This window comes from Vidua chalybeata, chromosome 5, assembly GCF_026979565.1.
Source record: "Vidua chalybeata isolate OUT-0048 chromosome 5, bVidCha1 merged haplotype, whole genome shotgun sequence".
NCBI classification, from domain to species: Eukaryota; Metazoa; Chordata; class Aves; order Passeriformes; family Viduidae; genus Vidua; species Vidua chalybeata.
Genome location: NC_071534.1, coordinates 64,871,044 through 64,993,560, shown reverse-complemented (window position 1 = coordinate 64,993,560; position 122,517 = coordinate 64,871,044). Strand labels below are relative to the sequence as shown.

At 40.9% G+C, this 122,517-nt stretch overlaps 1 protein-coding gene across 3 annotated transcripts; it reads right to left on the bottom strand.

The window, feature by feature from the left end:
* Positions 1 to 843: 843 nt before the first annotated feature.
* Positions 844 to 103,253, bottom strand: GRM3 (glutamate metabotropic receptor 3). 3 transcript variants are annotated; one of them, XM_053943914.1, is made up of 7 exons: positions 102,588 to 103,253; positions 65,103 to 65,211; positions 45,287 to 45,890; positions 31,539 to 32,394; positions 10,459 to 11,525; positions 6,781 to 6,955; positions 844 to 1,390 (listed from the first exon to the last, which is right to left on the bottom strand). In XM_053943914.1, the coding sequence occupies exons 3-7, from the start codon at positions 45,782 to 45,784 to the stop codon at positions 1,317 to 1,319; spliced, it is 2,670 nt and encodes an 889-aa protein (XP_053799889.1). In that variant the 5' UTR covers positions 45,785 to 45,890; positions 65,103 to 65,211; positions 102,588 to 103,253; the 3' UTR covers positions 844 to 1,316. The 3 variants fall into 3 exon arrangements, with proteins under 3 accessions (XP_053799889.1, XP_053799890.1, XP_053799891.1); XM_053943915.1 differs by having other exon boundaries at positions 65,113 to 65,211; XM_053943916.1 differs by lacking the exon at positions 65,103 to 65,211.
* Positions 103,254 to 122,517: the final 19,264 nt, after the last annotated feature.

The window sequence follows — 122,517 nt, the reverse complement described above, 5'->3', positions numbered from 1 at the left end:
TTTGAAGTCAATGAGAATTTTGCTATTGACCTCAGCTGGAATGAGATCAATGGGAACAAGCCCTTAGGTAAATATGCTCAGGCACATTAATCAAAGGTGTGTTTGTTTCCTTAATGACTTTTTAGACCTGGCAGAAGAGAGGATTTCAGATTGTTTCAATAGAGTGAGGGCAGCTTTAAGAGTGCAGTTTCAAAAGCCAGACTTTTAAGGTATTTTGCAATTGTCTAAGTAGGTGGTATGTGTGTCTTGACGCAAAGGTCACCCCAGAGACATGTGTAAATGTCTCCTGCATTTCTCTTTTTTGACTTTCTGGTCTCTGTGGTGCTCCAATTACCTTTCACAGCACTGTTGATTTAGACAAGCTGAACCAGCTTTGTTTTGGCTGGAGCTATTAAACAGTCTTAGCTAATTTTCTGACAGGTTTCTTTCCAACCTAATCTAAATTCTCTTTGTTTTTATATGCTACCAATCTATTCTGTGCATGACAGCATTTAGTTGTGCCAAATGAGTGAACCAGGAGTCAACAATTTTTTGCTAGTATCTCATTAACATGAAATTAGACACTTTCACTTTTGAAAATTACCCTCTGTTTTAATAACAGAAAAAGAAATTGAGAAGCTTTAATAATGTGGGAGTTTTTTAAGAAGAGGGAATTTCTATGTGACTCTGAAAAAACATTAATCATAAGCACATATATTGTGATATGGATTTTATAACACAGGCACTGACCAACGCACAAATACCTGTGTACACACACTACAGACTTTTTATCCTTTTTACCTAACCTCCTCTTAGAAAAATGTAATGACCTTGAGAGAGTAAGAAACAAAAATGAAACCATGCTGAAAAACTTTTATCTTTTTATTATTGGTGCCTTTACATTAATACTGCTGTTTTGTGCTGAGAAAACCAATCTGTTACACGTAAGGTAACTGTAATATACAACATAGAAATGCAGTCTAAGTTAATTACAACAAGGAGCTACAAAAAAAATTCGTAGGAAAGAAGTCACCTAACATTGCAACTGTGCTTGCAACAATCACTCCCTTACTGCAGGACTATGCACATTGTGAACCATGGTTATTTACATGTCCCTTACGACCGTTAACAACAGAAGGGCTAAAATCAGTCTAAAAAGTTCCAGAACATCACTATATACTGTACAATCCTCAAAAATAATTTATTACACTGTTTCTAAAAAAAGGTACTAATTTTGCTTGGATGTCTTTTGTTTTCTGGTGTTCTCTGGAGTGCACAACGTGTGCAAAATTTTGCCTAACAGTCTAAAAACTCAAGAACTGAACCACGAGCCACAATCACAGAGACGAAGTGGTGGAGTCCAGAACTTCCCTCCCGTTGCACACGGTTGGCACGTACATACTGGCAGATGCTGGAAGAGAAAGAGAGGGCAAAATCAACCGACTTCAGCACAGCAAAAAGGGGATTAGAACACAGGATTAGAGTTTGTGCTGGTCTGGACCATCTCACCCCATTTATCCAAGGTGCCTAATGAAAAGTCACTGCCTGTGTCAGCAACAGAGCTGATGCAGGTGCTGCTTGCACCTCTACTTTGCAGCTCAGACCTCAGGCTGAAGCATCCTCTGAAGAAACCTGATTTCACTTTGCTGCCCACTGGGAGCATGGAGGGTGATTACACTTCTCCAAGAAGTGTCAGAATAAAATATATGATTTTTTTTTTAAATTATTCTGTGCCACTGGGTCTCACTTTGTAGCACTTTGAATGGTAGTGTGAATTAATACAGCTGTAATGGTATTAAAATACCTCAGTAGAAAAAGTGAAACTTTGGATTTTTTGTGTTTTACTGGCAAGAAATGCTAGGGTCTGATCCTTTGAGCTTTCACGTAATTGGAGCAGACATTAATGAAGAAAATAAATGTAGTTTTAAATCTGGGAGATAATCTACCATATTAGATTTCTGTGTCAATCACATTTTAATTAATAAAAATAAAAATTCTAAGAACATAATGGGTGAAGTGAAGAAATTTTTTAATAACTGAATTTACAAACAAGATTATTTCTCACCTAATCCCAGAATAATTTCTAACTATAATACATTTCACTTCTAGGAGCTCTGGATCAGGATTCAGTATACATCCAGAGATAAGGACCAGATTCTGATAAACTTGTTTACATGGTATAACATTTTATACATCAGTTTTTCATTGCTTTAGTGGGATTAGGTGACAATTGAAGCTGAGTATAACAAGCTGTTTCCAAATGTATTTGTATTTTGAGCAGAGAATATATTACCCTGTTCTGCTTAAGTCTTGTGGATTTTAATATAAAAGCGGACTCTTTTGCCCATCTTTGTTAAAATTATCCATTGAGCATCAAGAACATGTTTTCAGATACTCTGTGACATCTTTGCTCAGGGCACCATAAAGCTGCTTTTTGAAAGATACATTAGGTTAATGGTAACAGTGACCCAGAGAAATGTGATGCCTTCATCAAAGAAAACACATGGCAAGCAATGACTTAGTAAACTCAATCATCCAGTGTAAAAAGCAATTTATGCAGCTGACAAGGGCATGCTCAATCTTCCACATCTGCTGCTGGCTGCTCTCTCAGTTGCACACTGGTTCTGTAAAGATGCTCAGTATAATTTTTAGAAAAATTTATTCTTTCTTCAAATCAGTTGGTATTTTTCATTCTTTCATTGACTGAATAAATATTTCATGGAAAACAGAATTGCTTTAACACAAGAAATTTAGAGGTTAATCTACTGGACTAACCTACTACTCAGAGGGCAGGACATCTTCCTGAAACAGGAGACCCAAAAACAAGTCCCTCTTCTGGACTGGTCAATGGAATTTGATCTCTCACAACATGGACAAGTGTTGTGAATCGCAGGTGTGGAGGAATTGTGTATGTAAAAGACCACAGGGCATCATGTCTGTGATTTCTAAAAATTATTTTGTATTTTGTATTCTGGTTTTGTATTCTGTTTTTAACTGGGTATAATGTGGCAGCACAATGACCTAAACTTTTTTTTAATTGTTATTTTAATTTTCTACTTTTTGTTAGAAAATAGAAAAATCATTTCTGCTCAGGAAACCTGATTCAAATCCCTGTTCTACTGCAGTTTGGCTACAGGCAAAAGCATTTTGTTTCCGTGAACATCAGTCACTTAACCAGAATTTTTTTAGCTTCAGGCTTTTTTTTTTTTTTTTTTTGAAGTCCAACACACTGACAAGCATGAATAGCTCAAATACTATGGTAACTGGGTCAGGAGGATATCAAAATTGGACAGAAATATATGGTGGTAGGTGAGAAATGAGTGGCCTTGCCTTTTAAGTTTCCAGGTTTCTTGCACAGCATGTAGCTCTCTTGCAATGCTGGGATGCAGTTATTAACTCTGCTGGGTGGAGTAAAGTGTTCACACTGAGCATCCAGCTCTCCTGAGACAGAACAAAAGACCTTGCTTTTCATTACAGACCTCAGCAGTGTTAATCACTGGCCCTGCAGGGTTCTGAGCTACACTCTGTGTCTGATAGCAGCCACCAAGGGCTTTCCTGGAATACTGCTGGATATGCAAGAAACACTTCACCTTCATTTTGTGTTGAGACCAAGGACAAAAGTGTGACATCAGCAGAAGTTGTGATTTGGCTCAAGTTCATGCTTTTGATTTCCCTCTTCCTGGCTGTCCCTCATTTTGCTTAGGTAATCCAAGGAAAAGAACCAGAGGTACAATGCAAGAGTCCAGCACTGCCGTGGTGACCTTGCAGCTTTGCCTACACAGCCAAGAACAGGCAGATCTGAATTTGCTGTCTGTGTGCCACTTGGAGTCATAGAGCCAGAGAATATCCTGTCTTGGAAGGGACCCACAAGGGTCACTGAGTCCAATTCCCCTCTGTGCACTGGGCAACCGCAGGAATCACACCAAGCGCCTGAGAGCACTGTCTCCTCTATTCATGCTCACAGCTGGATAACTGTGAGTTAATCTCTGTTATGTCAGGGCTAATTTGGAGCCAGGCTTGGGAAAATAAATTCAGAGGGAAAAAACTGCCAGTCTGGCTATAAACAGTAGGTTCAATTCTCCTTGCGACCCCTGTGCAGGCCACCTGGAGGAGCTCAGCTCTGTGTGCAGCTCATGTGGACCTAACTTGGATGAATGACATCTAGGTGTAAAAGCTTAATCTGAATCATGAAAGTGCTTATAAATTGAGGAAGGGGAGTTCTCCATGAAGTTTTATGGGTGCTGAAGCCCATAAAAGAGGAAAAAGGGAACATCCCAATGGGGGAGACACTGCTGGGGCAGCAGAACTTATGCAGCATGCTGCCCAATGGGAATTTTCAGGACCAAAACAATGTGTACAAATATATACATTTCAAAACATGTCATATACCCAAGCACACTCTTAGCCTGCCTCTATTTGGCTTAAATCTATATTCTTTTTTTATATTCCAGACTTCAGCTATCAAAATGGCCAAAGCTTGACACTAACACTTAGACTACCCAAAAGCATCATCAATGTCACCTTTTCTCAGAGTGACCAGTTTACATGGTTCAGGAAGCTGTGTTAAAAACTGTCTGTGTGTCACTTGCTGTTCAAGAGACACTGTGCTCATGGCACTCATGATCAATAGACTGAAGAGGTGGTGGCAGCCCTGAGATGCAATAGAGGTGGGAATCTGTGGAGATAGGAAAAGCACTGACCTCTAGAGCTCTGATAATATTTAGGAGCTGGTTTTTCAAAGTTACTAGAATGCCCTAGAGCTAATTTTGATGAGTTTGATATGAAGAAATTTCAGAATTATGAAAAATGTCATTGAGACCAAAATAAAAACAAGATGACAGCCCCAGGAGTGATGAGAGGAATATTTTAGAGAAAGATTAGAACCTATTTGGATGACAACCTTTTTGGAGTTTTATAAAGGACTAAATAGTTAAGAAAAATAAAGGAAATTTATTTTAAATAATTTTAAGTTAATGCAAGGGAGTAAGGGAAGATTTTTCATCTTGAAAATATTGTCACTGTGATAGATAGTGTTATTTTCCCAAATAATTGTGCTAGATGGAAACTATAGGGCTGTTTCCTTTCTATCTGATGGACCTTCTAGCCCTACTTTCATGTCTTTCCACGGTCTAAAAAGCCCAACAAGGTAAGCAGCCCTGATTCAATTAGATGAAAGCAGTAAAAGTAAATAACTGCAGCAACCTTTCTACACAATGAAGTTGTAAGAGATTGTAAGTCTATTTTTATGCTTTTCTTAATGTCCTCAAGCTGTTCACAAGCCTGAAATGCAGGTTTTAATGTGAAGATGAGCACTGAGGATGTCTCTCAGTTGCATGCAAGCTTACACACACGTATTTTATTCAGCCATTAAAAGTATCAAATTCCAAAATGCAATCCAGAGTCCAGTAGAAAGTATTTATGAATCAAAATGATTTCTGACTAAGCTCATTCCATAGCATGAGAATGTTAAAAAAAACCTTGGAAATATCACTTACACAAAATTGATAAAGAATGAAAAGAATCTCATGGGACTTACCATTTCACCAAGGGACCACACTTCTAAGAGCTTTTGGGAAGTGATTGATCTTTTGGGAGTGTTTAGCACTTCAGGCACATAGTGCCATCTCATTAAATTTTCCAAAATAGCAAGGAGTGTTTGCTCTCTGGTGTCAGGACTGGATGCAGTCCTGGCTGATGACACTGGGGACCTATAGAGCCAGATGGCTGATCTCTTGTTAGGGGACCCTGGGCATTCCTGCACAGTGTGTTTTGGGATGGGAGAGCCAGGGATGGCTGGGATCTCTTCACTTCCTAATTCTGCTAATGTGATACATAATTGCTTCCATGCTTTGTGTGAAATCTGAAGTGCCAAAGCTTTTGAGACAGTTTTGAAATTTAAGTGACACTCAAAAACCTCAGGCTAGGCTATTGTCAGCTTGCTGGAAAACCCTTGCTCTGTGCCCCCCCCTTTCCTCTATTTCTTATTCCCTTCCTCTTTATAGTTGTAGTGTGCTTTTCAATTAGATTTCCAGGATGAACATGCTGTTCAGAGAGCTCTGTGAATGGGATGCTGTGTGCTCCCATCTTTGATGAGTTAAGTTAGTTAAGCTAGACAAAGAAAAAAATCCCAAACAAATATACAGGTGACCTTTTTCTTTCTTTTTTTTTTTTTTTGCTTTGTAATCCATAAAACTGTCTGAGTAACTCACCCATAAAAGGAGGGACAGCCTCAAAACAAAATCACAGCTGTGAACCTGCTTGTGATGAAGGGAGTGAAGATGAAGGAAAGGAGGGAATCAGAGCAAATGAGTTGTCCTTGCAACAGGACACTGATTGCTTCTCCAGGCTGTGGCACTGACAAAGGCTATTGATCATGCTCTGCATACAGATGCAGTTTATGGCATCTCTTGGATGCTTTTTCTGCAGACTTGGAGCCTTTCCTTATAATGCAGGTGATGAGCCATTGAGCGCACGCTGCGTTGTGGCCCAGATCCTGTCAGCGTGCTGCTCTGACAGGAATTCTCCGAGGCAATCTGCTCCTGTCACACTGCCAGAGCGACAGTGGGACACAGGGTCTGCTCAGTGTGTCCATCAGGCTGGAGTCAGGGCCCGCCAAAAGCTTTCTGCTGACTTCAGTGAGCTTCAGAGCAGGCTCTGAGCAAACTCCCATGCAAGGGGGATGAGTTTTCCTCTCCAGACACAAAGGAAGTGATGCTTTCACAGGGTTACACAGTTCAGCCCACCTTGTCTTTACCTGAACCCACCACACCCCCACAGGAAGGTGGCAGACTTGTTACTTACACTGGGAGTAAGTGGTCCCGGTCCCACTGACACTGAACCTGTTGAGGTGGAGTCTGTGAGTGACCACGTTCTTCTGGGGCTGGAAAAGGATGATGTGCACTTTGGGTGCAAACAAGCAGCCCAGCACAACAAATCCACTGAGACTCACAGAGATGCACATGGTGGTGGTTTGCACCTAGGAGAGAGTGGGCACAAAGCACTGTGTTTCAATATGGAAAGCTCTGAAATGCTAAATATTAGAAACATTACTACATAACAGCATGAACCACAGTCCTGAGGGTTTGCAATGGTGCAGGCTGGTGTGAGCCTCTGTTGCATTCTTATCATCCACAATCCCAGTATCATGGGAATGAGATGCTGGTGCTGGTCTGTGGCTCTGCATGTCAGGGAGAGATTGATTGTGTTCTCCCTCATTTTAGTACAGAAAGGATAGATCTGCTCTCTTTCTCTCCCACCCTTGATCTCTAATTTGATGGCAGAGCCTTCTATAATGATTGTCATGCAATATCTGAGCAATGTTGGCTGCAGTGGGAACCAGCTCACACAGAGTGTACATTATGTGGGTTTACATCAGTTGTCTCATGCAAAGCATGTATCTGAAAACCACTTTAGTTTCTACCTCCAGTCCTAATCAGAGAACTTGAGTAAGCCCTTGCAGAAATAAAGGTGTGATTTGGAGTAAAGATAATATCTGGTGACTGTGTTCAGACAGGGTCTGAAAGGTGTCCTGATTTTGAGACATCACTTTTTGGGCTCAGAAATGAATTGTTTGTAAGGATGCAGGATTTTAGAATATTTGCCTTGGGGCATTTGTTAGCACAGCTTTGCTGGCACTGTTTATCTTTTATCCTTTTTATTCAATAGTATAACTAGGTGCCAGTTTACTGCCTCATTTTCAGTTTATATTCTTTTCTTCCAAGCAGATTCCTTAATTAAAATGTTGAATTAAACTGCTTTAAACTCTATTGCTTAATTTGAATGATTATACATCTACAGCTCATTTTTCCTTAGTTATACTCCTGCAGTTCTTTGAGATTAGCCTTCTTCCATAGGAATGCTTCTCATATCTCCTTGTCAGAAATAATTGGTGCAAATTGGAAATAGAGTAGGGAGTGGACATAGTTGCTTTACATATACACTAGCACAACTGGTGTTTTGTCATCAATGAGGATAATTATTATGATCGTTTAATACTCGCTCTTTGCACATTGTGGATGTTGCAAGCACCATGGAATGTGCTCAGCTTTCACAGGGTGAGTAAACACAGAAGATCCAACAGAGCCTGCATGATAAAGGAATGCCTTAGCTTCACATTCTCCTTCACCTCTCTGCATTTTGTCCACAGACCTATGCTGTCAGGTCAGGTGGGTGTTGAACTGAGTGCTCTTTGGGTAAGACATGAAAGGAGTTTTCTTAAAAAACAAGAGTTAATGAAGCTACCTTTATTTTCCTTAGTTTCAAGTTATGGTTTTTTTCACTATCAAAGCTCTCTTCCCCCACCCTGCTTTTCCTAGGGTTTGTGCTGCCTGGAGCAGATCAGCTGTGCTGGCATAATTATACACTCAATCAATTAAATGATTTGGCTTAAAAATAGCTCCATCCCACAGGGTTCCTTTTAATCCAGGTCACTCCAGAGGTTCAGTGTGTAATGTGGCCTCACAGACTGGACTGGTGTGATGGCAGAGTGGAAGACCATGTGTTATACTAAGGCACATGGACAACAGGGAGGTGTTTTGGGACAGCCAGCACAGCTTCACCAGGGGCTACAGATGTCATTTATCTGGAATTCTGTAAAGCCTTTGACAGGTGCCCCCCAGCACCATTCTCTCAAAACTGGAGAGATATAGATTTGATGGGTGGGCTATTAGATGAATAAGATATTGGTTGAATGGTCACATTCAGAGGGAAATGGCTCGGAGTCCTGATGGGCATTAGTGACAAGTGTTGTCCTTCAGGTGCCCATATTTGGACCAGCGTTATGCAATATCATCATAAATGACATAGATGAAGGGATCAAGTGTATGCTCAGCAAATTTGCAGATAACTCCAGGCTGAGTGGGACTGTTTCTAAGGCTATTTATTGTTATGCTACCAGACCAAGGCTACGTTAGGATGGCACAAGTTGATTCAGAGTCAATACGTGACACTGCATGGAAATTAAATATGGGCTTTTCAAAGGAACCCCAGAAGTGTAGACTTGTCATGAAAGTATCAAAAAGATGTTAAAAGCATTTTCTGCACTTTTTCTAGTACTTGAGTTGGTTTATTTGGAACCTTGTATATAAATTCAATGCCTACAAGTGGTTTTGAAAACTCCACTCAGGAGATAAAGCTGTAAAATTCTGCTTGAACAATCATGTCATGCTCCTCTTGGCCATTACTGTCTGTACTGCCCACTCATGTGACTGTCTGCACTGATATTTCACTCCTCCTGTGTCTGTCTTCCTCTGATTGCTTTGGGTGTCCAGAGCTCTTCCCTAGTGCCTTTCTTAAACTTTTCCTTCATTAGCTTCAATCCATTACTTGCTATTCTAACTTCTCCTGAGACTGAATAATCCCTTCCTCTCGTTTTGTTGCCTTGAAATTATTTATGGTCTGTGATCACGTCTCCCTGGATTTACTCTTGTCTAGACTAAATATATTTAGCTCTTTTACTGTCACTCTGCATGTCTCACTGCGTCATTTGTTACTTATCCTTGTTTTCTAGAGGTTTTCAGTACATTTCCTAAGACGAGTAAAATAGTACTAAAAATATTGTCCGAGGGTGGCCCACACCAAAAATATGTTAAGTGACATTATTAACTCCACAGTCTTATATGCTGTTTCATGTACACACTATTGGCAATAACATCCCCCTAAGGTAATCTACCTTTCTTCTTGGCAGAAAGTTGAATAAATTCTCTGCAAACTGCTGCAAGGGCCAAGTCCCACAATCACTTCTCACATCGTAATAACTGTGAGATTTCCAGTGGAGCAGATCTGAATCTTTTTTCTGAGACAATTTCCTTCTGTTCAAAAATACAATTTTATTGGACTTGAAGCTTTGCAACACTATCTGGCAATTTAAACAGTTTAATGTTTCTAAAGTTTACTGGTAAAGACTGACCAATATTTGCTGCTCAGTGAGGTATGTGTTTTATAAAGTGCAGAAAGAATAAAAAGTTCTGTACTTAAATAGAATGTTTGTTGAACTTTTCTAAACAACCCTGTTTCATAGGAAATTTTGAAATTTGATCCTTATATTTTTTTATTTGAAGGAAATGCCATGTTTTAATAGCAGATTTTTTTGCAGAGACTAGTCAGTACAGATTTTATTTTAAGATCAATTTTTGCCAAATAACTCATTATGACTAATTTTAGGTCATTTACTGGGTTTTTCTGTTGGGACTGTGACTTCAGACTGGAGTGATGAACCCAAATGAATACTTAATCCATATGTTATGCCTCTATTGCAACCAGACTAACAGTATTAATCCCTTCCAGCTCTAACTGCACATGCTCTTTTTGAAATGAGACCATCTTTCTTAGAAGTAAGCCAAAGTCTGGTAACATTGAAAGAGAACTTGTTTGCAAGGGACCCAGGGGACAAAAGAAGTGATAAAAAGCCTTTAGTGAATGCTAACATAGTCCTCTAAAGTGCTGCATATGATTTATGGAAACAGATGTCCAAAGACTTACTCTGTAGTCACTGGATGTCACATAAAATATAGGGAGAAAGGCCAGCCAAATGATGCATGTTGTGTACATTGTGAAACCGATAAACTTGGCTTCGTTGAAGTTCTCTGGACATTTCCTGGTTTTGAAGGCATACACAGTGCATAAGACCACGAGGATGACATCATATGTTAAGGACATTAACATACTGGAATCTTTGACATTGCATTTCAGGATGACAGTCTCTCTCTTCTCGGGAAGCGTGTATCGCCTGGTGCCCGGCGCCTCCAGGATCAGCCACACGGACACCACCACCACCTGTACCAGAATGAGACTCAGGCAGATGAACACCTGAGAGCTGGGGCTGATGAACTTGGGCCTCTGAGCACCGTTCTTTACGCCATCAAATATTCTGGCGATGCAGTTCGTTTTTGTCAGGAGGGCAGAGTAGCAGACGGCAAAGGAACTTCCCAGCCCCAAACGGCGGAGGGTGCAGATGGCTGGAGAAGGCTTGGCTATGAAGAAGAAAGTCATGCTATAAGACAGGAAGACCCCAAAGAGCAAAATGTAGCACAGTTCACGGCCAGAGGCTTTGACCAGGGGTGTGTTGTTGTGCTTGATGAACACTCCAATGACCATGAAAGTACAAATAAAGCCCAGGCATGCGATGGTAACAGGACCTATTGCCCAAGCATCTTCCCACTTGATGTAGTCTTCTGGTAGGTCATAGCAGCCAGTCAGATCAGCTGTGGGCCATTTTCCAGGCCCGCAGTCTGCACAAGTGAATTCATCAGCCAGGTACTCGTAGGTTTCACAGGGAATACAAATCCAACAGCAGACATCTCCTGGTTGCATATTCTTCATCTCATTAGGAGCGCAGGGGTCGCTGCACTGGGAGACAGGGACAGAGCTCCTGGACCAGTGGATAGAGTCTACCTCCAGTGACAAAGTTTCTGCCCACTGACCAACCTTCACGTAGGAGTATCTGTCTCCAGTGAACTGGAAATTGAACACGTTGTATCGTCCTATCCCATCTCCATAGGCATCAAATTTGACCATACTGTCTGCGTCATTGGGAGGGTTGAATGGAGCTGAGGAAAAAAGAAAAAGAAATAGAGAAATGTTATTACCAAAGCTACATATTATATTTTTTTCATCCCTTTGGCAAGCACAGGCACCTGGCAGCTTATAGAATACAATTCAGTTGTCAACAGGTAAGTCAAGAGGTTTGTGTCTGTCTCAGTTTTGAACTTGGAAAAAGAGCTCAGATAATGGAACTCTATTTCACTTTATATTTATAAATCTAAGATGACCAATGTCCTTACTTTATTTTGTCTTGGATACAAATCAGTTCTCTAATTATTTCTCCCAGTAAGCATCGCTGCTATCTCTCACATTTTCTCCTGAAAGAAAGAGGTCTGCTTCTGAGTCTCAGCATTTTTTGGTGAAACTTAGCTGTAATAAATAAAAATTAATGGTCAGGTCATTAAATGACAGTTTTGATGCCAACAGTCTGGAATGCAGTTGAATAGAGGATTCATTTTAGGATGATGGAGAAATAACTGTGAAATCCTCAACAATTTCTTACTATGTCTTTTTCTCTTCTCCCTGTGTTGTAGGAAGTTTTGAATTCCATCTATTTTGCTTCAGCATTACCAGTTTCTGATATTTCTTGTATGGCCTGAGATCCCCAACACGTGCTGCTTTGGTCCTGTATCTTGTTTGGGGAACAGATGACAAAACCACAAGCTGGATATGGGACCTTCTGTGAAATCAATATTGTAACACTTCTGACCGGTAAGCTCCGCAGAGTTTTGTTTTTCCTCCATCAGGGAATGAAGAGATATTAAAAATCTGTGAGGAAATTGCATTTACCATGTGATTTATTGGTCATTTGCTGTAGCATCAAAGGTAAAAAGCTTTACAGATAGGAAGCAAAAGGATTTTTTTTACCATTGATGAACAATAAAGATGATTTTATTTCCCAGTATCTTTGGCCATAGAAGTGGTTCCACTGTCATTGCTGGAATAAATCTCTTTCCCTGCCTCTGTGCCCATACTGTGCTTGAGCTTAAGCAATATTGTATAAGGGTGTAATACCTTCCTCCACTTCAATCTCCAGATACTTTTGATTTCTTGTGGTAGATTTATTTAGCTTCCTTAAAACACTGAGGCCAGCTTCTTTCACCTTTATTCCTGCAGAGCATTACCTTATTTTGCAGTACTCTGGCTAAGATCAGTAAAAGGGACGCTGGGTTTTGGCACAGAAGCCCCAGCTGGAGGGTTGAAATTGTGATCTGCACATCCTCAGGTGCTGCTCTTGGAGTGGATTTCCCCCCAGCTTTCTGCTTACTGTAGGGCAAAACTGGAATCTAATTTACAGCCACCTATACTCTCTCCTGAGTCAAGACTCTGCTTATTCTAATCCCTGCCCTCTCCTGCTCCTTCCCACCTCAGCTGTGTCAGCTACAGGAGTGGACAGCTTTGGTTTGTAGGATTACAGAATCGTGGAATTGTGGAATAATTCAGGTAGGAAGGGACCACCAGCAGGCCCTCTGATCCATCCCTTCTGCTCAAGCAGGGCCATCCCAGAGCACATGGCACAGGATTCATCCAGACAATTCTGGAATATCTCCAGTGAGGGAGGCTCCACACTGTCTCAGGCAACCTGTGCCACTGCTCGGTCACTGCACATAAAAGAAGCTCCTTCTCATGTTCATGTGTTGCAGTTCCTGTCTTTGCCTCTGTGTCTCATTGCCATTGAGAAGAGCCTGGCTCCCTTCAGATACCCACATATCCACATGAGTTCCCCTGTCAGCTGTGTCTTCTAAAGGCTGAATAAGCCCAACTCCTTCAGCCTTTCCCCGTAAGACAGATGATGCAGTACCCCTCTGCTGGAGTTGCCCCAGGAGCTCCATCTCTTTCTTGTACTGTACAAATTAGGAGTGGGTAGTACAGAAATTTGTAATAAGTTTATTTTATCTTTTTTTTTGTCACTGTTGGTATCTAGTTGTAACACTCTGTGGTCCAATGAGTCCTCTGAGAGCACAAAAATTAAGAGCAGCATAATCCTCCCCCAAATGGCCAGTTCTGCTGGAAGTGGCATGCTCTAAATTAAACAGGTAGATAAATTCAAAATATAGGTCAACAAGAAGAATATGAAGCAGCTTTCCTCCTCTCCCTCCTCCTCCTCATTCACAGGCACGCAAGCTCCCTCATCCAGGAGCAGCATTAAAACAAAATCACAATGCAGCACTTAACAGCTCCTCAATAATGTGCTGTCACTGCCAGTGTCTTATTTCATTATTCATAACACTTATATAGATTGTAGAAGCTGTTAACACAGCAGCCCAGCTTTAAGAGCCAGTTTATTCACTTCACTGTTATCCAGGCCAGCTCCTGAGGTGGGCTGAGAGCCTGTGACTGCTGCTGGCGCCAGTGGAGCTGTAGGTCAGGAAGACAAACTGCAAACTGCTTGTTTGACATCTTCTGTCAAGTGCATAACTTGAAGACCACAAGAACCCCAGTGCAAGTTACCTGAGGGTCTGAAACACCAGCACTTTTCAGGAAAGAATTCCCTCTGTATAACATATTTAACAACTTCTTATAGAAGTTCTGATAGAATATTTGTCATTTAAATGGAGAAAAGTATTTTCTTTAGATTTTTGCAGTTAGGTTCAGAAGGCAAAGCAGGTAATCCCACACAGAGTTAGCTTGAAGCTCAAGTATAATTGCCTTCCATAGGGCTGTTCCCACGCCACAAGAAACAAAAGATTTTTGTAGGACAACATGTTCAATGTTAACCAAAGCTTGCAGCTTGAAACATTCATTTTTAGTGGCTGCTGACAGAGGAAAATAAATCACCATCTTTCAGATGGAAAGGATGAAATCATTTAACCAAACAATGATGTATTAAATTATAGTATGGTGAGCCAAAGCCTACAAATGAGCCCACTGGGTGGCAGCAATTAATATACCCACTGATTATGTATAAACTCACTAAGGCAATTTAACGTATCATTTATCAACATGTTCTAGATCCTGTAGGAACATTTCCAAAAAGTAATGTTTTCACAAAATATGACGTAATAATAATCACAAAATTAAGATGCTTATAGGCAAGAAAGATGCTTATCACAAGAAGGCAGGATCTTATGTTTTAGAGTAAAAATAACCATTTTTTGCAAATTGGTTTTCCCAGAGATGATGTCAGGCTGTCATAAGTCACTCTGCAAATTCTTTTATTTATCTCAGTTTTTAGAGGGAGCCTACAATCCTTATAGCAGGTATCTGTGGCAGGTCTGTTTCAGAGTTGTAGCTCAGCTCTTTTACATTTATCCCTTGGGAGAGGACAGACAGGAAACTCTGGATCTCATCAGCTGCTAGCTAAGAGGCTGAGTGACAATATGAACTTTGCCTCCTTTGAGCCCTTGAATCTTCTCCTTCCCTTGTATTTCATGAAATGAATTAGTCCTGTGTAAAGCAGTTATACAAGAGGAATTTTGTAAAAGAAGCTATCAAGGAAAATAAAGGATAATTTTAAAAGACCTAAAGCAGTGATGCTTTGTGTTCCAGCTTGCAGCATTTCAGCAATGAAGATGCAGCAGCAGTGACATTTATAAGAGAAGGAGGGCAGAAGGCAGAAATCTTTGGAACCCCAGTGCAGGCAGTTCAACTCTGTCAGCTCCCTGGAGAAATCCTACTGGAGGAGAGATTCCATTGTGCAAGTGGAGGACAAACTCCTTCAGCTTCAGATAAGAGAGGAATAACTGCAGATTTATGACTGTTTTAGTAGCAGATGCAGATAAGAACATAAAATAACATCATAGCTTTTATGTAGTGAATTATGTCATTTGTTTCCATCTTCCTAAGTGGGAGCAATTTTTCCAACAGTCACATAACTTGCAAAAATGTGCTTATCTGCTGTTGGAAGCAGATGAGTTGTTTTTATTTGGATATCCTTAATATTTTTGGTGTCAGTGATGTACAGCTCTTGATGACATGAAAAATTTCAGAAACAAAGTTCTGAAGGGATGATTTATTTTATCTTTGGGCAAAACCTTTATGCGAAGAGGCAGTATGAGAAATATGTTTAAATACTTCTAATTCTGCGCAATGCCTCGGTTGAGTGAAAAACACTCCAGGATTTTTTTAACAAGGAATGAATAGATGAGGAAAACAAAGAAGTTTTCATCCTAATTAGGCACTGGAAATCTTTTAAGAGGCTGAGCAGCCTAGGGAAAGATGTGTGTCATCTTAACTGGCTTGGAATCAGATTGGGTTTTGTTTGTCAGCAGCATCTTTGGGCCAGGAAGGATATTTTGCATAGAGTCTCTCACGTGTCTGGCACAGAGTATCTGGCACAGATTTGAGTGTGTAAATGTTGTCCTATAGAAAACATCCTCACTAACACTTCCTGGTAGGAATGATGACAGATATCCCTACATCTAAGAACATTCTTCATGTCTGCTAAAACATGCCTCTGTTCTTTGTTTGCAGAGTCTATTCTTTCTAAACAAGGCACAGATCACAGAGACACAGCTCACTGGCTAGGAGGCAATTCATTAATAGCAAGGCTTGATGAAAGCCCTGCAGTTTTTCAGCTTGGCAGTTGGGAGATTTCATGTGGTTTGGAAAGAGATGTAAAAAGCACTATTGGGTGCACTGAAGGTACCTTCTTCCACATATTGTTGGCCCCAAAGACTATGAGGAGATCATGATTAAATAGAAATGGAAAAGTAAAGAGGGAACAGGCTGGAGTTTCTGAAAAGTTGAGTAAAACTTCCTTAGTCTCACTAGATGGTGCTGCAAAAACTCCAAACTCCTGATTTAAGACTGAAAAATAAGAAATTTTTTATGTAACAGAAAAATATAGTTATTTTTTAATTCCCCCTACTCTTCCTGTTACATATCCAGGGCAATACCTTTTTAAAACACTTTAATGGAGAGCCTAGATAATAATATAACAGGATATGTGGTGCTTGTCCAACAGGCTCATCTGTGAGTATGATGCCTTATCTTGAAAAGTATCAGAAAAGACCCTGAGATTGCATATTTCTTTTCATTCTCTTTTATTTTTATCTTGATATGGCTTGTTGAGGTCAAAGTGACTTATTTCTGCTTGGCTGAACATTTAGACCAAGCAACAGAGACCTGACGCACCCACTCCTGTTTCAGCTTCAGCACGGAACAACTGGGTTAATATTTGATTGACAGAAGGGACGTTGAAATTTGTGAATTTAAAAATTAATATGGGGAAGGATCAGAGTGAAGTGTCACTAGATTGTACCTCTCCACAATTAACAATATACTACTTTCCACAGAGACCAGCAGTCACTTTTAACCTCTGCACCACTGTCTCTGGATGTGTTTGGGTCATAGGCAGCATTGCTTCTTCTCATTTAAGAAATGAATGAGACAAATATGACAGATTAGTCCCCTAAAAATGTCATTTTCCTATCTATGTCTACAGATTTTCCATTCAGGTCTATGGTTTCTCTCTTAGGCTAGATATTTGCTGTAGGGAGTTTTAAAACTAGTCATAGGCCCCCACAACTTTTGCACTGGTCAGAGACAGAAATGTTTTCCTCAGGCCTTGTTGCAAAGGTCTGTCAAGGGATATATGTGGATGAGTTAGTTTTCCCAAACTTGTGTCCTACAAAAGAGAATGAGTGTTGACTATTCCTAGGGTTCACTTTAAAATGGTACCTAGAACAGCCCAGCCAAACTGTTCTTTTTCTGCTGAGTGTGACTATCTGAAATACACCCACTATTTACATATCTGAAGTCAAGGGAGATGAGCAGCTCCAATGTCTGGGACAGAAAGGCTCAGAGCTGGAGCACCAAGTGGCTGCAGCATGTCCAAGCTCTCTGCAGAGTACCTGAGAGCAGGTCCCTCTCAAGAGCAGGTCCCTCTCAAGAGCAGGTCCCTCTCAAGCTGCCTGCACAGGCTGCTCTGGGGGCTATCAGAGAGAATGGTTCAGGAACATTTGCAAAATAAGATAAGAAGGGCCTGAAAAACTAGGGGAATTCCTTCAGCTTGTCATTACCTTCATTATCTGGCTGAGCACAGAACTCCCAGGCTACCTTTCCTGTGAATTGCTTGCCTCAAGCTCAATGTTTTACATTTCCAGGTATGTGCTGTCCTCTTGCTTGCACAGCTCTTGGGCATAGGTGTGGTCTTTAGGACATGGGGAGAATGAAATAGACACTAAGTTACAAACCTTCATCAAGGAAACTGTGAAATTGCCCTTACCCTTTTTAAAGAAATTTAAGGAATTAAAAATATAATTTCTTCTTTCTTAAAGCATTTGGATTTCAAGACATGGAAGGTAAAAACATGTCAAAATTCTGCACTTACTGTATTTCTTCACAAAAATGTAAATAATCTCCCCTGAAATTAAGAATATTTCTTGCAGTTTTTTGTTAAAGGTTGTATTAGTTTAACTTTAAAATAAAAAAATACATATGGAAAATCATCCAAGGTGTTATTCTTTTTTAAAAAATATCTGCTTAATTGAGAATTAATTTAAGTTGATACCATTCTTTTAATTTAAGTTTATCCACTTAAAGAACTGGTTGGCACAAGAGGCAAAATGCATGCAGTGTAATTGAAACCAGCAATCAACTTGCAATTACAAAGGAAATTAAACCATGACTTCAAACTGCCTAACTCCCCCCTTAGGCCAGCTCCCTGTTTTGTACACAGAAGCAAGGGGAGGCCACCCCCATTATGAAGAATTATGGCCACTGTTTAGGGTGACAGCACATCAGCTCAGGAGCTGGAACTGTGAGCTCTGGGCTGGCCTTTGGTAGCTTCTGAAATGTTTTGATCCATAGAAAATTTGAGTTGGCTGGTGAGTTCTCCATCAGTTGCTGAACATTAATGTTGCTCTCAGAGAACATGATTGATTTTTTGATTGTGGCTTTCTGCCAGTTCAGGGGTTCTGTGTCCCCTGTGTCTGATTTGAACACTGGGGTGAGGGACATTCCCATATAACTCAGAGCTGGGAACTGGTGCCATGTCTTTTGCCCCTCTCTTCCCAGCACATCCAAGGTGCAGCAGGAAGAGATTGAAGCTGTGTTTTAATTTTGCTAAAATTTACTTTTGGACTAAATCTGGGACATGGTTATATCACAGGAGCACAAATCTTTCTCTTTTTGGAGGCACTGCTCCATGATGGGCTAATTCCACCCCCAGACTGCATACATAGCAGTCTAAGGAAGTGTTAAATACCTAATAATATTTTTGCCCTTCTTTGTCAGCCTGAAGGAAATATGAATAGATTTAGTTATTAAGATATTAAAGGAAGTTGGTTAAAACATTCTCTCCTCTGTGGGGACTTAAGGATTAGAGACGTGTTTCCAGACACAGCTCTGAATAATTTAGTTAGATAGTTTGCCCTTAGAGATCCGAAGCAAATGAACCATGAAATAGACCCTCTGGCTGTTATTTCCTAATTGACTTGATATGAAGACACTCCCAAATCAGGTGGACTGACATAGATTTAATTACTTATACTGCAATTCTATTATTTAGGAATAGTAATATTGTAGCTGTGACAGTCTAAGATACAAGAAATTTCAAGTATCTAAGAAATGCAGTATTTCTTATTAGACTTATAGATGGAAGAAGTGCACAAGCTTTCAGGCCCAAGGTCACTCCATTAGGTCACCAGCACCATTGCTCCATAAATTTGACCTCCATTTATTTTGAAGGAACAACTCTGCTCGGAGTTTAGTATATCAGGTTTTTATTTCCTGCTGGAAACACAATTTCCCTTTGCAAACAGCCTCATTACTATCCATTTGCAGAGTAATTGCTGAAAGCTCTTTGTTCACATCTTTAAAAGTATAGAATTCAGAAACAGAAGGTCTGATCGAGATGCAAGACAAGATATGACAGAGATGTTATGCCAAAAGCTTCTTTTTTTTTTTTCCAGATATGTGGGCAGTCTAATAAAGGTATTGCCTCTTCTTACAAATCTTATGACTCTATGCTATCATTTTTGTTAAGGAGCTACTGAAAACTCTTGGCAATCACCCTACAAATTGCTAATAATGAGGTAATTTGCAAAATGAAATTGTATTTGCAGTAGGAAAATAAAACCCTACGTAGTGAATTCTAAGGAGTGCATGTATTTGAAATAATTGAAGCTCAAATTTACGGAATATTTTGTGAGAAAAAGGGAGCTGTAGAATGCCTCAGAGCTGGAGTAAAGACACAATACCACAGTGAAACATAGGAACCTTTAGGCTTAGACATATTATGCAGCTCAGTTATAGCATTTGGCACATCTGACATATGCTGGTGGAGGACAAAGAACTGGAGTACAGCTGGAAAGGTGAATGTTTCACACATCACGTGGTGTAAGATTCTGGAGTGGATCAGTTTTCTCTAGGAATATAATAAGTGAATGAAAAGAAAAGTGACCTATATTTCATGAGCAGAAGTTTAATTGGAGTGTGTGTTTTGGGAGTGCAGTTTTCTTACCGATCTCCTATGGAGAGTGGAAAGAAATTGGCACCTCCAAAGGGGGGCTCTGGCTAATGTGAGATGCCATCAGGGAGGTGGGTAACTTCCCACATCAATAGTTCTCCAGTTATACCATAAAAGTGTGTCAAAGAATACTTTATTTCTCCACTGATGGAGAAATAAAACTAATGTTTTCAGTAAGGCCCACCACACACATTAAATGTGCTCATCTTCCCTTGTAAAGCTATGAGTCTGGATTTTATTTTTACTCTTTTCCATATAATAAGGCAGTGGCTAGAAATGTACATTTACTAAAATTGCAAGTTAATTCAGTATTCAACAGAGTCCATCCCAGCTGACCAAATGCTGAGTCAGCCAGAGAGGGGAAAGTGGGCTTCTCACAACAATGAATTCCAGTTAAAAGAGAGTCAGATAAAGGATAACTCTTGGCTTTTAAGGTTATTCCTGAATTCCACACACCAGCTGCCAAGGTAACACGTCATCTCTCCCAACATCTTCAGTCTTCATTTGCATGTGTTATGCTACAACGCACAACCTGCATGTCCTATTAATACTTGCAAATTCTTCTGTTCTCAGGGATAAAAGATGAAGCTGAGAGCACAGAATCACTTTTGCTAATGCCTTTCTCCACTGAATCAGTTCAGCAACAGCAATCACTGGACCTCAGGGGAAAATGTAAAATGAAAATGTTGATTTATTTGCCTGTTTTATGGTGGAAGTAGAGACACATTGATAGGATTAGACTGATAAAATGTTTCAGAGATCTAGAAAAGACATTAACAGTACTGCCTCAAACCTTCCTCTGACTTGAGATAATTTCTTCTCCAAAGAGCCTTTAAATATGGGCTTTTTATTCTTTCAGTTACTGGAGCATTAACTAGCCATTAGCTATTTATTCAAATGGATGTGCAAATATAATAGAGGAAGTTTAATAAACTTTTTCAGCACATTTTCATCAGTTCCCAATACCAGTTTCATAGTTTTTTAAGCCACTGTCTGGTAGACACCTATCCTGGCACAGCAGGCCAATTTTTGACACAAAGCTGATCACTCGGAGCAGTGCTGCATTCATCAGGGAAATAGAGAAATGTCATGAAAAAATTTTACTTTTACAGAAACCACAGGTAAAAGGTATTATTTGGGGTACGTTATTTATGTCAAGGGAAGGAACCACAAGAGCACAACTTTTTGCTGTTACAGACAATGACACAGTTGCTGCTTAGGCTAGAAGAGTCAAGCAACACCCACCCCATAAATTTCTGCATATGATCAGGCATGTCTTGGTGTTTTGAAGCAAATTTAAGACTTCTTGTAAAAGCTAGAGCCACAGAGAAAGTGCTCCCACAGGAAGAGAACAGGACAGTTCTGTAGCAGAAGCACAGGAAGATGCTTGAGGCTCCAGAGCTGCACACAAACAGTTAGCTACTGATCACTACACAAATTAAACCTTGGGAAGAAGGGAAGATGGCTTTTAGGGCATAATTAATAGAAAGAAGAGCATGTTTGCAGCATGTGCAAAACATCCTGTGAATGGTGAATAAACAACTGCAGTAACAAGAAGGTACAGCCTCTCCAAGAAAAAGAACTGGGAATGTCCCCTGATTGTGGATGCTGGAACTCACCGGTTTTGCTACCTGAACACCAGGACGTTCTCCCTTCCCTTTGGTGTGTAAAGACCACTGATTTTGGATTTACTGCTCACTCTTTATAAATGCAATCTCAACAATCATACATCAAGTATTATTTCTTATTATAGAATTGGGTTAAGTAAAGTAAATTTTTAAAGGACAGTGGGTGAGTGCTCCTGTGAATGTGTGAGTTCATGCCTCTCTGTGTGTTTTCCAATCCATACAGCAAACGTGGTTAATACTGGATCATAGAATTATAGTGATATCAGATGTAGCCCTTAGCAATCACATTCCACCCTGAAAATCCATATTCTCTCAGCTACAGAGTTACATGGGATTTCTGTAGCATATACATTCGGCGTGAGGACTCTGTTCAAGCCTGGGCTTCTCTCAGCTTTCTCACACCCACCAGTAGTTTCCCTGTTTCCTCTGAGCACAGTGCATTCCCCTCCCTGAATAAAATTATGGTGTTTTCTTTGCTGAGCCTCATATTTCAGCCACAGAACGGGTAAATATTTCATATGTACAAAGGAATAGTTGCCTTAGCTTATTCCATCAAATTGTCTGGAATCTGTGTATAGCAGCAAGGAGAAAAATGGACTGCATGAAACCTCCATTGAATTGAGGAGCAATTGTAGATACACATTGAAAAAGTGAATATCTCTCAGCCTTCAGAAATGGTCTTGAATTTCTCTTGTAAGAAATATGCTAAATGTATATGTGTCATTAGTCTAGGAGAGATGGGATGATTCATATATTGCCAAGTAGAAAGATGGGCTTGTACAAGAAAAGCAAAACTCTAGAAGATGAAATTCAGATGCAAGATTGGGGTCAGGGGCCTTCAGTTTGGGAGGTACAATAACCTCTGCTTCCTGTCTACTGGGTGTTTGCAACCACCATTCCCAACTCCACAGCTTCTGGCTCTGAGCTGTTCTTCACATGCATTCAGGAAATAGTGTTTTTGTGCGGAGACCCTACATCCCAAATTAATGATCTAGGTGATTTATTTACAAAATACATGTCTTAAGATTAAGGATTTCTATTTGGAGACATGGTCCTTTCTGACTTAGTGCTGAACCCCTTTTCATCCCAACACTAAGCAGGTGGGCTGTCCATGAATGGAGCAAAAAGCAAAAAAGCAAATTAAAGGACTGTTCCTGTAGCCATGCTACAGCTGGGATTTCATGGACATTTCTGTTAGAAGTTTCTCTGCCTCTGATATTCCTGGGCATGAATATGCCTCTTGTTCCCCTTGCCTTGAAGAATTTTAATATTCTTTGTCTTCACTTGTTATATGCTCAGACAAATGCACTTTCAAGGCAGGAAGAAGGAAACGAAAGGAAATGACTCACCCAGATAACAGCAATGAAATGTATTTTTACGTTATATTCTATATCTGCTAACTAAATAACCATAAATATTGCAGTGATGCCAAGGCAGATAGTCTCTGAGATGCTTTTAGAGGTGTTTAGAAACTTGGCTCTGACAAATGAGGAAATGAAAGTCATGCACATTTGTCTGTCAGGTCCATCCAGTTTGCAGTTGATGGGAGTTGTGTAGAAGGTCAGTTTGTGAAAAGCATGCATATGTAAAAGGAGTTTCTGCTCCATAGAGATGTAAAGGTGGTTGTTTTTTGAAAATATTGGAAGAATTTTGGGAAAAATATGTTAGTGGAAAATGTAAACAATTGCTGTTTTGAGTTTGGGTTGAGTTTCTTTGTCCCTTTTTATAGAGAACCAGCCCCGTATCACTGAGTGGTGGGGATTTTTTGCACTGGGAATCAGAAATGGGAAAGACAAACTTGAAGGGAGTAGTTCAGACTCTGCAGAAAGCTGAAATAGATTCACATGCTCATCTGGGCTGCAGTTTGCAAGTACAAATACAGCAGTTATCTTGGGACAAATTTGTCTGCAAACTTGCTAAGTGGAATAGATGTAGGATTCAGGCCATGATCTGTGTCTAGATAGCAGCACCAGGCTGGGTGGGTTGAGTGTTAGTGTCTCACTAATGCAGCTCTACTGGTCTTGTCCCTGTTTCTGTTTAACCATCGTTAGCCTGGAAATATCTTTGTACTGTGCTCTACTGGGTGAAGAAAATATCTTCCTGGGATGTTGTGAAATTAAGGTTATTTAGAGGAGAAAAGATACTTTTCTATAGGTTATGCTTTCACTTCTGCCCTTGTAGTATAATTTTTAGCTGCCAACAAGGATATGGGTTTTTTAAAAAAACTTAACATTTAGTTATCTTTGGGATTAGATATCTGGATATGTGACTTTCTGTAGTTTTCTTCATCACCTTTTGAAAAGATGAGTTTTCTTGGAGTCCCACTGGAAGCCCAGCGCACACCTAGATTACTCAAAATAGAAAAATAGAATCAGCTTCTTATGTGTTGTCCTCATCCTCAACACTTCTGTGGTCGTGTTCTGAGCACAGCCTTTGCCTTTGTCAGCCCCTGTTGTAGTATCTCAGCATGCAAGTGAGACTAACTGATATTAGGTGTGGAAGTGACAAAGTGCTCTTCTGTAGCAGGTGGTAGAGAAGAATCTGGTCTTGCCATGGGCTTTTTGAAGCCAAATTAGATGCTAAAATGTAAGGCTAGGAATCCTGAACCAAAGTATTCTTTCTCACTTGACATCTTCTCCTTCAAGGTCACAGGAAAAAGCAGACCTGACATCTCTTTACTTATGTGTAAAGATTTCTCCCAGGTAAATCTGCATGAAAAATAAGAATATAATTCCATGGTATGTCCTGGGTTGCCCTCTTACTGTAAAACCCAGTAGGATTGGGAAAGGAAATGTACATAGTTGGGGTACATAGAAAAGGTTATATGGGATTTCCTACTCCTCTGAAGACTTGTACTGACCCTTGGTGTTTGGGATTCACATACCATTTGCCAGCAAAACAAAAGATAAAATAATAACTATTATAAAACAAGCAGGAGGCAAACACTGGAGCCTGTGATTTAGAGAAATTAGGTTACCAAGCCTTCTGTCTCTCAGCTATGTGATCTGAAAGAAAATCATTGCTGTTTGCCAGTCATGTGTTTCTCCACAAACACAGGGTGTCTAATCTCATCCTCATTTACACACTCCCATGGATGTTGTGAAATCTAGAGATTTATGGCTGCCTAAAGGCTACATTATTAATAGGAGATAAGCAGCTGACTATAAATTACATACAAGGCATAGACTATATAATTTTATGTTCAGTATTTCATAGCTCAGCTGAAGTGGTGGGTTGTTTAAATATTCAAGTAGAGGAAACTGAGATGGAGATCCAGTTGCAATTTTAGGGATGCCAAAGTACTTTCACCTAAATATGCCACTATAACAAGTTTGGGGCTGTTGCTGGCCTGTGGTTTCTGCAGGGTTTCCAGGAATGACACCCAGCTGGGTAAAGGCCAAAGGCAACATATTTCCAGAGACTTCCTGAGGACTATGAAGAAAAGTTGTTGCTGCTCTGCATCCTGCTAATGCTGCATTTCCCATCTTTCTGTCCATGGAAGCTCAGTGCCCATGTCAGGCAGAGAGCAGTGGCAGCCAGCAGTGGTGGCAGCAGGCAGTGGTGGCACCAGGCAAAAAGTACCTTGCCCCTGAGTTAGATGGGGAGCAATGGCCCAGCACACCTTGGCCTCAGCTTCTGGAGCTTCTCTCAAGGGGTGAAAATACAATTCAAGCTCTGCTCCTGCTCACTCAGGCTAATAACTGTGACTTAGTGACAAAGGAAAGCATGAAACAGCAGCTTTTTATGATAGTCTCTGGCTTGATAGCAGACACCATTAACAGGTAGGTCACTGACCTGCCATCACGGTGAGAGAAGTTTTAATGGAAATTTTATTTGGAACATGTGCCCTAGAGATGATGATACCTGTGCCCCTCTGCCAGCCCAGGTATCCAGTTCACAGAGTGCAGTGAGTGACACACAACACATCCAGTGTGCAGACCAGTTGCTTGCCATCATGATACCTTAAACCTGAACTAGGTGTTGAAGAGGTTCTATAGTATTTTATTTTCAACTAGTTTATATCTGTAAAGACCTGAGCAAGTTCGTCTGATTGCACAGCTGCCTTACCTTTCAGCAGGTAGTTAGCCTAGAGACCACCCAACCTGCTTCATTCTTTAATTTCATTATTTTATACTTCATTATTTTATATTATGAATCTATAGCATGCACAATTAAAATATATATAAATGCATATATATATAAGTATATAAATATATTAATATATACACATACTAAAATCTTCAGGAGGACTAAATAGAGATTGGCTTATTTACTCTTGGATGGTAAATTTACCCAAAGTAAAGGAACAGCAGATCCCATGAGGTCTCTAAAGAGAGGAGGAAGGAGAAAGTAGATGAGGCCATCAGGATTACCAGGCCATCAAAATCTTGCTGCAGCTCTCTGTGTATTTACACCAATGTAACTCCAATACAGAGAGAATATGGGAAAATACTGTGCAGGTTCAACTGTTCTTCTGCTCTAAAACAGCAAGTCTCAAGTGTGCTTTCAGAGGCTGTCCCTTAGCTGCTTGCAAGGTTTTAAACACTATGACACATTTGTGGTGCCAGGAAAAGGCAGTTATTTTTTCCTATAAATCCTAGACATCTTTTTCTTGTGTATCTTTAATTAGCATCTTGGGGAATTCACTAATTTTCCTTGCTTTTATTAGCTACTAATCCATCACATATTACACTTTTACAACTTTTATGATTAACAAGGCAGTGGATGCTTTCTGTCCATGTGAACTTTGCCTTCATCTGAAAGCGTGTTCTGGTTTATTCTACAAATAAGCATCACAAGGAAGGCCATGAGGACCTCACTGCTGACTGAGTGCTGAAGGCAAGGGGGATCTGACCCGACAAGAAGGACCTCCATGGGTGAAGTGTTGGAGTAGCAGGGCCACCTGCTGCAAAGCCTGGGCTTTGAGCTCTGGCTTTAGCCTTCACAGGTATTCCCTGCTGTGAACTCATAGCCAGCCTTTGACGTTTCTGCAGCTGTAATCTGCTTGTGATAGCAAATGCAGGATTCCTTTGGTCTGTGCTCCATGCAGCTTGGCTGAGCATTGACTTTTGAAGTGCACTTTTGACAGGAAATATTTATGGGTAAATCCCAGAACAGGGACTATGCAATGCTGCTGTGCTCAGAAGTAAGGTGACATCTGCTTGTTGCAGACCATGACTTAAGCTCTTTCTTTCTTGGATGGAACAGATAGGATGGAAATGGTCTGTGAAATTGTGTTCCCACAGCAGAAGTCACCAGTGTTCAAGAATAAATGAAAAGGTGAATTTGTGCTTCTGCTTCATATCATTTCAGTGTTGACTGGGGCAGAGTGAGAAGGAAGAGAAGGAATAAAATGAACCACATGGAAATGTGGTAAGACCAGCAGTTTTGTCATAAAGTCCAGTGGAGGAAAGAGGACAAATCAGACCTGACTTACAAGCCTTTTCTCATTTGGAGTAGTCATTCTGGTTAGCCAGGGGAGAGGACTTCCCCAGGATAAGCTATTTTTGGTGATACAGGCTTTGCTGTAGAAGAGATGGATTTCTGAACACAAGACAGAAAGGTCCATGACAGTGACTCTGTTAACTCAGGAGGGAGAAAGGGATAGGAAAAGACACTGAGTACTTTAAATATGCATTGCCTAAATTTTTTAATGATCTTTTTTCCAAGTCTACTACTTTAGCTAAACTACTCCAACCATTAGCTGTGCAGGTTCTGACAACTGCATAAGATATGTGGACATGAATACATCCCAAAATCCAACTCCCTTCTGCCCATATGCTCCCACACTAGACTGAGGACAGGGTTAGTCCTGTTACACCATCAGCCCTGCTAACTGGTGTGGGAAAAGCTAGAACCCAGCCCCACACTTCTGGTTGACAAGGCTGTTATTCTGCACAACAGATAAGCAGCCCTGGAGCCACTGCTGGTCTTTCATTATCATGGCTACCCTTCCTCACCCTTCCCTTCCAATCCAATGTCCTGGAGGAGCAGCTACACCAGGCAGCAACATGTAGGGCACAGCTGTGCGTGACCCTGCCATTCTTTTATCCCAAATGATGGACACCCCTCTCACACTGTCCTGGCACTTGTCAAATGTGAAGCTTGCAGTAGTGCTGTGGCCAATGACAACACTGCTTTCCTGTGTCGTGCTGGTGGCTTAAACGAGCTAAATAAGTCAGCAAAGCTGTCTGCTGCACTGTCCCCTCCACCCTTGTGAGGGAGGAAGGCTTCTGGATGTGTGGGTTCATACTTGGATTCATAGCCCTCCCAGGAGCCCCTCTGTATGCTGCTCTTCACCAGGCAATGGTGAAGGGTATGGTGAGAAGTTGAGTTTACTCTGTGCTCTCTGACATGGAGACCTTTACTTTTGTTCAGCACTTCTTTGTTGTTCTGGTAATAGAAGTTAACAGCCTCTTGAACTGGCATCTCTTTATCAGCAGAAAACCATCACGATTTAGAACATCAAGTGCTGCATTTGTGCCCTCAGGAGGGAATGTAGAGGATGGGAAAATCAAGAAGATGAACCAGCCTATATCTCTTTGAAAAGCGAAATAAACACTGAAATTGAGTGAGTGCATTTATCTAGAGGCTGGACTTTGCATTCTCACAGCCTGGTGCTGGAAGCTGGAATTAGGCACAGGTTTCTCTTTTTTTCCTTTATTATAAAGATTCAGAATACCATTACATTTGTCATATATGTCTTATTGACTTGCAAGAAAATTATGTGCTTGGTGTATCTCACAGACAGTAAGGAATGAAATTTCACACTGTCTTCATCCCACACCGCAGTTCTGTGGAGTTATTTCAATTTAATGAAAAAGAAATAAGTAGGAACCCAGAGATATTAGTGAAATTACCTGTCACACAGCATGTCAGCAACAGTGGCAGCACAAGGATGCACAAATCCTGCCTGTCCCCTACAACCACCCTGCTGTTAGCTGGTCCCTGAGTATTTCCTTGCATATCACATTATTGCTGTTCCTGAGAGTCTTACTTCAGGCTTTCAGCTAAATGGCAAGTGAAAATAAACCTTAATCACTCTATACTCCATCTGTAGTCAGTAGCAAGAGATATAGGGGCAAATCATATCTTGCATGGGCTGGAGCACACTCTGTAAGTGCTAATCCCCTCCATTAACTGTAATCAAAGTCTAATCAAAACTAATTTGAATGTGAAGGGTAAATGTCTAAAATTGCTTTGTCCCACACCAGTGATAGAAACGCACCTGATCGTTTACTCAGAGTGGTGTGTGTGAAATGCACCATGTTCCAGCAAACTGGGATGAGACATTCAGGGCCATTTGCTTGATTTCTTCCACCATTTCTTTACTTGACTTCTATGCTTGCAGGGCTTATCTATGTGGACTCCTGCCTTTTAGCAGAGGAAGCATTGCTTAAATAGCTTTTTGTGCATCTGCAAATATAGTTATCACTGTTCTGTTTCTTGTCTGTTTCCTTGTAGTGGGTCTGGATCGCTACCCAGGCTAAAGAAGAGAGAACATCCACAGCCTGACTTGGCTTCAGTGTAGCTGCTGGACTGGTAACTTCCATGCCACCCTTTCTCTGGGAAAGGGTGCTGGGAAAACATTCTCAGGTTTGGAGATGGAAATATGAGATTGTCTTTGATCAAATGCACCATATAACAAAGTCCTTGTATTGCATTAACAACACACACAAAGATTTTCTTCATCCGGGAAAGAGCAAATAATAATTTTTGGTCCTGTACAAATCAATGACAACACTTATATGTATTAAAATCTCACATATGTATTAAGTCTTCACACCCTTCTGAAAGGAGGAAGGGATGGAAGATTTGCTTAATAACTCGCTACATAAAAATCACTCACCTGCTCAAAAAATAACTTACATTAAAATAGGGATTCACATTATAATGGAAGAACTAATAATAAAGAAAAGAGATGAGCAAATAATGTTGTAAGCTGGTAAAAAAATGTATATGGAACAAAGCCATTGGAAAAGCACTTGACAGGTTTCTTAATGTTTTAAATTGGAAATGAAAATTAATGGAAAATAAAGCTCTTCAGAGTTTCAAAGATTCCCATGCTGATTTTTAATATAATTAATTTGGTTCAAAAAAGACCCTTCTGTTTTCAAAACTGAAAAATTATAGGCTTCCATTTTTTTTCCAGATTAAACAACTTCAACTCCCAATTCATAAAAAAAAAAGGACATTTCAGTCAAAATAAAAACTATTTTTTCTGGCTCTAGATAATAAAAAATTTCCTGAGATTTTGGTGAAAGAAAATTGGGGTTATTTTGGCTGTATACCTAGATGTTGACTGGGAAAATGCTTGGGTGCTTAAAAATATCTACATGTTAGAAAAATAATTAAGAATCCTATATTTGAATAAAGATTGCTTAGTCTTAAGGCTGGACTCTATTAAGAGTGTTTTCATTTAAACTCATAAAAATACCTGTAGTGTCAGAAAAATCTTCAAAATAATTGAAGTTTAAAATATTGAAGTGCCTATTCATTTAGGTAGGTCATTACAGTTGTGAAGTATTTCCCTGGCAGGGACAGAAGCACACCACTGCCTTCCCTCCTGATCAGCATGCCAGGAATCAGCTCCCGTCAAGTGCTGTCCTCATAAAACCAATTGATTTCAACAATTTAAAGACATTCAAGTATCTCTGAGGATAAGTGCAGGCAAGCGAGAAAAGAGTTTTTGTGTTGTAAGTGCTGTGAGGGGGGGAAGGAGAAAGGATTATTCTTAATTTCTAGAGGTCTAAACCCAAAAAGTTTGTTTCATTCTGACTTGAGTACTTGGCTACAACAGATGCACCCCACTGGGAGTTAGAGAAGCACCAGGGATGTGGTTGGTAGTATCTAGAAGTGATCTGAGCCAAAAGCTGAGAACACCTCTAAAGGAGGGGAAAGTTCAAGCTCCAATTTGACAGTTTTATGCAGTTTTCAGTGTTATTAGCATTGTACAGTTACTGAAGGTCTCTTGGGATTGAGCATGCTGAATCCTACACATGTTTATCCTCCTTCTTGGAGCTAGTTCTCACTCAAAGCACAGCATGATGGTTCCTTACTATCGACTCAGTCAGTTGAGAGTATCAGTTTCACACTACATAGAAATTCAAATTCAACATAGATGCTTCAGAAGAAACTCAAGACATGAAGAAACAAAAAGGCAGGATGTTCTACACTTTACTTCTTTCCTCTGTAGATCCATTTAGCTTTGCTGAGGTGTAATATTGTTATGTCATAGTATTAATAAAAAAAGCTAAACTCAGCCTTATGTGGTGGCAAAACCACAGAGATGCCACGTGCTGTGCAGCCAGTCCCCATGAAGTTTGCTCATATCATTCCCATATGGATCACCCTCCTCCACATCTCCTGCACATGTTTAATGCAGCTTTTTTATACTTTGCCATTAAGCCTGTAGTTTTGTAACACAGGTAATGGCACTACCCCATATATTTGAATAGTTTATGTACATCTGGTCCTATGACAGGAATTATTACTTTATTATTGCAAGGACATTGGCCACGGTCCAGCAGTTATGTAAATTTGTAGCAAAACGAGGGAGAGAAGGCCAAGTCTTGGCATGGGATTATCAGGCAGATGGCTGGTGTAGCAGATGGTGAAAGGACCATTGCCTTTCAGACATGTCCAAACTGGCTGTGAATTAAATGGGTGTTGGTGTGTGGAATTTTAGAGGATGGAGTGCAACATTGCCAAGACCAGCTGTTGCCACCTTCACCTCTTCCTTCTGCTGGAAGCAGGAGGAGCATCAACCTGTTTTTTTTAGAGCTCTCATCAAGCTCCGCATCCTTCTCCTTTCTGCCTTCTTGTGACAGGAGTGACCTTGTCTGTGTACCACCCTGGTCTAAACTGTGTAAATAGTTGCTACCAGAAATTTGGCTGGCTGTTACCATGACTGATGAACATTTCCTTAATTACAGTGCTTAATTATATTCTGTAGGTACCAAAAGAGGAGTTATTACCTGTAAAGTTTACTTTCAGGAGATAATCTTTGTACAGCTTCCTACCATCCAGATGCTTCATGGCATCACAGAGTTTGGTGGTGTTTGGGCAGAGAGTCCTCTGCATTTTATGCAGGGCGTGAGCCATTGCATACACAGCATTCACAACAAACATGATCTTGGATTCTTGCTCGTAGTTGGAACTGTTGATGGTGAAGTGCTTTTCACAAGCCTTTCTATGCGGTTTCCGGTTCTGCAGGTTACACTGGAATTTTTGCTCCCAGAAGTCCTTGAACCAGGGGTTGCGCCTGTTGTTGTAAGGGCTGAGACTTTGGAAGTACTTGTCAAACTCTTTAACCGGATGGGAAGCAAGCTCCAAGGTTATGGCCCCGGACGCTATGTGCTCGTTGCCCTTGACAATGCTCTCCTGCGCTCCCCACCCGTCGCTGGCAATCCAGGTGAAGGACACGTTGAAGCGGTTGGCAGCTGCAATGAGCTCCCGGGAGTCGTCGCCTCGCATGAAGAGCACCACCACCCTGGCGTTGGGCTTCTGGAGCAGCTCCCTGATCACGCCGTCGTAAGACTTCCGGATGTTGGACCGTCCCACTTTCTCGGAGGTGGCGATGCAGATGTTGCGCAGGCGAGCTTCCTGCTCAAAGGCCTCGATCCCCGTCTCCCCGTAGTCTCCTTCGGAGGCCACTGTTGACACGTAAGTCCAGTTGAAAAACCGCAAGATTTCAGCCATGGCTTTCGCTTGGTAGAAGTCCGGGGGCACCGTCCGTGCGAAATAGTCGTAGCGGGATTTGTCGCTCAGCTTGGCACTGGTGGAGGCGTAGCTTATCTGGGGGATCTGGAAGAGTCTGAGCAAATTTGCCACCTGGAGACAAAGCGGGGTGCACAGATTATTAAAGAGGTTTATTTATAAAATGGAACAGAAATATTTAGGGAAAGGCATTGACAGTGTTTTTTATTGAGAGATGTTCTGATGATCACAGATTGAGGGTGTTGATAGAGGATGTTGATAACAAACTCCAGGGAAAGCATTGCACTGGGCATATGCACAAAACCTGTTCTGATGCCCAGTTAATTCCCTGGGTCCTGCTGGGACTGTAATGGACCTTTATTTTCATGAAACTCAGCCTGTTTAAACAACAGATAATTAGATACAAATGGACAATATATTTCAGTTTCAGACTGTGTTCCTTACTAAGGCCTGGGGATTTGCATGCCTTTGCTGTTCTTAGTGGGATTCATCTTCTCCAAGATTGATTGTATTTGATGACCAAATGCACTAAGAAGACATAAATTTCTGTTTTGTGCAAATATCACAAACATACAGGCCTTTTGCAGAACTTTCTAATCTCACTCAGGCTAAGTCCCCAGTTCTCCTATTTTTTACTCATTTAAACTAACTTTTTTTCTGAGATTTCTGGCTGCAGACCAGCTGACATGGCACATCTGTTGCATGTTAGTACTCTTCAAGTGTTTCACAATGTCACAGAATCACAGAACCACAGAATCATAGAATGGTCTTAATTGGAAGACACCCTCAAGGATCATCAAATCCAGTTTTTAATTGAATGGCCCATATGGGGACCAAACCCATGACCTTGGAATTATAAGCACCATGCTCTACCCAACTGAGCTAATGTCATGTTGACCTACAGTTTTTAATAAAAATAAAAATTTTTAATAATCTCTATTTGTCCTTTCAGTTTGATTTATGTGGTCCAAAGTCCTGCTTTTTCTTCTTTTTTTTTTTTCGTATTTGGCTATGTCCAATACTTAAATATTTCCAAATCTACTCTGTTGCTCTCACAGAAGTGTAACTCTTGATCACATCTGGAAAGAAATGAAGAAAGGTTATGGCATTTTTTTTCTATGAGAGTTTCTTAAATGACAAAGAGAAGATTGGTGACTGGAAGTTCTGTCCAGTAAATAAAATTTGAAGCTAATCTGAGAGTACAGCTTGACAAAACCATTTGAAAAGCAACAGTGTGCTTGAGATTTCTGCAGTAGTGTACTTGAGATTCCCAAGGGAAGCTTATTAAAATTGCCCAATCCTTTAATTTTTTTAATCTTCCCCAGATGTTTCTTTGACCACAGATTGTCTGGAATAATTCAAAGGCAATGGACTGCTTTGAAAAAGATGTTATAGAAGAGGCAAATTTTGGAGGCTCAGACATCAGTAGCAAATTAGACAGTCTGGTAAAAAAAAAGCCCAAAATACAAACAGAAAATTTTTATTGCTTTTCAGCAACTTGTATGACTTAGGATTTTATAGATTTAGATTCTGTCTTTTCTGTAATGCAGACACTGAACTAGTGTCCTGCTGTAGCTCAGTCTGCCCTTGTAAACTGGTGTAATCTCATCTGGGACAGACTCAGCTGTGAGACACATATGTACAGGGACTTTCTACAACCTCTGGGCCACATGGAACGGAGGACTTCAGGAGGTTCTTATCCTCCTGTCCTTCTGGAGCACCAGGAAAGACCAGGTGTCCTGGCATCTCAGCTGTCGCTGTTGAAGTTTACCTTCACAAAAAAAATATTGGTACTGGTTTATTTTAGCTTAAGCCAAAATAAAACCTTTCCTACAGTGCTTGGAAGGAGTATGCTGAGCTTTAGCTGACAGTGCAGTTTTGCCAGTGGGTACAGGCACAAGGCTGGGAAGTGCTGCAGCTGAACGAGTTACTGTCCCTCAGAAAGCAGCCGCTGTGTTCTTAACCTCCCTGCTGGATGGTAACAGTCATTAAACCGCCTTATACTGGAAGTGTGGGATTTAATTTGCATCTGGTGATGGAAATGAACAGCTTTAAAGCAACAGGATGGGCAGAGAGGCTTGTTCTGTCACCAAGGTACAATGGATGCTTTGAGCATTGTTAAGTCCCTGTGGCTTTGTAACTTTGATTACATGCCCACATATCCACATGGTTTGGTTCACATGTCCTCTCTCAACAGCAATCCAATTTGGTAATAAGAATGTACTCCATGTAGATATTCTGGAACATTTCCTGCAGAATTGTGTGGGCTGGAATTGCTATTCTTGTCTCAGTTTATTCTAGCAGGAGTTATTTAATTTGTGCAAAACCATAATGAAGATATGCACACATACCTTTCTGCATTTCCCCCCTCAAATTGGCTAAAGAAGAAGTCCATTTTCAGCAGCTCAGGTAATGCTGGTCAGTGAGTGGACAAGCCTTCAGCTCACAGAAAGGTGATCCTAACAAATATAGCAGCTTTATAGTTAGTTTTTCTTTTTTTCTTGTTTTTTTATGTTTGTTTGTGCCTTTTTAATTTTTTTTTTTTTTTTTTTTTTTAGTCTAAGCAGCAAAAGCATCCATAGAACTACTCGCCCAGTTTACATGGGGGTCGTCAGCCTTGGAGGCCATGATACTTCCAGGGTCCCTGCAAACACCTGTAATTCTCATTCCTGTGCTCTGGGAGAAGAAAGTTTTCATGTGTTTACAGTTGTTTGCTGTAAAGCTCTTCATTATGAAGCTGTCCAGATGGTAGATTTTTCATGGACTAAAAATTAAAAATTTTACGTAAGTCTGATTAATCATAAAGGATAGTGATCCAATCCTCCCTGAGAATTATTACTGTTCTTGGAGTTCAGTGAAGTTGTATCTGTTATTAATTCAGATCAAGACACTCTTCTTGAAATTCTCAAGAGGGGATTTTCTAGAATATTTTAACGCTGTGATATTAGGGACTAATTTTTAAAAAAAGTTCAAGTCTCAGGCGCTTAGCTAATGCAATTGATTTCAGAACAGTCCCTTTTTCTAGCCATTTTCATGCTGATCTGAGCATTTGATCATGAAAATGTTATCCTGGTTAAGAAACTAACAGGATCAGGTAGCAGGTTCTGCAGAGGAGATAATGTCTAAGGCTATGTCTGCCCAGGGTACTAGAGGACAGTGGGATGTAAACCTGGGTTATGTGCACTGAGATTGAACCACCTGAGGCACACCTCCAGTGTAGCTCCATGCTGCCTTGGCACGTGTGGAACAGCTTCAAAATTGCAGTGCAGATCCAGCTTTAGCTCAGTGAAATAATTTATTCTGGCAAAGCTCCAGGGAACAATTTAATCAAGCTGTGGTGCATGCAATTAGTGCCTGAAATCCATATGTTGGCACTTAAGCAGCAGTAGTAGCCAGTTTTTTTTTTCTGTCAAAACTGGGGGGTTTTGCAGATACCTTTGAAGATAAGTCTGGATGTTCTGCATCTGCAAACCAAACCAGCCACTTTGCACAGCTTGCTGTGAATAAAGCATGTCGATGGAGTCTGCATTCAGAGAGATGGGAAACCTTTATTTGCTCTCATGCTGCTGGGCTTGTCAGTGCAGCCACTATCCTGTGGTCAAGTGCCCACTCCCCAGGCAAACCTGGCTCTCACTCAGCTGGGTGATTCGTTGCCCAACATGAGCATGGCAGTAAGTCCAGTGCCAGCCACATGCCTCCACAGGGACACACTGGCACCAGCAAATCCTGCAAATGGAGTGGTTGTGGCAGTGCCAGGGGGGACCAGTCTCCCTCTCCGCATCTGTCACTTCTGCTCCTCTGAGCTGCAGGGACAAGATAAATGCTTGTGGGATATTGCCAATCTTGTTTAAAATACTGAAAATGGTTTCCTAATAAACACCTGCAAGGAGCCATGAATTAGATACAGCTATCAAACACATGAAGCTGGTTTCTGGGTGTGTTTGTGGCCATTCAAGAATCCTGCTGGTAAACGAGGACAGATAGGTAACACCTCTATGTCTCAGTAGCCTTGATCTATATTATGATTTGTTGAATCTCACTGAACATTTTCTTAATCTTCATAAGATTTTTATTTTTGCTGGCAGTAGGATTTATTCTGATGTTTTTGTTAAAATTTTCCTTTTTTAATGGCCCTGAGATTATTACATGGATTTTTTGGAATGTGTATGGGACTGGAAAACACAGGAAATATTTTGGAGAAAAGAAGGAAAGATAAATCTCAGAAGTGTTAGAACAGGTAGGGTGTCTTTACCACAACTCACAAGTGTGTATTGCACATTTGCTGGACAGAGGAGGCCCCTTATAAGGTGACAGTGCTCTCTGCCCTTCTGAAATTTAACCATGCAAGAGTCTCATGGCACTTAACATGGCTTAATGAATCTAATTTCACAGAGCTCCTTTGAGACAGGGAAGAGCTACTCTGAACAGACAATAAATTAGGCTGTGGAGCAGAATAACATTAAGGTTAAGGAGTTTTTTCTCTACTGAGAAACTGGGCAAATTTCTGTCTCTCTGAGCTGAAATCTGTCCTAATGGAGATTATTTTGCTGCCTCTGGTCTCCTGAGAAAGTATTTTTATTTCTGGGAATAAGTTGCAAGTCCAGATTCCCACAGCAAGACCATGGCAAAGCCATGTCCCAAGGTTTTTCCTAATTTCATTGCTATAACACAGGGCCTGAGCTCTTGCTTTGAAAAAAACATGGACTGCATCTAGTGTATGTTTTATCCAGTTCCTAAATTATGGTAATCTACCTTGTTGGCTTTTTATTATTATTTGGGCAGCTGGAAGTCAAACTGCCTCTAAAGCATTCATACCAATATATAGTAAAGGTTTTTTTTCCCTATTTAAATTTTTCTTGTTTCTTAAATATAAAAATATACCAAAAGTTTGGTAGAAAGAGCTATTTTAGAAAGGCAGGAAAGACACACTGGTTCTGAATGGGCTGGGATGTGGGTGTGTGGTAGTGGCAGGCATAAACCTAAGGTAATGACTAAATGAGGTACCTCTCTAGCCAACAGTCTCCACTGGCCTGTGCAGTCTCCCCTGGTCCCAACTCCTGGAATGTACATTTTTTCTCAGGTTAAAATCTCCCCTTTCTCAATTTATAAGTATTTTCTTCTATCGTCTGGTCCTGTATTATGTTGATAAAGACATTTACTTTGTGTTCCTGAGAACAAACCTGTATATACTGAAAAGCTGATATTAGTTTCCCCCCAAACCTTTTCTTCTCCAGGCTAAACATGTGCAGTTGCCTCAGTTTCTTCTTGTAGGGTTTGTGCTTCAGACTCTCCTCCTCATGATTATATTTGTATTTATTGAATCTTCTTTTTACCAAGGGACCCAAAGTTAGAGGTAATATTCTAGATGTGGTCCAGTGAGAATAGAATAAACAGAAATATTTATTTCCATCTATGTACTGGCTATGTTCTGCAGACACAGCCCAGCAGGCTGTGAGCTGCCAGACTGTATCACTGGCAATAAATATGAGCAATACTGAAAAGCTGGGCTCCACCATAATTTTCCCTCTTCTCTTGGGATTTAGTAGTCTCCTACCTGGGGACAGTGTGACCCAGAGTGACTCAGTCTGGACACTTCTGGCATACTCACATAATTTGGGAGTATGTGGGAGGAGGAGAGTTCAGTGATGCAAATGCAACATCACCTTGGACCCAAGAAAAAATTCACTCCAAGCTAATTTGTTTTCAAAGGGAAATTAGGACCTTAAGGGCCTCACTGCTTTCAGAACTGAAAAACCTTTATCAGCCTGGAACATCATCTCTCCCTAGCCCATTTTTAAACGAAGAGTGCCATCTCTAGGATATTATAATAAGCACTAATGAAGGCAGTGACTGCACAAGGGCTGTGTCATGACCTGCAACAGAAAACACCAATTAGGCTTCAGCAGAACTCCAAGCACTGACCCCAGAAGGTCGCTGGGAATGCCAATATCCCAGTTCTTTAAATCATTAAAGGTCAGGTGGAACTCAACCAGATGCAGTGAGGTTATTTAGGAATCCCATCCTGGCTTGTTCTCCGGTGTAATCTTTTGGTGCATTGCAGGACTGAAGCAGTGGTTTCCATCAGCTTTCACACTCTTTGGTATTAAGAAGCCTGTTTTCTACTTTATAAGTAATGTTCCTTAATAAAATTGCTTCCAAAAGGTAACTCAGGAAAAGATAATTCACTACCAAACAAATAAAAATGTCTGACATTTTTTGTTAGCGGGAAGAAGGGTGAAGGAAACATTATTTTTAGCCTTGCTCTTCTCCTGGAAATTTAGGCAATGAAGCTAGGAAAAATATAGCTAAATGTTTGCAGTGGACTCAGTAGCTGCCACACAGAGAGAAGCAGTGTTTGAACTGTGAAGTAACTTCATCTGCAATATGAACATCAGAAATAAGGAACACTGTCGGAATAACAGCTAGGATTTCTGCACAGGACCTGGGAATTTCTTTTTATATTTGTGTCTGTCCTTGCAATAAAAAGTAAACCACATGAGAAATGTTGTGCTTTGAAGGAATTGTTTGAAAATCTTTTTTTCTTTTTTCCTGTAGGGGATGGCTCAGTAAGCTGTCACATATGCACTCTGCCTCCATACAGCATTACTGTTGCAGTGAAGTAAGCTGAACACCAAACTTGCACCCTGAAAAGAGACCTGTGCAGAAGATCTTGCTTTGCATGAGAGTGCAACTCTTTGAGACTTCGTAAACCTGCCCGTGACTCATGTCCCATTTACACAGGGTCAGAAAAGGTACTAAAACTGGGGCTGTTGGTTCTAAAGGAACATGGAATTGCTTCTGGAGTTAAAAGAGCTATCAGTGATAAATATGGTAATTTGACACTCATTAACTGATGACTAAATCCTAGTCAGAAGGGGTAGAATGAGTGTAGAGTAAGGCCTAGTCAGAAGGGGTAGAACAAGTATAGGTGATGTCTAGGTGACCATAGCTAGTTCTTATTTTTGGCCACTTTCTCTTCTAGTGACATCCTTTCCCACTTGGAACAGTTTATTGCTCTCTACAACTCCCTGAAAGGAGACTGCAGTCAGGTGGGGGTTGGTCTCTTCTCCCATGTAACAAGTGATAGGACAAAAGGAAAAGGTCTCAAATTGAGCAAGGGGAGGTTTAGATTTGATACTAAGAAAAATTTCTTCACTGAATTGGTGGTCAGACATTGGAACCGGCTGCCCAGGGATGTGATGGATTCACCAGCTTTGGAAGTATTCTCAAAACATGTAGATGTGGCACTTGGGAACACAGTTTAATGATGGACTTGGCAGTGCAGGGTAAAGGTCCCACTCAATGACCTTAGAGGTATTTTCTGACCTCAACAATTCTATGATTCTCTCATTGTATGGTAGAGCTCCTTCCTTCTTACCTATGATCTCAGTGGTTATCTATCCCTGTAAAGTCTTACAACATCCCCTTAGCAAAAGGACAAAATGCACACACTTAAGAAATAAAAATTATAGCTCAAAACCAAATCAAAAAGGACTGCAAAATAATTGGTTACTGTGGGGTTTTCAGAGAAGCCAGAGTGAGGTACACATATTCCTTTGAAATCTCTATGAAAGAAATGCTCAGGGCATTTGAAAATCTCAGCCTAGTGGCTGTTCAATTTCTGAATGTGGAATAGAAACAAAGAGAGGAACAAACAGCAAGGATCCGGCTGAGAGGTGGTGGAAAGAGGGGAAGAACTGAGACAAAAGAGGAGAGAGTATAAAGGAGACACATGGAAGCTGGCAAGTGCATGTGTAGCTTAAATGCTGGTGGTAGGTGGTCCATCTCACAGAATGGATTTTTTAATAATGATCTGGTTTACTTTCACAAGCACAAAATCACTGGAGGCTGTCAGTGCACAGCACAAATGGCGTGTGTGGCCTGGCAAACCTCTGCAACACCCTGCACATGTGTCCTGCCCACATCCCTGTTGGGTCCATGCACAGTGGGACAGAGCCCCATTGCTATGTTTCATTTATTTTTTGGTTCATTTAAGGATTTTCCACTATTTTCAGTGGTGATGGAAGTCAGAAGCTATTGTTAAGACTCTGGTTGAAAGATGGTTTATCCTTGGAGGAAGGAAATGGAGGTGATTAGCTTTCAGGCTCCATGAGCCCTTGGCAGACTTTTGTGGCTAAGGAGAAACGACAGCCAGGAAAAGATTGCCAGTAAATGAGTACATATTTTGAATTTCATGCCAGATGGTCACTCACTTAGGAGTGGCTTTAGCTTTTGTGATAGCAGTAATGCACTGTTAAACTTGCTGCAGTGGTTTTGTTACAGTTGAGACACAGCGAGGAACTGAAGAGAAGACAGCAGGGCACTGGTTTCTGTTTTGCCATTTTTTTTCTGGATGAGGCTCTAAATTGGAAATAACTTTCATGGTCGTGATCTGGAGGTCTTGTGGGTTGACAGCGAGGTGACAGCCAGTCGACAATCTTTACATCCATGTGAATATAGTATACATAGAAATTAAAAATCCAGCCCACCTAAAGGAATGTTTTAATTTTTCTAAGAGCTGACTGAAGGAAATGGACTCTAGTCTTAATTTTCAGAAGAAAATCCAGTTTTCAGAAACAGGGAAGAACAAATCCAGTACTTGAATAAAGGTATTCCTGCTTTCACATTCATATTCCTGAAAAGAGCTGACTTAAGTATCTTAAACATGGAATTGGGATTGGCTATGCAGGTGCTCTTCTGCAAAAGAATACTGTCTATTTTTCTTATCATTTTTACTGTGTCAGTCTCTCCAAGGAAAATATGTTTGAAATTTCTGTTGTAAACTAAGAAAGAGTGGATAACCTGGCTCAGATGAAAATCCATGAGCCCAAAAGAAAACTCTTCAAATTTTGAATTCTTCACTTCCTGATGCTAGATTCTACTCAAGACAGAATTTAATTTCATGAAAACAGCTTTTTATTTTATTTTTTTTTAACATGAGCTTTTCCATTGACTAAGAATCCTGGCTTGAGTTTTGAAGAATCAAGTGCTGTGCAGATTGGGCTCACTGCTAATTTAAACACAACATCTAAAAACTAATTATCCAGATCATCATTAACGATAATAGCCTAGTCTGACCAGAAAATAATTAAGCATTCTGCATTCTCTTGTTGTTTTTAGTCTCTGCAAAAAGTGCCTATCGCACATACTGACTCAGTGGGGAAGGTGTTCATTGCTGATTTACCAGCAAAAACTTTTATTCCTTAGTGGAAGGGTAATGAAAGAAGTACAAATCTGACAGCAGGAGCATCATGAAGTGATTTGGCAGACAGCTGTCCAGAAAAAAGCAGGAGAGGGAGGGCGAAGGGAGGGGAAGAAAAAATATTGAAATATAAAGACAAATTCACAGGAGGGAAAAAAAAAAAAAAGCCAGAAATAATTTTTGTCTGAAGAACTCAGCATGTTTTATTTTAAGGCTAAGAAACTGCACTATGGACTTTATGGTGTTTACAGCTCTCAGCAAAATAAAAATGCTTGCCAGGGCTACATCTGGAAGCAGCCAGCACCCTGGATGCTGCTTGAAAACACAGGGAAAGGGGGTGCTGAGCCTTGCACACACACCCCTGGTGAAATATTTTGACTTTCAGCAGTGGTGTGATTACAGTTGTTACTGGAGCTACTCTGTACAGGTGGCTGACACTGAAATTGGTATGGCACCAAAATGCTTGCCTTCAATGCTTGAAAGTCCTTACAATTTCAGGCTTGAGTCTACAATGTCTATTATTCTTGACAGGGATTTTCTTTTGAAAGAGAACTTGTGACTGACTATCTTAACAGGATGGGCAACAGGAGTGAATGGCTTAATTATATATTTTCTAGTGCTTAGTTACATCTTTTTTAGGTGGTGTGAAATCTAGAGGAAAGCCAGAAAAGAGGGACTGAAGGAAGGCCAACAATTAATGTAAAGAGAAAATAAACAACTGAATACCTTTTTCTATAAGAAAAAATGGAAGATGCTTGATGACAAGTTGAATGATTTGTGAAACTATTTGTTTCTCTGAAGAACTGTGTTAAGAAAGACCTTACGTTTGCAAAACTATTGACAAGTCTAGAGAAGACCATAGAGTAATATTAACTATAAGTTTTGTTCCATCATCCTCCTTAGGTTTTGAAAATTGGATGACCTACAGATTTTCATACAGCTATAATACTATTTTTTACATGTATTGATTTGGAAAATCTCTAATTAGGACTTCCAATTTCCATTGGACAGCTGCTCCAAACTTAAGATTTTGGAATATGAAATATCTAAATGCCCTCTATTATGTATATTTGATGTGTGCTGCTTCCAATCTACTGCCTCAGCTATGGATTTAGTCCGAGATCAGTGATAACCAGAGACTGGCTTCAAAGGGACACGCTGAAAGATGCTGTGCAAGAGGCCACAGACTACTTTAGAAATGTGATCTGATTCCCTCTGGGTTTCTGGGAAGGAATGAAACACCTGCACCATCTCTTCTGCTGTAACTACTCTTATAGATATGTCTTTTAGGTTACCTCAGATCTTCATGTCCTATGGACTCACTTGAACTTAGGGTGAACTGAGAAACACACTGACCACAAACCAAAGGTACAGCAAAAAAACTCAACTCCTCCACCAGTGGGATAGGGCAGTCATATGATGCTTCAAAATATTTTGCCAGACTTCAGACAGTTGTAGCTCTGGGAACTGCTGAACCAAAGAAGGTATAGTACAGAATTTCTTCTTTTTGTTTCTAGTCACTTCTGGAACTCATTCAGCTTTTAGCATTCACAACAACCTACCATTTACTAGTTTCATTTGATGTACTCTTTGTGTGATTGGAAGAGACAATGAAAAATTATTTCCTTAACAGTTTGTGCTGCCCAAGGTTCTGTAACTACCATTTTTCCCCTTCAGATGTCTCTTTTTCAGCCTGAAACTTACTTGTTCTTTGTGTTCCAAGTGATCAGACCCACATAACTGGTGAAGGATACATTCCTGCTCTGATAGCTGGTCCACAGTGGGACAAAACCACTTCTACTACAAGAGATGGCTGAGGTTTTGCTCTGCAGAAATTGTTCTCCCGCAGTATGGATAAGGATTTGCCCTTATATTCCCTATGAATACACAGATGAGTTACACATGGAATACAAAAGGAAATAAAATGTAATTTCTTTAAATTCTTCTGTGCTTTTGCGTGTCCTATGGGATCTGATCATGCTCCCAACTGATGGGATTTAATGCCTTCACAAGAGCAGCAACAGCTCCCTGGAGTAATTCTGATTGAAACGAACATTGGATGAACTCTTGCCCTATTTATGAAACAGGCAAATGAGGTTCTGTGGGCTTTCTGTCACTGCTGGGGTAGTCTGCAGTACACAAGAACTCTTACTGCTGTTGACACTGGTGCAGTGATTAAGGCTTGTGCTCAGTCTGGAAAAACGTCCCACACTGAGTCTGAAAAAACATCCTGCACTGTCAAGACTTGATGCCTTTGGAAACCTGCAGCTGACCATGAAGAAATACCAGATGCAGGGTCTTAGTCTACGTCAGTCTGGGCTTAAGACACCACCCACTTGTGATAACGAGTCATGTGAACTGGCTTGTTTTATTTGACCCAAAATAATGTGACCACAGAATCACAGAATCATTTAGGTTGGACAATATCGCCAAGATCACAGAGTCCAACCTTTGACTGATCACCACCACATCAGCCAGACCTTGGCACTGAGTGCCACATCCAGTAATTTCTTTAATATATCCAGGGATGGGGACTCCACCACCTCCCTCCCTGGGGAGTCCATTCCATTGCTTAACAACCCTTTCTGTGAAGAAATTCTTCCTGATGTCCAACATGAACCTCATGAAGTGCAGTTTGAAGACATTTTCTCTCAACCTGTCACAGGTTGCTGGGAGAAGAGGCCACCCCTCATCTGGCTACAACTTCCTTTCAGGTATTTGTAGCTATAAAGTCCCCTCTGAGCCTCCTCTTCTCCAGGCTAAACACCCTCAGCTCCTTCAGGAGGAGACTCTTCACCATCTTTCTCTGTAGACTCTTCACCGTCTCTGTTGCCTTTCTCTGTACATACTCCAGCACCTCAATGGTGCAATGAGAGGCCCAGAACTGGGCACAGGATGTGTGGTGTGGCCTCACCAGTCCCCAGTACAGAGGTCACTGTCCTGGTCCTGCTGGACACACCATTGTTGATACAAGCCAGGATTCCGCTGGTTTCTTGGCCTCCTGGACACACCTGGTTCATGTTCAGCCACTGTCAAGCAGCACCCCCAGGTCCTTTTCTGCTGGGACACTTTCCAGCCACTCTTCCCCCAGCCTGTTGTCCTGCAGGGGGTTGTCGTGACCCAAGTGCAGGACCTGTACTTGGCCTTATTGAACCTCGTACCACTGACCTCAGTCCATTGATTCAGTCTGCAGAGTCTTCCTACTCTCCAGCAGATCAGCACTCCTGCCCAGCTGAGTATCATCTGCAAACTGACTGAGGGTACACTAGATTGCCTCACCCAGGTCATTGGCAAAGATATTAAACAGCTCTGGCCCCAGTACTGAGCCCTGGGGAATCCCACTAGTGACTAGAAGTAAGACAAGGATTTATTTTTTAATTTTAAATATCTGTTGTTAAAATGATGAATGTTATGAACATGCAGCATGGCAGGAACACGTGTATTCAAACACATAGGTGGTAATAGTTTGTGATTGATGTGAACATGTATCTGCACTTAGAGCTGTAGAAGTGTAATGAAATGCAAAGTTCAAAATAAATACTAAGACTTTTGGAAACTTCAGATGCCTTCAGGATACAACATAACTAGGAGAAGTGGACAGCTGCCAGAGGTTAGAAGTACAGTAAGTATTTTAAAGAGTGAATCAAACTAATGTAAATTAAGTAAAAATCACATGCTAGATTGACACCTAAGGTAAAGTGATCAAGCTAAGACTTGATTTACTGGCAAACTTACATAAGCAGTGGTTCTCTCACTGGAATTGCAGATAAACAGTTCTCACCTGGTGGGGCTGCTGTGACTCACCTGTATGGAGACGCTGCTGTAGGAACCACCTATGACTCCTGCAATGAGCAGTGGCAAATTCTCTTGGATGGCATACGAGCCATCAGGGCACATGTACTCTGTTTCATCCACTTTAGTCAAAGATGCCCTGACGAACTCCAAAGACTGTTCTAAGGCATATGTATCCCTGGAACACGTGTCCAAGATGTGAACTCCAAGCTTAATTCCTGGCAGCAAGTAGTTGTCTTTGTTGATTTCATCAATAGCAAACAGCATGGCCTCCAAGCGCTGGATGCCTCGGTCTTCATTGATTCTCCCACATTCTTCTATCCCAGTGCCTTTTTCCTTGATTGGGAATAAGCCTCCTAAGACCAGGTCTCCTTCTATCTTAATTTCCTTTCTGACAAAGCTGTGGTCACTTAGGGAAAGGAAAACTCCTTTGGAAAATAAAGCTAGCGCAAGGACTTGGAGTCTGGTGAACATCTTCATTGGTCCTGTTTTAGCAGCTCTAAGAAACATAGGTGGGACCAAAAACACTCTTCAGTCCTTCTGATCCATTGCCAGATACGAAGCGTTGTCCCACAAGCCCGTGAAGAACAAGCCAACAAGTCTTTCCACTGGACCTCTAAAGAAGACATGGAAAGAATTAGAAAAGGCAAAAGGGATGTGAGAGGCCTTAATCACACAACCATCCCTCCTTGAGGCAAACAAAACTCTTCCAAGCAAATTAAGGTAAATACATAAATAAGTAAGAGAGACATGAAAGAGGAGAATAAGAGACATGACAAGAAGGAGTCTCGTGTTTGATACTTGCTCAGGGCATGAAAATGCTTGCGGCTGGACTTTTTCTCTTTAATGTTAATCACAGTTCAGTGTTCAGATCAAAGGGAGAGCACAGCAGTGATGTGTGTACTTATGATATGATTTTACTCTCACTAAGGTCAGGACAGTTTGCCAATGACCTGAAAAGGAGAAAAATCAAACCTCAGAGTGAAGATCACAATGTAACAATTTTGTAAATAAATATACATACACAAAGTCTGTTTATGCAACACAGATGCATGACTTGTCCATAGACTCCTTGTCAATATCTCTTCAAATTTATCAAAGTGGCTGCCTTGATCTCCCAATCCTGAGATGAATTGTGTGGCAATAGTTAAGCAGAACACTTTAATAATTTATTTCTGTACTTACCTTTTCCTTAACAGAGTATATACTATTAGAGTTGCAGGGTTATTTATAATTTAGAAACACTTAGCACAAAGAAATTTAAATCAGTAACAATTAAGATTTAACACTGAATAATGAATGAGCATGCTTATTGCAAGGCAGTTGTTTATCCTAGTACAATTTCAACATTGCTGTACCAAATTGAGTGAAAGGATAGTTTTTTGTTCATATTTATTCCAACATTGTTCTCTCATAAATCAGTAATGGGTCAGATGCACTGTTAAAGGTCTCCCTCTGCTCTCTGAATAGTCTGAGCTGCAGACTGTCTCAGCAGACTTTTCCATTCAGAAATGTCAATGGAAAAAAAGCTCCCTCATCCCTAAATGATCTTTAAGTAAACTAGTTGGTTTATCACCTGTGGATTATTAAACAGGTCCAGAAAATAGATTTTCTGGTAATTTTTAACAGAAGTAATGATGACTGTATTCAGCAGTACTCTCTGTATCAGACTTAGTACTCTAATTTACCAAACATTATTTAAGTGTATATAGGACATATAAAATGGTGGTGCTATCCCACTGGAAATCATTATCAGACAAAAAGGTGACTTTTGTTGTATAAATGACTGTGTGGTTAATAATTCAGTTGTGTTGACTTCCATTGTTTTCATCACTAATCCACTATTTGGATAAAAACAGGACTTGGGATTTTTTTTAATGCAACATCCATCTTATTTACCTCTGTGGCTTCTGTTGCTATTGTATCTCAGCAAACATTCATACATTTAGCTTTATAACAGTGGCAAAGTATTTGTTTTCCTTGTTTTACACTTGGGAGAAAAAGAGACACAGAGAGATGAATTAAGATTCTCAGAAGATTCTAAATTCAGATTTTGATTTGCTCAACACTCACAATCACTATCAAAATTTGTAAAGGTCAACTGTGCCCTGAACCCCCTGGTTCCCACTAAGGCACTGAACCTGAAAAACTTCCTAAACAAGTTCTTCCAAGCTTGTTCCTGAGTGATTTAACTAAGGTCATCAGCACAGCCAAGAATCAAACTTTGATCTTTCCCAGTGCTCCTCTGATACCTTAACAATAAATCTCCCTTGCTTCCTATTGCTCCTTCAGGCTTTTATGTGAGTCTTTTATAAGGTCATATTAAACCAATCTGCTTTCAGTAGCTCTTCAACACGACCCGTTTCCCCAAGAAAAGGCTTTAAAATGGGGCCCTCTATAAGGTTTTCTAAAACTACCCTGGGACATACCTAGAGCTACAGTGGATTTACCCTCACAGCAGGGAGGATGCTCTCATTCCCTTGACTCCTTCATAGGTGCTGGTTTCTGTAAATGGCATCGCCTTTCACCTTGCGTCTCCTCTGTGTCTCAGGAATGTGTGTGTCTCTGATACATCAGCAAGAAAGGATACAAAGGCACTGAACATTATTTCAACATTGCACATGGACAACTGATTTCCTCAGCAAAGAATGCAAAGGATTCCTGTCTTCTGTCACTTATGCTTGTTACAGTGGTACTGCTGAGGGAAACTGGAATCAGTGATGGCACAGCTAGGGATCAGTCCCTGCAGAACTCAAGGGGCAATCCAAGTAGGTGAGGATTGGGAATCATCATTTCTCTGATTCTTCTTTGCCACTTTGTATTGACAGCACCAGTCTGAAGGTGTCCAGGGATGTGAAAGGAGGAGGTGGTGGGAAGCCCATTTAGGTTGGAGCACACAGGTGACTCATCCCCACAATCCTGCTCTATCTGGGGACACAGTGCTTGGTAAGGGGTGTCCATGGGTAGGGGCCACCCACCTACACTGATTGTCTTGCCCTCCTGTGAATTCTGATCTTGTCATGGGGGCTTTGAGACTGCAGGGTGACACCATGGATGCAGAGCCCTGCTTCCCAGGAAAAGCATCCTATTTTATGTGTTCAAATCCTCTCTTTATAAATGGGAGACAGTAAACAAAAACAGAGCTTAGGGTATAAAATGTGCTTCTCTCCTTCATCAGACTTGGCAGCACTGCTGCCCATGTAGTGGCATTACAGTGTCCTGCTGAGCACCAAGGATGCTGGGGAGAGGTTCAGAGTGACCTTCATTCTGTTCATGCAAAGGCTGATTTGTCAGGGGAGGTTTCCCCTTTGGGTTTGAGGGATGGATGCCTCCGGGGCTTCTCATGGGTGGGACTCCTGAAGGAAGCTGTGAGGCAGATTTGGGTGGTCAGTGAGAAGCGTCACTATGGTGACACTGGACAGACATCTTGGTGGGATGGAGAATATTTTAAAGCAGATCACAGAGATGGGCTTGCAGCTCAGTTTCTCTCCTGTTCTCTCTGGTGTGCACCTCCCACATGCTTTCTCTGCAACTTGTGTAACTCAGGACTATATATACAAACATTTCCTACCTATTCCAGGCTGATACAGCCCATATTCCTCTTAAACATGGTGAAGATACCACTGATCATATCCTTCCTGAAGTGATTTCACTATACTGACCACTCCTATTGGCTTTTGCAGTACAGTCTTCTACTAAAAGCATGTTTCTGGGATATTTCAAAAAGAAGTGCTTGCTGATCATGTAGGAATTCTTTCAGTTTTTGTTTATATTTAAAGTTTTAATGTCAGCAACTGGCAGGGTTGTGTTGTTGTAGGTGTTCTGTTAGTACTGCATTCCTGCCCTATAGTCTTTGGATCTCTGGTGGAAATAGAAGTAGAGTCTGGGTGTAGAAGCAATGCAAATATCAACATGAAAAGTAAACAAGCTGAAGGAGAAAAGTATCTGCATCAGAGGGTTTCTGCCAGCATTACTCTATCTGAACTTTAGCCAGAAGCATCCAGCTTGTGAAACACCTTCATTTGGCACTCCAGAGACCCTTTTTCTTCCACCACAAGAAGCCCACAGGGGGAAGTCACATCTGCCCTTGGGGGACACTCAGCATATCCCTTACTGAAAGCAACTCACTTGTGTACAATAGCAGCTGTGCTGCTCTCATTGAAAATCCACTTGCCTCTAGGTCTGAATCATCGGCTTTGGTGGATTATTTCTCTGTGTGTGAAAAGTTGGGTGCACAGATTTACTATTTCTTGGTGTAAATGTGCTTATTTACTAAGGATGGGCACATTCTTGTTTCTGTGAAAGCAATTAAAATGAGAAAGAGGTTTGGGGTTTCTGTGTTCAGTATCCCACTGGTATAATCTCTAAAACTAAATCTGTCTTCCAGGGCTGTTTTCACATGTCAGCTCTGGTCCTCTGCAGGCCTTCTGTCTGTAGCTCACGGAGCAGGTCCACCTGTGGTGCTGGTTCAGAGATGAATTCTTATCAGACTAAGCATTTTCAGTCTATTTGTCTAGTAGGTGTCAAACTTCAAAGAGAATTGCAGTTGAATTTTTCATTTAGCCAGATGACTTACAAATCAAACATTATTTCTTATACATCAGTGGCAATTTTGTCCATGCCTCCCATCATAACAGTACCAATGCTTGGTATTGGCAATCCAGCATCCAGCAGCCATGTATTTTCCAGTCTTCCAGAATTAAGGATGGAATGGGAAGCCTTACAGAGCTGATGAACTTCAGATTGCTTAGCTATTTTTCAACACCATTAACTAATGAATAGGGCAATCTACATGACAGGGCTAAAACTCTGGAGAGGTTTCCTCTCCTCCTTACCATGTGCTATATCCTAGATTTCCCCACATTTGTTCCCCTTCACAGTGTTTTACAGGGCTTATCTGTTTATGCAGCTTCCTGACAAAGGATGCAACAAGAGCTGACGTGGGTGCTGGAGAAGATTATGTTTAGCTTTATTGTGGGTGGCTCCCCCTTGGCACTTGAGGATTTATACTGCATTATTCAGAACCATAATGTGTTATTGTGGTGCCTGGAGCCATATGTCAACTCAGTATCACCTGCTGTCCTTTGTAAACTTTCTTTGGAGGAGAACCATGCTCAGTGTAAGGTCACAGAGGAGGTTCCCACCACACCTGTGCTCTTGTGACATTTTACAAATATTGAAGCTAATAGTTTCATCAATAGATCTTTCTCCAAGGTCACCCATCAGAGACTTATCTTTCCCTGAGCCCTTGCTGTGCCCTACAAATTTTATCTTAGGGAAGCAAATTTCTAAAGCAATTCAAATTTCAGCTCAAAATTACAGTGTGTTTTTTAAGAGTGACACAAGAAGCTGAATTTCTTTCTCTCAGAGATCATGGATAACTTACACAGTAGCATAGATCGTCCAACACATTTATCACATTTATATGTGCCCTGGCAGAACTTGACTTTTAATACCTGATGAGAACTACACTGAAATATAATATCTTATTTAATCAGAAAAAAAGTGATATACAAGCTTGAGTCTCCTTGCCAATTAACATTAGAGATGTCATCACCTCTGGAAGAGAAATATTTGTAAAGTAACCCAAAGCTTACAGTGACAAACCTGTGCCAAGCACACAAATTGCTCACACCCTGATTCTGACTGGCTGAAATCTGGTAGCTTAAATTAGGACATAAAAGAAAACAAAGAAAAAAACAAACGAGGAAAAAGTTGTGGAACACGTGGTGAGGTGGCGAAACAAGTAAATTTCTTCTATGGAAATGGAGAATTTCCTTCATGAAATGTTAATCAGGTCCTGACATATAAATTTGCTGAAAATTAATCAAAGTGCTTTAAATTTCAGTTGTTGGCTGTTACATCTCAGATTTTTTTTTCTTGTCTTGTGAAAAAAGGACAAACATGGTTTTCCAATTAGGTATTTTTGTGAAATTCATCTTGAAAACCTGTACACAAAAAGCATTAATTATTGCAATTACCACCAGCGATATAATACATACAAGCAATACAAGTTCATGCCATTTTTAGTATATTGTAAAAGAGTTTGAAAAACTCTAAAAATTTAGGGGAAATTTCAGTATAAAGACATATAAAGCAAGAGATAATGCATCAGTGTAGAAGTAAACCATCAGTCTTAAAATAAAAACTTATATTCTGATGCTTTAGAACAAGCAGAAAAATTCAGAACACTGTGTAACTATTTGTACTGTGTTAGCATCAACATCTGATGCTTTATGTTTTCTACATTGTCAACATACAGCAGATGCCCAACCCTCTCCTCAGAGATCTATGATATCCTGTTTCAGGAAAAAAAAGTATTTAAAATATTAATCACGCGGGAAAACAGATGTCTTTGACGTGTTACTCTTTCAGTTTTCAGATATTAAATAACTCTATAGATTAGAACTAGAGGTATTAATTTAGCCTGGTGAGGAACAAGGAGCCCCTGAAGATAGCCAGACATTAATTTGGTGTGGAAATACGAGTCTTTGTTATTTGTTCAAATACATGAGAGCATTTGGCACTGAGTTCTTCCAGAGTGAGTTTGGTCTCAGGAGAGGGAGTTATATTGAGCAGACCACCAGAGGCAGAGCTCTGGGCCAGGCCATTGCAGGCTCCTAAATCATTAGAGTTCCTCCCTACTCTGACAATGAGTACATTCAAGTGCACTGAGAAGCCCAGCCGTGAGCCCGGGGCTTTGTGCCATCTGGACAGTTTGTGGTGTAATGATCTTGATGTAATGCAGGGTTAGACCTTTGAAAGTCCCACCATCTTCCCTTCTGTCTTCTTTGGAATCAGCTGAATCCTACTGCTTTTTGTCCATCTGCTTATTTCTTCCAGGCTTTGGTGACAGCTGAAAGCCCACCAGCAGTGACTGCAATGAACAGGCAAGTGCTGTGTGCTTATTGATTGTGTGTTAGTTGACTTTAGTCTCAGCCTTCACCTGTGATCCCAGAAAGGCATGGAAAAGGGAAAAAATGGGACTATAAAGCCTCTGGGGACAAAGGGGCAGCTGGCTTCTGTGACCTGTGGATGTCACTGCAATTATTCCTTCTGGGTGGTGTGAGAACACCAGCACCAGGCTAAGGTCAGCAATGTCAGATGTTGGGTGAGAGAGGTGATGGCATAAGTGTGGAGCAGTCTTGCCCAGAGTAAACCATGATGTTTTCAGTATCATGTCCTGGGGATGAAATATTTAGCTAAAACACTTGTGCTTAATGCAAGTGAGGCTTAACTAAGTGAAGTTAACACCATCCAAGGCATAGCCCCCTAAGGAGTATCTGTACATTTACTCTTTAGACACGTATTTAACCTTTCCCTCTTAATTGATTCTTAAGCATCTATTTTTTTCTGCCCACACAGAGATCATTGCTGCTTTGTGCTCCTAATCACTTCTCAGCTCTCTGCAGCGCCTGCAGGGTTTTCCTTGAGGCTGGATCTGCCCGTGAACCTGTGCTCCAGCTGAGGTGCTCTGCCTGGGCATTCTTGGCTCACTCCAAAGCGAGCTGCCAGATTTCACTCTTGCTATTGTGCCAAGGTGTTTTCCCCACATTTTGGCAATACAGAAAATATGGCTGGGCCTCTGCATATGTGGAGAGCAGAGTGTCCTTTGCTACTATTCTGTTGAGGCTTTGGCTGGCAACACAGGCAGACTCAGGGTCACACCAGACTCACAGAGCAGCAGAGTGTGCACCCTTTTTCCTCTCTGGCTGCATGTGTGGTGACTTCTGCTGCCACCCAGCCTGCTCTGACGCGACTCAGTCTTGGCTTGGACCCCCAGGTAGCAGCACTCAAACCCGGCTTGGATCTCTCCACATCACTGCTCAGGATGGGAGAAACTGGAATAGTGGAGGTGATGGCAAGCAGTGGACAAAGTCCCCTCTGTGGCTCCTTCTCCCTGCCCCAATTTAGGGATGAGTCAAATAAAAACCTTCCCAGGTTGATGCTCCTATCCCTGTCTGGTCTGAGCTGTATCTCCCAGTTTGCCACAGCAGTACCAAACACTCAGCTGGAAATTTTCTAGGTTAAGATGGTTCTTCTCATTTGATTGAGGCAATATTTCTCCCTCTGACATATTCACTGCAAGCATTTAGAGCAGGAGCTGCCTTGCCCTTGCCAGTGCAGGGCTGAACTTTTTTCTCATCACCACTGACCAACCATGAGATTCCATCTGCTTAACTTGATCACTATCATATGGCAACATTTTAGGCACTTCTGACCTCCTCCACGAGAATCTCCTGCCTATTCTGGTTAAGAAAGACACCAGGTGTCTCTGGGACCCCCAAAGGCATGAAAACATTTTTAATGAAAAAATACGCTCCTGCTTTGGGTTTGCCCAGCATCTACAATATGAGGTCAAGGTAGGTGCCTGATTACCCTGACAAGGTTTCACCTCCTGGCCACTTGTTTTGTCTTGTTCCTGGTAACAACACAAAGCAATAGAAAGGGATCAAAACATGGAAAGAATGTTCAGCTTTTAAAGACCTATTTAGTAGTGGATTGTACGTTTTGATGTTTAGTTGTTTCCTTTCCCTTTTCTTTAAACATAAAAGGATTAAAAATTTAACAACAGTAGCCTCTGTTGAAATGATCCTTCCCTCCTCCACCCCGCTACACCATCCAGACTGGTAACTCTTCCATCACATGAATGCTACCTCCAGGCAACAGCATTCAGCAGAGTGTGAAATCACAATTAACGGAGCAAGTGTTTTGTAAGTGAGCAGAGACGGCCACAAATTACATCCTGCTATTAGCTGACTTTAGATCAACATTGTTGAACAGCTTCATGATTACTGGGCTGTGGCATGTATTAAAAAAACATTAATAAAACATAATTGATTGTGAATTGTGCTTACTGCCTTTTTAGTTCTAATCACAAAAGTCTCAGAAGTTTGCTGGAAACAAAAGCTGCCCTCAGCTATTTGTGGCAACTGGATTGTACTAAAAAATTTACAGAATTTGTTTTGCAGCTGTTGTAAATCAGTAAACTACTGAAGCTTATGGGGTTTGCTGACTGATAGATCCTCTTTGCCTTTCTCTTTTCCAGTCGGCAAAGAGAGGCACAAGACTGCCTCTCCTCCACCAGAAAGTACCACTGGAAGTGGAAACAATAGCTCAGTTTCAGACCTACCATGCACAAAGTGTGTCCTTATGTCACCAACAGGGAGCAGGAGCTGGTGGCTGCTATTTACTGAGAAACAGGCAAATACAGAGCTATACTTCGAAAATACTCACATTTATGTCTCTCTTTTGGGCCCCAGATTCTTTTCAAAGCTTAAAGCAGGTATTCTTACAGGAATCTGGAATGTTCATTCTGATTCATGACCCTGTCTGGGCTCATAGAGGGACAAGATATGTCACACAAGTTTATGGCTACATTATCAAACTTGGATGCCCTCCTATGAATTTATGGACTTTAAAAAGGCTGTTCACAATCAGTCAAATACGGGACTTCAAAAGAATCTGAGGCCCAGCCACTGACAGAAATGGACTGCTCTTCTTCATCAATTAGTGCTTCAGGTACCTAAATCTCACTCTCAGGCTGAAAATTCCCAAAACACTTTAGACCCTGCCTGCACTTGCTGATCAAGGTGATGCTTAATTCCACTTCTAAGCCAAATTTAGTTGGAGGAAGATGGACCTCTGCCAAAGTCCTCAGGGAAATAGGCTTAGGGATATGAGAGGGATCTTGCCCTAGCTGTAACTATTTAAGAAGTTTCTTCACCCAACAGAGAGGTGGCATAAAGTGAGGAATAAACCTCACAAGTTCTGAATCTCTCCTGCTGTGGCCACTAAAAATGCTAGTGCTAAGAATGTTGAAAAAATCTTAGAAGTGTGTTGAAAAATCTTAGAAGTGGATCTAAAATTAGGTAATATAATGCCTGCATTATTTATTGACTTTTTTTCAGCCTATGCCCTGGCAAATAAACTTGTATAAACGGTGGGAGTAGATTGCTTAAAAGCATTTCCTGTTAGAGAGCTAGCAGCAAGAGTTATTTTTAATGGAAATAAACCAGAGAAAGCAAATTTTTCCTGTTTCTGCAAAGATTTATCTCACAAAGGCAGCAACAAACATGCCTTGTCCTGAGCAAAGGAGTGACTTCTACTGCTAGGAAATGAAATGTCAGTCCGTTCTCACTCAGGCTCATTTCACTTTAGTACTCAGCTCTTTGCAGGTGCATGCTGGAACAAACAGCTCCAACCTGCACCAAGCTTCTCCTCTTTCCATACCACCTGTCCCTCCCTCAGATCTGATGCAAACTGCTTGCTTGGCTCCTTTCATGCAGCTCCACAGCAGTGTATGTACATGCAGACATATTTTTATGAGAGGAGCCTGAGCCTCACACCCCCAACACATACACTGCATTCTCTCACTCTAAATGGCCATTGCTATGGCAACAGCAGCTTAACTCAAAATTTAGAGAGGCATTTAACACAAATTATGAAAGAAGAGATGAGACACTGAGTAAAGCCATGCATGGTTTGATGGCCCACTGTGGCTCCATTCACCGATTGATTCGGGACACCCTGGGGACCTTGTCACTTGTAGTCTGTCACCTTCTGCCCAGCACTGTGCAGGAAACAGCTTTCTCTAGCACTGGCTTTGTCTTTCTTCTTTTCTGTGCTGACAGTAAATGGACTTTCAGCCGTCTGATTGGCCACAGAACTGAATTTGCAGTCCACCCTGCTTGGTCCTCAATCCCTCTGCTGGAATAATTCATGGCCTGGTAGTGTGATGAGGAATTCCTTACTAATGAAGGGAAGGAAAGACACAGGCCCTATTTAGAGTGTCTGGAACAGTGCTAGTGCTCTGCATCAGCGTATCTGGTGGCAGATGAAGGCCCAGCTGAGTTGCTGGATGAAGCACAGTGCATGTCTGGGACACTTCTCCTTGCAAGGAGCTGCTCCGTGGTGCCAAATCTCCGACATAATGACAAAGTAGAGGAAAGACAAACATGAATAACCTCAACAATTCCTAGGGAATTCATGTTTTCCTAAAACCTGTGCAAACTTTGTCCTATGTTCTTATATGAGGTCACATCTTATATAAGCCAAAATGAAAGGTCTACAGGGAGAGGCACTTTTTAGAAGGGCATGGGTGGGAGTAAATTTGCATTAGATATAGAGAAGAAATTATTTCCTGTGAGAGTGAAGAGGCACTTGGACAGGTTGCCCACAGAACCTGTGGACTCCCCATTGCTAGAAGTGTGCAATTGGCTGGGGCTTGCTAGGGCAGGATGGAATTTAAATGGTCTTTAAGGTCCCTTCCAATGCAAATCATTCTATGGTTATTCTATGGTGATGATCCTTTGCTTTGGACAAAGCACGAAATTGGCAAAAAATATTCAGAAAAATGTTCATGTCTAATTTGAACCATCTAAAGTGAGGTTCCTTCTTTGGAACCTAAAGCTAAGCAGGATAAGCCCAGGTGTTAACTGTGCTCCTTTCATCCCTCACTAGAGGCGGACAAAGAGTTTTTGTCAAGGAAGAGTTAAAACTGTTTTGCATGGATGTTTGTATAGAGGCTTATAATTTCTTGGAAGGTACAGTCCACAGTAAGGATGTACTCCTGCCTCACTCCAGGAGGAGTTAGATCTGATTTATTTTGGGAGGATCAGGACTGGATATTCTTTCTGTGTGGCCTCTGTGCTTGTAATAACAAGCTCTCTTGTTATTACAATTCTCATTGCAATCTAAGATTAATACTTGTATCCCAAATTTCACCAAGGCCAGCATGAATGAATAATAATCCCATTAAAGAATTCAAGAACTGGCCAAGAGTCACTAGCTGTATTTGTTAACAAAACTGAACCAGAGGTGAGGATTTAATTGCTTTGCTTGCACTTTCTGGCTTTGACTGGGGAGAAACTTCATGATTGCCAACATTTCTACTACATTTCTACAGGAAGGCAGAGCCATCCTCATGGCAGCAGGCACACAATAAAAGCCATTCTGTGATAATTTCCTCAAATTCTCCTGTCAGGCAGTGATTGAAAAATGAGAGCTGAGAACCACAAGACCAGGTGCATGATAAAAAAAAAGTAGGTTAGGAACTGTACATGCCAGATTGTGAATCAGGCTGCACTCTCCTCAAGGGCATATTCTTCCAGTTCCACAGCTTGTTCCATGGAGAGGAAGATGATGGAGAAGAACCATCTCTGGAGATTGTCTGTTTTTCCCGGGGTTGTGGTGTTACTCCACATGCCAGTGTCATGCCTCTGGGAGGCAAAGGGCCCTACATCACACGTGACGAACTGCAGGGGGATCTTTGAGCAAGGAGAAAATCAGGAAGCAAACAGCAGCCCTGGATGTGGCTCTGCTGCAACAGTAGCTGAACAGCTCAGGGTGTGCTGAGAGTGAGAACAAGCTCTGGGGGTCTCACTAAAAGTGCCTGGGAAGTAGGGAATTACAGAAGAACAGCAAGCATGGAATTGTGAAGGAATTTGAGGGGAAATTTTGAAATTCATTTTCTAGGACAGATGTCTTTGACAAAATTCTAGACCTTTAAACTACATGACAGCTTGCAGGGAGAAAGAACTGCGGTTCCCTAAGTTTTAAATGGAATGACCTTATGTGCTTTTTAGGATTATACCACTCAGTTTGGCACTAAGCAGTGAAATACCCTCCGTTCATGGCTCAGGCCCAGGTACCTTTTTCTCAGGAAAGCAAAATCAGCAAGGCCAACATCTTCTGCCTTTTCCTATTCCACCCAGGAATGAAAAATATACATGGAAAACAGGGGAGGCCTGTGAAAACAGGTGACAAGATTTAAAATGGGAACTCCTATGGTGTCTCTCCAATATAAAATGAAGACAACACTTGAGTAACAGCCTACTCTTACCACAGGCTGCATGTTTTTGGTACATCCTAGTAGGTTGTAGAAGTGACATTTACATTTGCAGTAAGAAAGTGTCGAAGATGGCCAATATTCCAGACCAGAGGAATTCTCACTGGTTTGGATAAGCTACTGACTGCTTTGACTGTGCCCTACCTGTAACTTCCCTGTCTAAAACAAGTCTGCAAGGCGTGAAATCAGGGTTTACTGAATTCAGAGCCAAGCTTTCTCTGATGTCAGTCAAACACAGGCTATCCCCAGGTGACACTTGTGTTCTAGTTTGAGTCTATTCTTTCTGACATAGAATAAGACCAGGGCATTTTATTTTTTCCAAGACAAATACATTATCTGGCAGTTTCCAGCTGATGTAAGATAGGTTACAATAGTGATACAGCCTCTCTATGGAAAGCCACTTTGCCTGTGGTTTCCTGCAGGGGTGTTTTTTGGTGTCTGCTATGTGGCTGAGCTCACTCTTCAGCCTTTCTTTATCAAGGGATTTTAATCACATTTTTCATTCCTTTATTCAGCCATCTTCCTTTCCCCAAAAAGGAAACCTGTAACAAATTAATATCTTCAAAGTCTGTATTTTGTATGATTTTGTTGACACTGGCTAGCATTCAAACTTTATTGGAACTGACAGTTAATGTAATTGCATAAGCCCTATTTCCTTAGGAAAACAGCCTTCAAAAGACCAGAGCATGCTACAAGAACTCCTCTATCCTTGCAGGGTCCCAGGCTTTAACTTTTGAACCTCCCCTATTGTTATGTAAGCCAATAGTACAGCTTTATTCCTAAAATTAGTGAATTATAGTACGTGGTTCATCAAATATATTTTAGACATTGAAATGGGATGAAATAAATTGCACACTACTATATCTATTTCTCTCCATGGGCAATGAGCAGGGTTTGTAGAACTGGACAAAGGAATTTCCTGGGTGGACTGCACTCTTCAGACTTTCATTTAGTCAGTGAGGTCAACATGGCCAAAAGTTGTTGGCATGCAAATCATTTCACAGTATCACAGAATCAGTCAGGCTAGAAGGGACCAGTGGGTCACCTGTCCAAACTCCCTGCTCAGGCAGGGTCATCCCAGAGCACAGGATTGTGTCCAGATGGTTCTTGACTATCTCCAGTGAGGGAGACTCCACAGCCTCTCTGGGCAACTTGTTCCAGTGTTCAGTCACTGCCCAGGACAGAAATTCTTCCTTGTGTTCAGGTGGAACTTCCTGGGCATCAGTTTCTGCCCTTTGCCTCTTGTCCTACTGCAAGGCTGAACAGGCTCAAATCCCTCAGCCTGTCCTTGTAGGAGAGATGCTTCAGTCCCATCTTTGCAGCCTCTGCTGGACCCTCTCACTTGTACTGAGGAGCCCAAAACTGGGCACAGTATCCAGATGTGGCCTCACTAGGGGTGAGGAGAGGGGCAGGATCACCTCCCTTGACCTGCTGGCAATGCTTTTCTAATGCATCCCAGGATATCATTGTCCTTCTTGACTCCTGGGGCACATTGTAGCTCATGGACAGCTTGCTGTGCCCCAGAAGCCCCAGGTCCTTTCTATTTTAGGCTGATTCACACCCTGCCCTCTATTGACTGTATTGATAAAATCCACATATAGTCACTCGGGTCACATGAGACATCAACAACAAAGATATCTCCATAAGAGGGACTCCCCTACATTCTCAGATTTTCAGTGTAGCAGAGGTCTGGTCCTTCTGTCACATTATTTGGATGTTATCAGGCCTTGGTAGTATCAGACCTTGTGCCTTAGCACTAAAAGCTCTCCTCTGTGAGAAGGAGCAATACCATATGAAATAGGGAGAATTCACATTTTGCAAATCCATTTTTTCTGTGGGCAGTGTTTCAGTTTCATTCTGGGATCAATGATTTGCTGGCTTTGAGCTGTTTTCTTCATCAAGCCCAGAGGATAAGCTTTTTTTCCCACTGCATCTTTCTCTCTTCTAAGGCTAATGCTAGTTTATTCTCCTTCAAATCTTATGTAAAGCTTTTACAGGAGAATCCATCTGTGATATGCTCTTCAGCTGTTTTTTGGAAAAAATATGAATAAACCAGAATAAACTGGAAGATTGTCAGTGTATTTTGCAGATTATCTGTGTTCCAACTCTACTCATAGGAAAATGCAAAGTCGATTAAAACCCACCAAGTGTAATAAATATGTTTTTTGATTCTGTCAGCATGGCTAAAGATAAAAGCTAATGGCAAATCCATAATACAGTCATACAGATCAAATGATCTATCAATCCATAAGCTTGCATTCCTGACAGATAAATGCTCTTATTATCTTCACAGCATGCCCCAGTTAGTCCAGCATGAACTTGGTGAGTTAACTTGGCACTCTGCAGTCAGGCTGTTGGTGTGCAGGAAGTTTGTTTGTTACAATAGCATTTCAAATGCTGAAAGTTCAATTTCTTCAGTCTGTGAGCTGTTCCTTTCATTGATTCCTGCTCAGCTCAGCCCCTCAGCAGTTCTCAGGTGTATCCCATTCCTTATTCCCATCCTTCCTTGATGAGAAGGAGCAAAGTTGGCCTCCTTGTGTTCTTCTTCCAAGCCTTCTCCCTCTTCATGCCAGCAGCTTCTTTCTCCCAAGTTATTGGTGCACTTAAACTCAAGTAGAAAACACTCTACATTTCCACTCACCTAGGGCTTGAGACAACCGTATGATGGGAAATATTTGACAAATTTAAGAAGAGGCACCTCAGTCAGAGAAAACTTGCACATTTTTCAAGATAAATTCAAGAATTTGTGCCAGTTATCAACATGAGACTTTTGTCTGGTCCACTGGTTCAGTGAGTCAAGGGTATTATAGACTTGAACTACAAGTTCTCTTGTATGAACAGACTGTTTTAATCTAGAACTGCTATCACAAGGAATAAAACACTGTCTAATGCAATGGCCAAATCAAGTACCAGTGAAAGAGGCTCCATTTGAGTCAATCATAGTTATCTTGTTGATGGATCTGTCCTGTTGTTAATGTTAAAACCCTTTTTGTTCTCTTGTTCCAGCAATTCAGAATTATTAATTCATCCTGAATGGATATTTTGTGCTTAAACTGAATCTTAGAAGCTTATTTAGAACTACTTAAGATCTTAAATTAAATATGAGTGTAATGTGGGGAGGCATAGAAATGAAAGATCCATAATTTTTCAAGTGTAAAATTAAATTCCTCCCCCCTTTCCTCTCTGATTTTATGCATCTAGTACAAAGTATATGGAATTTGAGTAGGTGTACCAAGAAATTCAGAGCGTTTTGATAGATATCTGCATATGAGAGATACACAACTATTGTAGGTCCACAGAAATATATCAATTGATTAGTTTCTTTTCTGATAGAAGTTGCAGATTTTCTCCATTTACATTTAAAGGCCAACAGAACTGATGTATGATTTTTTTCCTATTTTATCTATTGCATCTCAGGACCCACAGGGAAGAAATTAAAAACTCATCATCTGGCCAGCATGGAGGCTCAGAGCTTTGATGGTTTCAGCTGTTAAACCTGCTGTTCCACAGAAGCCATTTCTGACTCCTAGCTCTGCTGCCCAAACCGATGTGCTGATGTTTGATTGGAAGTGATACCGTTCCAGACAGGGTTAGCAATTTACAAAATTTCCATCAGGCTAAGCATAGCAGTGAGCATATATGTGCATGCATGCATGTGGGCTTTGTTGCTGTTTTCAGCATTCAGGAAACAATTACAGGAGAGCATTAGCTGTGCTTCAGTGCAGACTGTGAGTCTAAAGTAATGACATGATCTTCACTCAGGGACCGAGAGTGTCCCAGATGGATCAGCAAGGCAACAGGGAAGAAAACGTGCAACAAAACTAATTTTATCCAGTTTACTTCTCTGTTTTGAACACCCAGCCCTTACACTCAGAAATATTTTTTCAGAGTTATGGACAGCTCTGTCCTTTTCAGCAGCTGAACCAATAAACAAGATTTTGTATTTTTCCACAATTACAACTCCCTTTATTACAGGGTATAATGCCATCCCTGTATTTAGCAATGAGAAGCTGTGGAGAAAACAAAGTATGGCCTGAATCAATGGCAGAAGAAGCAAGGATCATTTCCCAGTGTCAGCATAAAACTCTCAGAGATCATGAATGCCTAAGAACAATGCAGAGAAGCTGCAGGCCATGGGGTATTACCTTCATTGCAGCCCAGTCCATACACAAGAAGAAATGGTTCCTGCTATAAGACTGATATAGCTGCTAAAAGTAAACACCATATAGGTGACCAAAACACTTTTTCAGGTCTTCATCATCCAAAGCTAATTTGTTTCCCCTCAAAAACATTCACTGAATACCCATTTCTCTTTACCTATGCTGCCTCACTTAAACTAGACAGCTATGGCCACAGTGCTAGTGCTTTACAAAGTTATTAGTCAATAAAAGATAATTAATTTCTATGGGGAAATGCATAGCCAGCAGCAGAACCAAGAGAAAAGAGCTCTGTGATAATAGGTCAGGACGATTTAAAGTGCCCTGAATTGTGTTGTTGATGAGAAGGAGCAAACCCTGGAATTATCTATGAAGATGTCCTTCAGCACTTTTTGACTGTATGACAATCATCTAACTTAATTACTGACTTCTGCAAATCTCAGAAAAACTCATGTACATCACATATTTCCTACACTCTACTCATTAAAGCACATGAGATTATTTTTTTCTGGTGGTTTTGGGTTCACAATATAATATACAAAATCCCCTTCCAGCTGTTGGAAAGGCTTCAGTCTAGCAGGTAAACCAGAGCACTGAAATCTGGTTCCAGTCTCATCTCTGCCTTTGGCTCACCTCTTTGTACCTATAGAAAATAGAAGATATTACTTTGTGACCTTGCAGTTGTGTCCTAAGGATTAATGTTTGGAATGCGCTACACACTCCCGCAGTGAACAGCAGTCAGGTCAGTGAGTACACTCTGTTCTTCTTTGCATGGAGGTAAATTAGGTGTGCCTCTGATGGCAGCAGAAATTTGGCCCCATTGGATGAATCCCATGATCTCCAGGCTTGAGACAGATTCATTCAGCTGGCACCATGCCTCAGACCTAATTTCAATGTTGTGACATATCTTGCAAGGAAAGGTATCTTTTGGGTTGTGGGAGAGTATGTTGATAGGTAAAGCAGGAATTAGGGGCATGCTGGCAAAACAGGAGATACTTTCTGGAGAATTTTATCACCTGCTCCCTTCTGAAAGGACTGGTGGAAGAACAATTCAATAGGGCATGTGGGGTCATCTCTGCTGCTAGCACATAGAGAGAAAATCATAAGCTAGCCATTTTTCCAGGGCTCCCTCTACTTTCTGGGCACATGAATATTCCTTAAGAAAATCTCATGGGATTTGCAGAGAATGTAGGTTTGGCTGTTGCTCCAAAGTGCTTTCTGGAGAGCCTTTCTAATGGCTGTGGGGAAGAGCAGCGAAGCCAGCTGAAATACGAGGGTGTCAATAACACCTATTGAGTCTGAGTTCCCCTGGGCCAGAGCTGCTGCTTTAACAGACACCGTAGGCAAACTGCTTGGCAGGCTGACTCTGCTTTCTGAAGCCAGGCTTCATCCTACAGCCACGAGCAGGGCTCTGCTGGGAGCTCCTCACTGCACTGAAAATAGCCAGCCCTGAGCTCGTGTTGCAGCCCACGGTGTGCTGGGGGATCTGGGCAACAAGGGAACCCTCTTCCCAAGCAACCTTTAGTCCATCATGCCTTGACAAGCACTAGCTAAAACCTCAGCATACACCAGTCGGGCAAGCACCAGTTATTATTTGTATTAATTATTAATGTATTTCCGGTTTATTTAATAACTGAGTTGCAACTATTCATATGACTGTCTCCTTACTCCAGCACTTACACAGACTCAAAGGGCAGATGATAAATACATTTAATACTTCCTCAGATGCAAATGTTTTTTGTTTGTTTTTCGATGTTTACTTGCTTGACTGGAGCATTTCACTTGAGCCTCATACCCCAGTTAGATACAGCAGACTGCAAAGTGGGATTCATGCCTGGGTAAAGGTAATTTGCTTGCTTTACAACACCAAGATAAATACTAGTCTGAAGCACCGTCAGGAGGTCAATCAGGTCCAAGATTTTAAATGCCAAAAGATTTACAATTCCATCCTGACAGCCCCTCTGCTCCTCCTCATGTTTTCCACAGCAATAAGACTCATTTAAAGCTTTAAATATGGGAAGCAGAAAAGGAGTCATTAATTTTAGTTGCACAACAGCATTCACAACTTGTAAGGCTTTGACAGCTTCCTTAAACCCAAAGGAATTCAGATAGCTAAGGCAATGAATACTTGAATACAAATACTTGTATTGGGAGGACATAGTTTTCAGGGCTGAACACACATTTTTGTCCTGCAGGAAGCTGACAGTGATGAGACTATGTAGGATGCTTTACTACAACATTCACATGATGCTATTTAATTTCTCATCTCATCTCATCTCATCTCATCTCATCTTTCAGCATATTCCCTTTGTGTTTCTTAAATCAATAGAACTGCAGTGAGCTAACAGATTTTTTTTCAATATTTTGTAGGATGCTCTGTCCTTACCACCATACTTAATACCTCTTGTTTTTGGTAAGACAAATAAACTCCTTAAATGTTATATTCGCTACTTAGAAGGAAGTTGGCTATGTGTTTTGGGGGATAAGAAATTCAATTGCAGAAAGCTAAACATATATGCGTGGAGCTGAATGCTTTTGGAAACAAATTCTGTGGGCTTTCATATTTGTATCACTGTCATGATTTTGGAATAAAAATGGAAAACTTGTGATGAATGCATAATAGGCCATTGAATTTCCATCTGAGACAGAAGGAACGTGCTCACTTCTTCAGAAGGGAAGACAGATGAAAGCAGGCAAGCTGCAGAATAAAACAAGAATTAAGTGATAGCCTCTTAATGATCATTGTTCTGCTATCTGTCCATTATCTGTCTGGGTGTAGGTAGCAAACACCACATGAATTTAAATAAAACCCATTACTCACACTCACTTACAGACGTGATGATAGGAGTTGCTTGACAGGTCTTACACAGGAAAACCAGATGCAATTGAGCCCGGTGCTCTGTTGATTCTCCTCCAGCAAAATTCTCTACCTGTACAGGAATATTTTAAGACCTCACTAACTTTGACAGAGTGTTAGGGGTTTTTTTTGCTTATTTGTGTTTTGTATCATTATTGGGTACAGATGGTGAAATCTCCCGAGTAAGCCAAATGCCAGTGATTTTCCTTACAGGATGTCATGCAAAAACACTAACAGCTCGGTTCCTATTAGTACTAGAAACTGATGGGCCAGCTCCAGCACCTTTTAAAGTTCCTGGGAGTCTTTGGATCAGCTCCATGACACAGCTGAATGAGACAGGCAATCTGCTTTAAACACTCCTCTATTATTCCCAGAGTTTCTGCTGAATATCCTATCAAACAGGCTAAAAATCCCTCTTAAAGAACACTTTTTAGAATACACAGGTTATTTAGAGACGAGTAAAATCAGGAGAGTTTGCAGGTAAATTTAAAATACCCATTTGTTTTTCCTTCTTGAATCAGGGACTTCTCACTCCTGAGATAGCCACTGCTGGTGGTCTGTGTTTGCTGGCAGCAAAGAGTGATACGATTGCACTTGGCATAGGTGACAACCAGCTTGGCCAGGCTTGTCTTTCCTTGGCTTTTTCCCTGTGTCTCTTGCTGTGCCATATTGAAGGAATATTGCTTAATGGCTATAACGGGATATTTACATCTATTTCATGCTCCTAGAGCTGTCCTAATTGACACTTTTCTCTCATCATTTTTAACTTATCATCTGCTGATCATGAAATCTCAATAGAATTCATAATTCTCTGTCAGGCGGGACTGTAGGGACATTTCTCCATCCCTGTAAAATCCCACACTCCCCACTGATGAAACATTTTGGAGTCCTTTCACCACATTCATGGGCTTTGAGAGTAAGTTTGGATATATTTATAAAGTCAATAAATTTAGATTGTCTTCTATTTATATCTAACTACATTTCATGTTGTAATTCTTATTAACAAGTACACGTGTCTATTTATGATCACTTTTAAAATTAGATTTCCTTTCGAATGAACTGTTGGTGGTCCCCTAACAAAGAGTTTACTTTGCTGGATCTCTGATCTGAACAGGTTCTGAACTGGGGACCAGGTCTGAGTCTTTTCATTGTACTTAAAGAGAAAAGGGGAGAAATGTTTCTCCTCTCCTTCCTGGTTCCTCTGAGGAGATAACTCAATGTCCGACAAATACTGTATTTTAAGCAATGTGTAGGTGTAAGCAGGGGCCCTAAAGGGGTGACATGCTCCCTGCAATAGGCTTCATGCACATGCCAAGAGGGAGTCCTTCCCTCTTTATCTCTGGGTCTGTCTGTTGGACAACGATCAAGAGCCAGAAATGGACACTGAGTGACACAGTAGCAATAGGGACAAGATGTTTGTCAGCTTCATACAACTCTAGTTATGTACAGATGTTTGTGGGTTTGGGCTTTCATTACTCTAGGCCCTCTTGTTTTTCAGAGTGGTAAGTCCTGAACTTATCCACTTTGGCATTTTCCGTGAGAGAAGAGAGAGGTAGCAGAGACAGAGGAAAGAAGGCATTTCTTATTAAATGTCTTCAAGGAGAGTTAATTTCTTTTGACTGATGTCTGTGGAGTTTTCATATTTATTCAGAAGGAAATCATGCTCAGCAATCGTCATTACCTCCCAGAGAAGTGCTGCATTCATTTGAAGGTATATTTGACACATATTGTGTCAAAGCTCATGGTCTCTCAGATATGACATGTGACAGCTGAAATTATTTGACATGCTCCAGTTAAAGGAATTGAAAGCCAAATTCCCAGGGCCTGTGGACAGTTTCTGTACATAAAGCTTTCTTTGAGTATAAAGGAGATTTTTCAAAAGCATTCAAAATCGGTTTTTCCTGCTCTCATAGAGTTAATTCTGGTTCCTTTTGATCACCAAGGTAGTTCTTCAATATATCTGAGCCAGTTTGGCTGAAATGATCTTAGTGAATAGGATGGGTCATGGACCACTCTGATCTGGATACCATCTGACACAGCTGTGCTGTGCCATTGCAGAGAAAATCTCTGGAGCTCCAGAACTGGAAGGTCCCATCCCACAGATCTGATGTGACTACTGCTGGGGCTAAGACAGTCTCCAGCCTCTTCCCAGGAGCTGTGTCGGGAGAGTTATATTGGTCAAAATCTCTGTGGCTGGAGACTGTTTTAGCCATTAAATGATATGATCATATTCTGGTGTCTGTCGCTCTTTAAGAGCTTAGCTGCAATCTTTGAGCTCCTCTGCCACCAGTACAGATGATCAGAACTGTGCACAGCCCTTGACATGAGGAGCTGCACCCTTATGTGTATAGCTATGTCTGGTCTCATAAATTAAACCTCTGTGGGACCATCCCGAGACAATGGGATCATTAGCCCACAGTAGTGGGCACTCATCCAGCTCCCCTCTGCCAGCCTCTGAAAAAGGGGGCCCATGTTGTAAACGTATCTGGTGAGTGGTCCCCACTATGTGCTAAGTCCCCACACATGTCAATGAATTATTCAGAACAATGCCACATCCCAAAAGAACTCCAGGGATCATTCAAGCATTTTCTCAGTATTGGCAATCAGGATTATATTGTCAATGTCTTTTCACTGGCACTGTTTAGTTCATTAGTAATACAAAAAGGCCTCACCACTTCTGCTAGAGAAATCTTCCCTGATGCATCCCAGCACTCAATTTGCTTTGCTAATAGCTGTATCAAGATTGTCCCTGGGCACCATCCCCTGGATGAGAAAACTCATGTGCCTCTTCCTATGAGGTCTCAAGTATAAACTTCTAGGTGCTAACTGAAATTCTTCATACTTTCCAAAAGTTGAAAGCTCCCCAGTTAGTGAACATAACTTCCAGAGAACAGACAGAAAGGGTATTTTCTGCAGGTGCAAAGTGGTGTTGCTGCCATCGCAGGGGAAACTTGTATATAATCCATGTATTATTGTGAAAATAATAATTGAAGTAGGTATAGAGAATATATTTATACGTATTATATAGATATATAAATATACTACAGAACACATGGGACTGATGAGGCTGTTTTAGGGGGGGACAAATATGGCTTCATATGTTTAGCTTAGTGAAAGGAAAGCTGGAGTTTTTGACAGCTATCCATAGACACCTCAGGGGTCTGAGTACTCAGAAGGGAGGAGAGTAAAAGATGTGTCTGGAATTAGAACAAATGACTGTAACCTGGTCCTGAATAAACAGACAATGAGAATTATAAAGAAGTTTCTAAACAGTAGAGGAATGAAGTTTTGGAAAAGCTTTCTGACTGCAGGAATAACAGTCAAAAAAGCAAAATTTAAGAGGGAGGGAGCTGAAGAATTCCAAAGAAGGGATTATATACCTGATGGTTCATGACAGCAAGAACTGAACTCAGTGACCAAAGTCATCCCTTTAGGTCCTATCTCTGACGATCTGAAAAGTATTTAAGAAGACCATGTCCCATTGATCTGCAAAGACAGAGAGGGTGGAGACTGAGTCTCAATCTCTCCAGTTCTAAATGCAGCATGATACCCTTGAGCAACAGTCCTGCCATTCCATTTAATAGCAAAAGAGCCCAGGAATAGCTTCTGTGGCAACAGTAAACTGATTTACCAGAGTTGTGAAAGAATGGACTGAAAAAGTTATTTTTCCTAAGCTGTAGTATCTTTTCTCCTGGATATGCTATAAACATGAGAAATAAATTGGCAGATATCTAGATACAAATTTTAAATCAGTGAGATCTGAAATACAAGAGTTTTTGTATCCAAATGGCTGTTTCATGCCCTACATTCTCTGAATTGTGCTTAATTCTTGCAGCACATAAGGCATGTAAAAACCACCCACTCACTACTTCAGAGCCATTTTTCTTCATCTAAATGAAATTTCTTTAGTTCCATTCATCTTTACAGCTCATTCAACAGGTCCCTCTGCAGCAGTGAAGGGAAGCATGTTTCAATGTGCTAATCCAGCTCGGAGATGGATTAATTGACTCACATGCCCCTCTGATCACTAGCCAGATGTCTCTCCCCAGCTGGCAAGCCTTACTAATTTTCTTGTTGTTGTTGCTGTTGTTAATTCTGGGTTTCCAGCCAGTGGGGTCTCAATCACGGGCAACATGCCCTCTGCCGACATTTTGTATTCTTTGGTCTGCTTTCCCTTGGGCAAAGACATCCAGCTATGAACCTCCTTCCCTGGCTCTTTGTCATCTGCTTTGTGCCCCTGGAGAGAGCTCTCCTGGTGCAGTTGCACTTGTGTATCCGGCACATTGGGCCACCACAGGGCTGTGCTGTGGATATTCAAGGTAGGCAAAGGAGGCATATGGGGCTCAGAGGGCCAGTTCCAAGAAGTGACCTAACATTTCAGGTCTGTACATCGAATATTTTAGAGGGAAAAAAAAAAAATCATAATAAGAGTTAGAAATATTTCCTTTGTCAGGCTATGGAAGGAAATTTCTGTGAAATGATGTGAGAGAAAAGTCAAGAATGCTTAAGAAGGCTGTGCATGACTAGACCAGTTGGGACGCTAAATTGGGAAGCAGTGTAACATAAAGAGTGGTTTGAAGGTGGGGTGTATGTGTGCTCCAGGCTCTACTCCTTATTCTGTCACTGCCCAGATGTCTTGGGCAAGACACTTCACTACTCTGAAACTTTCTAATGCCTATGAGAGTTTAGGGTATTTTTAAGGTACTTGCTAATTAAATATAATTTCCATCACTGAACACACAGCCATGTATTTTCAGCGTGAAAGCTTCTGCCATGGCTTGCAGTGATTTGGCTAAAACCATGATGCTACCACAAGGAAAAGTGTCAATTTTGGCCTGACTGTAGAACATTGTTTCTTCTTATCCCATTGCTTGTCTTGGGTCATCACCATGATCACATTGAGTAGAAACTTAATGTACAAAAATTCGACTGGATGGTAAAACTTTTATTCACCTCAGCAGTGACTTCCTCACACACAGATTGTCGGCAGTGGTCACTGAGGGAGGACAGCTGAGAGCAGAGGCAGCAGTAGGAGTATTTAAAGATTTGTACTACTTAACACCAAGCCTGAAATTCAGTTATGCACACAGCTATAGCATTTTGTGAATTATAAATGTGGAACACTGGTTTTCTAATTTCTCACTAATGGAGGTTATTTATCCCAAGCTGTAAAAAAAGGGAATTCCTGGATAATATGAACATATACCTTTTCCTTCCCTTTCCTTTTTCTTTTTTCCATTTTCTCTTCCCCTCCCAAAATTAGTTCAACAGGATAGAAAAGAAAAGCAAACACTTCTCCTTTTTTTTTTTTTCATTAGAAAAGAAGTTGCAAAATATTGTTTCATGACAAGGTCAGAGGAGCACAGCTTAAGAAGAGAGAAGTAAGAACTTCTAAGGTGTGAACATTAAGAACTCAGCTGCATTTCTATGGACCCAGCACTTACTACTCCAACTAAAAATGTGGATGAGCTCATTTCTTCAGCAGTTGCTTACAATTCGTAGGTGTTAATAAAATAGGAAGAAAATCTCACTCCTGTAATTTAGCATCTTTGGTCTTTTTTAGTTTAGGTATGTGCCTTGTATAAATCTCTTTCCAAAAGCACAAATTTCTTCCCACATCAGGCATAGCCCCAGGGAAGTTGTTTTACAGGGAAATAAAGGCTTCGACCTTTGATCACTGTAACCTGGCTTCTCACAATCCTGAAAACAAGTTTCTAAAAAATTGAAATGTGAACAACACACACCATCAATATCAATTACTGTACTTTTAGGTGGCAAATTTCCCCCACAGGGGGTGAGCAATTCACTTGATGTACTTGGCAAAAGGTTTGATTCTCCTCCCCACTGGCAGCGATGTGGTGCTGACAATCTCTCTGTTCTTTGATGGGGCACAGAGCAGAGTAAGGGAGAGCAGAGTCAGACTCAAAGCTCTGCGAGTGCAGAGAAAAGCCGGCTCTGTCAAGAGAGGATTTATGCAGTCTGAACAGTGAGCTGCAATCTTTGAAGAAAAGACTTCAAAGAGAAAAGGAGAAAAGAAACAATGTCTAATCTTCATACAAATGTGCTCAGGGGTCTCTGAAATTCAGAAACTTCTAAAATCTAAGAATTAATTATCACTTGCCAGAGGGAAGCTTTATTCACAGGTAACAGTTACAGCAATCCGAGTCCTCTAGGTGTAAAACTCATGCAATTACATTGAACTGAAGCTCAGTAAATCACCCTCCTTCCTTTTGGTGTACTTGCACACTTTCCAAGTGTTTGATGTTATACTTCACATTGTTTATGTGTGACACATGACAGCAGCTCCTCAAATTTTGTCTTTGAAAGGAGATGTACTTGGAAATATTTTGGTACACGAACTGTGACTCACAGGTTCACATTAAAACATGCAACAAAGCGATGCAGCTCCTCGGCTCCTGTAGAGCAATGCAGCCCTGTTGTTTACTGCAGGAAAAAGGCAGGACTCTAAGTCATTTTTCAGCTCCACAGCTGCATAAATAACAAGGAGCACTGGGGGTGACTAAAAGCAAAGCACTGCTGCTCTGATTCCTCTTAGCAGAATGGGGTGTTTAAAATGACCCCTAGGCCAGGTATCCAGAATATCTCAGCACCTCATAGATTCTCATTTTTGTTCTTATAGTACCCTTTTGTGTAAGCACTCCTCATATTCATTTTACACTTGAAAGCTAAGGAGGTGGTAAGACCCATGGTTGCAGGGCAAGTTAGTGGTGAAAGGAAGAATCAAGCATTTAAATATCTGGAGAACTCAGTTACATGATGGTGTTATTGTGCTCAAGAAAGTGAATGATTTGCTGTGGATGTCTGACCGGAGTCATACTCAGGCCATGGTACTGTGTAGTTTAAATCCTGCATTTACTGGAGCTGCGGGTGTGAACCCAGCTGGCTGGTGTGGCTCAGCTGCTGCAGCACATTAAACTGCAAGAATTTGATTGTGAATCCCAACCCCCTCTTTTTAAAAGCTCTGCCTGTCTTTCAGCTTTAAGACTTCAATGAAAGCTGTTGCAGAAGCTCAGGAGAGAGCTGTACCACAGAAGGGAAACAGCTCCCTGACATGAGCAAGACCCAGACCCAGAGCAGCTATATCTGGTACAAAACTGAAAACTCACCTCTCTTAAAATATCAGCAAGCCAAGGCACCTGTACTGTCAGGAAAGGAAATGGAAAACAGAGACCATGTCCAATGCAGCTACTTTGAAATAACAAAACCCTCTGGCAGGATTGGAATTGCTTAATTTTATGTTTACATCTGTATGGCTTTTGAGGTTAAATAGAACTTGTCCTGATATTTGCCCACCAGTAGCCAGGAGGTGTCTGTGACTTGTCTCCCTGTGCAATGAATACTTTGCATCCCAGTAATAAGTAGACCCAACCATTGTGCACCACCAGCATTGCCAGAGACGGCCAAAAACTGGGTAGACATGGCAGTTTGTGATTTGGTTTAGCGGGCATGGTGGCATTCGGTCAAAGGTTGGACTTGATGATCTTGGAGATCTTTTCCAGCCTCAGTGGTCCTATGATTCTATGGTCTGCTGTCTCTTGGGAGTCACTGTCCATCCCAGAAGATCTAAGTAACACAGGGGCATTGCATTATCCCAAGTTAGCATCCAGAAGGATGCAAAAGGGCAGAGTTTGACCCTGGTGTTGCATTACAGGCAGGGCTGCGGGTGTTTGTTTTTAAAGGAAATTTTCTTCTGCAAACAATCAGAAAAATCCCAGGCAGTATCCTCTCGCTGACAGTGGCAGATCCCAAACGTAATTGGTGCTGCCTCTCCCTCTGAATGGGAAATGTTGATAGATATTTAATGTATTTGTTTAACTGTGGATAGTTGACACAGCTTGTGAGAAGTTATTCTGGGAGGAAAGGAAACCTCCCAAACTCCTCCACTTCCTCTGTCCCCGGCTCCTCTCTGCTCCTGCTGGTGCTCTGAATCACCCCTCCAGGAACGTCCCTTGCTGGAGGCTGGCGTTCTCCGGGAGCCGGGATCCAGGGCTGCTTGGCTCTCCCGGCATCAGCAGGACCAAGCTGTGACACCCCTAGCCTGAGTGGGGGAAGTCAGGCACACTCCGGCCCTGAGTGAGTTCGAACCAAAACAGGCGATCAGGCTATTTTTACCCAGTGGGGGATATGTGCTGTGTTTGTTGGAAGATTTTTGGTGTCACTTATCACACGCTCTTTATAATGCATTGCCTGAGGCATAATTAAATTCAAAGGGCACGCCTGTGCTGAAAGGGAGGGTTGCAATTTGTTGCTGTTAGGATTTTTCATTAAAAACCAAGCAGTTTTTCTTACTAGCAGGAGCAATGGTTGCAGAAGAAAAATGCTATTAAGTAAGAAGAAGGCAAAGACTTTTCTTTTTTCTTTCTTTCCTTTTTTTTTTTTTTTTAATAACTACCTGCCTGACATCTCCACACTGACTTTGAATAAAGTACAGCATTTAAAAATAGTTGGACTGTAAAAGGAAGACACAGGAGAAAAGAGGAGCCTTGACGTTAGGAAAGGTCTGGCAGGTGATAGGTATATTATATATGCCAGATTATGTATCTATCAACACACAGAAATATCTGTATCTATACGTGTGTGTGTATGTGTTTTATCTCCAGAGGAGAAATTTGCCTTTGCTGCTGAAATTTTCCTGAAAGCTCAGTTAATTAGTTCTCATAATACCCATAGAGGCAGATGTTAGTATCATTCTTATCCACAGATAAGGAGATAGGAAAGAGCACAGAGAGAAGGATGCACAGTGAGATTAAGGGATTTCTGCTACAGTGAATTCAGTGTAGAGCTGGGAATTCAGTCCAGCAGGCAAAATCCTAACCCTATTAAAAGCAATGGGAGACTAACTTATGAGAAGTCTGGATTTGGCAATTTTTGCTTGCTTTGTTTAAACCTCTCTGATCTATTCACAGCTACATGTGCCCTGATGATGCTTTCAGAACAAAACTACACCTGTGACTGTGTACAGCTCCTGGTCAAATCTCAGCTGAGTCCCTCAGTCTCAGAGCTTCAAAACAGGGGCTGTTTCTTTGAAGGACTCTGTACCATACATTTACATATGTCTTAAAAATAGTCTGGAGTGATACGTGAAGTAATTTAAGACCTTCTTAAATAGAAAACTATATTCTCCCAGGCCACCAAGGTCACAGAACTGAAATTTTACAACCCTAGTAATATATTTATATTCCACCTCACAGTGCTCTCAAAAAAAATGACTGGAGGGTTTCAGCTAAACAGATGAGCTACTTCTAAATTAGATTGGGTAAAGCAAGCTCATTAAAGAAAAAAATAATAATGTCCTCATTTTATAATGGCTTTGTTGCCTTCTTGCTCATATACTTGTTCCAGGGCAGTATTATCATGTTATTAGGGTGTTTTCAGCTCTTGTTTTTAGCTCACTTCATTAATGTTGGTAGAACACTTTGAAGTAGAAAATGTGCTAAGTGGTATCACTGACACACTTTCAAGGCAATGCTTTTGCCTTCCAGAGGTCATCTGAAGCAAATTTGACACACCTGCAAATGTGCACAAATTGGTGCTGGCAGTAGAGGGACAAATTTCCCTCAAAACTGCTGCAGCAGCTGTAAGCTGGCTGCAAGTGCCTGGAGGAGGATTCCTCTTTCCAGCAGGAAGCTGGGGTCTGCCAGACTTGCCATGAGGAGTCTGGCAGTGAAGTAGCTGTGGAGCAGAGCTCCACTGTCTGATACTGATGTGTTGGGTAAAATTTCCCTAAACTCATCTGGAAGTCTCCCAATGGCTCCTCCAGTGCTGGGCACCAAATGTCCAATTCCTTTTTCCTCAAAAGCACTGTAATGGAATGAGGAGTGTCGGAAGGAGCACAGGGTTTATGTGGGAGAGGCTGCTGTGGTGGGCCGAAGAGGGACCTGCTGCAGCATCTTTGAACATGGGGACAGTTTCATAGAATCACAGAAAGACTTTGGTAGAAATGGGCTTTAAAATTAATCTGGTTCCCATGCCCTGCCTTTTACAAGGGTACCTTTCACTAGACTAGGTTTCTCAGAGCCCCATCCAACCTTGCCTTGAACACTTCCAGGGATGGGGTGTCCACAGATTCTCTGGGCAACCTGTGCCAGGGCCTCACCACCTTCAAGTAAAGAATTCCTCCCTAACATCCAACATCTACATCTCGGGGCTTGTCCACTGCTCAGAGGTTTACCAGTGGTGCAGTGGTGTTGAACACCAGGATTTACTGCTCTCCTCCCTCCAGCCTGGAGCATCCCAGGGCAGCAGACAGGTTTCTAACCTGACACAAGGGCTTACCTGTGAAGAGTGGTAGCTACAGAGTCCTATGGCGTGTTTGAGAAGTCTGTGGCATCAAGGTTAATTTTGAAAATCACTGAAACCATGGCCTGGCTACCTGTATCCCTTCCCCACCACCCCCTGGAGTGTGGGATCACAGGAGGAGTCCTGTTGGCCTTAGGGTATGGTTTGGACACACACAGTGCTGCTGGCAGTGTGAAATGGGAAGCTGTCCTGGCACTGTATGGCAGCCTTCCCTCTAACTGCAATAGCACAGCTGCCCTGCTTGCTTGTGGCTCTGATTTATTATCTTGTCATATTTCAAAAGCTAAAGCAGGTTGAGCTTGGTCAATGTTTAGATGGAAAGGTCTCCAAGGAAAACACAAGAGCTAGAGGAAATGTTCCCTGAGTCAGAGTCAGGGCAATAATCCAGTGTGGTGTTAAGGATGTTGCTTTTGGCCTGATTGCAAAATCAATGTATGGGCCACTAGTGGTCTGTGGGGAGGGATTGTAATACCCAACATGACTGGGCAATAACTGACTGGTCTTTCTTTTCCTACAGGGGTCAGTTCTACAGTGGGTGTAAATTGGATGAAATGAAGATGATGAATCTTCATTTCAAAGGCTGATTGGTTTCTCTGTTTTGTCTCATTACTTGGATTTAGAGGTTTGGTTGTTTTACTTTGTCATCTTCCTTTGTATGTTTCAGAATTCCTTAAATGGCATGGAATGGCACAAAATACAAACATTTAGCAATTTTTTTTTTCTAATAAATTTCCCAGCTTCTGGAAATCCACAACTTAAGGGTCCTCTTAAAGCTTTGGGGGTTTTTTTCTTCCTAAAACTATTGTCATGTGGATTTGAATTTTCCCTCATCACTCCCACAGAATTGTCTGAAATCTCAGGCTGCTCATCACTGTCTGCAAGGTTGGATCCATTATCTACCAGTTTCTTATACTGAGCATAACCTCTATGTCTGGCCCTCAAAGAAAACCAGCCACATCTCTTACTATTACCTCTGTAGATGTTGTGTTTCAGATACTGGACTCTGTCTGCCAATGTCCCAGGACAGGGCATTTTCCACATTCATCACATAGCTTTTTTGAAATGGCATCCATCAAGGAACATAGACATTTTTCTCCTGTGAAGCAAGGTGCATGCAATAGAAATCACAATCCCTTTTTTAACAGTAAAAACTATATTAAAAGAACACTGATTTGAATTTAAGAGATAATGAAAATGAACATTTTCATTCAGGCACAGTTTGGTATCTTGTGTTTTTAAACAAATACCTGTTCTTCATCTGTCCTCCACTTCTAGCACAAAAATAAATATTTTTCCATGACATGATGGAATTCAGAATCCAAAGCTGTGTTTTCATCTCCTAATTCTTTTTTTCTGGTTTAACAAACTGCAAATTTGAAATATGAAAGGTGCTAAATGATCTCACACTAAAAACTGCAAAGCAAACAGAGCATCTCTACACACCCTGTTGTTTTGGTGGTCATTTCAAGAATGAACAGACCAGCCAGTTTTGGGGATGGCAAAGGGTTTAAGACCTGCTCTGCAAAGACTGTGACTGTAGTAATGAGCTGTGGCACTCCACTGGGAAAACAGAGCCTTGATAAGCACACTACAAAACCCCTGTCAGGAGTACAAGTGCTTTGAAGAGAGTATTGAAAGGAATTTTGCTTCAGAGTATAAGAAAGTATGTAATGTGAGATTTCTCAGAGGAGAAGATTATGCTTTATTTGGGCTTTTCTATACAGATTGAGGAACAGAATGTGAGAAAACTTCACAACTTGTTTAGGAACACAGATATTTTCAGATGGGACTGCACCCAAGTCCAATCTAGCCCAGCATCTTGTGTCAGAGAGGGGCCAGCACCAGATGCTGCAGGAGAATGTACAAGAGCATCTGACCAGGTCATGTTTCCACAAGTGGGGAAAACATCTCTCTAATTTCCAGTTATTGCTGCTGCTGTTATGTGTAGATTTATTTTCTTTCTACAGCACAAAAATTAAACAGAAGTGTCCATTTCAGACCTTAGATATCACTGCCCAAAGCATTAATTGCTTCCTCCCAGTCATACACTGAATGACTGCAATGAAGCCAAAAAAACTGACTCCCACCCCTGCATTCAGTAATTCCAGTATATATTTCCAGTAGAGATCCCCACAATCTGGGATGTGGCATGGAAATGACCACTCCCCTTTGGCCAGACAGCAGTCAAGGCAAATGGGAATCTACCCTGTGGTTTTGAATGAGGTGCAGGAGCTTTTCAGCAGATCAACACTAACCCCCCCCAGCACTCACAGAGGGGACACAGAGGAGGTGTGAGCCAGGCTGGGACCCTGTTGGTGGGGTTCTTACTGGTACTGGCTGCCTTACAGATACTGTACTGACTGATACTGGCCAAGCTGTTTCTCATCTCTGTGTTGTCTCTACAGAGCAGAGATACTGACATTTCCCTTCTTTGAAAAGCAGCATGATTGACAGCTGTGGCTAAAAAATAACTGTAGAATATAACAGAAGAGATTGTTCCTTAGAACTATCAGCTCCACCACTGAAACTTTTTAAAACCACCCACAAAACTCTTCTGTAGACAGAGAAAAACACATTCACCTCCATGCAAAGCTGTTCCTTCTGTTCTTCTTTCAGAATTAAGCTGAGCCTTTGACTTTTAATTCTGAGCATTGGCTTTTTTGTTGTCATTATTACTATTATTGAAAACTCACAACGTAAACTTAACTGTGGTCAGATCCCTCACTGAGCTGCAGTGGAGGAAGGGCATTTGTACTGGAAATTAATATGGTTGGCATGTCTGCCTTGGTTTTGTGGATAGTGTTTTCATGTTCTTTTCCTTTCTTCCCCAGCTTTCTTCTCTTTTGTATCTGCCTGCCTCTTTCCCGTTTCTTTCACAGCCGCTATTTTTGCTCAAGCAAAGAACTCAGTCATGCTCTCACTCTCTCATGGACTCTGTGTACACTTGAGGTCAGGGTAGCAAACCTTACTGGAGCCAAACTTTGCACCCTTCCCTTGCCCTTTTCATACCCTCTGCCTCATCAGTTTCCTGTCCCCCGGGTTTTGCCCGTGCTCCGAGGGCAGCAGTCCCTCACTGCTGGCACACCTGGCTGGACTTTGCCTGGGTGCTCCCAGTGGCTCCAGTGCACAGCTCCTGTTGGACACTGGGCCAGTCACTCATCTCTCCTCTGATGTGTTTTATCTGTTTCAGCCATGTGGTTTGCAGTGAAAGGGACAGTCTGTTACTCTTTGTCATTACCCACTGTAGCACAACACATCTCCCCTGAGGTTCAAGGCACCATATGCTTCTTTAAAAGACACAATCTCTTTGATGTGCCCTCACATTCCTCTGAACTCACTTCACCCTCATGTCCCTTCTTCTCTCTACTGTTCTTTTAACAATGTCTTCTTTCTCAGCCTTCTTCCTTTTCCCCACTCTCCCCCTGCCCTCCTCCAGGGCTGTGCTGCCAAGCCTGGGGCAGCTGTCCTGGGTTGGAGATGGGACTGGGACCAGGGGACACCCAGGATCTGCAGGAAGAGTCGAGCCACTCTGTCTCCTCTCCCTTATGAGGGAGCAGGGATTTCTATGCCTGAACCTCAGTGAGCAGAGACCTAAACAGAAAGAAGAGGCAGAGCTCATCAGAGATTGCACAGCTGTAGAAAAGGCTGTGTGTGCAATGGGGAGCAAATCTGGATGGGAGGAGTGTTTAATGTCTGATTTGCAGAACCTCATTCCTTGGAGGCCTGCAGTAATTTTGTTCACTTTCACTGCCTTCCATTTTCTCATATCTGCCATAATCTCTGTGTTTCCCTGTATATGGTTTTGTCCAGTTGTATTCAACCTTCTTCCTACCATTCCCATCAATGTGGCCTATGGGCTGCTTCCTTCCAACCAGTGTTCCTAAAGTTCCTTGGGAGGGGTGCTCCAGTCAGGCAACAATTAATTCCTGTATCTGTAATTTGTTTATCTTTTTCTATAGAGTCTTACAACAAGCCTCAGGAGAGGGATATAAATGATGAATGCAGGTTAATAACACAGGAGTCTGCAGAAAATTGCATTAAAATGGCACAGCAATAACGGATATAAAAACAACTGAAGCATGTGGTAAAGCCCCTACTATATAAAAATAGTTCCACTGGTAATATACGTTGTAGTTTTTGCTAAAAATCTGAAATTTTAAAGTGATAAAAAAAATAATGCCTCCAAACTTCTAGTGAGAAGAAAAAAAGGTTAGGTGAATTCAGTAATTCCAGTATATTGTTAACATAGGTGAAAAAAATAAGCAAAATGGGTGAAATTAATCCTATTTAATTTTAATAATTCAAAGGCCTGGAGCCTAGCCATGTGTGTCAACAGATCTCCCTCTCCCATCAGTGCAGAGAGGCAGAGACCTCAAGGGAGACAGGTTCATCCCAACCCAGAAAAAAATGCTTAAAAAGCAGGGACACTGGGTCTCCCTGAACTGGAGGAGATTAATTCATCTGGTCTTATGTAGGCAGGATGTCCAGCTCTTCCAACAGCTACACTTGGGAGCTTCCTCCTTCCCAAAGCCATTTTTAAAAAATTACCTCAGGTCACTATGGCCAGCCTAAGATTAGCAGAACTATTTGCAGCTTCTGGTATTCCAAAAAGGAGTTAAGAACATTTCTATTGGCTTAATAACACAGAGGCAGCTCATGGATTTCACTAGTTGCACTAGAAACTCTCTGCCAGATGTGAGGTGATGGAAGCTGAGCTACACACTCATCAGGATGCTCAACAGCCTATACATCATCTTTGAGAACATTCTGTGTGCCTGCATGAGCTGAGGGGAAGCCACCTGTGTGAGCTGATATCACAGAGGGGTTTCAGGAGACCTGCCACAAATCTTCAATCAGGCAAACAAGTTGGTGGAGTTTTACCCTCTCATGACAGTTCATCATTCTGCTTTAACAGGCTGAAAAAAGCTGTCAAGAAGCGATGTGGGAAGCTGTCACACTAGCATGGAAAGGGAAATCTGCTTCATTTTTTTTCCAGTAATAAACAGAATGAGAACTGAACACAGTCTTGGGGGCACCAACTAGACAGATGTGTAGGATATCCCACCCAGCAATCCCAAATCAGACTATGTTCTGTGTCAGGACACAGGCATTGTGGAGATGTAGCTGCTGGGATGATGGGAAAAGGATGGGAGCTACCTGCTGAAATAAGAACACAGGAAGGGTGTGTAATCATAGTGAGATATGTTTTTACTAATACACTTCATCATAAATAGTGCTGATGGTGGTTTTTGAAATGACAAAGAGGCATTGGGTAAATCCTTTGGCTGGAGGTGTGTTCCTAGGGAGCCAAGAGTGCAAAATCCCACTTCAATAGGATAATGTAGAAGAAGGTACTTCAGAAAAGCATTTAAGTGAAGAAAAACTTAATCCATACAGTTGTCTGTTTTTCCAAGGCATTAGCCAGAAATCCATCTGAAATGCTGTTTTTCAGTGTGTGTTCTAGTAGCTCAAAGTCTGCTTCTAAGGTAAAGTGTTTTTTTTTTTTTTTTTTTTTTTTTTTTTTTGGTTTGTTTTTTTTTTTTTTTTTGTTGGTTTGTTTGTTTGTTTCTTTTTTTTTTTCTGCTGTTCCCCAATAACTGTAAAATTTCAGTTTTCGGTCTGTGGTCTGTGATTCTTCGTGGGTCCAGGATTAACCTCCTGATATGTATGTTCTACTTTTTTGAGAAACACAATCCTAATGATAATATATTTTCAGCAGAATCTGCATCCATAGGAAGAAATAGAAAATGTCTAGCAATAAGGAATGAAAACCACTGGTACAAAAGGGTTGTTTATGACTTAAACATGAGAAAATTGATAAAGATTCCTCTGGGCATTTTTTTTTTTTTAATGACAACATCTTGATTAATGGAATATCACCTACCCTTGTACAAGGAAAGACTGAAATACAGAGAAGGTAGATGGTGATAATCATTGATAATGTCAACAATGACACTGTCATTGTCCAGAGTAGTGAGGAGAGTGCTGAACTGGAGTCAGACTGCCATTTTTGTTGCAGAAAATATAAATGTAGCATTGAACACTGCAAGTTCCCAGCAGGCTGTTCTTAGATAATCATGGTGTCTATTTTAGTAAAATGCAGATTTTGGGGGTACTTTATTATACAGCAACATGGCTGTTCTACAGAAGAAATGTTGCTGGATTTGCCACAGCAATCTGCCAGACACAACGTCACCAACCAAGTGGTAAAAATATGAGCACAGTAAAGATATTGAGGATTGAAACTGATACAAGATGAGCCTGCAAAGTGCATTTTCTTTTGCCTATCTTGAGTTTGCTCAGTGGAATAACAGTCTGTGAGGTAAAAATAATTCACATAAAGAGAAAATACTTTCTCCTTGGTGTTGTCTCTGTTCCTCACTTCGTACATGTTGAGATGTCGTTTTCTTCTGTGACAAGTTTGTGCTGAATATCCAATGGAGAATTAGCAGGTGGAACAGAGTTCAAAGTCCTACCCTGCTTAATATCTGCAGCATTTCTCAGCTCTCAGAACCAAACCAAACCACAGAAAAAATCATCCAGGAAATAGACTGTCAAATGACAGTCTATTTTATCTAATGATAAAAGCCACAATCAACAGGAACAATGAGGCAAAATCTACATTTTTGAGTAAATCACCTAGAGGGTCATTCACAGAGCTCAGATGTATGATACAAACTACATATAAAACTTTATGAAATTACAGTGTTTGCTGTCATCTTAATAATCTTTAACTGCTTGTTCATCTGTATTTGTGGAAAACACGGCCTTAACTCTTTTAATTCATTATGCTAGTCTCTTTTTAAAAAGGTAGTAGCATCTTTAATATTCTCCTAGGGCTGTTTTGCTTGACTACGACATATTTATTTGTCAAAGACAGATGTCCAGAATTATGAAACATCTAGCCTAATTCACAATTTTTTTAACATAATGTGACATTAGGAACCGAATAATTTTTAGAGTGAGTGAGTTCTGTACCTGTAGTCATCCACTGACAGTTGGGATTTATTTTAAAAAATATGTTAACTCTGGGCAGGAGCAGCTTAAGAACAGTTTGGACCTAGTAATATATGAGTCATAAGGAGAGTTGTTTCCTGGTTCTGTGAGTACTTCTTGACTGATTCAAGCAGTAAATATGAAACCTGGTGAGACATAAACAAAGGTTTATCTATAAAAACAGCCCACTTAATCTGCTTAACTACAGCTATGATCACAAGAGGGTTAGTACTAGTGGATTTGTGAATTCAAATGGTACAAAAGAATAACTTGGTCTGCTTCCCTGATATTTATGGTGGTATAATTCAAAAGTTATTCAGTGAAAATCAGTGGAGATCCTTCAATTTCTTGTCACAGATATATTTTCAGCTGTAAAGACATTAGAAAAAAATGGCATTCCTGGGCACAGCGGGAATATGTTAATATAAAATTTTAATTTTTGTAATTCACCTCTAGATTAGGAAAAAACAAATCATCAAAAACACAAATGCAACAGCAACATCCTGGTGGGTCAGTCCTGGGGACAAAATGTAGCAGGGTCAGGTCTATGAGCAGTCCCTGTGTAGATGCAGTGGTTGCCCGTATTGTAATTAGTCCTCTGCCACATTGACAGATATTGGGGCAAAGGTGTGTGATTATAGACCCTTGGTACAAGGAGAGAACATAAAGGTGAGAAATTTCCTAAATCCCTGAACCCTGAAGTTAAATATTGCCCAGGCTCTAAGACTGGAGCAATGCAGATGGTGTGTCCTTTTGAGGTTCAGCAGGGGAATGTCCTTGTAATTGTTGCTGTTACCTGGTTCAGCCACACAAAGCCAGAGGAACATCTTGAACTAATCAGCAGGACAATTTTAATATGTAAAGGAGTGGACTATTTTAACCAAAATCACATCCATTGAACAGAAGATGGATGTTATAAAGGCCTTGTCCTGATCCTGTTAGTATTCCTGTCTTTTGGGGCTAAAAGTCAGCTGACTTGGCGAACAAGTAGAAAATCCAGCAGGTGGGGAAATCTCTGCAAGATTACGGTTCTTGGGAATCTCCAGGAAGCTTTGACAACACCAGGAATGAGTTCCCCTAGCTCTAATTGAGCCAGCTTCAGAATGAGAGACCCTGCAAAGTGCACCAGAGGAGGAAGAATAAAAGGTAGCTTTGAGAAGGAGAAAGGAGTACATGAGGGAAATCATGAGAGTCCACTCCTGGGGGCTATAGGACTCAGATTCCTGCTGTTTTATGCAGAAAAGGCAAAGTCTAGCCTTTAACTGGAGACCTTCAAATGCATGAGAGCTTTTAACAGAAGGCAGCAAAGGCTAAAGAAAGAAAAGAAAGAACTCAACCCACCAGGCACCAAATTTAAACTAAACTAAACTCTGGTGAACCTTGTCAGGGAACCTGTGCTCAAAAAGGAAATTAGGGAACCCAAGGTCTCGGGCTCTTGACATGAGGAGGAAGAACAGGTATTTATGATACTGCAAACGCCTCTACATGAAAACTGGAGTCTAGCAGAAGTGACTTTCTGACAGCACCACTTGGAAGGAAATGTATTTGCTTTAATTTGTGCAGTGCAACCTCCTCCACACTCAAACCACAGAAGCTCTGAGCCCAAATCAACTTCATGAACAGGAAACAGTGTTTTAGTTTAAGAATGTTAAGTTTTTTGGCTTAGGAAATTGTTGCTTCAGTCTTTATCGTAACCAAGATGAAAGTTATCACATATGCATAGTATGTAAACTGAGAAGAGTTTGCATATATGAATACCTTAATATTGGACCAGTGTGTTGACACTATGAGATGACTGAGAGAATAGCTCAATGTTTTCTGAAAAGCCTGAAATGCAAATCTTTCAAATCAACAAGATCAAGACAAACAGTGAGCTTAGACTTGAATGCTTGCTAGGTTTTCTAATATATTTCTTTCTCACTTTAACACAGATTTAATTTGGCATCCCTGAAGGTTATGGATGGCTAATTCATATATCTACTGACTTTAAAGGTATAGGGGCCATAACTGACTTCCCAGCTTGGCCTCTTGTATAATGCAAGCAAAAAGATCTCCCTGTATTATTCCCACTTCAAGGCTAACAGTTTAGCACTAAGAATTTAGGAAGCTTTGCACTAGGTTAAAACAAAGGCTCCTGTAGCCCATGTGTGTCATTATTCAGCCTCTGACAGACGTCATCTGTGTACACTCAAGGAAGCATAGTTATAACAGTGCAAGAGATCCCCATCAGCACAAGTAAGTTGTTGCTTTCATGTGTGGTTAAAAATTCAAACCTCAATGGAAAGGCAAACTCTGGATTCTGGGAGAGAAAATTTGTGGCAAGCACATTTCTCTCTCTCTCAGGATTTTTCATAAAGGTGCACAGAGAGAAAGGAAGGGAAAACAATTTCTATTTCTGCTTCTTGTTTTTCCTGTGTGGAATGTGTTTGGAGAATTGTTTACCTGGGGTGATTGCTCAATTGGATTCTGGTGAGAGTTGTTTGAGTCTAGTGGCCAATCAGATCCACCTGTGTCTGGACTCTGGAGAACAGGGTCACGAGATGTTAGTAATTAGATATGACAGAGAAAGTAGCATGTAGATTTAGTATCCTCCTTTGTATAGTATATTAATGTATTATAGCATAGTTACAATAAAGAAATCATTCAGCCTTCTGAACTGGAGTTAGACATCATCATTCTTCCCATTGGGTTCATCTGCATTTTACAACAAAAATCCATTTTGCCAAGCAAAGTTATTTTCAAATAATAAGATGGCATTATGGGATCTCAGACACATTTTGCCTTCCTCCTATGCGTTGCAGAGAGAAAAGTGTCTCTTTTTGGAACAGACACAGAGCAGACTCTTGTGGAAATAAATGAGGGAGGACAACTTGGCAAGGACCAGAGAAAGAACCAGCAGCACCATGTTTTCCTCTCTCGCTGACATAGCACCTTGTTTGAGTTCAGTTACAGAGCAGGCTATGAATAAAATTATGACTAAAATTTCAGTCCTGTAAGAAACATGGATAAAACAGCCTGAACTGCTGGAGTCCCACCCTAGACATTTAGGTGAGATTCTTTTAATGAAACAGTCAGATTATATGGTCATGCATATGATCTGCTTATTTAAAGGCCCTTTTATAGTCACTTTATTTAAATTAAAAAAAAACACAACAATTTTTGAACATTATTTCTCTCTTCCGAGATGTTTTAGATGTCTAAAACAGGTCAGCTGAATCCCTCCTTAAAAGTGTAATTCTTCTTTTTTTATAAGGAAATATGTTTTCCAAATATGTAGACCTCCACACTATGGCTTCAGGTGTTGTCTGCTGAGATAAATCCCACCCTCAAATGCTTTTTTCCTTGATTTGTATGGAAAAATGAAGCTGTGGAATGAAAGGACCAAAAGAAGCACTAATTCCTTGGTAGTCACAGAAATGGTGAAAAGTACAAGAAGTCACTACAAATACTTCTCTCTCTCCCCCTGCCCCCTGAAGTTCACAAGCTTCTTCTGAAAAAGCAAGATTATCTCATAGAAGGGGCAATGGTGAGAGACTGCTTGTTCTTCCAGACATCTGAGAGGGAGTCAAGACAGTTTTGGTCTTTTAGAGGGACGTGAGGCAAATTAAATATTACTTTCACTGTTGGTATTAGTCACAAGCAAAAGGCTCCAATAGAAATCCATTCATTTGACTTGATGTGGAAAGAGTTACTTGGCTGCTTAGCAAAGGTTTTTATGTGGTGTAAGCTTGAAGTGTCTGAGATGAACTGCAAGTATTTGGTTAACTGCAGAGTTCTCAGGAAAACGAGCTGATACCAGAGACTCAGAGGCAAAACAATTAACATAGTTGTGTAACCAGCTAAGCCTTTGCAGTTGCTCTCCACACACTTAGTTGGGCTGGGGAAACACATGACCTCAAGGGCATGGGGCACAAGGTTCTCAGCCTGTAGACAGCAGGAGGTTTTTGGGCAAGAGTGAGGAGATCACTGCCTACGTGCCAGGCACCAATCCAGATCCTCCCCACAGGCCCAAAGAGCCTCTGAGACATTGTAATTTTACTCCAGAAGAATGTGCCTGAGCTGAGAAAATAACCCTGTTTTGTAATTTCAGGTATTCTTGCCTGCTGCCACTCTGAAAAAGTAATCAAGGGTTTTAGAAATTCAAGAGGGCCATCTCCTAAAGATGCAGGAGGCAAAAAGGAGCTTGCTAGGGAATCTGTCCATACTCTGAAGGCTCTTAGAAAATTTCAGGGAGGCAAGTGGCTTAGAAACACCAGAAGGACGTCATTAAACTGTGTTCCTGCATTCTGCAGTGGAATGGGAGGATTAAACAAACAGAGGAAGAGCTCCAGGCCCTAAAGCATGGCTGACAGTCAGCAATTAGGAGAAGAACCTTGGAAAAGTCTACACATATCCCCGGCCACCAGACAATGCCAAGCTCCTTCCCTCCATCTCAGGAGAAGGGAAGTGAATTGACCCTGGTACCAAGTGAGGTTGAGCAGGGGCCAGGAAAATGCCACAGTGAATCTCCTCACTGTGTAAATGCCCCCCAGCCTGAGGTTTAGCCAAGGCTGCTGTCTCCAGTTGCTTTGCTAGAGAACACCAAGCCCTAGTGAAGAGCAATGAACAGGGAGGATGAAGTGTTATCAGTAACTGTTTACTCAGGAAAGGCTTTGAACCAATTTGTTTCTGTTGCAGTAATCAACTTGGGAAGCACAGTGACCCTTGAAGGAGTTTTTATTGATCATAGCAGAATAGGCCATTAATAGAGAAGAAATTATCAGAGAAAAAGACATTTCTGCCATTCTCAATAATGTTTTCATCAAAGCCCTTTTCACCACCAATAGCTCTTTCTTTTACTTATACATTTTATTTTCAAACCGATGCTATTTTCTTCACCTAACACTAAGTCCTTTACTTTGATAGAAACTAAACATTTCCTTTAATGAGCATAAGAGATAATAATGTTAAGCATTAGTTGGAACCATAATGCAACAAAAACTCAATGCCATTTAAAACCACTTAATGCGCCGGCTGACGTTTGTCATCTCACTAAAGAGCACAAGATTAGAGGTGCTACAACTTAGAAAGAAAGCATTATCCCACTGATGAGATAGTACTTTCCTTTGTACTAATCACACAGTCTAAAACATGTCTTTATATCTATTTATTATGTTAAAAACCCTAACAGAATGTTCCTGTAATAGGTGACAAAGAAAAAACCCCAATGCTGGGACGCTGTTTTTTTCACAAGCATTACTTTGACTCTTTCCAGAGGCAATGAATGTTTCATGGCTTGATGGCCAATTCAACAGACTGGAAGATCTCTCAGACAGAGAAGTGTGCCAGTTTCAGACCTCTAGAGAAGGCATGGATACACCAGCCTGAGACTCACAGCTTTCCAAATCTAATCAGCAGTCTCAGGTTCATCACAGTTGTGGCCAGACCAGATTGTAAGCAAAGCTGCAACAAGCTCAGGGTGTGAGAAATTAATTGGGAAGAAAGAACTTTGGTGTCAGTCATTAGGTACAGCAGAAATGAACTTAAACTGTAAAAATAAATATTTAGGCTAGACACTAGGGGAAAATGTCCTCATCATAAAGGTACTGAGGCATAGGGACATTCTGTCTGGGAGAGTTGTGGAGTCTTTACCATCACAAGATTTCAAGAAAAAGTAACCTTTTTTCCAGAAGTGACACAATAATACTGACTCTGCTTTGGGGTAGGAGATTGAATTGTCTCTTCTGGTGTTATTTATGTTGCACAACTCCTATATTTCCTGTATTTACAAGCTATCTCTGTCCTTGGAACTTGTAACAGTGCAGTTACACTCATTTACCCTAGCTGGGGGATTGGGACACGTTCATGTCTCATGTTCTTATACCATGAGCTCCTCAGCAGCTTCCTACTGGTGATGGCCAAGCTCAGAGTGCAGCAGCCACTGTCAATGAGAGGGACAAGTGAGATATTTTATTACAGTGCAAAGATTTTGCTGCAAAGTCCTCTCCACTGCTTGAGTAAGAGTAAGGGAAGGAAGAAGCTGACTTTGAAAACCCAAAATTGCAGATGTTATTATCTCTTGAAGCTATTAAATGATGGAAGTACAGCACTCCTGACAAATTGAACAGCACTGCCAGTTGCTGTAACATAGAACAGCTCCATTGCTTGTTGCTAATTTATCACAATCTATTATTTGACCCAGTGAATCCTGAATTAAATTTTTATATATTTGTGAACTATTTATACTGTATGAAAAATCAATATCTTTTTATTGGTCACCTGATTTAGGACAGATAAAAGGAATATTTCAGTATTCTCCAGGGTCAATACAGAGAGGCTTTGAATGATGAAAGATACAGTATCTTTGGAATGGAAGAAAAACTTCAGGATAGAAAGGAAAGAATGTAATGCACATGACATATCATTCCTATCCATGACATGTGTATTTTTTCACAAACTCACCACAAAACATAATGTCCTTTTAGAAGACAACATCTAATTCTTTATCACTCTTTAAGAAAGAATTATTAATTTGAAAAATTTTTTCTTTCTGAATTTCTTTGCATTTTGTATGAGCCATAAAACCTCAATGGAGTTATTTGAATTTCAATACCATCTCACACTTTTATTAAAATATATTATAACCCTGCTTCAGTAATTAACATGAAGATAGGACTCTTAGTCTAAAAACTGAAATATCTCTGTTATATCAGATTTTCCCTAAGTATGCTTTTGATTAAATAATTACAGAACAGCAGTGTTAACAATTTATCTATAATAGAGGGCATGTCACAAATTTCCTACTCATGTTCCTGCAGTTTATGCTTTTGCTGATGTGTTTTATGAGTATTTATTAGAGATGATGCCTTTAGTTAATAACATAAACTACCTACTAGTTTCATAATCATCACTGCAGTGCAGAAAGCTTTCGAGTTACGGTAGTTCTGCATTGACGACGTCAACAGATTTACTGCATTCATTTCCTTATGCAAATATTCCAAAAACATACATAAGTTTATAACCTTATATAGCATGCTGCCTACACATGAGGGTATCAAAGGCTGTGAACACTCAGAGTAGATTTTAAAGTTGACAGCACAAGTCATGCTGCTCCTTCCTTTCTTGTTTCTCTGTTGTCCTAATATTAGAACTCATTTAATGCTTGGTTCTGCAGACACATGGGGACTTCTGCACAGCCCCTACAGTAAGAGGGGAGACTGCCCGTGGTCTTTACATGATGTGTCTGTCTTTACTGAAGTCACTCATAAGGAGTCTGTGTGTGAACTAAGCAGAGACTTGCGATCCCTTCTTGCCCTGTACACGCACATGATTTGCCCCTGCATGGCAGAGCTTGCCTCTCTCTTGCAGGACAACCTTGTTTGCTCCTGCCATTTGTCCATTTTCCCCTCTCTTCCCCAAGAGGAGCGTGATGCTCCCTGCTCTGACTGCCTTTGCTGCACCTCACCACGCAAAGTTTGCAAAACACAGACCCTGGGATAGGAACCATAAATTATGTTTAGGTCACTGAGAGAAGGAGAGGGTTGGAAGGGACCCTGAAAGTCTTGATCTTGATCTTCTTTTGCTATTACCCAAATCAAGATAAATTTTATTTATGTCTTATCTAACTCACGCCTTGGGTAACTTTTTTCTAGACACTTTGGTGACAGGAACTTCCTCTATTTCCCAGCAGTTTATTCTGTCTTTCCCATTCCTTACAATTAAAAGCTTTTCCTGAGGTCTAGACTTCTGTTTGACAATTTAAGCCTTTTACTTACCTGTGACAAATCTATTTGTTCCACACAATTCTCCATGCTGATATTTTGTGCACTCCAAGAGATTTATAGTCTTTCTTAAAACATTATTCTCAAAACTGGGCACCGTACTCTGAAAGTGGCCCTACTAGTATTGAGTAGAGATTAATGTTTACATTCTGTATCTTGAAGACAATATTCCTGTTAATTAACCCTAGTAGAAAATTTCCTTTTTCCACAGCAATATGGTGTTGAGTCATGCTCTGCTTCTGAGCTTCCATAGCCTTAAACCTATTCCTGCTGCACTGCTACCTGGCCTGTGGCTCATTTCCCTTATTTGTGGTAACATTTTTGTGAATAATTTTATGATAAGTCTGTTTTCCTCCAAGGATTATTTTGGAAGCCAGAATCTGACAATATTAATGTATAACTGAGCCAAAAAAAAAAAAAAATTACTTTTTGGAACTTGGAAGACATGATGATCAAGTTAGCTATCAATAACTTTCTGTCTACTTATCTGGCAAACAGATAATCAATTACACATCAAAATAATGTAAAAACTAATACATAATAATAGTCAGCAATCAGCAATAAATTTTAGATAAATTCTTTTGGTCAGGTATACTCTGGACCACTTTCATTGAACGCTGCATAGAACTATGCATAATTTTGCATGATAATATGTCTTAATTAAACATGGAGAGTGTCTGGAATCGATACAGATGGAGAATGCACTCACATTAATCTTATTGAAGGAATTTACATTTTATTTTAGGAGAAGAGCAGTACAGAGAGTTCCAGTCACATCTTGAAGTCCTTCTGCTACTGCTATCATGGAAGTTTTGCGTGAGAAAGGACTATAGGATGCAAGACCTGCATTTCAAGGGAGTTTTCATTATTAATAAATAAGCATAGGTGAATTAATAAATGCAAAATAATTTTGACATGGATAATAATGGAAATAGCTAGAAAAAATATTGAATGGATTAGCACACTTAATTGGTCTTAGGTTGCCTAATGAACAATTAGCCTTGTGTTTAATCCCTCTCAATCCATTAGTCTTTGCTGCTCTTAGTCTCTAAAGATAAACAAGGATCATTCCAAACGTGCTTTTATTTTTGAAAACTACTTATATTAGTATTAATTATAATCATTGGCATGGAAACCGTCTCATAAATGAGAATGGACAAAAATGGGACATGCTAGAGGATCCTTTACCTGATGCTTTAAAAAATGTGTTGCAAAAAATTGCAGCAGTCTAAAATACTAGTGAGATAAGTCCTGTTTATTAAATAGAGATTAATCTACCTGGAAAGTGTTTTTTAAGGCCTTGGGAACACACTGTTGGCCATTCAATAAGTGCCATTACAATGCCAGGCCCTGCTGACCATGATCAGACAGTGTATCTTAGGTACTTGATCTATTTAGTGTGATCTAGGTTCAAGAGCCAACATATCATATGAGTGTTTGGGGTCGATTATACTACAAGTGGAGAGAAAAAAGCCATCAAAATGCATCCACAGGTTGCCTGAATATGCCTCTCTGTGTCTCCCTACCCCAAACTGCAAAACATTTCTGTCTCACATGGACACCAATCTTCCCTTTCATCCAGTGCATCCAAGGAGTGATTACTTAGCTGTGCAATGTGACAAAGCTAGACAGAGAAAAGGGACTTCTCTCATACATAATGGTGGCTTGTGCCCTGGTAGAGTCAGGCCAGTTAAATCTTCAAAACAGCTGCTTACCTGTTCAGGGGAATTCAAGGCTTGGAAGTTAATGGTCAGGAAAAAGTGAGTTGGACTGGATGTGTTTTAATTCACTGAGGTATATTAAAAGAGTATGTTGATTAATTTGAAGGCTAGAGGGAACATTTTTGTTTGAAATATCAAAGTGCTCCATGAATTACTACAGATACACGAGCTTTTTATTTTTTCCTTCATGAGGTGGGTTTTTTTGTTTTTGTTTTTGTTTTTGTTTTGGTTTTTGGGCTTGTTTTTGGTTTTTATTTTAGCAGTAAGTAATACTCTCTTATGCACAAACCTAACAGATGTAAAGGGTTCTCTAAGGAGCCTTTGGGGCAAGTACCTATGGTAGCTTCATTAGGACCTCTCTGACATTATCCATGTCCTGCACATTTTGGGAAATATTCTAGACTGGCCAGGGAAAAGTTTGAGTCTTAATAAAAGAAGAGAAATTAAACAAGTAAGGCACAAAGTGTGTCTAGGGGTCATGAAGTTCTGGATTCTTGCCTAATGCCACATTCATCAGGCTTAATGTAGATGAACTCTGTGCGGGTTTGCCAGCAGCAAGGTTGAACATCTCATTTGAGAAATCCTGACTCTGTGATTATGAGCCTGAGAGCATGAGCAGCTTCTGCCTTTCCATGGGCCTACAGCTGGAATACCCAAAGGAGTACCCACCACACATCTGCATCCATCGCTCTGCAACATTCATCAGTATATTTTATGCTTGGAGTTGGTCTGGAGGCTTCCCCTCCTGCACATGGCACATGGTAGACAATGCAGCAGTCAAACATCCCCACTCTTTAGCAGTGACTGAGCCAAGAGGAGCTATGGTCCACACAGAGCCTTCTGGCAAAGACAAAGCAACAGGTTGTTCAAAGTGCCTTAAACATTTTCTTCTGAAATATGAATGTGGGTGTGGGAGCTGACAGTTACTTGGTTGGAGGTGGATGTGGCTGAAAACTAGGAATGACTACAAGCAGTCAAGAAAAAATATACCAAATTGAAATGTGACAGGACAAGGGCATCACTATGGCTCTGTGCAGCTCCTGAGGGCTCTTTGGGAAAAATGCTGTCTGAAGGGAGCCTTGGAGAACAGAAGAAAGAAATGATATAAAAGATTTCTTTGAGAAATGCTGTATTCAAGACAAGGGAAGTCAAGCCCTTCATTGTCTGTACTCATCTTTGGGGTATGGGTCCAGATGAGATACTGGAGAAGGCAAAAAGGAAAACAACAAGAAAAACAAGCTACTTAAAAAAGCAAATGGCAAAAGAAAACCAGTTATTTCACTGAGTCAGGAGGAGATGACTGAGGGGAACATTACCTAAGTGAACATTAAACGGCCAAAATCTAATCCCTTTGCAATATAAAAGGCTGGAATGGAAAAGAAAATACTGAATTGCTTCAAATTTCCATAGTAGAGAGGATAAGAGTGATAGGCTTGGTTGCAAAAAGTGGGATTCAGTTAAACTTTTGGAGACCTTCTGTCCATAAGAGCAGTGAAGCACTTAAGATATATGCTTTTGCAAGAGGGTGTGAAATGTGTCATTGCAGATTTTAAGGAAATCATTCAACAAGTATCAGTTAATAAAGACTTAAAGACAGTTTATGCCATCTTCGGAGGGGGAGATGGATCAGATGAGGTCCTTACTGGTGTCATTATCTGTGGAACTGTAAATGCTGCGTTCAGACAAAGGGAACATTGTGTTCAATCTTTGAAAATGAAGAATCTTACATAAAAAGGTCTTCTTTCCATCCATTTCTACCCTAATGGACACTGCACTCTCTCAGGGTAAGTTCTAATTGGAACCTTGTGCCCTCGCCAGGAAATCACATGACTAAGAAACCTTATTACTCTGCAGCTGCTCCCTGGACATTGATTTAAGGTAGTTAGGTCTAAGTGGAACTATTTGTCTACTTCCCTCCTTAAAAAAATGTGAAATAGACAGGCAGATAAGCAGAAGTAATGTAAGACTTGACTTCATCTTACCAACTGGCCAAAATACCTACATTTTAGGGTGTGGAAGCATCTCTCAGAGATAACCAGCCAACAGGGCATGGCTGGGTCACACCCCTCCTTGCTACTGCAAGCTTCAATTTACATTCCATCCTTTGGCCAAAAACCTGATATACAAATTAAATCTCAGCTCCCAGGACCTGGTGTTACTTCCAGACTAAGCTTGTCCTTTCTCCATACTGAATAATGCCACTTGGAATATGTTTATCTGAGCTTGATACTCCAGGTGTTAGCATTAATCACTAAGCTTTGTCCTGGATATCTGCTTCTGGGAAAAAAGTATCTTATTTAGATGATTGATATTATTGAGAATTGCATAATCCTTAGAAATCTCAAAAATGTCAATGACACAATGAAAATAAAGCATCAAACCTTATTCCTCAGAACTCTCTAATGCTGTTGAAGTGTCTGATATTTCTTTCAGTCTCTGAAACTGTTAAAATGGAAACACCTTTCCCACATTTTCCTTCTCTGCCTTTAACAAATGATGGTTCTTTTAGCCTTCTTCTCTCCTCTTTGTTTGCTCAGAGGATCAAAGCCTTTTTATTTATTTCTTTTTCCTCCCAAGCAGTTTCTGGAGTGTTGAAAAAGCACCACCAGTATACTGAGTTTACATTACAAACAAGTTAAAATTCCCAGTCTGTCAGAGCTTTTCTCCTAGGATACCAAGGAAAGCAAAGTTCAGCTAAACTGAACAATTATTCAGAGATCACTTCTGAGTGAAGAAGCAAAGATTGCTTTAAGCAGAGCTATTTTCTTCTTAGAGATTTAAAGTCCACTTCAGAAATTAAAGTTATTATCCTCTGGAAGTTACCTGATTTTATTTGTATTCCTGGAGTGACTCCATTAAGTCATGTTCCCTTTTCACCCATAAAATCATCTTAATGAATCAGCTGTGGGATTTGCCATATGTAAATGCACCTTATGACAGCTACAATGACAAATGAATGGATGAAAAAGACATTGGCTGCGTGTTGCTTTTGTTGGAACAGCAGTGGGGTTTGTTCTGCTTTTAAGACCTGAGGTAGACAGTTTATTTCTTTTCTTGGTTATGAAGAACCAAGAAAAAAACTTTTTCTTTAAGGTAAATGCATTTTGTAATAATGGTGTAAAAAAGAAGCTTGAGCTGTATGGTTTGGGAGTATTTGGCTAAAACAGATTTGTGTTGGTCTACCATTCCCACACAATCGCTCTCCTTTTCCTCAACATCTGAGAGCAGAGACTTGCCTGATAACTCAACCTCATCATCAGCCAGTATAGGATGAGCTTGCACCTGTTTAATAAAACACACTGTCTGCTGATCTCTGGTATTGTCAGGGCTCTTCTAAAGCCATGGTGGCTGCAAGGAACAAAATGAGCAGCAGTGTTTGGAAAATATCTAAGAAGATTCCTACAAACTTTACAATTTTTCTGGTAAAATATTATTTTATGGACAAATATTTAATAGTAAGGAAAACAAGAAACTTAATAGTCTCTATGCAAATAATGCACTGACACGTCTATTAGGTGTTGTAAGGTGTTCTTTTCACACAATTTTGCCAAAGTTTAATCCAGTATTACTACATTGATGCCCCATGTGGGTGCTTTTCTCCCCTGCTTTTTGCAAGGCAGAGATAAATACTGGTAAAACACATCTCTTACAAGGTAAAATCAAGACAATTTGTGGTATTACAGAAACATCTGGAAGTTTTACAAATGGAACAAAATGCAGTTTTAGTTGACATACAGTGAAGATGTCTTTCTGACTGACTAAAGGTTTGTAAAAATGCCATTAAAAATCTATGATAAAAAGCAAAGAAGTCCCTAGTCATATTCTTGACTGGTGACACTGATCAATCAAATATGCAAATAATCTCACAAAAAATTATAAGGAAGCTTTTTGAAAACCAATTTGTCATGGCACGATCAATTATATTTTTTGCATAAAAATATCAGTTTTTAAATGGTCTTGCAGAGAAATATAATTTTTGACATTTCTTAGCCATGTAAGCTGACCCATGCATACTCTTAATACCTCAGCACTGAACCCTACATGTGTTACTGAGCAATATTTTTATCTTTCTTTTTTCTTCTATCCTTTTGTCTATTTATCTGCTTTCTCTTATCTTCATAAATAAAAGGGAAAAAATAATCATTCAATGAGTTCTGAAAACCTCTCCAAAATTTGCTTCTTAACTGTTATCACATTTCTTGCTATGAGTCTAACAGTAGCGCAGCCAATTTCTGCTAAGCATTACAAATATAATATTTTTAAACACTAGCAGAACACGTCTTCTCATGCTTTCCTGTTAATTTCTTCACTCGATGATGCAGCCAATGTGAATTAAATTAGATATAAAAATATAATATATAATGATTATAAAGCAATACAGGATCTGCAAGGCAGTAAGGTACTGGATCCAAAAATACCTCAGGCAAAAATCTCTTACAAAACACACAGGTAGAAATGTTCCCTCAAGCACAGCTGCAGGTTCCCCATCGTGGAGGCCTGGCACATAAAAGCTGGGGACAGTTTGGGATCTAAGGAGACTTAATCACAGCTATGTTATGGAAAATAGCCATTCTGATATGGTGAGCTGTACTTTTAACAGCTCAAGGTCAAAAAGATCAGTACCAGTCTAGGATCCTCTCAGAGAACCCCAGCCCTTCTCATAGGGCTCCTTTCCTCACCAGGGAGGAGGAGTGTATTTAACCTGCATTCCTATAACAAAGACAATTTCTATAGCCCTGCTATTACATGTCTGTAGAGCAGGGAGTCACATCACTGATGAAACAATATTTAGGAACTTTTAGGGCTGAAAAAAATTAGGAATATATTTGGGGATAAAATTTAGGAATTTAGGTATGAAACGATGTTTTGTAAAATTTTCAAACTTATGTCCCATCCTACACCTCAGCATCACTTTGACTACACAGTCTTCAAAGCCTGTTGCAAGCCACTAATGTCCCTTTAGTGTTAGATTTGACATCTGACACATTAATTTTGCTGGAAGCAGTTTAGAATCTCTCAGTATAACCAGACAGCCCCTTGTTGCCCACTTATCTCAGCCAGCTTCTCTGCAGGGCTCGTTGCAGAGAAGAATCCCGCTGCTGCCAAATCCCAGACTCGGTGAGCTGCCTGCAGCATCCTCCTTCGCAGAGCACAGGGCAGGATCTCTGTCAGCTCAGCAGTGAGTCCCTTGGAAGACCAGCACCACAACCCACAGGGGCTGAGGCTTTGCAGAGCCCCAGGTCATGCAGCTACATTGTTGTGTGTCCCTCCTCCAGATGCAGCACTCAGGTAACACAAAAATTGTCCCTGGTTGTGTCTGGGCTTGTTAGTGGAGCTTTTCATGGGAGTGGAAGCTAATGTATAAGTTTAACAGTATTTCTCAGCTGAGGGTGCTGTCAGTCTCTACATTCTGCACATTTTCACTTCTCTCTGTCTTCCACCAGCATGTCATGTTCTAGACAAAGGTTTTTCTCAGTTTTCAGGTTCCCTTCAGCTCTTTCCTCCTGGCAAGCCCAGGCCCCAGCTCCTCCTCTGAAACAGTGGGAGATGACTTTTCTGTTCCTCCCACACCCTTTGTTACTCTTTTCTTTTTTTGTCCTCTTTTTTTTTTTCCCTCAATACCTTCTTCCAGCCTTTGTCAGTGCTTTTCCTCTGATGTCATGCCAGTCCCAATCCTTTCATTTTACTTCCCTATGTTATTTTTCCCCTTGTTATCTCCTTAATCACTTCTAATTTTCTTAAGATTTTGTTTCTTCTCACTGGCATAGTCCACCTATGGAGCACCCCTTCTTTCAGATACCCTGTTCCTTAAAGGGTACTCTAAATGAACATGTTTATCCTTCTCATGATTTCTCCTAATACAGTTCTGTCCTATGAATTTGCTGCCTTTGTGGTCTCCCAATTAGCTTTTGACTTAATTCTCTCTTGTGTAGACTTGCTTGATTTTCCTCTGGAATCTGGCAATGTTTCCATTGACTTCATCACCTTCATCTGCCTTAAAATCTCTTCTTCCCACAACTGGCTTATCATTTAATTTACTTCTCTTCCAGCTTGAATAGCCATTTGAGTATCTCTACTGATATTTTTTTCCCTTTTCTATCAAGCAATTTTCTTCTCTTTATTTTTCCCATTTTGTCTTGTACAGAGATATTTTCCTCAATCTTTTTTTGTTTTCACAAACTTTTTTTTTTTTTGCCTTCTCTATTCACTTTTCTAACAGAGAATTTCAAGGTCTGACAGCACCCACCAAAAGCCCAAGTTCCCATTTCACCCATGAAAAGTTTATCAGCGAATCCCTCTCTACGCACCTTGCTTGATGCATATTTGATCTGGTTTATATACCTGGTGATCATGCTGTATTCCTCTGGATGCACTGGGAAAGTGACTTTGAAGGTCAGGGTCATCAGTACTATCAAGTTCAAGCCACTTGCCAGACTTTAAAGTGTTCTGAAGGAAGGCTGCCTCAGTAACTGGGGTTAAGGCCATGCTTTTGCATGTGGGTCTCAGACAGTTTGGAAAAGCTGCTAACCTGACTCTTACATTTTTGGGAAAGCCTGTTGATTTACATGAGGAGACCATACGTTCCCACACAAGGAGTATCATTGCTGACTATGCAACTATTCCCATAATCTCAGCACAGCTATGAAAACGAGCATGATAATTGTTCCAACTACATAATTTTATATTTGAGAGGACCAATATCAGATAAAAGCAATATAGTTCTACAACCCAATTGTTTTTTGTATAGTTTGCTGTAGCTCTTGTAACTTCTTTTTGACTTTGACAGGTTCACAGGGATTTACTCCCCATGAAAATCTGCACATACCTGAAATTAATGCCTGAAAACCTCTTAAGACAATAGATAAACCAGCAAATCCATTGAGATCACATACGGCATTCTGGGCTTAACTGAAGAAAGAGACCTGAAGAAATGGCACTAATCTGCAATATCTGAAAGCAAATCTGCAAAATCTGAAGCACTCCTAACAATGAACTGTGGTTTTGTCCCAGTGGAAACACCTGACAATTGCATTGAGGCTATTCTCAGGCAGCATTTTCCCTTGGAGGAATTTTTTTTTGTCATTTTACTCTTACTGCTAAATTAAACTCAGGATTTTCAGTCAATCTTTATTTTCACAAAATGAAATGTGTTCCTTTTTTTTTTTTCTTTTTTTCTGCCAGTTTAGGGCTGGATTATCAGCTAAATTCATAGCAAGAAACAGTCACAGGCAGAGACTTAGGAGGATGGTACCACTGAAGGATATTGCCCTCCTTTCCTGCCACCTTTGGACCTCAGGTCCACCACAGTTTTTCTCTGGACATTCAGGACTGGTTGCAGGGGCAGGGTGACTGATTCTCCCTCTGGTCAGCCCGTTTTGCTGGCTGTGGATACCCCTCCATTGCAAATGCAACCCACTCAGGGATTAAAGCACAGACTTATTCTCCACACTACCAGAGAGCAAGCGGACAATCTTCTCTTTAATTCTCTGACCTGGACCATGTTCTTGATTAAGCTTTAAACCAGCTCTCAGTTTTATACTAATAAGCATAAAAAATGCCCCAACAGTTAATATTACACCATCTTCACAACAGCTTATGTAGCTTGCCATAGTTATACACATTCCAACATAGACAGTAATGCTGTCTGATCCTGGAGGGTGTCAAACATCTTGGTGGTGTTCTGTGACACCCTGAGAGTGACTTTACCAATGACAAAAATTCATACTAACATATCAATAACTATAGTACGACAAGTTGGAGCAAACAAGGTGCAACAATTCTGATAAAATTTTGTAGGACTTTGGAGACAGCTTTCAAAAACTGATCAGAGAATGAAGTCCCTTCAGTAGGATGTTGTTGGCAAATTTAACAGCCTCATAGACAGGATCTCATGCCTTGTGAAATCTTGAGACTGGATTCTCAAGTTGCACTGCTAAACCAGACTTTTGGTGGGTGCATACCTCATGTACCCACCTGAATTCTTGTAGGCAAACAGAGAGTTTAGCCCACTGACTTTAAAGGTAAAAAATTGCAATTTGACCCCAGCATAGGCAACATTAGAACCAGGTCTTTAATGTCTTATAGTATTCTATAGAGGACTCTGTGAGCCACAGCACAATTTATGTTCTGTAGGACACTGCCATGGGCAAATTGTGTTCATGCAAAACATCCAAATTTTTCTTTCTTTAATGCCACTACATGTCCCTACACTGCCTTCATTTCCAAATTCAGCTCCACTTATGTAACACAGACCACTGAACTGAATGTTAGCATTGTTTGTAATGTATTTCTCTTATTTTGGCTTTCCAGTCTGATTTAGTACTTTGCTTTGTCACATTTATTTAACTGTACAAACATTATGGGAATCCAGAAAGAGACTTTATCCCTGCATCTTGCTTTAGATCCAGTCTTTCAATGATAAAATTAGAATCTTACTTCTAGACAAGGTGTCAACATTTGCCTAAAAAAAACTTTATTCCTTTATTTGTAGAAGCTTATAAGTAGGTCATCAACACAAGTAACCCAGGCAAACATCAACAGTGATTAGAAAAGCACCTTGGCTCCAGGATGAAAGTCTAGTTTTAATGTACTTGGTACCAATGCCATTTTACTTGTCTTTAAGTTACAGAGCAGTAAAGCAACTAATATGTTTTCTATTTTGGAGTGTGTTTTATATTTTATATATAATGGAGGGCTCTAGAGATATTGAGAGTAGTGGAGAACATTATTCTTAAAACAAACCCCTAACAAACAAACAAACAAACAAGAAAAAACTCACTGAAGTATGAAATATTCTAGTAGGGAAAAATTGACTTGCATTGCTCTTCAAATAATCAGTTCATTAAGAAGGATTTGCATGAATTGTTACTGATTTCACTTAAAGAATGAACATTACAGAAGTATAATTTTTCTATTACCTTAACTGTGAATAAAATTAGCTTAATGTGCAATTTTTCCCAATATAACTGGAGAAGTTACCTTTTCTTGTAATACATTTGTCAACATAAATAACAGCAGAAGAAGTCATCATGATTTGGGTGCATTTCAAGAAAATGAAAAACATTATTTTCCTAAAATATATACTTGATCAGGTGGATTGTGTGATTTTCAAATTGTTCTCATGAATATTTAATCAACATGAGACATATACTTATGCAAGCTGAAATAGGTACCAGTCTGTGTCCCAGGCTGTTCTGTTTCACAGTCTTCCAATTGAGTGTTTTTAAAAGCTGATTTAACTAACAAAAAAACTGCCACCACCACCAACAAAAAGAACTAAAATCATCTTCAGCAGGTGGCATAAACTGAGAAGCCAAAGAACTCACAAACTACCAGCAAATCCTTAGTTCAGTTCAATGCAGTATTGGTGAGATGCCTGCCTAGTTTTTTATCAATTGCTTGAGTTTTATCAAGATTGCTGAAATACACAGATGTGTACATAAAATAATCCACTAAATATCTGTGATAACATGGGGGCATAAAGCCCCCAAAATCCAACTCTCCCCCCAGAATCCTACCTACACACTGGCACAGAGATACACTTTCTCACACCCACATGTGTGTCCCAGCAGATGCGTGTGGCTGGCACACACACAGAGGGAAGGTACGTACCCACACACCTCTAGGTCTACAGAGGGTTAGATAAACACTGTCTGGGAATAAAAAAACACATTCCTATGAATCTGTACATATAAAACATCCACATGAATCCAAGCAAACACATAAGCACAGATGCACACACCTGCACACTCAGAGACACAGGGACATGGGCAAGGCACATCCACAGGCACAGACAGCTCCAGAAGCACACACACACACCTGCACAGCTGGCTGTGTACTCACAGGGACACACAGATTATATATATGAGGAAGAGTTACAATGGCTATATCATCCCTGCTAATCACTCCTTCCTTTTTGAAATATTCCAATTTTAGGATCCTGGAGTGAGCCAGGTCCCTGCAGAGGAGATATTCCCAGAGGAGCAAAGCACTTCCAATTTCTTTAAGGTTCCCCACCTCTCTCACCCTCTCTCCCAGCAGCAGATCCAGGGAGATGAGCTGGGCACTCAGCACAGCTTTCCCAGCTGCTGGCTTGGCACTTTCCACCCCAGGCTAAGGAACGGCATAGGATGGCAAGCTTAAGATCTCATCCTTTCACCCCCAGAGCCTGTGGGAGCAGGAACCCCTGGGCAACATCTGGACACAGCTCCTTTCTTCACTCTGCCCTGATCAATCCCCCCCAGCTGTCGACCACAGGGTCGCCCCTGAATCCTACCCTTCCTCTGCAAGTGTAAAAGCCCCTGTTCTCCTCCTGCTTCCCCCTTCCCCGTTTCTCCTGCCCCCGAATCCCGTCAGGAAACCTCTTTGCAATTCGCCACTCTAAACTTTTTCCTGGCTGCACAACCTGCAACCCCCGGGGCAGCGGCTGCGTCTGGTCCAGAGGGAAGAATGGGGCGGGGGAGGGCTGCAGGGACCCGGGGTGCAGGGATCCGGGCTGCAGGGTGTGGGATGCAAGGAGTGGGATGCGAGGATTGAGATGCGGGATACGGGGATGTGAGGACCGGGATGCGCGAATTCGAGACGCAGGATGCAGAGTCAGGGATGTGGGATGCAGGGACCAGGACGCGGGATAGCAGTGCCCAGCTTCTTACCGTGCAATGATGATAGGTCCTGGCGAGGGTCTCCAGCTGTCCCCGGGCATCGCGGGCCTCCCGATGTGCTCGTTAAACATCCACCGGGGAGTCTCACCCCCCAAACTTGTGTGAGCTGCTTCCTCCGGGAACAATCACCCTTTCTCCCCCCCACCTTGGATCGGATCCCGATGGAAACTCATCAAGGCCTCCTAAGTGGTCAGAGGTAAACTGTGAGGGAAGAGGAAGAGGGGGACAACGGGACGGAGAGGTTGTGATCACCAAGCGATGATCCCCTTCCTTTCCCCTCTCCTCTGGAGCACCCGCTTCCCGTTCCTCTGACCAACTTTGGCTCTGCTTAGCCAGGCAGCGCCTGGGACCGGCGCTGTGAATTGGGGTCCCTTTTCGCAGCCTGGCATCTTTCTAGATTTCCTCTCCTTTCCGGGCAAAGGGGATTGGTGCAAAGCTTTAAATTAGGAGGCGACCCAGAGTTGCAAAGACAGGGAGTGGGAGCTGGCTGGCGTTCGCAGACCGCCTCCCCCGGCGCTCGGCGCTGCGCGGAGGGGCCGGCTGAGCCTTATCCCTACCATTTATTCATTGACTGCCTTCCTAATTCTCACTCCGGAGCTGGCTATTGCTCCTGGCACGGCCGGGAGCGGGGCTGTGGCTGAAGCCCTGGGAAGGAGGCGAGCCCCATGCTGCGGGGCTCCCCGCGGCTGTTTAACTGCGCCGGCAGCGCGGGCAGAGCGCAGCCCGGTGCCGGGGGGAGGACAGGGGTGTGGGGGGGACGGGACACGGGGACGCTGCTGTCGCCTGGCAACCCTGCATCCCTGCCCTGAGCATCCCTCCCCCAGCGCCCTGATTGGACGGGGCCGGGGCGGGGGGAACACACTCTCCTCCGAGGATGCTGCGCCCCGGCACTGCGACTTGTCGCATCCTCAAAAAGCCAGGAGCGGGCAGGGTGAGCACAGAGCAGCCGGGAGAGCCGAGGCAGTTCAGGGCGTTGTGTTACCCTCCTCCTGCCTTCTTGCTTCCAGCTGGCTTGATCAATTTGCTTCTGCTCTACATCTCCTTGGAAGAGAATGTATTTGTGTATGTATGTATGTATGTATGTATGTTTGTGGATGGATGGATGGATGGATGGATGGATAGATAGATAGATAGATAGATGGATAGATAGATAGATAGATAGATAGATAGATAGACAGATAGAAAATATACCAATATATGCACACAAATATATGTATATACACATATGCATTTGTATATACAGATACATGTATATGTATTATTCACAGTCTTTATATTATTGCTTTATATTCTAACTCCTATATGGGAAGAGAGAAGAAAAATAGTTACTGGGAAAAGATCACTTCAGAGTGCAGCAAAGCTGGATGCAAAGGGCAAAAGAAAGCTGCTTTTTAGCTTGTATATATTTGAAAACCATAGGCTTACATCAGCTGGAGTTTTAACAGAAGGTTGTGGTTCTAAAGAAAGAATTAAACCCGGTGAGGTGAGTGAGCTGTAAGAGTCAGTGAGGATGGATGCGTTGACTTCAGAGAGGGTGAGTTTAAGCCAAGCTGCATGGGGCATTGCTGGTGTTATATGTGGCTTCATTGTTTATTCTCTGCTATGGGGGACAGTGAGCAGCTGCTTTGTGCTGGCTGGGTGTACTATGGAGAGGATGCCTGTAAAATCCCAATACATCCCCTTCCATACAGCTGCAGTTGGGACACTGTGGATTTCTCATTCTTTAGCAGGGAGATGCCCACTGTTCACTTCTCCCCTAATGTTTCCCTCCACCTTTGGACTTAAACCCAGGCAGCTCCCCATCAGTGCTCAGTTAAAACAAGGAAAGAGACACTGCAGTCAGGAGCTGCAATCCAGCAGCTCACATGGGACCACTATTGTTTCAGCAGCCACGTTCCAGTAAGGAGTTAAACCAAAGTAAAAGGAAATAAAACCAAATCTGCTTCTGCTTCGTAATATTTTATGTTTAGTTATTTAACATCTGTTTACTTTTGTTTTCTGCCATTATATTTTATCTGCTTGGATAATTCTATGAGTTTTTTCCTTCTTGGAAGCCAAGGGCATTTGCAGAGATGTTCATGTTACAACTGTTTCATTAAGGACTAAACTTAAGCAGGGAGCAGAATGAAAGACAGCAGTGTCTCTCAGGTTCACCCTACCTTATATTAGATCAAAATGTACATGAGACATTGCTATAACATAAGGGTAAACTGAAATGAATAGGAAATCAGTCTCATGTCTTCTGAATCATACCACAATTTGACAAATAGGTTCAGAATACAATTTTTTCACAGTCCTGCAGGTTGATTGCCAGGAAAGACTAGAGGAAAGAAAGATCTTATTCTGCATTGCTTTGTACATAGTAATCATGCCTCAAAGTGAGTATGAAAGTAACTTTTTCATTGGGTAGGATGTAAAACCCACTGTGTATGAAATTGGCCACCACAGGCACCAAGTGGAATTTGGCTGAGAAGTATTGTCTGATTTGCAGCAGGTCACTTAGAGCTGGGGAGGTGAGCCAGTCATTTGTTCTGTGCTTCAAAAAACATCAGTGGTACCGATGGTTTACTCCCTTTCCATGCCTCACTGGCCTGCAACATCTGATATCAGTCCCTAATGTTGCTACTACTTGCATTTACACATGATTCATAGCTACTGAGAAACAAGCAAACAAGATGTAGGCAAAGACAGAAGGGTTTCATTCCCACTTTCATCCAGGGTTCTTCTCAGTCAGTTCTCCTGGCACAATAGGGTCTCATTTTAGCCATAAGACAATCTACCCCTGTCTTTCTAAAGCAGGATTCTGGAGACCTCATTTCAGTTTATGACCCTGGAAAACCAGGTGAATTTTTGTAGGGAACACAACTGTGCCTCAATTCTCTTTTGGGATAGCATGTGGTGCATCCATGTAGGGCGTTCTGAAGATGCAGCTGTGTACTGAACGTGTGTTTTCAGTCTGTCAGAGGTTCAGGATTACAGGTACACACAGTGGGACAGTGCAAGGCAATATGAAGATCTCAGTGAAGCTCTGGGCTAAGCTGTGTTTGGGTGCTACTGGCAAATCATTCATTTCAGGCTAAACTGAGCACCTCATGCTACACTTAATTGTAGATACACCCACGGTTAGACACAGAAATCAGACTGTGTCACTTCTGCCAGGGGACAGCTTGGAGAAAACAATCAACAGCCCTCAATGTCTATGGCCTGGATCCAAAGAAGGGCTTTTAATATGAAATATGTTTATTTCCTTCTTGTCTGTGAAACAAAGATGGCAAAGCAACATTAAATTTTCTGAAATAGGAATATTTTGCCTTTGTGAATTATCTGTTAGTGAAATAGTAGTTATAGCTAGTTAAAAGATCTATTTTTTTTCAAATTCAGTTCTCACATAACACCAAATTGAGTTCATAGAAAGCTTTGATGAGCTGAAGAATTTGTTTTTATAAAATTTGTGAATTTGATTAACAGGCTCAGAACAGATGCGTGTCTTTTCCTTACATAGAATTTTAGCAAGAGCTTCAAGACTGTATGAATGGGAACTTTCCAATTTTACATTTGATAGGAAGACACTGTTCCAGCAAAACAATTTGTAGGGTTCCCTAACTTGCTATAAGCATCTGTTCTGGGACACACTCAGTTATTTGCTGACTAAAGGCTAAAGCACAGCTTTAGGAAAATTGCAAATGCGCTTGTACAGCCACTGAGTGACCTATGGATTGGGCCTGGCTTACCTGAATAATTCATGAGGCTTATGGTCTTTGCTCCTTTCCTGGGGACCTTACAGAAATGGGCAGGAATAGGGCCATAGATCAATGAGGCTTTTTCTAGCAAATTGCTCCCTGCCACCTGATTTCCAACAGTTCTGCATCTGCTTCCTATGTGGAAGTGACGTGTGAGTGGGCAGGATCCCGTTCTGCGGCTCTGCCTGAGCTAACAGCTGTGGTCATCACCCCAGGGCCAATCCTTACCTCTGTGGTTTGGGGCACACATCAGGAGCACCTAGAGATGACACTGTGTTCTCCTGGGAGTCTGCCAGTCTCAGGGTACAAAACCCTGCTTGGATGGTTGAAGTCACAGGGGTCTAGATGTGTCTCCACAACACTATAGCCATGTCAATCTCTGTCTCCTGAGACAGAGAGGCAAAAAGTTCATAATGGTTGATGCAGTCATCTACAAAGCCCCACACTCTCTGGCTCATTCATACCTGCCAATTGTGAGGGACACGGACATACTCCAAAGGAACAGTCTCGTGGCATCTGGCTTTCAGAGGAATATGGGATCCCTACGGAAGATCCACAGCAATGAAGAGTGTAAGGGGTGTCGCTCTGTCATACTCCAGGACCTCATGGATTGCTGTGGAAAATTATGCACTGCTGTGGTTGCTGGCTGGACACCAGTACCCAACAAAGCCCCTCTACTTCCTCAGCTGGGCAGGGTGTAGAAAATATAACAAAAATAGACTTTTCCGTTTCTCTTAACAAACAACACTGATGGTCTTCATCATGAAGCTCATCATCAAAATGGAATGTCTTCCTTTCTCATTGTTAAGTGGCTTTGAAGAGATTTTAGGTCAATACACATGGGGCAGAAAGTCCTCATGTAGATTCAATGCTGTTCCTCTTATGGCTGAATCATGTGTCATCCCTTGGGCCTTCAGTGACATTGTTATTCCCTGTCAGATGTCCTGTGACATCTTTCTTAGCTGGCTGAAGGGATACTGGCTTAGTACCAACATGAAGGATATGCCATGACATACTCAGGCTTTTCTGGGGCATTCTGAGCCTTTCTCATGCTCAAGGACAGTGGCAACTTGACTACAAGGCACAACACAATAAAAACTTGTGCTTCATGTGGTATGGTCTGGCACATGGAAGAAAGACTGCATTCCACATTGTCTGTGCACATGTAGCAGCATCTTCCCTTCTGCCTCCATCTCCCATGATCATCAATGTCTTTACCTGTCTCTTCTCACCTTTCCTCCAGCAAATTTTCCCATTTCCTTCAGTCTTCCTCTGCCTTTTTCACATCCTTCTCTTTTACTCTTTAGATAGCTGGCTGCCTGCTCATGCCTATTAGCCATGTCTACAGTTAACCCCAAGGTCTCCTTGCCCCTTCTCCACAAAGAAACCTCTTTCCATGGAAAAAAACCAGCAGCTGTTGTTCATCTTCATCAGCTACAAGAGGCGAAAAGGTCTGGCTTCACTGTGGGAACCAGCTGCCCTCTTTCCACCTCTGCTTCCTTCTCAGAAATCAGGTTTCCCAGCATACTGCCGGAGACACATGTGACATCCAGATGTTGTCCAACTGGGGCTCCTTCATAAAAATACTTGAGTAGCAAAGGTCCCTCCAGGTCCCTGCAAGATATACAAGTACACACTCTCCACTTGCACACTCCAGCCCTTCGCTAGCCAAAATCCAGCTGCAGTTTGTGCAGGTGCAGGGATGAACATAACGCAGGATCTGCCTGACACGTGCAGGACACTTTAAATCTCTACCAGGTCATGACTATGAGTCCAAGGTCCACCACCCTTCTGCATCTTCTCACTCCATCCTTCTATGTCTCTGATACACAAGGTGTTATTTGTCTTCTTATTTGTCTTCTGAGAGGATGCTCTAGTCTTTCCCAGGAGGTGTGGGGACAGGGCATGGTACAGTAGCACATTCCAATCTCTGCCATATTTAAAGTAATATGAACAGATGACCCCATTGTACAAAATACTGACTGTTATCTATTTTACTGTGTGAATAACTGGATATCAGATACCAGAATTTCCTAGATATTTTGCTTTTAAGTCACCTTTATGTTTCTATGCATTATTCTTCTCTTTATTAGTGTCTGAACTGCTAGCAGTCCGGCTTCTTCAAACTACTTTTTCATCCCTCCTGAAAATCCCCTAACATTTATTCTCTGTGAAACACTTTCCCTTCACCCATAGCTCTTCTCTGTAGGAATTACTGCATTTACATATTTTGTTTAAGGTGCTTAGGAATTATTGACAGGTTTGCCTTGCCCCTGGGGGGTGATGTGACACAGTCGAGCTGTGAACCACTTAAAGCATTGACTGGCTCATAGGAGGGATTACTTGTGACTCTGAATTAGGGCACGGGCTGAGAAATGTAGCACAGTGCTGTCAGGGGCTGTGGCACACAGATCCATTTCCTTTATAATCCCATCATATCTATGACCTACCACATACAGAGCAACGTAAGAGATCTACATTTTCCCATTAGCACAAGATACAGGCTTCCTGTGAAATAAATTTACTCACAGTCCCTACACTACTGCTTTGCAAGCCTGGAAACCCTGTTTTTATTATGTCAGTGAGTTTATTTCTGAATTCTTTCACACTGAGAATCCATCTGGATATACTACTTTTGAAGTGTCCTGCTGAGATTCTGCATTGCCACTAGTTAAAAATGAATGGATAAATTTATAAACAGGAAGTTTATTGTATTTTTCAGCTGAAAGATATTCTAGAGTTCATCTTGGCTTAGATTTTTTTAGTGGCATTTTGGTTTTTATTGTGGTTTTTTTTTTTCCTTTTTCCCAACCATTTAATTTTACTAGCACCCCTGGAAGGAACAGTGAGTCCAGAATTAGAAAGCTGAAATAAAAGGAATGTAGTTCCTGGAAATGAGACTGGAACAAAAAAGCCAAGAAATCCAAATCAGTCACAAGCTAAGGATCTTGACTTTCCCTTAACAAAGACAAACCATTTTTCCAACAGGAATGACATACCTGGCCTTGGAAAACTGCTAGTAGCATAAAATAGAATTGAGCAGATGGCAACAAAAATAGCACTTGGGCTGTTTAAAAGCCTTTTATTGAATGCCTCTTCTTCTTCTTCTTTTTTTTTTTCTTTCCCCTCCAGAATGCTGTTGTGCTCTCTAATTTAAGAAAAGACAAGAAATACAGGCAAATTGTGAGATCTGTATGTTTTTCTTCAGCTTTTTCTACTTAAATTGCACACCATTAAATGTGGTTAAGAGAATAACTTAAAGTTGCAAAGCAATGAGAACAAACATTGGTAGTGAAATCTTAATTCATCTCCCTCGTGCATGTGGGTACACTCTTCAATTGGTTTAACACAGTCTTTTTCTCTCTTTCAGAAAATCCTGACATATTCAGCACCCTAAAGAAATAGGATTTTCAATTATTTGATTTCCCTCCACTGCTCAGTGACTCTGTCTTGCCCTTTGTGTACTGTGCACTCATCTTCCTCTGCATTACAGGGAGAATGGTCCATTTCTTTTCAGAAAAACATTCAAGTGTTTTGAAACTTTTTTTTATTTAATTTAGTTTTTGGTCCACTCCTGAGGTAGGGCTGGTATGTTGGTTTTTTGTGTTTCCCAGATAAGACATATGCATTAAAACCCAAAAGTGTCAGTGACTTCTTAGTACCTGATTTTTCACAATTAGGAGCTCTACACTTTCAGAATAGCTTACATGATACCTTGAAGCAATGGCTGTTGCTCACCTTCTGTTAAGTTCATGCTCCCAGCTGTTGGTTTTCATCTGGTCCTAGAGTCTGACTAGGAAAACATTATGGTTTTTTTTTTTTTTAGACTCATAAGTGACAAAATCTTTTTGTATGAAATTATGCAGAGAGGCAGAGAATCAACATGAAAAACTCAATCTCAGCCAAATTTTGGCAAGGGCGCAAGCTGTTGTAAGCTGAGCTTCATCATGGGAAATGCTCAGTGTCTTAGTTTTGCAGACTTAACCAGACTACTGCTTGGTATTAATCCTGGAGTTCTAACAGAAAGGGAAGGGAAGGGAAGGGAAGGGAAGGGAAGGGAAGGGAAGGGAAGGGAAGGGAAGGGAAGGGAAGGGAAGGGAAGGGAAGGGAAGGGAAGGGAAGGGAAGGGAAGGGAAGGGAAGGGAAGGGAAGGGAAGGGAAGGGAAGGGAAGGGAAGGGAAGGGAAGGGAAGGGAAGGAAGGGAAGGGAAGGGAAGGGAAGGGAAGGAAGGGAAGGGAAGGGAAGGGAAGGGAAGGGAAGGGAAGGGAAGGGAAGGGAAGGGAAGGGAAGGGAAGGAAGGGAAGGGAAGGGAAGGGAAAGGGAAGGGAAGGGAAGGGAAGGGAAGGAAGGGAAGGAAGGGAAGGGAAGGGAAGGAAGGGAAGGGAAGGGAAGAAAAGAAAAGAAAAGAAAAGAAAGAAAAGAAAAGAAAAGAAGAGAAGAGAAGAGAAAAGAAGAGAAGAAGAGAAGAGAAGAGAAAGAGAAGAGAAAGAAAAGAAAAGAAAAGAAAGAGAAAAGAAAAGAAAAGAAAGAAAAGAAAAGAAAAGAAAAGAAAAGAAAAGAAAAGAAAAGAAAAGAAAAGAAAAGAAAAGAAAAGAAAAGAAAAGAAAAGAAAAGAAAAGAAAAAAGATCCCCAAAGTAGAGATTCTAGATGGATTTTGGCCTGGTAGCTCTCTTATGGTGTAGAAAGAACACCTCATGTGGTGACAGTTATCAGATCCTGGCCATGGAACAGAAGTAGCCTCCTAAGCACAGTGTTTTGTGATCACACCACGTGTCCATCAAGGAGAGTATATTCTGTCTAATCCTGTAGCATATACTTAGAAAAACTTGGGGACTGGACAAAATAGAACATTTTTCTCTTGATATACCACTTATGGCTTCTGGCAACCTGTGCTTTAGGGACTTTAATCTTCTTTTGATCCCATTATTCTGTTTGCCTTTACAAAACCCTGCTGTGGGGATTTCCCTCACCAAAAGAGTCAGTGAGTGAAAAACACTTCCATTTTTTTTTTTTTTTTTAATTTTAAGCCTGCCTCAGCAAGAACCCTGATCTACCTTGTTTTGGGAAACCACAAATACTTTTTCCTTCTTCATGCTCTTCAATCTATTCATGGCTTTAGACAATTTTTCATACCCTTCCCCTGTATAAAAGTTGAAAAATCCCAGGCTATTCAGTTTTCCTTTCTCATAATTTGCTTCTGTCCACATTTTTGCCCTTCTCTATTATTTTTTAACTTTACATTCCCTTTTTCTGAGATCAGCACACCACCATTTGGAGACCTCCAGGTGTGTGAGAAATGCCTATTATTACAGTCCCATAATGATGATACTGGTTTTCTAGTTTTTTTTTCCTATTCCTTCCTAAAAAGTTCTAACATTTTCTTTGTCATTTTGACAAAGGGGAGCTGAGCTGGCATTTTCAGAGAAACTGTCATAAGGAGTAGTAGCTAATTTAGAGGCCATTGTATTATATGCAGAGCTAGAGGTTTTTTTTTTTTTTTTTTTGTTTAATCTGAACATTGTTTAATCTGCACATTGTTTAATCTTTCACATTCACTGACAGTGATTTTCATCTGCCATTTTATTGTCCAGTCAGTCAATATTGTGAGATCCTTTTGTGCCTTGTAGCTGCTAGTTTGGCTTTTTACTATTCTGAATATCTCTCTATATAAGTAACAGTCTCATGTCTCATTAGTCAACCATTTTCCAGACCTTTCCAGACTATGTTAATCAATATTAGTCCCAGAACAGACAATTGGGGAACTCACTGGGGAGGGAGGTCTTCCTTCATAATGAAAATGGAACATTAATCCCTTTCCTTCCTCATTTTCAGGCACCTTCTACCTGCTCTTGTCTTTGCTAAGTTTCCTTGAGAGTCTTTTATGAGGATACTTGTCAGAAATGTTGCAAAGATCCAAACACAAGTCACTTGTATCTTGTAGGATCCAAAGAGTTTCTGCAGCCATGTGCAGCACAGTTTTCCCTGTATGGAGAACCTATTCCCAACAGATTTTTCCACACATTACTAAAGGCCATTCCTAGCTAGTTTTCTTAGCAATTTTCTGATATGACAGACAGGCTTATTCATCTCTTTTTCTCCAGATCACCCCCAAAATACTATCAAACAACAGCTGACTTATTCTGCTCCTCTGGTAACAGGGCTGAATTAAGAAAAAGCTACAGATCACAGACCAGCAGTTTCATATCTGAATCCCTTTATCACTGGGGACTCAAAGTTTTTTATTGTTCATTTTATCACGTTTTTATATATTCTTGCTCTTGACAGCTAGATTTGAGACAGATCACCTCTAAAAAAAGCCTATGGTGAACACTGATGCAAAAAAATAATTTGTGTTTTCTGTTATAGCCTTAACATCCTTCAGTGCATCTTCTATACCTGGGCTATTTATTGCTCCTCCAACTCTGCCAGCTTTCTTCTGAGGTAGTAAAGTAAAAAAAAAAATGCTATCTGATAGTTGTGCCTTTTTTTGCACATTTCACCTCAAAACTCCTTCCTGTTTAATGTCTGACACTGAAGCTTTTATAGATCATAAAGCAATTGCCTAAATCCTGTCTCTAAACCAATAGGCAATTGACTGAAGAAGGGGGAATAATGTAAATGAGCTGTACTGAAGGCGAACTTCCCAGCTGTTTGTGAAGACATGGATATTTGTGGCCATTTGCTTGGCATCTGAAATGACTTGTATAAGTGTGAGGTAGATGCCAGGACTCATAAGTTCAGTTTAGTGGAATATCAAAGTACCCTTGCAGCTAACTCTTCCATCAGTCCAGCCACACAGGTTTTACTTCATCAGTTCTTATGCAGCTGTCAAGGCTTGCTGTGGAAAGTCTTGTGGAGAAGTAAATGGGAAATACTTTGCTGACACTGCTCAAAAGAACTTTCATTTCTTGGACTGGCAATTTCATTTCTGACTTTGTCACCTTTCTGGTCATACTTCTAAACATTAAAAGAGTCAGAGATATTACCCTATCAGTAAAAGCCCCCTTTTTTTCTTCTCTCTCTGTTTCATATTTCCTGAATTGCTTTTATGGGAGCAAAGCAGGAGAATGTGAAGTGAAATGTCTAACCTATTACACCTGACTGATCAATATATGGCTTTTTTTGCACTACAGTAGAAAGATGAAGGCTTAGGTGGTTTCACAGCTTACAACTAGCTTTCTTTCCTTCTACAGTCTAGGCAGACCCAAAGGAAACCTGTGCATACGAAAGAGTAAAAAGGCTTGAGGACATCTGCAAAGGAAAGACACTTCCATCTGGTTTCAACTCAATGGGACTTGCTGACATAGGTCAACTAGAGAAAGAAGAAAACTGGCACCAAGTGCTTGCAAAAGGCCTGTCAGATTTATTACAAACACCAACTACCTGTATCTAGCATGTAAACACATATTGCTAAGTACTTGAGACAACACCACGCTCAGAGGGTGGCTGTCAGAATAACTTTCTGAATTTGCTAGTCTAGATAAACGCATGCTACTGATGAAGCAGATGAGACAGGCAAAGGAAAGATCTGAGTTGCTGTAGATTATGATCCAAGCAACTGAGACAGAATGAAAAAGGTCTGAAAACCAGTTGACACATCAGCTGTGAGTTGTGGCACAGAAAATAAGACCTCAAGAGTGTGAAATATCTATGGCATAAATGGGTAAAGTGGATTGGCCACTTTCGGATAATGGGCTATACTCAATGGAGAGAAGCAACATTTTTTTTTTCCTTTTTTTTTAATTTAAGATGTGTAATTGATCTTACCCATTTTTGACAACTCTTTTTAGATGTAGGGTGTTAGATGACTCACATCCTTAAACTGCCTGTCTCCCTCTGCTAATTGTGAAATGAGTCTTGGTTGCACCCCAGACGTTTGGCCAGATGAACACCTCTGTAGGTGTTGTAATTGATGATGTCTGTCTGAGCCCTAAATGTGTCTGAGCCCCAAATGCACCTGGTGAAGGGGTCAGAGGGGTCTGCAGAGGGCTCCCTGTGGCAATGCCCATCCACTCTTCATGTCACCTCAGCAGCCCCATGGTTTCCAGCCCTGTAGCTCCCACAGCACAGCCACAGAACCTACCTTTCCTCTGCCGTGCTGCCAGCACTGTCAGTCACTGAAACTGAGAGGATTAGGAAAGAATAAAGAAAATCCCTACTGCTTTTTGCCTCGGGGCAGCAGAGGACTGCAGGAATGGACACACCAGCATCATCTTGATTTATAGAGTTGCATCCTAATTGTTCTCATGTATTTAATCTTTTTGTGCCAGCTGGAAATTGAAAAGTCTGCACTGTAAAGTTGAATTGTATATTTTTAAGTCTAATTAAAAAAAAAAAAAAAAAAGGAGATGCAAAAAATTGTTTGGTTAGGATTTGTAAAATCTAAAATCTATTTCCATGTAACTGTATATATTTCTATAGGAAGTGTGAGAAATAACAGTGAAATGGGAAATAAAAGCTACAGATAGAATGTTTTTTGAGTTTTTTTTTTGTTTTATTAGTGTTAGAGAAATAGCAGAAAATATTTTTGTATACTGTTTTGCTCTGACACATTCATGTTCAAATTTTAATGTTGCTAACAGCCATTCTCTCAGCAAAAACATATTTTTGTGAAGAAATTATGTTTTTGTGATTTCTTACAGTGCTAAAACTCTGTCAAAATAATTATGTTAAATACATACCTTTGATAGAAAATGAGTGGGATAGAATGCAGGTGACTGCATGGAAAATAAACTTTGCAGCCTTTCATTTGCACTGTTTCCTAATAATTTTCTCTCAGACACTACTACTGTAAACCTCTGAGATGCTCCTTATACAGCAAACACAGCAAAATAAAACTGAACTCATCTCAAAAATGTGATTTTCTATTTAATAAGCATTCTTCCCCAGAATGACACTTTTCTTAAACATAGAAAGAGCAAGATCCAGAACAACCCCATTTTACCCTATCTGTGTTAATTTACACATGCTCCCCTACACAAATGCTTTCAGTTTCATACATACTGTCTGTTTTTAACGTGGAAGTTGCTACCATGGGGAACATGGTAAAATGGTATGATTTTGTAATAAAATTTACCATTCCATAGAATCATTTAGGTTGGAAAAGCCCTCTAAGATCACAGAGTCCAACCATTAACCCAGCAATGCCTCCTTGTCCCCAAATGCCACATCTGCACATTTTTAAATGCCTCCAGGGATGGTGACTGCATCACTGGTCTGGGCAGCCTGTTATTTTAGTATAGGAGACTTCTAAGTATTGAAGTTTTTAAGGCCTTGACTTGTTCAAATGAAATTAATTTTGTGTGTTTTGGGGATTTGGGAATGAGATTTGCAAGCAGATATTAAGGCTTTGAAGATATACAAATGTTATCTAATGCAAATTCCTCTGGTATTCATAAAATCTCATCTCACTGCACCTCATTTTGGATGTGTCTGGAACCTGCTGCTGCACAGCGTGGAATAAGCCAGCCTCCACCTCCTGGGGAAGCACCAATGAAATAATTATCTGCTTGCTAAACATTTCCTGCCGTAGCTGTGAAGCCTCATCCAAATCTGCTTTGCCTGTGACCTTTCACAAATCCATTTCTCCAGGGCTTTTTACGCCTGATGGATGCTACAGGGAGCTTGTGGCATGTTCATTCTGCACCTGCAAATCCTGCAGACAGAGAGATGGCAGCTCCCACACCACTCAGAGGTGCAAAGCCTGATTTCCCTTGGGTTCCTGGATTTTGAGCTTCTGTTTGAGGACACTGTGAGAATAGGCAAGATTAATCTGATTAAAGACAGATATTTGTAATGGAGGCATGTTTGAGAGCTACTCACCTGAATCTTCCTTTCTATATGTCTACCTAAGGATGAGGTGAAGAGACTTCTGAGGGTGCCTTTTCCTCTCCACTGCTTCCAAAGGCAGCCTCAGGCAACCAGCTCAGGTGAAAATGTCTGTCCTGCAGGATTAGGAGAGGTGGATCCAATCTCTTCTCCAGTGTATGGGTCACTCTGTGGGGCTGCTCACATTTTCAAGGTTACTCATGTGCATCACTGCTTCCTGCAAAGGCAGACAGGCAGATCTGCTCCTCTCTCTAGAAATGGGCTCATTTCTGCTCTGTCCAGGGTTGCCCAGAGAAGTTGTGGAAGCCCCAAGCCTGGAAGTGTTCAGGGCCAGGTTGGATGGGGCTCAGAGGAGTCTGGGCTTGTGGAAGGTATCCCTGCCCACAGCTGAGGGTTGGATGGAACCAGAGGATCTTTAAGGCCCCTTCCAGCCCAAACCAATCTAGGATTCCATGTGGCATTTCCAATTTCTTCTGAGTCACCTTCCTTACTCTGAGAACTCCACAGAAATCTTAACCACCCAGAGCTGCTGAATTTTCAGATGCCACTATATTTCAGTGCCTGATTAGATGTCTCAGACCTTGGTGTCCTCTTTCCTTCCTTGTCTGTCCCAAGATGATCCAATCTGACCTAGAATTTTGGGGCTTGTCTTTAAGCTCTAGCACTTTAAACTTAAGCATTGAATGCTTGTTGTTCAAATCCCCCTGGATTGCCTGAAAACATAGTTTTTCAGGCTTCCCTGTAAGGAGTACAAAAGGTGGAAGACCTATAAAAAATGGGTCTTTTATATAAACTAGTGGATCAAACACAGCAATGGATACATCAAAGTATTTGCATGCCTGATTTCTATTTCTCTCAGAGTGAATGCAAGCAGGTAAACATTTTCCTAGATCCGGCCCAGAGGCTAAACAGACTTACAAAGGACATATAACATTTAGGTGTTTTGTAAGTAAACAGTCTTTATGTGCTGCTGCACTGAAGCAGCCTGTTTTTTGTGTTCACATGTAAGAAAATTTCAACTCATCCTTTTAGTCTCAACTGTGTGTGGTGGTAAGTTGGACAAGATGGCATCCCAAGGAGACTAAATTGCCCAAATATTTCTAGTATGAAAGACAAGTGGAAATACAGCCATGAAACATCCTGGCACACAGACAATAAGCTCCAAAGTGACCTCAGAAGTTTTTTGGCTCCTATTTCTGCCTGCAGACAGAAACTATTGTGTTTACATCAAATCAGGCAACTTAATAATGATATCTAATCAGCAAAGAAGATAAGGACGAAGCTACTGTACTCCTTCACCTTATTTTAAAACCTTTTTTTGATCCTACTGCTGGAATGGAGAGGCCACACCAATTTGACTTAGTCTGGGATTACAAACTCTGTTAGTTCAAATTGCAACATATTTCTACTTTGTTCTTTCCCCTGCTTCATTTATGGTTAATGGCAGCTGTTCCTCATGGGTCTCAACAGAAAAACGACTGTGTTCAAAAACCAGCACACCACTTTTTCTGTAAAATTATTTCTTGACACTCTTGACTTTAAAGTTTTGTGTGTGAATAATCCCCTATTCTTACAAGAGGTTTCATAGGAAGTGTCTGAAAAAGCCAGTACCTAAACCCTTATTTCCTGAGTTTTATTCCAAAGCCTGAAGTGTCATTTTTCTAAGCACTCATCAGAGTGAACCTGCATCAAGTCCTTCACTCTTAAGATTAACTGTACTACCAGAGGCTGTTTTTGCTATACTTGCAGTCAGCAGCATCCCAGGATGGAAGAGTGGGAGCTTTCCGGGCTTCCAGCATGGATGGCTACACCTGATTGTGCAGCCTGTTTACAGGAGGAGATGAGCTCCTAAGTGGTGTTTTTCTGACTGCTTGCAGAACTCAGTGATGGGAGGACTCATTTCCTAGACTTTATGAGCTATTTTGATTTGACCTCCTTTGATTGGGAGGGGAGATAAATGTTCTGAATGTAGGCATTTGGGGTGTCAGTCACCTAAAAGCTGGCATGGAGTGACCTTTCAGATGCCTCAGAGCATGTGAACTACCTGCTTATCTGCAACACATAGGAATTATCAGAGGCCCACAGCTCTCTGGAGCTGCAGCTACAAGCCAGTTAGAATACTAGAGAATTTTCTGTTCATTCAGTTGATTTTCACCTTATCCTGCAGATGTGACTCACATTGAACTTAGTCAAGAGGAATGCTTGTGCAGCTCTTTGCAAGTTAGAACCATTATATAAATACAAAAATTAACTTCTGATGTTCTCTTAGAGATGGAATGAGTAGATGCTTTTGCTTTGGTTTTGGGATATTGTTAAAAAAAAAAATCTCAGGCAAGCAAGGGAGAAAAGATCTTACCTATCTCTTTCTACCTAAGGCCTAACTCTTGGCTTCATCTTCAGCTATATAAACTGTTATGCCTTTGGTCAAAATCAATGAAGTCATGCCAGTTGACTTGATGGGGATATGCCCAAAGCTTAACTAGATCATTTACCTCAAATATAACAAGAAGACAAGGGCTGCATCTGTATCTTTCAACCTTAAGTTCCCCAAGCACTAAATTAAATCATGCAGCGACTAAGAATAGTTGTGCCATTAAAAATGTTCAGAGACAGTTAAAAGCCCAACTGCTACCCATGACCCAAATTCAAAATGGCCTTCACATTTATTTTAGGATGCAATATGATGCTTTTTATTTCCCCTTCCCTTGATCTGTTGTGGAAATTAGACCTGTGGTGGAGGAGCAATGGAGATTTTGGTGACAAATGATGTTCCCAGAGAAGTCTCTGGGGTGAACTTCCCTCTAACTTCTAATGGTGTGACGTCAAAAGTAACCCTTAAGACAATTAATTGAATTACACAAGTAAGCTACATTTCTGTGGGAGTATACCCTAGGCAAAATTACTTCTTAAATTGCACCTGGACAGCAGTGTTAACGAGGGCAAAAGAAACTTGTGGTACTAACAAGGGAGAAGCTTGATTAATAACTCATCCATAAAATGTGCATGATATGAATGATAGTGAATTCCTTACAGAATTAAAACACAAACAAAAATCCCTATCTCTCTGTCCTCAGGGATAAGACCCATGATATTTAATCTATGTAATTGTCAATCTACCATGTAAACATTCTTTTAAAAATCTTTAAATTTGAATTTAATTGCTACCAGCTCTTGATTACATACAGACTACATAATCTATCATTGAATCAAATAATTATTATTACTGTTGGGAAACAGGGAATTATGCAAGAGCCTAAAGGAGAACTGCATGGCAGGTGAGAAACAAACAAATGATGGTGGAGGGTGGGGTAATCAATCTCTGTACCATAAAATGCTAATGTTGTCCTAATAAATATGAATTTTTTTCCAAAGCTTGATATGCTCCCTACCAAGCATGTCACTTAGCCTGTGGCATGCTTTAGTTTAGTTTAAAGTGGCACTACTATTAACACTTTAGCAAAATTATAATAGTTCCCTTTCATTTTCATAAAAGTAATTAAATTTATCAGTTTTCTTGTTTAAGCAACAAGACAACCAATAAATGGACAAAAGAAGTTCAATTTGTGGTATTATTGTGGAATTAGCATCCTATGCACCAGGGATTATTCAGATCTGAGATTCTGAATTAATAATTTTTAAAAAATAAATTAAAAAAAAAGAGGAAATAAGAATGATATTGGAAAAGAAGCATTCCTGTTAGTTTCTGCATTGACGAAATTATATTAACTACAGGATAGCTATTAATACTTAATTGCAAGCTCACATTTTTTTCAGATAAAGCTAACCTGTTGACTCCAGAAGGAGACAGAAATTTAAATTGCATTTAAATAACCAAATACCTTACCATGGTGAGAAGTAAATTGTATGCTTGGACAGACTGGACTTTTCAAAGTACACTGAACTGATTGAATGGAAGGATGCATTCTTCTCATGGAATGCAAATTAAAGAACTCTGAAAAGAACTGTGCCATGAAATCTGCTTAGAGATAAAGGAATGAGTAGAGAGAGAAAATAATATTCTTGGTGATTTCATAATTTATATTGGCCAAATTTCAACCCCCTCATGAAGAGAAATGCTTAATATGTTTTAAAACCATCTTAATATATTATTCAGAGACAAGTGTAGAAGTCTGCTTTTGATTTATGACCACAAAGAATGAAAAGACAGAAAGACAGGCAGCCCCCAAGGCTATTTTGTCCAGGTGATACATTCCCCAGTCTGACTTGTAGTGCTCCATGTGATGAGATTCCCTATATTTGAAGGTCAGTTACGCTGGAACAAAAGTCCAGCAGGGATGTTCTGCTTATCTTCCAGCCATATGCTGGCCTGCAAGGGGGACACCTGCAAACTCAGCTGCCTCACTCTGTAACCAGGAGGTGAAAAATAGAGAGATGTGTGTTAAACTCAGTTGATTTCAGCTCATTACACCTTGCTGCCAGAGGGGCTGGTTGCTCGGATGTGTTGTCCCTGTCCCTCTGCTGGCAGATTAGGGACAAGGGAGCTGAGAGGTGGGAACCTCCCAAACAGTATTTCTGATCCCAAGCTTCTGAGAGCTAGGAAAACTCATGTGAATGTTACCAAGTTTTCAGAGTAGATTCTTTAAGACTTTCTGACTCAGGAAAGTGATCAGTGAGGGTTTTCATTGTAGCAAGAATTTATTTTTCCTTCTTGTCCATGACAAATTCATAATGCCCTTTAGCAAAATATTATGCTTGATAGTCCTGTGGGTAAGATGCTTGATATGATAGGGGTAACACAATCTTTCTTCTGTCACAAACCTGGTCTTGGACTAGATCTTCATAAAGGTTTAGACCCCTAAGTATATGTTCCACCAAAATTTTCAAGTCTACTAGCTTGAAGTACTTTTACATCCTTGATTTTATTCAGGCCTGTGTACTTTAGGTGCCCATATATATGCACAGTTGAACATCTGACAAGGTGTCTATCTTTATCAGCCTGCTTTGCCCTTGTTTTCTCAGTATAACAGCTGGTTTTAGCTGATCTTAGTCTTTAGAAAATGAGCAGGATAGAAATTATCTTTCTCTTTTTATATACATATGCAGGCAGCACAGCATGAGCAGGCAACAGGGCTTCTGTTGTTAACAGTGAACACAGTTCTTACACTTAATTGGATGATCATAAGAGTTGAAAGCAAGAAGATTCTCTCCAATCAATACAATTTCTAAGCAAGTATTTTCTACTGCATTTTCAGATTTCATGAATTGGAAATGAAGAGACCCCTCTCCTCTGGGGATCTTTGACTTCAGTGAATACTGAAACAAAAGCACACTAGACACTTAACTTTTGAAAACATTTATGGAGTAGGGCTTTGTTTTCACTCTCTGGCCACATCTGATGGCAAATTGCATTTTTATTAGTTTATGTTCTTTAATATTGTGGGCAGGAAGACAAATAACTGTCTCAGTATATAAACACTTCCCTGGAAATGAACAGATGAACAGATTTCAAACCCAGTTTTCCTCATGCTCGTCTAATTAGCTTTCTTATATGAGAGGTTGTGGTATTTCAACAAGTAAAAGATGCTGATTTTCAAGTGAAAGTTTTCAGCTAACTCTTAAATAAATCTGTTATCTTGTTTTGGAGACATATGTAACAAACTTTAGATTCATCCAAATTCCTTTAATTTCTCAATATATTTAAACCATATAATCATTTAGGATGTAAAAGACCTCAGATGATTAAGTCTCAAGTAGCTGGACCCATGTGACTCATGCAAAGTAACACATGAAGACAGAAATAAAATCTGGATTTTGGAATTCTAGTACAGTGTTTTTAATATCAGGAGTCTTGACTTCTCTTCAAACCAACACCTGGGTTTTTCTGCAAGCCTCTAACACCTCCCAGACCAGCAAAAGGGTAGCAACTACTGCCTGTGCACTAAACTGAAGTGACAGAGAACACAATCAAAACAGCACATTGTCAAAGAAATATTTGAACATTTTACAATATTTTAAGAGAGCAAATAAATCTGTTTTCCCACAGCTGAAATGATTACTCACCCCACCACAAGTTTTGATGTCTGTTTTAGTGATAATCTCTGCTGCTTTGAAATACACAAAATAATGAACAGCTGCTCTGGCTGATGAAATGCAGAAGCAAAGTTGAGGTACTAATCTCTCATAAAAAAAAAAAAGTTTATTGCATCTGGAATAAAAAAGCAATGAGGGATTATTGTTGGTGCAGAACAAACCATAATAGCAATAAGAACAAAGTAAATGCATTAATCCCCCTCCTTCCTGAAATCTGACTTTCTACCTTTGTAACACACATTTGGATGGTGTGCATATCCACATGGTTCTTGGAGGGTTGAACTGCTTCACTTTCCAGTGC

What these genes read in the sequence shown, in the direction of transcription:
- GRM3 (XM_053943914.1), bottom strand. Translation starts at nt 45,784, where the DNA reads ATGTTTCTTAGAGCTGCTAAAACAGGACCAATGAAGATGTTCACCAGA. An exon ending in ACAGCAGCGTCTCCATACAG is followed by an intron (nt 32,395 to 45,286) that starts GTGAGTCACAGC and finishes CTTTGTCTCCAG; the next exon opens with GTGGCAAATTTGCTCAGACT. An exon ending in CGGGACCACTTACTCCCAGT is followed by an intron (nt 1,391 to 6,780) that starts GTAAGTAACAAG and finishes TTTCTCTTCCAG; the next exon opens with CATCTGCCAGTATGTACGTG.